The sequence below is a fragment of the Nesoenas mayeri genome (assembly GCF_963082525.1).
Source record: "Nesoenas mayeri genome assembly, chromosome: 5".
NCBI classification, from domain to species: domain Eukaryota; kingdom Metazoa; phylum Chordata; class Aves; order Columbiformes; family Columbidae; genus Nesoenas; species Nesoenas mayeri.
This window is the reverse complement of record NC_137548.1, coordinates 32,341,164-32,485,342: the sequence shown is the minus strand read 5'-3', so window position 1 is coordinate 32,485,342 and position 144,179 is coordinate 32,341,164. Positions and strand designations below refer to the sequence as shown.

The window sequence follows — 144,179 nt, the reverse complement described above, 5'->3', positions numbered from 1 at the left end:
AAATCTCCAGCATCATTCTCTACTGAAAAAATTGAGATGGAAAGTGTTTTGATTATGTTTGACCGGCAAGTTTAAGAAGTTTTGTTAAATATTTGTTGAGCTTAAATGCCTACTGTGTACTTGGGAAATCAGTGCCATTGTTAAAACATCAGTGCCATAACTTCTGAATTAGTGAAAGATTTCTACACAAAATTCTAAGTGCTTTTTAGAGCAGATTCCTTCCCAGCCACCTCCTGCACCTCCAGCAACCTCCCCTCCACACAAACCTTAACACAAAATGAAAGACTAGACATGACACTGCTTATCTGGACTCCTAAATATTCCAGTGGAAAAAGCTTACCAATACAAAAAAAAAATCAATGAAAACTGAGGTAGGAAAAAGTTGCAGACATTTACTATACCCTGAGTGCAGCCCCATGCCCCTGCTCTGAGGGATTTGGCTGTCCTCAAGTCAACACAGACACCGTGCAACTGTGTAATGTGCATTCAGGCTGTTGATAAAAGAGCTGCGTGAGAAAGAACTGTAAGAAGGGGGATGGTTGTCCACCCTCCTTGCTTGGAAGCTGCTTTCAAAACCCCTGGCCTTGACCTTGGTCTCTGCCAAGATTCCCTGCTGATGCCTGGCCATGTACCCCATTGATCCAGACCTGACCCTGACCCATTGATTTGACTTCCCAGCTTGGACTTGCACCTGTCTCACCACTACGGATTTGTCTGGCAGCCCCTGGACTGTTGGCTGGCCCTAATCACCATCGTCAGACTTGCTCTGTTCTTCTTTGCGTACTGTGAGACTGGAACTTTGTCACTGCAATCCCAGTCCTACACCTGTCTTGGGTCACCCCTGGCTCCTGGTTCACCTTCCCGCAGAGACCATCCTGCTCTTGCTGCTCCCTGACATCTTTATATGCCATAAGAATCCAGGCCTAACACACACACTCCCTCAAAAAAATGAGAGAAAAAATAGAAGACAAACGTGGCAAAAGATTAAAGGTCACCTTAGGTATTGCTTTTTGGCAGAAACCAATTTGTGTATTTATAGCCAAGCTGAATCCCATTGAAAGCACAGGTCAAAACGGAAACACTGACCCTTACCTATTGCTGAGCTGGTGAGCATCACTCCTGTCTAAGTACGTGTAAGCTGCTTGCAATAAAAAAAAACTCTCTTAGTTTCAGCCCTCCAAGTGTCAGTCCTCTGTACTGGTTAATATTATCGAGGGAATCCTTGCCTGACAGAAAGTAATTTAGGATCCATTAAATATGATTACTTGGCCTTGAAAATGATGGATATTGAAGAGAATTATAGGATCACTTTACAAAAGAAAGGTCTCTTTTACATCCTTTCTTGTGGGGCATTAAATAAAGTCTGAGAAAACTCCTGAGGGATTCCTGGCATTTATAGGTTACATTTTTGAAAAGAAGGATTGATATTCATATTAAAAACTCTAAAAACTGAACAGGGTGATGTGGCAAGCACGTGGACAGCTGTAACATGTCTAAAATGTGAGTGACATGTTCACCAACTGTTTTCCTTGCTTCAGTTATACTAGAGATATGAAAAGTGCCTTTAATTTCAGACTAATCCTTCATGTTCTCTATTGGAATATTAACCCCAAGTGGTTTCCTAAATTCCCTATACTTCTCACTATGTCTTCATTTGTAACTGAAGTACTGAGGCCAGAGGTTTTAAAAATTCTCAGGTCACTGTTTTCATCATACCTTTTACTAGCCATATGTGGAAAGTGAGTTTGTATAAAGACTTGATATGTTTATGCTGCTTTAAACTAACTGAAATCTAATCGTGAGACTACATTTTAGGTACAGGGGAAGTTTGACTTTACTAAAGGATCTGCCTAAAGTTCAAATATACAATGAAAACACACAGTTTGATCTTCCTCACTTTTCTCCCACTTGAATTTCTGATCAAAATTGATAAATAAACTGAAATCAACTATCATTTCCTCTTATTCATTTTTTCCATGGAAGAGGTGGGTTGGATAAATTATCCTATGGAAATATGATCCCAAAAGTCAGAAAAATAAGTTTTGTGGATGGCTCCCCTAGAAAATGAATCCTTCTCTAGAATGCTGGGACAAAAAGGGCAAATAAAGAGAATAAATAAAATTAAGGTCTTATGTTTTGATCTTCCTCATTGCACTCTGTTTACACATAACAAGCTGCTCTAGAAACCAAACATTTCATCCTGAAACATCTGTCTTCACTCTGATTGCTCTCTATAGATAAGTTCACCTTACAGACAGAAATTCCAAATGCTTTACCTGAATCTTCCTCAAAAAGCAGAAGGCAGCAGATTCATCACTAAGACAAAAAACACATTCATCATCCACTTCATAAACAAAATCACACTATGTTTGGGGGCAGCACAAGACATGGCCCACTGTCAAATCTTGGCTTACAAGCTTTCTATTTTTAGACGAGGAATAACATTAATATACTTTAGATACAGAAGTTTCAAGCCAGTATTGTCAATGAGTTCCCTGACAACTGATTTTTGATTGCAGTGTGTATGTTGAGCACATATTCAGACAATATCAGATTGTTGATATATATTTGGAACGATTTGCATACACCTGCAATTTTAGTTATTGTTTAAATGTTAATATATCATCTCAATGACATTAAATCAGGTCTCTGGTTTCTTAGATCTGACTATATGCAGTCAACATCTGAAGCAAGTTCGACCACTTCCAGAGGCAGCCATTCTGCTCCTTCATATTATGTGTGATAATTTGTACCTGTGTAAACATGACACAATATTTTATGGGACCACAATGTTTCAATTTATACTGACAACAGCTGCTACAGATATCTAGAGCCGGGCAGATTTCAGGAGATCTCTGATTCTGTGGTAAAGTAGGTTAACTCGGAGCTGGTTTTTAACTAGTAAAACAGTGACACTCAGCCTCATGCCTCAATCACACTCACATACATGGATTTACATTCCAGTTTCACCAAATTCAGAACAGAGCTCTGAACTGGCATTTGGCATATCCCCCATGAATTCCTTAACAATTTGTTTGTTTGCTCAGAAAGGGGGACGGTCTCACTTCCAAGTTTGAATCAGGAAACCACATACTTGACATGAGATAACTTCACCAAAAATGATGTCTTAAAACTGATAGACGGCTCCAAAAAAACTTTATTTTGGTCTAATTTTTCTTTTCAGTACATAACTGGATTCTCCTTGGAGATAACAATACCTGAGAAGTTCTATCAGCCAAGTAGAGGAGGAGATGCAGAGAAAAAAAAAAAAAGCGCTTGTAAAATAAGGAGCATTCAGCAGCCTTTGATCGATGTACTAAGAATCTTTATTAACTGTGTTCCAATGTATGAAAATGCACAGAAAACTATATTTTAATTATGCATAATTTAATTATCCCTTAGACAGCAATCTTACATGGTCAGACTAGGCCAGAAGCATATTTTTATGGTTGTGACATAAACCCTGGCAAACAGGAGCTTATAATGAAAGTGCTAACACAACCTGCTAACACAACCTTAGCACTTCAAGTGCAAAGGGTATAATCAAATTTAAAAATAGTTGTATCTCATCCACAAAGTATATTGTCACAAGCCAGCTGTACAACAGGAAAGTAGATGACAACAAAATGCAGGCAAAACAAATCAGGATTATGTTGCTTGTCATAACAATTTGGTAAGTTTTAAGATTAAAATACATTGCACAGTTTTCAGGGTTGTATTTCTTTATAAATGCTGTTTGGTATGATGGTGAAGTAGTCAAGTGAGCTGTACTGCAGTATACAATTTCTTTGCATATCCCTCTTGAAGTGAACCTAATGAGAAGCTGTAACACTCAGGCTGAATAGTACAACACTTCATTCTGTGAGGCAGTTTGGAAATGTGTCCTTTGCTTCACTTGCATGCATCAAGATAGTATCCTAAGTTTCTAGTTTCAGGCTGTTCTAGGGTTACCTCCACATCTGAAATTTGCCAGGTTTTTTTTTGAGGGTTTGATATTTTGCAACACCAGCTCCCACCCTGCTGTGTCTAGACCCGCATGTCTAAACATCTTTCCTTTGCATTGCTGCAATTACACCACACTACAGTGTTTTTAAAGAGGTGCTGAACATCACAGTCATATATTGTGCTGCCCTGCTCTGTACTACATGAATTGCAGGATTTATCACACCATGCACTGTTGGATCCCTATCAGAAAATAATACAATTGCAGACCAGAAGTTAAACTAAATAGTTCCTACAACTTCTCTTGTTTCATTTAATCATTTTTACTCTTCTTTTTTTAACTTAAACAGTGCCATTTTAAAGATACTGGTAGGTGGCATGGAGAAAACACTGAAGACCTGTTATTCTTTACAGTGATTAATATAGATAGACTCCTGAAAACAAACAAACAAAACAAAAAACAAACAAACAAACAACAACAACAACAAAACATGGAAAGCTGTGCTTGCAAAGCTGTGCTGTGACATTAATACAAAGATTATGAAGATATGAATGAAGACATGGGTCAGCAAACATTGAATGAGACTCAGAGGAATCCTACGGTTCGCTCAGACAAAAACACAGGATGGTGCAGGACCATCGTGAAGAGCAGTAAAACTGTTATGAATTGGCCAACTCTGCCTGTTTCTGATTTGCAGGGAACTACGGCAATGTGTTCTCAGTTAATCATTCATTCATCTTGAATTAAGATGTTTGCAACTACTGAGTGCCTTGCCTTTTCCTTTGAATGGAAAGTCATCAAACTTAGACCACAGAGCCCAGGAAGTTGTTCATAACATTACTTGCTTTTTGACTAGGACATAAAGCAGAAGTTACAAACTATTACAAACTAAGAATGCAGCAGAGGTTTCAGATTTTCTATGTAAAACCCATACACACCTATACATTAGTGACCACACTGCTGGGCAGAAGCAGCTTCCCGGTCAGTTTTGAAGGCAAGCATCACTTATCCATACTGTTTGACTACTGGAACGCTTTCAGGGCTGCCTCTGGGCAAACCACTCAGTACTACTAGCAGGAAAGCTGCTGCTTAGAGCTGACTCAAAGATGTACCTTATGTGAAGACAGGTCCTGGAACTTCATGCCTAAGAGTGGCAGCTTTCTTACACCATCAATCTGTGCAGTGATGTCAGATGACTGATATCAAGCAAACAAGGTAGTTTGGACTTTATCCTAGAAAAGCCAAAATATGCCTACTAGTGCAATGACAGAAAGTGTTTGTGAACAGAGGAAATTCAAGTTGCCAAAGGAAATATGACTGCTTCCAGATCTTAAGAGGATCCTGGATCCCATGGAGCTCTTAGGATTGACCATACATCTAAGCTATATCCCTTTGCTCACAGGGCTCCAAGAATACTTAAAGTACAAACAGGAAGCTGATAACTTCAATAACATGGTAAAAGGTAGACAATCTGTGGAACAGAGGGATGAGGCCCTGAAGAATTGGCATTTTCTAGCTCTCAAATGCAAAGGGCAGTAGATAGCTGCAGGCCGGCATTTAAGTGAAAAGGTGTCGCGCTAGTTGGTAGAGGACACACAAGTCAATATGTAGGCATGAGTACTCATAATATATGAGTACTAATAGTAACTGGAAGACTTAGAGGGTGTGTAAAATTTGTACTTTTTTAAAAAAAAAATTTTTTTTGTTACATATATTAAGTGAAAGTTAAAGCTGAAATCAGCAGGGTGAATCCCTGTGAGATGAAAAATACCTTTTATCTTAGTATCCAGTCCTACAGATCGTATGAAAGTCAAAATCTATCCCTAGAAGCTAAATATCTATTTATCTCCAAGTTAATAAATTTATGCTCCCTGCAATATGACTTTAACTGACATTAAGCATATCTACCAAATTTCATCATATTACTTGATTTTTTATAAATACTTAGGCTACTTGTAACTATGTGTGACTCAGTTTGTAATTTTCAGAGTAGCTTTATGGTAGAGATTCTCGCACCTGCAGAGAAGTCTACTGAGTTTTAGAGGACTCTACATGTGTGCAGGCATCTGGCTGCGGACAGGCGCTTGCAAGAATGAGTCTAGATTGTTACTCAGCTCCTGATCTTTAAATTTAAAACACTTAATTATTAGTTACTCTGGATATATAATTATACCATCTGAATCCCACTGCATTTACACGCAATGATGTGTCCATACTTTCTAAATTACAAGATCAAGTCTAAATGAAAACATTTACATTATGGATCAGGATAATTTGATTTGTCAAAATTCTCTGTAGTGTAGAAAAAACTAATTGTATTGACACACAGCAGTTTTTGTGCAAGTCAATACAGGAGCACTGGAGTTTAAGAACAGAAAAGATTTCTTGGCTCATCAAATTCAATTTCCTGCTGTCACAGGTGGTCATGTGTTTCATATAATACTTCCATTATACTTCTGGATGCACATCAAGCTTTACAAGTTTTGCTGCTACATCAGATTTTCAGTCCCCCTTTCCATTCACCTCTCTTGTGATCCATATTGAAAACTGAGGCAAAATATTCAAATGCATTTTGAACCATGCCTAATTTATCCTCTGCTGCTCCTTCAGCTTTAGTGCAGAGGGATCTCACTGGTCTCTTAAATTGACATACATGAAGAACATTTTGCTATGCATATTTTTAAGACTAATAACATTTGATTTTTGGCAATTCTTATTTCACCACTACACTTCCCATCACTGAGGTTTAGCTTTCCTAGCTGATCACTCTTTGATTTAATTAATTCTCCTAATTTCTTGAAGTTCATTCTTTCTTTTGAAATCAAGAAACCTGAAGACCAACTTCAATTAGTCCTCCAGTTTATCTAAATGTAATATATATGTGATCACTTAAAAGGTTGTTTTTATGACTAACTGTTCTTTAGTGCAGTTACTGCTTGCCAAAATCAAATGTAAATAAATTCTAAAATAACTGATTAAAATAACTGTAACTGATACAACATTGTCTACCATAACCAGGAATAACTGGTTCCAAATATTGTTACTGACACTTGTTTCCCAGGGAGTGGCACAGAAAATGGTCTTTCTATCAGTAATTTTGACTATTACATTCCCAGCTCATTTACTGCTCCTTAACTCAATGCTTCTGTGGTCCTATAGAACTATAAGGCAGTTTAATTGCTAGCTCCTTTGGTCTTTCAAGCCTCCAACTGCTCCAGCCATGGATTCTTTACTTCTCCCATGTACTAGTTCAAAGTGGTCTTTAAATTTTTAACATAACCATTCCATGAAAATAAACAACAAATAAAAAGCTTTGCCCTGAAAAAATCATAAAAGTTAGTTGCTGCCAATGCAGGAAAATTCAAACAATTTATAGACTTAGATCAAGATTCTCAGTGAAATCACATGCTTAATAATTTATAACACAATATAGTGGGATTCAGCGTCTTACTCTAAAAGTGCAATATTAGTAGGTAGGTAGATGTTTATGTTAACAATATCCATAGAATCACAGAATGACTGAGGCTGGAAGGCATCTCTAGAGATTATCTAGTTCAAGTCTTCACCAGAGCAGGGTCAGCTGGAACAGATGGCTCAGGGACGGGTTCAGCCACGTCCTGAACATCTCAAAGTATGGGGACTCCACAACTTCTCTGGGCAACCTCTTCCAGGGTTTCACCATTGTCAAAGCAAAAAAGGCTTTTTTCTCATGTTTAGGTGAAATTTCCTACACTTCAATCTGTGCCTCTTGTCTTTTCAGGGGCCACTACTGAGGCAAATCTGTCTCAAACATCATTATTCCCTCTCATTATGTGTGTATGCACATTGATAAGATCACTTCTAAGTCTTCTCTTCCTGAGGCTAAACAGAGGAAGAGCCTTTCCGCATATAACAGATACTCCTTAATCACCTTAATGGCTCTTTGCTGGACTCATTCCAGTATGTCCATCTCTTCTCCTGCAGAGAAGAGGAGCCCAGCACTGGATGCAGTACTGAGTATGTTTGTTTTGTCCAGCTCTGTTTTTATGTCAATTTTACTGGTTCCATGAAAGGAATTAATTTCTATTTTACTTAGAGTCATTTTCACCTCCACTCCTGCATACATAGTTTAATGTTTCAATGTTATGAGGAATGCTTCTCACTCAGAGGCCACCTGGGCCAGCAAATGGCACCGAATGTGCAAAATCAGAAACAAAAACTTATATAGTATGCACAGCATGTTCAATTTTATATTCCATTTGAATTTTTCACTTCTAGATCATCAGAATTTCCTTTTGAATTTAAACAAATGAATCTACAGGAAGGAGGTGAAGAGAACAAGAACTTTCTGTGGAATATGTCAATCTGTAGATTAATTAATACATTGATTCCATTTGAGAGCCTGCATGTACCTGTCTTCCCACTGAGATACCCACTGTGCAATCAGTGGTAATTTAAAAATCAATTGCTCTTCTGTAGTAATTAAATTTGTCCATTTAAACAGATACAATTGATAGAGCCTGCAACTAATTTCAAAGCAGGGATTCTTAAGGGATTCTAGAGATTAAGGGCTGTGAGCCAGCAATTTGTGGGTTTTTTACTCAACAAATGTACATCTATATAAACTATTTTGTATATTGGTTTTAAATACACTATAACACATACGAAATTTATCTCAAAATAAAGAGACAAAGCAAAATATATTGCTAGACAAACCCAAAAACTTAATGGAAGTGATTGTAGTTAGGTACAACTATATCTTAAAAATACTGAAAGAGAATTATTCTTGTGTTTCACAACTAAATGTGTTGCCTATAAAATTACATATTTTTAAAAAATTGCTCCTTTTTCATATGATAGTCTAGCTTTTTTATAAGTCTGGCTGAAAAAAGTTTACTTTTCTTGAAAGTTTGCTTTTTGTTTTGAGCATAGAGAAAGAATTATGCAGCTTTTGCCACACAGGGCTTAATCAAATAAAATATGACACTTGCATGTATAGAATACATATTTCTGAGACTCGTAAAACAATTATTTCTCCTCAAGGCAATTCATTATTATGCACCAGAGGTCTTTAAGATGGACTATTTAGGGAGAAAAAAGGCAGAAAATAGGACAAGAGAAAAAGAGAGAAACCTAAAACTAACATGAAATGCGTATTCACAGTTTTTAAATTCTTTGCAATTTACTTCAGCCCTTAGGTGGCATTAATTGACACACTAGCAAGTTATATACCATGTTATGTGCCTATTTAGCCTAGAATTCAATAAAAATAACACCAGGGAAATCACTGTAACACATTGCAGATACAGCACATGTTTAAAGTATGGAACACCTTACAAAAGCAGACACAACATTAATGATAACATGTTGCAGTTAACTGGCAGACTGCTTCTGCAACTAATTTAATTTAATTGCCAACTGTTAGTTTGCAGAGACATCCTTACATTATTTTAAGGCAAAATATTGTAATTACAGAAATTAAAGAGAATTGAAATTTATTTGAACAAATCTGGTTTTCTATATCAATGTACTATAGTGAAGACCCATAAAAAGAGTAAACACTCATTTTTTATTGACATTAAAACTAAGATGCTAATACCTACTCTAAACATTGTATCTTCTGTAAGGAGTGGAGTAATACGCATTTAGAAGAGTGGGGTAAAAGAGTCACATAGCTTATGTTGTTGTAGTCAGTGGGAAATAAAGTTTTCTTTCACAAATGAAGGGAGAATTCAGCATTTCAGGATCTTGAAATTCAGTAGTAATCAGTGAAACCATAATATTGTCCAATTTTTCTCTAAGGAAAATTTAGGAATTATTTAATTGCTTATTTCTTCTGCCTTCTTCTATTTGAAAAAAAAAAAATAAAAATCTTATAATATAGCTATCACTAGAGCCAGATCTGTTTAACTTTTCAAGTGCCCAGTCAGATTACAATAATGCAGTTTGTTTCAGTAAGCTCCTGTTTTATTTATCTATTAAATATAACCTAATCTAGAAAAACAAAATAGGGATAAAAGGTATACTGAAACACACACATTCTGCATATTCTCAGGAATTATAGAATTGTTACAGAAATGTTAAGATTCATATGCATGGAGAATGAATAGGAATATTTGGCTGTGGAAGTATCAGAAAGAAAAAAACCTGAAGAACAGTTACAAGAGTGGCATTTATCCATAGCACCTGGATTAGCAGGTCATCAAGATCCTAGCACCTATCTACCTACAGTTTAGCAGTGCACCTAGATGAGGAGGCAAATGGCAGTGAGTAAATCCAAACGGTTTGACAAAGTGGTACTGGATAGCAAAAATAATCATGGTCAGGTTACAAAAAGTCATACCCAAAACCAAGATGTGGGAAGAAAGTACAATTGAATGACTGAAATCAGTTTAGATTGAAAACAAACCTTATTCAACTCCTAGGAGGCCTTGCATTGTGGCTACAATGTTGCAACATTACTTCCTACAAACCCTGCATACTTTAGCATCATAAAAGCAAATAATCAATTCCTGGTGTTCACAGGGTTTTCTACAAAAAACCTATTTAATTAATTCACCTGTCTTAATTTTGCTACAAGATAGAATTCAGCATTTCTGGATTGTGCTCTCTGCTACCTCCAAGAACTAAACAAGCAGATCCTCAGCTGGTATACAATGTTACAACTCCATCAAAATCAAAAGAGCTACAACAATCTACACCAGCTGTGGATCTGCTACATTAATTTGTTATTAGGCACAAGCAGAACTCAGCTACTTGCATTTCTGCTTCAGACCAGAGGTTTCATGAATAATAGACTGCTAAGATTTGATATACTTCAAAATGAAAGAAATGCTTTAAAAAGATACATAATCAGGTGATCTGCAATTATTAAACATTTAATTATTTTTCTGAATAGTGTTATGAGATGTATGTCACAAATATTATGCACTTTTTACAGCTGGGAAATTCACATCTAGAAGGCCAAGTGGTCCTGTAGTGTTTCCAAGCTTTCAGCTATACTCTGTCCTAGTCCACATCTTAACAACAAGGCTTGGCTGTCTTTCAATGAAGTTAATGAATGATAGTATGCTATTAAAGTAATGATCAACACTATTTAAGTTGTTTCATTAAGCATTTAAGCTTAACTGCAAATAAATTTTGTTCTGTAGTGTTAATGTTTGGCTTGTGTGTTGCAAACTACGTCAGATATTTAGAATCACTGGGGATGATTTGATTTCTAACACTGCTAAATTAAGAGGTAGAGATTGTTCTACAGGCAATTGCTTCTAAATGTCAAAAAATGCATCTAAAAGTTAGTATTGTAGAGATACTGGGGCCTGTAAAATTATCTTGTGCTTCGACCTGTAAATGCTGCCGACTTCTGTTAAATTAATGTATGCAAAATCTGTGAGTAAACAAGTTTTTATTTTTAATATAGAAAAAGGGTATCTATCTGTATTCATCAACAGTGGGGGAGAGGTGATTGCATATATCTTCTGTCCAAAGACAGAATTATGATTATTAAATTCTATGCTTTATTATTGTTTAATCAGTGGGGACCGTAAGCTGCAAAACAGTGAAAGATTACTGATTCCTAGGTTAATTCAATCTTTTCAAAAAGAGACACATGAGTTATTTGTCTGATTCTGTCTTTCTCAATGTTTCATTGCAGCTAAGAATTCTGCTCCAAGAGTGAGGAGCATAAGACTGGGCAAGGATGATGTCTTCAGCACAATCTAACTGACAACTGGGTACCTACATCCTTACTGGGCTTGTTAGCAATCTGCAGCGAACTTAAAAGGTCAAAACCAAATAACATATCCCAGATAGGAAACCTGGGTGAAAGCTTATCTCTGCATTACAGTCATTGACACAAGACAAATCATGGGCAGATCTTTTGTCGCTACTTTGTGAGCAGGATGGATTTAGGTCATGCATGTGTTGGAAAAGAAAGATGAAATTTCTCCTTCTAAGCTACTTGAGTTCCTCACTGCCACCTGGTTCTCAGCTTTCTTACACCCTTGACTTCCAGCAAGCTTACCCAAACAGTTTTGAAACTACCATGCTGTTGGGAGTTTACTCAGCATACCTGATTGCATCTTGAAATCCCAGTAGGGCTGAGAGAGGAGGCTCAACACACCAAGCAGAAAGACAATAAAAATTACTGCAGCCACCTCTTCTGTTGGACACCAGAGAAATCCCGTGGAGACACATGAGCTGTTCTTTTCCAATGCAGCTGCTCTCTAGGACAGTTTCTATGGTATTTCTCCCTGTTATACCGAGGGGGCCACCCTTCCACTGATTCAAATATTTGATTTGTTGTGTGTTCTGTTCTGCTCTCTTCTATTCCTCCTGCTAGGAGTCAGATCTTAACCTCAGTCATCACACAGAAGTGGAGTCTTAGAAAAAAGACAGCTGAAGGAAAAGTATGAGTGAGCTGGTACTCCTGTTTTTCTAAGAAATCAATGCTCCACATGCAAATAATTATTTTTGTTTAATTCCAGTCTGCATAAACAAACAAAAGAAAATAAGCAAACATCTTAGGAAAATGCATCTGTATTAAAAAAATAAACCTTTAATACAATAGAATGACTTATTTTGTCTTCAGTGTTGCAAATTCATTCACAAAGATGCAAAGATGGCCTAATCAATAATCAATTATCTGACTTTTTAAAGACGGGTTTTTATGAGTTTTGGTGGGTTGTTGTCTTTTTTTTTTTTCTTTTTTTTTTCTTTTTTCTTTTTTTTTTTTTTGAGAGGAAAGCATAAAAATCATCTACTGGTCTACTGGCCATCTATAATTCCTGGGCTAGGGCAGATCTCTTAAAACTAAACAAAACTACAGCCAGTCTTTATGTGAAAATTTTGATAAAGAGCTTAAGATTTGACTTATAGAGTCCATATTGAGCTGTACATGCAGGTGGCTGAGTCAAAACTCTGGTGACTGAAGATTTTTTGTCCCAATGGGGCTATTAACCTAACAAGCATCATCCATGTCCTTGTTTTTTCTGAACAGGCTTTTATGGTGAATCTCTTACAATTCTCTTACACTTTGCCATCTGTGTGTTCTTTTATGAGTGAGAATCATAGAGTGGTTTGGGCTGGCAGAGGCCTTTGAAGATCGTCTAGTCCGAGCCCCTGCTGTGGGCAAGGACATCTTTCATTACATCAGGTTGCTCAAAGCCCTGTCCAATCTGACCTTGAACACTTCCAGTGATGGGGCATCCACAACTACTCTGGGCAATCTGTTCTCACGTTTTGCCACCTCATCGTAAAATATTAATACTTCTTCCTAATGTCCAGTCTAAGTCCACCCTCCTTCAGTTTAAAACTGTTGCCCCTTGTTGACCCCCACTGTAGGTCTTGGTAAAGTGTCTCTCCCTGTCTTTCTTATAAGCCCCTTTTAAGTACTGAAAGACCACAATAAGGTGTCCCTGGGGCCTTCTCTTCTCCACGCTGAACAACCCCACCTCTCTCAGCCTTTCCTCACAGGAGAAGTGTTCCAGCCCTCTGACCACTTCGTGGCCTCTTTCGGACTTTCTCTAACAGGTCCACCTCTTTCTTGTGCTGGGGACCCCAGAACTGTACACAGGACTCAACTGTAAACAGTTTCTGTCTTTTTTGGGATGTTCTCAGCCCTTTGACAGCTGTTCCTCTGAGGCAACCCCAGACAAACAGTGCTCACTGAGGGGGTCTGGTGACTGCAGAGACGCCCATGAGCCACCACCATTGCTTGATCCCTCTTTCCTGCAGAGGAGGCAAAACTGTGAAACTGTTGCTTTTGTGAGCACCGTACCGAAGGTTTTTTTAGACTTCCCAGGGAAATGTCTATTTCCGCCTGTCCTTCCGGGCAACATGTCCCAGCCTTTTGGGCAGCTGCATTTGGCTTTTGGGTGCATTTATCACACAGCCGGGTGATTCCGCCAGCATACTTCAGTCGCAAACCCTGCAAATGATGGGAATCGGTTATTTGCTTTTAGGACGCTGAAGCAGAAAACGCGTCTTATTAGTAGAGAATAACGTGTCACCAGCGACTAATAAGTCATCAGAATCAGAGGACACTTTGTGCCGGACAGAAACAAGCGCGGATGGTTCAGTCCCGGCCCCGGCCTGGCCGCAGCCCGGCGCTGCCCTCAGAGCGGCGGGAGGTGGGGCCGGATTGCGGGGGGAACGGAAAGCTCCGGGCCCGGGTTTCCCGGCGTCCCGGTGCCATCCGGAGGGAAGAGTTTAAGCGGCAGCAACCTCAGGAGGGATGAGGAAGGTGGAGGTGCGGTCGCTGCTTTTCCAGGTGTCTCCTTTGTTCGTCCCCGGTCCCCACTTGCCGCTCTTCTCCGCGGCCGGCACCGCTGCGAGCTCCGCCGGGGCCTCGAGCCGGTTACGGGCCCGGCGCGGCGCTGAGGCCGCCAGAGCAGCGCGTCGGGGCAGAGCCCGCGGCTGTCGCGGGGAGCAGTGCCGGTGCCGGGCTGTGCCCCGGGCTGTGCCCCGCTCGCCCCGCCGGCCGGCGAGCGGACGCTGCGCGCCGAGGGAGCCGCGGCGGGGTCGGGGGCGGGCACGGGCCGGGGCGGCCGCAGCAGGGAGCCCGCGTCCTGCTGTGCGAGCGCCGGCCTCAGCTGCGTGCCTGTCCGCGCTCTGCCTTCCCTGAGAGCCGCCTCGGCCTTTCAGTTTTTACCGGGATTTACGTGTGTCCTGCTGGGGGGAAGGTGTGTCAGTCCTGAGGGTCTTGGGCTCCTTCAGCAGAACTTCGGTTCTTAAACCAGCCCCGCTTCGACGTTACGTGGCTTTTGGTTTTGCTTCAAAAATCTTCTGAAAAATACGTGGAAAATAAGGGAGAATTAGATGTGTTATCCTTGAGGAGCCATAACGCTTGACGTTAATTTCTGTGTAACTGCAGGTGGAGGTTACATTTATGGTGCCGTTTGTCCCCCCCATCGAGGCAACGTGAACTCTTCCCTGGGGAGAGCTGGCGGGGGAATCCGGCGTGCACAGCGATCCGAGCCCCGTCTCTGCTGCAGGCTGCGCCTTTCATACATCAGCAGCTACATTCTCACTTGTCTGTGTTGCAGTTAATGTTACAAGAGGCACGCTGTATTTTTTCACACATTTATTATAATTACTTTTTAAGCATTAGCTTATCTCATGGTTCTGAGCATATACTAACAACAACGCGAAGGAATCCTAAGGCAAATTTGGAGATTGATGGAATTTTCAGTTCTTAAGTGGTTTGTTTTGAAGTATATTAATGAGTCATAGGAAAACAAGCCAGAATATTCATCTTGTATAGGGTCAGTTGTATGGGTGTGGGAACTTGAGAGATGTTTGTCCAGCCTTTCTTGGACCAATGTTGAAGGCAGAGCAATCTCCTCACACAACTTATTTGTATGCTGATTAAGAAAAACTTTGCAACTATAAGAGCAATAATGTACTTGAATCCTCTCTGCTATAATTTGAATCCATTTCTAGTCACAACTATAAATGACTTAGGGAACAGCTTGTTTTTGTTTTCTTTAAAGCTCGTCTTTGGTTTGGTTTGGTGTTTGTTTTTTGTTTGTTTGTTTGTTTTAAATCAGGTCTCTGCTCTTTTATCTTAAACATTTCCAGTTACTTTAATCTTTTCCTGGATATTATGCATTTAAGCACAGATCATTCTTGATCCTTTTCTCTGGACTCATTCCAATTAGCTCATATACTTGACTCAATTTGAAGGGCAGTATTCAAGACTGGGTAAGAGTATTGCAGCTGAATTCTAGACAGTGGTGAGTAGTATGGAAGATTTATGTGCTATCAAAGCTTTACTTCTGTTTATGCATCCTGGTATGCATGACATGCTCGCTGTTGGCATATTCAGCTTCTGATCCAACTTAGAGGCCGGGTCTTCTCTGCATAACTATAACCTAGTAAGTTGTTCCCCTTCCAGCTGATTATTCCTGCCGAAATAGAAACATCTTGCATTTCTTCTTATTAAACTTATCTTCCTGTTTTGTGTTTTCAATTTGTTTGTCTTGTTTGTGTTTAGTTTTTTTAAAAAAAAAAAAAAACCTGCTTAGTAAACACTGGATTAGAATTCAGAACTCTGTACTGTCACTTGTAGCTTGCTTCCACCTGTAATATTAGTAAACATAATATTTACTTAGTCATTAAATAATACTAGACCTAGGAGGGTCCTCTGTGATCTTCAATGGCCTGTGTTACTTCTTGACTCTCTTCTTCTGCATGACCTTGCAGCCAAGATGAAGATAGCGTCAGTTTTATATTAAATTGGACATATGCCACAACCTAAATCCTTATCACATAGGGAAGTATGTTTTCTGACTCAAATTAGGACAAACCTGTGTACTTCCAAAGCTGGCAGGAGACAATATTCCAAGCTTGTCTTTTGTTCTTTGATCTTTAGCAGCAGCATGTTTATTCCTTAGATGTACAAGGCACAGAGCACCCTGAAATAGATGTGGAGAAGCCTGTCCTTAGTAAATAGGATTTGAAAATATATTTGGGCCACATGGTAATGCCCATCTTGGCTCCTTTCTTGTTGCCCTGTGTCCCCTAAGTTTACCTCATCTGAGCCTTTAGTCTTTCACAGGGCAAGAAGACCACAGCAAGAAGCTCTGCTGTGCTTTTGGCACCTTGTACTACAGAGCATTTTACTCATTCACCAGGCAAAATCTTTTAAAAATGTATAAGCTAAAAACAAAATCCCTTGTGTAATATGCCACAGCTGTCTCTTACTTTGGATTTTTTTTTCTTTGCATGTCACTATACTGTTTGAGCACTTTCCTGATGTGTAAATGAGATCTGTATGACAGTATGTTAACTAGAATTCGGCAGTCTTCACAGTTCTTTCTCAGGAGGTTTTCATTCTCTGCTAATGGAGGCTGCCTTGAGCTGTACAGAAACTTCCAGCATAGCAGAGAAGCTTCTCTCCTTTTCTCAGCCCACCTGTCTCTACCTTCATGGTAGCACAAACTAGAAAGCATTTGGTGTCACTTAATCCCTCTAAACTCCCTGCCTTCACATGATGTGACAACAATTAGGAGGAAAATGGGATCTCCTAAGAGTGTTGTGTTTTCTTGCATCTTCAAAAGAGACTGAAACTGTGTAGCTGTTAAAATTCTACAGGAAAAGAGAATAGGAAAGGAAAAAATGACTTTTTCAACTGCTTCATGGCATTGATAAGACCTATCCTGAATTATTTCAGTGAGATCAGGTAACGCATCAGTATATTAACAACTGCATCTAAAGTGTACATCCAAATGTTACTTAGTAAGTCCTATAATTGTATAGGAACTTATCTATTAGAGGTGGAACAAGCCCACCAGATGACCAGGCTTCTTACCATTAGGCTTAAGAAAAAACTTGATTCACCAGATATTTTCAGTCTTCTGTGCATATGTCTTGAGTCTCTTTGTACTGTGCTTTGAATTGTGGTAGGCTTTTATTCTTTGCAATGACTTTGAATGGACTTTTCAGATGTTTCTGAATTCTTCAAAAATTAGGGACATTAGCTGTTTGTGAAGAGACAGGGCTTTGAAGAGATACTGAATAAGTTAATTTTTATTTTGCTGGTATGTAGAAAGAATATACAACTTGTGAGTTACAGTATCACAATACCACAAATTATAGTTAATAGAAATGTATTGTTTATCTCAGAGTTATTACAAGTCCTAACTGTTATGCTGTTGCTTTAAAGTTTGCTCCCTCCATCCCCTTTTTGTAAGGGTAAATAGGTAATAATGTAGACTTATTCTGTTACTCTTACTACTCTTGTGGATGAATAATTAATCTATTTTAGATGCTACATTTTAGGAAGGCTGTGACTAATTTAAATTAGTCCAGAGACAAATAAAATGACCAATCAGTTGGTTTTGTGTTTGGTGTGTTTGTTTGTTTTAAAGTGAGCCTAAAAGCAATACTTAAAAAAAACCCAGAATTTTCCTAGTTTAAAAAAAAAAAAAAAAAGAAAGAAAAGAGTCTTTGAGTGCATACAGTTGTGACAGAGAACACTTTTCAGTTATTTTCCAGGTTTATGGGTAAAAGACAGTCATAATAACTTTGTAGTAAAGAAAGGCTCAGTTGAGTGGAAGGAGAAGCTTTATGAGAGGGTGATGCACTGGAGTGGGAACCCTGCTGAGGTTAAGGAACCTCCTTCAGCAGAAGTTGTTAAGACCACTTTGGAGGCTGTCTAGATGTGAGCTGGCTTCACAGTGAAGGGCTTGGACTAAACGGATGCTTGAGGTCCTTTCTTGCTGTTCCTGTGAATATTTTAATAACTTTTCATGCACCTGGGTGTTTGCAATGTTATCATTTTTTGTTAGCAAGTCATTATGCCTTAGCTGTGACACAGTTGCTTGCCCAAGTGTTTTTTTTCTTTTGAAAATTTAAGGAAAATTAAACCAATGTCATGACTTTGATTTAGACTAAAATATTCATTAACATTAATTAAGATAACAACCTCTATATTTATGATGACTTCAGAGTATACACATGGATAGGTATCACAACTCTGATATTCTAACTCTGTGGTTAGACAGTGGACTTAGCCTGTGTTCATCCTTGTTTTGGGGGTTGTCCTCATTCTGGTTGTAGTTTATGTTTAATATGTTGCTGTTGGTGACTGGTTCTGGTGTTTGCTATTTTGAGATAAATCAAAAATGATTACATTACTGTTTCTTCTGGATATAGTTGATAAGATGCGGAAATGTGAATAGTAACTTTATACTTAGTTTCAATGTATTGTTAATTTTTACTTCTCACTAACACTGTGTTCCTTTAATTTTTATTCCTGATGTCCAAGAATCCCTAGTTCTTCTCTCTTTCTCTCATCTTCATACATATTATATGTGAGAATTAGAATTACTGCTGTAGGGGAGAGATGTGTTACAGTAAGTTTTTGTGGATTTTTTTTTTTTTCTTAAGAATATGCTTTATTTGTATATAGCCTAAATATAATGTAGCTGAACTGTATATTATTTGGAAGTAACATGCAGGACTAAGCAATATCTGCATTACAACACAGATGACTTAAACTTGTTTGTTTCTTCTGTAAAATATTCTGGTTTTTTTCCGTATCGTGTAACATAACGAGTGATTGTTATGAGGAAAGCATTTTAAGCTAAGTTAAATTGGAAGTATACTAATCTAGATGATTTTGGTCTCATGTTGAAAACAAGATAAACTTGGGCAAATATGTATTACCATCAGCCAAATAATGCTCTCTTTCTTATTTTAGGGACCTGTGGGATTTAAGAATATCTCTTCTAAGAAAATTTGCTGCTTCTCTACAGCCTTCCACATTAGTATGCAATTGATTATTTCACTTGAAATTCCTATTTGAAGAAACTAAGAGGAGGCGAGGTGTAATTACTTCTTAAAAATGTTAAAAGTTCAGCAGTGTGTAACAGCTGACAGGATACCCAAGAAAAAGCCATATATTTGTGACATTTGCTATAAACAGTTTGAAACTCCATCAAAATTAGCTAGGCATTATCTGATACATACTGGTCAAAAACCATTTGAATGTCATGTATGCCATAAAACATTTAGGCAGCTAGTCCACCTGGAGAGGCATCAGTTAACACATAATCTGCCTTTTAAGTGTATTGTTTGTCACAGAAACTTCAAAAACTTAGTAACTTTGCTAAAGCATCAGCAGCTTCATAATGAAAATCACCAGAATGATACCAAGCAAGCAGAAAACACTATGAATTTTCAGCAAGACAGGGTCACTTATGGCATATTTCGGTGTCCTGTGTGCTGGAAATCTTTTACAACTGAAGAGATGTGGATGTTGCATCGGTGCCTGAAGGCAGATCATCTACGTGGTGCCAGAAGGATAAAGAAAACTCATGCTTGTGAATCGTGTAACAAGACATTTCCATCAAGATCTAAGCTAGAAAGGCACTTCCTGATTCACACCGGCCAGAAACCTTTTAAGTGTTCTTCATGCGGTAAATCTTTTAGACAGTCAACACACTTGAAAATCCATCAGCTCACACACACAGAAGAAAGGCCTTTTCAGTGCTGCTTTTGTCAGAAAGGGTTTAAAATACAGAGCAAACTCATGAAGCACAAACAGCTCCATGCCAGAAATAAGGCTTTCCCCAATATTTTATACAAAGCAAAGACTCTTAAATATCCCAGACCACAGAACCCGTTGGAAGGAAAGAGGGATGATTTTGAGAATGCTGACACTTTTGAGTCGCAGGAGAATGACCCACATGATGTTCATTCAATTTATATTGTACCCTTTCAGTGCCCAGCATGTGAGCAGTGTTTTGAAACAGAGCAGGTCCTAAATTTGCACAAATGTTATCCAAGAGATGGCAAAAGTTCAAGTAATGGTACAATAGCATGCAGCCGCAAAGTCAGCATGAAAAATAAGATCCTGATGAGGCTGAAGCGTACCGGAAGAAAGGGAACAGATTTTTCTCTGACTGACAGGAAAAAAATAAAATCAGGTCACTTTAAAAGCGCTGACCTGCTTGCAGCTAGAGATCAGCGTTCTGATCAGCATGCTTCCACTAAACCTTTCAAGGATTGCCATGGCAAGCTTGACATGCACAAGGCACTCGGTAATCGGATGAAAAGGACGTTTGCTGTGCCATTACCTTGGCAAGAGCACCCACAACCTCTTGACTTTGGAATTAATTTAAAAGGTATGCTCACTGGTGAAAGCATGTTAAATGTCGGTGGTTCACTGCATACTAAAGATGACGCTTTTTATGGTTCACCAGATGATGGTTCCTTTGATAATCCAGAAGTACTTCACTGTGCTTTTTCAGCTTCTGCTAAAAATATACATAACAGACACAAAGTGTGTAAATGTGACAGATGTGAAAAAATCTTTCCCTCTTCATCCAAACTTCAAAGACATTATCTTATACACACGGGACAAAAGCCCTTTGGCTGTAATGTTTGTGGGAAGACATTTAGACAGTCAGCTCACTTAAAAAGACATCAGCTCACCCATACTGAAAAGAGACTGTATAAAAGCCCTGTTTGCCAGGTAGAATTTGAAAACCTGAACAAACTTTTCAATCACCTGGGAGATCACATTGAATTTAAGTCTTCTCAGCCTGTGGGTTATTCTCAAACACCTTCACAGGCATCTGGCTTTCAGGAATTTGAGCTGATTCAGTCAAACCAAGCAGCTGAAATCAAAGTTGAAATTGAGTCAGGGGACTTCGTTCCTGACACCAGCAGTAGAAACACGCAGCCGTATTTGTGTAGTAAATTGTTGGAAACAGAGCAAAACTGTTACAGCTATTGGCATGATTTTTCTGAAGGTAGTGAAAAAAGTGAAGTTGTTAACAAATTGTATCAATGTAGTATCTGCTTTAAAACTTTCAAATCACCTTCTAAACTTGAAAGACATTACTTAATGCATGCTGGACAGAAGCCATTTGAATGTTTAGTTTGTGGTAAAAAATTCAGACAGGCCCCACATTTGAAAAGACATCACCTTATTCACTTTAAAGAGAGCTTAAAGCTGAGTTCCGCTGAGGAACAACCAGAGAATTTATTGCTTTTATCAAAACTAGATAATGACCTATGAAATTATATGTTCAGACTTCTGCATTATTATTATTATTAAAAGGTTAATGTTAGACTGAACAATTGACTGAAGGGGATTATATTTTTATCTTAATGGCATAACCTGGTGAAAAGTTAATTACTGTCTTCAGAACTATCTACTTGATATAATTTGTGACAAATGTGATATTTAAAACAAAAAAATGCAAAAAAAGCTACTTGCCATTTCTTTTCCTAAATTAATTTATAAATACACATTCTTACTGTATTAAAAGTGTTGCAGCAATCTGCAGCACTCCAGGAATCAGATATTTTAAGTTACACCTTTTCCCCTATAGTATTTTACTACGTTAGGCTGTCTAATGATAACTATCAGAAAAGCAGAGAGAAAAAGGTAGTTTCCAGCATATAGAGAAAACAGTCCTCTTACTTTCTTCTGGTTCCCTATATGTTGCACACAAAGGCCACTTACTTAATTTCATACTTTTCTAAAAAAATCAGTGTTATTTTTAGATAAAAGATACAAAAAAGAAGTAAGTAGAAAAAGGGGAAAAAGTTTGAGGAAAAAATGTTGATGTGGCATTATAAAACAGATAATAGAAAAAATTTAACTGCTTTGAAATGTTCTTGGAGATCTATGGATAAGGAATTAGGTCTTTTTCCTTTTTATGATAAAATATTAATGTAAGTAGACAATGCTAAAATAGGGTTTATAATCAATCCATTTTGCCACTTTATTATCTTCACTTCTTTTTATATCCCTTGCATTTTCGAGGTTTTTTTGGCCAATTCATAGAATACGGAACTATTTTTCTACAAGAAAAGAGAACAAGAAATCATCATTACCGTTACAAATGTGCTGACTATCTGTTCCAGGTCTCCTTTCTTTCTAGTGTACATATTGCACCAGTAAAAGAAACGTTCTCTAAGATGTGGTAATAACTCAGATGAGCAGTTTTAGAAAGTCATGCTCCTGCTTCATTAAATATAAGACACTGAAAATTACTTTTAGCTCAAATTAAGTAATTCTGATTTTGTATTAATAGAATCTGTAGTTATACTTTCTGGTAAGTAGAGAGCTTTGACCCTTGTGCCTGTGAGGCTGGCAAAAAGTGTAAGTGCAGTGGAGCTTTATTCATTATGAACAAGAATTAAGTTTCAGGGTTTTTTTCCTCTGAAAAAAACTACTCTTTAGGATATTTTCCTTTGTTATGCAACATCTGAATATTTGAAACCTGAAGTTTTAAATCATATTTCTGAATTAACATATGTGTAAGATATCACATGTTCTTTTCACTATTTAAATAGATATGTATTTATTAAAGTAAAATGGTTTTGATTTTGTTTTTTTTTTATGTGGTTTATCTAGGTTTTGCTGTGGCATGAGCTTTGCAGTATTTGGTGTAAATGAAGGGAGTTTCTATTTTCACACATTATTCTTTCTCATTTTCAGAGAGAATAAAAGTAGGAAAGATATTCAGAAACAGTCCATAGTTACTATGACCTTTGTATGACAGAATAATTCAATATGTTAATAATGACTATAGTTATATATTGAGATTTTTTTTTTCTCCCTATGTGAATTGTTTCATATTGAAAGACAGAATATTTTATAAAATGTATGGAAAGTGTATTGTAGAGCCCTTTTGAAATATTTGTAATAAACTATTTTATTTATATGGTACTTTTGTTGTATACTTTGTGTGCAAGCCAGTTTTGAAACTACACAACATTCAATGAGCAGAAAAGTTTAATTCTACATATCAAAATAACTAACTTTGCATGTTAGAACAATAGGGTTTGTTTCGGATATTTTTTGTTGTAGCAATAAAATAGAAATATGTTTAAAGATAAGATCTTTCTTAATGAGTCACAGTCATTTTAAAAAATGCTATGTTTGAGAGTAATGTTTAGAGAACACAAAACTTGGTATGTTTTGAAAATATCAATTTGAGTAAAATGAGAGGAAGGTAACAGAGAAAGCTATTTTTCAGAGATGGACAGACATATGTGGGAGGTGTTACTGCCCGATTAATTCGGAAACTAATGTAATCTCTGGGCTCCACAGAACTTCAGAAGGGCAGTAAGGGCCACTTTGTTTATCTGGCTCTCTGCCCCCTTTAAGAAAAGTTTTGTGCCAGTATAAATTCATGCTTTTAGGGGGATTATAGCATAAACTAGTTGGGAAAGGGGTAAAGCAGCATCTAAGAACCAGGGGGGAAAAATGCGAGGTTGAAATCCTGTCTCTTTTGAAGCTAACAGTAAAATTCTCCAAGTACCTTTGAGAATTTGAGCCAGAATGGTTTTCCAAGTGTTAACAATAACACATTGTGTTGTTCATTGGTATATTAGTCATTTTCTGTAACGCTTCAAGGCAAGTTCAAACTGTCGATCTTTAAAGTATCTTTGGTGGCAGAAACATTGCCTGTGGTTTTGTTGGATGGCTAATAGTAATAGTTCCATAGTACTGAAGTAGCACACTTTTTAATACTATATGCAGAACCAAAGCATATTGTGAACAAGAAAACAGTGGGTCCTCCTGTGTTAATATTGAGCTCTGCCAAGGGGAAGTTATCAAACTGTGGATTCAGCTTTGAGGTAGTTCTGTGTGGGATAAAAGAAGGGTCAAATATTTTAAAACAAGCAGAGAAAGGTAAAAGGGATTTTTTTTTTTTGAGAGAGAGAGGGAAATATGCAATAAAAAAAATCACTAGAACTGCAGTACTAACTAATTATATTGTCCATTTTCTATATAGGAAATGGAGCTATGGATAACTTCTTGCTGTGCTATCCTTGCAATGTTTGTAGAAAGTCAAAACTTGCAAAATATACATATTAATATATGTATTCCTATATATGTCTAGGGAAAGAAGCCACGATAAACCACAAAAAAACTGTTTTATCACTTTTGTATTATTAGCTGCTTCCAGGTCCTGCACTTGGGTCACAACAACCCCAGGCAGTGTTACAAGGCTTGGGGAAGAGTGGCTGGAAAGCTGCCTGGCAGAGAGGGATCTGGGCGTGTTGAGAGCCTCCTGAACATGAGCCAGCAGTGTGCCCAGGTGGCCAAAAAGGCCAACAGCCTCCTGGCTTGTACCAAGACAGACTTTTTAGAAGCATATAACAGGACAAGAGGTCATAGTTTTAAACTAAAAGAAGGGAGATTCAGGCTAGACATGAGGAAGAGATTGTTTACAATGAGGTTTGTAAAATACTGGCACAGGTTGCCCAGAGAGATGGGAGAAAAGGAGGCTGAGGGGAGACCTTATTGCTCTCTACAATTACCTGAAAGGAAGTTGTAGCATGGAGAGTGTTGGTCTCTTCTCCCAAGTAACAAGCGATAGGATGAGAGGAAATGGCCTCAAGTTGTGCCAGGTGAGGTTCATATTGGATATTAAGAAAACTTTATTCACAGAAAAGGGTTGTCAGGCATAGGAACAGGCTACCCAGGACAGTGGTGGAGTCACTATCCCTGGAGGTGTTTAAAAGGCATATAGATTAGGTTCTTGGGGATACAGTTTAGTGCCAGAGTTAAGTTATGGCTGGACTCGATGATCCTGAGGTTCTTTTCCAACCAGAATGATTCTATGACTTACTGAGTGGTTTCTCACCTCTCCGATATGCTCATACTATTACACCCTGAGCCAACAAGAAAAGTTAGTGAGGTAAATGGGAGATAGACACAAAAGCTTAATTGAAGTTAGTGAGACCTTAGGTTTCAAACTGAGATGCTGATCTAATGTTCAGTTTTCCTGGCTGTAAAACTCTGTAAGTCATAATCTCGCAACAGTAGCTCACTCGAGTAACACTTAGGTAAGTATGGATGGATGACTCTTAAATCAATAAAGGCTATGGATTCGGTCCTTCTAATGGCCCCTTGTAATAATGTTGAAAATGCCTAGATCTCCTAAGTAACTAAAGGGGTCACGGTTCATACTCCTAGCACAAGGTTTTGTGGATTTTTAAAGTGCAAGTTTTAACTTAATAGCCTGGTTTTATGGTCTGATGGCTATGGATGAGATGTGTCTGAGAGGCAGTTATCATAAGGAAAACTGAAATTACAGAAGTGACTTTTCTATGCTCTCATATACACCTTATTTTCTCCAGGTTGGGCAAATTAATTGTGCTTCTTCAAATAATGACAAGTTCTCTCATGCAGCTTTTAAACAGCATCTTTTTAGTGTCTGTTAAAACATGAATCTTCAAAGTCCATGCAAGTGAAGGAGAAATCACCAAGAAAGTCACAAGTAGAACTGATAATTTTCTTGTTCAGAAACTGCCATTCTAACATGGAAGTGTCATGTTTGCCCCAACTTATCACGAGTCCCTGAATGCTGTTTTACTAGTGTGCTTTGCCATTCCAGTTCCCATCAGCTCCCCAGCCATGCTGATGTGTGGCTGGATTCTGCTATACACCTGTCATAGCTGGGACATACGGCTGAAATATTTCCTCTTCACTGGAATCTTTCTAGTGTCCCTGATCCCAATTTGTATGGATCTATGAAAGCCCATATGTGACTTATGGAGCGCCATGGAGTCGGTTGTTACACATGTGCAGCCATGACCTGCAAAACAGTGCCTGAAGATGCAAGTGCAGGAGCATGTGAGATGGTGACCACCTATGATGTAGACTGTGGCCTGTCATTCTCCACTGAAAGTGGTCTGGGTATGTAGGGTAGTAAGAGCATATGGAAATGGTGGATATCCAGCTTCACCTATGGCTGTTTCACTGGAGTGTGCCTTGCAGACATAGTGAAGGAAGGGAATGCAGAGAATTATGTGGCCACTGCTATATTAAAAAAAGTAGAATTCTATTCCTAAGATAAAGAAACCAACTACGTGTGCTGTCTCCCATTTGTACTGCTAATGCCTTACACTGAATTTCTATTGACATCAAGCAAAACACTATCTTCCTGGGGTGCAAATTTGCATTATTTTATTTGTGCATTTTTTAAAGAGTATAAGTTTTAATGGTTAGTCTATGTTTGCAAATGTAGCTTGCTGAGGGACAGAAAGTCAAATGACTTCCTCAATTTCTACTTTGTTTTAATTCTAAGAGGATCCTGAAAATAGAGCTGAGTAGAAAGATTCCTATTGGTGACAACGCAGTCCTACTAAACTGAGTAGAAATCTGCTAAGACATCTAGACACCTCAAGTGTCTCAATCAATTTGAGGATAATTTTAAAAATTGAAACGTGTTACAATTTTTTCATTACCTTGAGAGCAACCTTGGCAACCTTGTTTCCTGTAGTGCACTTTATCTTGTATTTTATACCCTGGGTCTTAATAATAGCATGTACTTGGGTAGTGAGAATAGCTTCCTAAGAATTCCCTCAGGCATCCAATAGCGTGTCTGATGCTAGTGCAATTAGCACAGGAAAAATGTCCATTTGCCAATAAGCTAAAATGATTTGTTGTATAATATTTTAGTTAATATCACAGTAGAAAGAGTTTTTTTCAGTAAAAGAAATTATTAAAAGTTAATCAATCATTTTCTTGGTACTACAGTAGTGTGATTTTTGCTGTTTTCAGTAAGTATTTTGTTTTATTGCTATTTTATCCTCTTGTAAAATCCTGACATTAGCTAATGGAAATGTCTACCAAAAGCTTAGAGAATATGAAGAAAGGCAGGATGAAAGCTTTAGGAGACTGGAGCTAGCTCTCAGCATCTTAGAATTGTTTGCTCCTGGTGAAGATTTATGCTGCATAGTAGGTGTGTTTCAGTTTTGTTTGCAGTCTGGATTTTTTTCTATATTGTCAGAAAGGTTATGTGATCAAGAATTTGCTTTTACAATGATTCTGTAAATCAAAAAACAAAACAAAACAAAACAAAACAAAACAAAATACTAGCGCTACCACAAAAGAAATGATTTGCCTTAGAATCTCATTTCAGTGACAAAGGCCTCATATTCCTCCTTCACACAGATTTATCTCACATTATTTTTTTTTGCCCCATAGAAATTTTATCACATAACAGTCTCTCATGGAATTTCTAGCAAATATTTCTAGAGCTTTACTGGCTATTGGTCTCTTATGTTGATACCACAGTTCTGCTCCAGTTGGTAGGAACCTGGCTAAAAGCCTCTGAAGAGAATCAGAACAGCCCAGAGTCTGCTCGAACTCTTAACTGTTACCCAAATGTGTGCCCAGCAATAGAAAGCTAGGAATGACATAAACTCCCGTATTTCCCCACCTCCTTCACTAGAGGCACTGCTTGCTATTCTGGGATATAAAAGCAGCTGTGTTGCTGAATAAACCATATTTTTCTCTAGTCATGAGCTCAGAATTTCCATTGAAGTTACTGTAAGATTTGCACAAAAATCAAGGGCAGTACATTGGCCAGAACGTGTGCTAAATAAATATTTATACACAAATCAGAATGCTACTGACGGCTTCTTTACACTTTAAAATTCTAAATATTTTAAGAAGCATCTGTTACTAAACTGAGGCATCATTTTTGAAAGTACCCATATTTACTGAGTGGAAGTGCACATATTTACTGAGTACCCATATTTAATGAGACGAACACACTGACAAACTCTTAGACTAAAAGAATGCACATAAATAAAACTGTAAAAGCAACGTGTTGTGATTGAATTAAAACTACAATGAACAGGCTGAACGTTTAGTTTATGTAAGCAATAACAGCTGTGAAGGATATACTATAACCAAAGGAATAACCCCTTTTATTGTGCCTAATCTTTTTACACGCTGAAAGATTCCTATGATCTTTTTTGAGAAGCTTTTCCAAATTTTATTTACCTGAAAACAGGTTAAATCAATATGTTTCTTCTATTGTTTCAACTGGCAGGAGACACAGGAGGTTTCTGGTCTTCTTTGAATAATGTACATATTTTCCATTTCTATGCCACTCATCCCCTTCAAAAAAACTTATTTCATATAAATTTGCAAGTAATATTTCAAAATGCTGTATATTCATAGTCACGTCCCTTCTTTGGTTAGAAGAAAAGCTCTGTGTGCAAGTTCATGTTTGGAGCTTTCTGTTTCAGAGCTTTTCAGAGGTATGCCTCTGAAAAAAAACTTGTGTTAGATAGAGATAAAATCTGATTTTAACGAGAAGCAGTCTCCTAAGCTTTACAGCCTTGCTTCACAGAAAGCCTGCCCAACATATGGCTTAATGTCACTGCATCTGAGATTCATCTGCCCTAAATTAAGGTATCCAGTGTGCAGTTAGGTATTTCCCCAAAGCTAAGCTTATGCATTTAGTATAATGCAATTATGTTAGACCAGATAACAGATTTCCATATAGCAGTGAGATGCACCCCAGAGATCTAGACCTCCATCCTGAGAAGCATAGTGCTATTAAAAACCACCTGGACCACCTCAATATTTTTAAGCTGTACACAGGAAAAGCACAATTCAGCCACCTCAATCTAGGACTTGCGTGTTTTTGACTTTTTGCCTACAAGAACATTACTGTCAGAACAATCACAGCTTGCTTTTGAAAAAAGTTACTCAGACTTCCCTTGGCCTCTGAGTTATGTACCACAAGGTCCAAGAAACACTAAGGGTATTCAACATACATAGGAAAGAGTTGAAAACTACCATTGTAGGGAGAAGTACAGCCACATTCAATGATTATGGAAGGAAGAGGAGGCCTCTGCATCTCTTATCAAGGAGTAATGCAGGCCAAAAACTCAATAGCCTTGATCATGCACTGGAGCTTTAGGCCTGGCTTGAGCTTGTACTGGTGGACCAGCAGGTAAACAACCCACGGGTGGGACAACATGGAGCAGTTTGACAATACCGTCAGTGAGTTGCTCTTCTGTTCCATCAGAGCTGTGTTAGTGTGCCTGCCTGCAGCTATGAGGGAACAGAGTCCCCACCCTGGCAAGAAGGCTTTGATATCTTCAACTTTGTCTTATGTTAGGGGAACCTCAACCACCTCTGCTCCCCTGGTGACCAGGAGTTCAGCCGATAGTAGAGTTGTGATAGTGGCTACCCCCGTTGTCCTAGATCAAAGATCCGGGAGAAGTTGCTGCTGCTTCTCTACGGTGATGACACTGAGACATGTGGGGAATCATGTGTCCCTAACACAATGCTTGCTAGGACGAGAAGGAGTCAGCTGATTGATGTCTGTTCATAATTTTGAAGGACCCTGATTGACTCGCATGGGTATTTGGAGCCTGAGCACAGTGCTGGTTTTGGTTACCTGCTTTGGAATAAAGATGTCCCACCAGAGTTTACATAAACACAATATGGTATCCACACTGAGTCTGCACCTCTTAGTGCAGGGTTTATTTATGTCTAAGAACCTGAAAGATAAAAGATTCAAAGCATAAATCTCTCTATTTGTGTGAAAGAGAAACAATAAAATGTGAAACAACTTCTATGTTAGAAATACGTAGCTGCTGAATCTAGTTGCATTGGTCATGTCTCACTGGAGAACCTAGAACAATAACAAACCTTATTATTAATATTAGAAATCCTTATACATTAATTATTTGGAATTTTCATTGCTAGAAATTAATCAATTCTGTGACTCTAGGTAGAACCCAAAATAAGCTAAAAGGTAAAGAGGACAGAACATAAAATCACCCCCTGCTGATTATCACTAGGTACTTCCTGGCCCTCCAATATTGTATTTGGGAGAGTATCATTGAGAAAAAAAGCAATGGCCATCTTATTTATGACCTTGGCTTGTGTAGTTTACAAAGAAGAGGAGAAAAGCATATTTTTCCTGGCTACAATAATATAGAAAGGCAAGCATCCAAAATGAGAAGAGAGAATTAAGCAAGAAAGCAGCGTTGAATATAAATTGACCAGGACTGTATGCAGTCTAGAAATGAATAATAGTCTTGAAAACCACATCTACTCAAATGTGTGACTTTCTAAATAATACATGTCTTCATGAATGAATTAACAGATTTTTGAAGAGAAAGAATATTTTATTTTCTTGATGTATTAAGTCAATGAATAGAGAAAGATGGAGAACTTCACAGAAGGCTGCGGGGATGACGGGGTGCAGGGTTTTATTTTTCCCCTGACTACAAAGCAGTTTGGGGTGCAAAGAGACAGACATGCCACCACTCTGGGGAAAGTGAGCATAGTGTTCAAGAGACCATGCCTAAGAGACAGTTGTGAGCTGGAGTGACACTCACAGATGGGGACATAGGTACAACATTGGGTGTCATTTGGCCTGGTCGCATCACAGCTCCTCTTTAAAGGTTCAGCTGCTCTTGAGGCTTGAAAGCTATGTGTTTTGCCAAAGCCCTAATTTATACTTTTGCTATTTATTTGTAGTCCTACTGTCATAGCACTCTGTAACTAAACAACACCCCTTATAGAGAAATAGTTAATGCAGTATTTATAGGAATATCATTATCACTTTATTTGACATTGCCACTGAGGAATATAATCATATTGCCTAACTTTAGGCATTAGTTTCTGATATCAAAAGCTTCTTCAGAAAATGAGTCAGAGCAGTTTAATTAGTCCAAATTTGCCCTCTGGAAGGGCCTCTGTTGCTACATTGACTGTAGGGAGGTTTAAGACAACTAACCTCCTCATTGGGACACTCAAATGCTGAAAGTTAGGTAAAGCTGTATACCTCCTTGAGCTTTCATAGCTTTGACACCATATGGAAATTTTGTGGGTTTTGAAACATACCTAACGATCTATCAAAAGCAGAGGTCAGAATGTTTAAGTTAGCCTTGCAAGGCTGTTCTAGAAAATTTACTAAGTCCAAAATCTATTTGCCTGCCTGCTTTTTGGCATGATAATAATTCCAAAAAAATGTCACTTCTAATCACACTTGAGCATGTGATTAGAAAAGAAGTCTAAGGTCATCAGTTACTGTCACCTCTGATCCCAATAAATCATCATAGCTTCTCTTAAGTGTCTTGCGCTCCATCTTAAATACAAGTCAAACTTTTGACTCCCATCTGAAAGACAATTTTAGAAACTTTTCTATTTACAGCCTGCATTTATAGGTCATGAACTTAAATTGCTTTGTCCTTTTTAATCACTGACTTGTAGCTTCAATAGTTCCTTCCCTTCCTGCCATTTATCCCCATAGTCTGCTTACAGATAGTAAAAGTACCCTCTTCTTTTTTTTTTTTTCCAAACTGATGAGCTGTTACATTTCTACTTTTTCTGATATATACAAAAGTAAGCTATGTATGTTGATTTCTGAGGTAGTCAAATATGAAACAACCTAATTGTAGAAGGTAAGTTGGGGAGGACACTGTCAGCAGTATTGTCAGCTAAGGTGCAGCAACATACTAATATGGCTCAGACAGCCAGCTCTGAACTTAGGCAAATTTTACCTGTATTTTCTACACCTATTAATGGCTGCAGTTGTACCAAGTGATGGAGAAAAGGCAGACACCAAAGGGGTAGTTATATTGACATAGATTCCTATAGCCTGAGTCAATCATGAAGCTGCAAACTCTAGGTTGATTAATTTAAATTGATGCATCTTAATTTGCTAATTTTTAATCACAGTGTCAGACGGGGTACATTGGTTTAAGTGTATTTTAACTGCTTTGCATTTGCGTATTTCAAATCAAATATAGATCTATCTGAAGGTTTCCATAATTAGACAATGCTCATTCCTTGTTATTTACAGAATTTGTTCCTTGTACTTTTGTAACTTTTTGATTTTACTCGTTTTCATCCAGAAAATTTAACTTTTCTGGATTTTTTAAAGCAAAGCCATGCAGTAGGCGTATTTATTTGAATGCAGCCATTGTCTGATCCTACTCAAGCTACTGTCATTGCTTTTTCAGTTCCCATTGTACATTCTAATTCAACTTCAAAAAGAATATTAAGTTTAACCTCTGCTTGAAGAAATGAAACGGAGATCACCTTGATATCAAAACAAAGGAGGCCACATTCAAACAGACTTCAGCGGTACCTGCCTGGAAGCGCAGAGGGTGTTCAAGTGGCAGGTACTGGGTCATGAGGGCAGAAACAGAGCGCCGCAGCTTCTCGGGGGAGCCCGTTAATTTCTTCCTTAATTAATCTGTTTACTAGATAGAATAAGTTAATTACGAACCGTTCTGAACCGCTCCCGAAGCGCTGACTCGGGTGAGCGGGGCTGTTTGCCCGCACACCGCCGGGCGACGGGGCGGCCTCGGGCAGACGGCGCCGGCACTCGGGCTGACTCCTTCCGTTTTGTTATTTACGTTGTATTAATTTTCAATTTATTACTCTTATTATACAGACCATTGGAAGGGCGAGTGTAAAAGCAGCCTGATGTGTTACCTGCCTGCCTCCGTTATCACACTACGTTGGTTTACATACGTCTCGACACCCCGCCGAGGCGCCCTTTGCTGGGGCCGGGCGGAGCGGGCGGCCGCGGCTCACCCCGCCCCACCCCGCCCCAAGGCACCCGGACCCACCGGCGGGCTGAACGGCAGCGACGCCGCCGCCAGGTGGCGCAGCCGCCTCCCCGTCGCGCCTCGCCCCGGAAGCGCTCTACCCTCTGCTGCTCCCCGCACGGAGCTTCCTTCCGCTCGGCCTCCGCTGCGAGCGCCGAGCGCTGGGCCCGGCCCGGGCGGGGAGCGGCGGCGCTGCCCAGCGGGGACAGGCGGCTCGGGACGGTGGCATCATGGCGGCGCCGGCGTCCTCGGCCCCGCCGAAGAAGGTGGTGGCGCCCACCGTGTCGCAGATCAACGCGGAGTACGTGACCCAGGTAAGGCTGGCGGCGGAGCGGCCTGTCCCGCGGCTGGAGCCGGGCGCGACGGGCCCGCGGTGTTTAAGTAGTTTTTGGCGTCCGTGGGTGTTGGGGAAAAGATCTTGCTTTGTCGTGAGAGATGTAACGCCTGTGTTGCATGGGGGAGTTTGTGTTCCCAGTGTTTCTATAGTAGATTTACATGAGCAGCGCTACAAAATAAATCAGGTTTGTTGTAATACACAAGTTGACGGCAGTTTCTTGTAGCAGAACGTTTTAAATGGTTTTATACAGGCATTTGTGTTTTTTTGTGCTAGAAATTAGTTGAATACCGATTGTTGGGAAGTTCTTGCCACCGTAGTTTAGGAGTTTTGGTGAAGTGATGGCTACGCTGAATAGCCTTAAAATATTAGACTTGTACATCTAACTTCTAGTTCTTTGTGAAATTCCTCAATGGGAAGATTAATAATTTGCAGTCTGGGGTTTGCAGTCCCTGAAATATCATGGTATGTTTTTGAGAAGTAACTTAATAAAAAAGAAAGTTAATTAGGTAGTGGTCAGTCTGTCTGAAATTTGTTGGAAAACATAATTTTGTTACTTGTAGTTACCGTAAACTGAAATTAAGATACTAGTGAAATACAGATTGGAGATGAGGTGTGTTATAGAGTTATTTTATCACTAAAACTGAAAATGTATTTAACTTTTAAAATTTTTGTTTTGTTTTCTCTCCATACAGTTAGCAAATAAATACTGGGCTCCACATGTGAAGAAAAAATTGCCTTTTGATTCGAAGGTAAATACTTCTGCTGGAACTGTGTTAAAGTATAGAATGATGAGGATTAACCCTTTCCTGATGTATTAGCCTCCAGTGTTGCTTACTTTATATGAGCATAGGAGTCTTCTTGGAAGGTCAACAGTTGCTTAACACAATGCAATTGTAAATTGATTGTTATGTATTTGTAGGTTATAAATGTAGGCACTGTTATGCAGGTGTGCTGTAGCATTGTAGTTCTTTTGTGTGCTATTTGTTTAGTTTGCTTTGGCCATGAACTTACGAGACTAAAGATTTTTGAGCACCTTCTTTGATGTTAAGAGATATTTGAGAAGGGGCTACTTTTAGAAATCGAAGGGTGAAAGATGCAGGATTTACTGAACTGTGAGCTTCTTCACATGTTTTTTAGCAGAGATCTTTGCTGTTGTTCTGATGGATATGTCTGTTTTGAATGTTTAAAATTTGACCTGATGTGTTTGTTTTTGTATCAGTTTTCTGTAGTGTGGGGTTCTTAAATGTTATGTTTCTTTCCCTTGTGTGTATTTGGCAAAATCTTCCTTTCCAGTCTCAGTTTACTCACTCTCTTTGGAGTATTTGTGATAGTAATTGTCTGTGATTGTTAGAACTAGGATGTACATAAGCAGCTGAATTGCATCTCTGTGTCATGTGATGTCAAAGTGTGCCTGCTGCAGGAGATAGTGCAGATACTTTCACACCTGTTGGGAAAATCTAGGTAGAAATATCTGGATTTGGTTAAATATCAGTTAAAAGAAATGGTAGCAACAGATGAATTGATGCAGACTTGACTCTTGAAGACTGTTCTTTAAATTCAACAGTAACCCAGGTTTAACAACAAAAAGGTTTGCATAGCTGCTTGACTTTAATATAAATATCTCAGTGAGGTGCAGGTTATTCCTTCAGAATAACTTGAATGAAGGTCCTATTAATTCTCTATCAGTGTGCTTTCTCCTAAGTTGATTAACATTCTTTGTGAAAATGTGCCTGTAAAGCTTTTGGGCTCTTCAGAGCTGAAACATAATTGTTACAACATTTTTGATCAAATCACAGTAAGGAGAGAATAATTAAATCAGAGTAACTTTGAGTGCCTAAGATATCTTAATGCATTTTTAATTATATTGTGAATTAAATAAAATTCTTAACCATTTTTTTTTAAATATTCTTTCCCATAGGTTATTGAAGATGTATATACAAAAGAAATTGTCAAGTCAAAGTAAGTACACTAGTTACTTTCACTTATAGCATCCCGCATTATCTGTATTGAAGTGGTTTCAAATGTTTCATAGAATATTTTAAAATGCATTAACATGTTGAGAGCAGATGAAAGTGACTCAAGCGTATAGGAGTCATTCAGTTGTTATATTATTTCAAAGTCTGAACGTGGCAAAAAGAATGTTAGTGAGCTCATGATCCTTAAATGTGACAGTTGGATATAAGTACTGTTTAGTTTTGTCATCTGCTATTCTGTTGTGTTTTGTGTTGTTTATGTTGCAATGATTGTAGAAGGCTGGTCCCATCCTTTGTCACCAAGGTATGTAAAGAAAAATTATTAATTGAGGAGGATGCTGCCTCTAGCTTTTTGCTCTTTCCCTATTAGTGTTACCAGGTTTATAAGGGAATAAAGGGTGAGTCTCACTTCAATGAATTGTAATGTTAGATGGGTGAGACAAACAGTTTAAGATAAACTGGGTTCTACAGCTGTCTGTACAGAAAAGAGTTGTAACTGTAGCTATTTGGAGCTCCACAGGGGAGGTCTGATCTATGGAAAGAAATCTGATTATGATTCCTTTATGAAAGAAATCTAAGAATTGCCAGATGAGATCAGAGCAAGCTTTTATTTCCATTGACTAAGAAGTAATATCATTATGAACTGCTTAAACATATAGTGATAGTTTTCCAGAAGACACTCAACTTCTAGCAGTTTATGTCTTCAAGGCTGTTGGAAGCTGTTCATATTTAAAAGGTCTAGATGGATTTTATTTTTAACATGAGTTTGATTGCTTACTGAACCTGCATGAACTTTAGCTTCCACCGTGTTAACAGCAGTTGCGTCTGCATTCAAGTGGTTGCTTGTGCATGGAAATGGACGTGGGGTGGGGCAGGGGCATAGATAATTCCTAGATGTTTCTACAGTTTTTTTATGTAACAAAAAAAGGAGGAGACCAGCAATTTTCCATACAGCTAGGATGTTTATAGGTGGCGTTCTTTCCCGTGTTAATTGATTATATCTTTTATTTATTTATTTTTAGGTTTGCTATTAGAAAAATAATGCTTCTTGAATTCAGGTAAGCTAATTGGAGTGAAATTTTAAGTTATTTTGTTGTAGGAACCTGTAAAGGTGAGAAAAAAAGTGCAGAGCAGTAAATGAATTTAACAGTATTATTTATTCCTACTTAATAATGCCTTGAATTAGCTACATAGGAAAATTGAGGAGAGCGTAATTTTTGTAGGAAATAATTTCAAAACCATTAAGTAATGTATCAGAGTATTTTGTTTTATGATCCTGAATTTCCTGTGTAAGTGAACCACTGGAGAGTATGAATGAAACAGGTGAAACGCTTGGGTCTGTAATTTGGAATGTGTCGTCAAGCTTTATATCAGAACTCTCAGAAGTCAGAGAAAATTTTTTAATTAAGTCTCTTACTGTGAGGGTAGAATGAATTGTGCTGCAGGGGCATCACTAACGTTTTCTTCACTTGAAGTGGAAAACTGTTTAGAAGATTCATACAGCTATGTCAGACTTTCCTGGAAGAACTTACAAAGCATGTCTAAAATGATGTAAAATAAATATTTGCAGTATTTACATATTCAGAAATATAATATGTAGTGTTCTGTTTGGTTCTGTTTTATCTCTCAAAACTTATGAGCAGATAGAATGAGATTTTTTTTTTTATTGAGAGACATTATTTGTTTGAAAGGACTGAAATATGTATGTAGTACCACTAACTAGAAAAGTAGGACCAACTTCCCTCTGTTTCCTGCTTTTTTATTGGAGAAGGCAGAAGAGGAAATGTAACTGGCCTGGGGTTTGACACTAACAAATGACATGCTGGTAGCATGACTTCTGGAATTTCTATGCTAACAGGACCATGGAGTTAGTGGATTTTATCTTTTCTGTGAATATTCTTAATGTTACTGGCCTGTAATGTCACTTTCTGGTCTATAGCCCCATCTACTGCTGTTTGTCCTGTAAGTAATTTTCTCTGGTTTCTTCCCCCTATTCCCCATCAGTCTGTCAAACTCTCCTGTTTTCATGCTTGTGAGATTTTCCTGTCATTCATTCTTGCCCACATATTTGTCGTCACTTGGGGGCATAGTAGTATTTTTACTAAAACGTGTTGAAGTTTATTTGAATTCCTGGGTAAAATGGAAATATGGAGTTCTGTGGATTTTGTGGAGTCTTTCCCCCACCCATTGGCAGATCCAAGCTTTTGGGAAGCAGTATGTATTTAATCCCTTTTATGCCTATGAAGTTGTCTCAACTCCATCTGAAGCTACTCATTCTGGCTGAGGTCCCAGAAAGTGGAAGTCCCTGTCTGACCATTACTGAGCCTTCTGCTCCTGCTTGCATATAAGTTCTTACTGCCTTTTTTCACCACCATTGCTGGTAGTTGCCTTATCTGAAACTACTGATGTACCTTACTGTAAGACATCAGAAAAATAAGCTGTGGAAAAAACTAAATAGGTAAAACTGGGCTGGCTCATGGGGGGCCAAAGGAATGTTAGAGCAGGCATTGAGAGGAAGGAATGGATGAACAGCTTGTTTAGGAAGAAACAAGAGTTTTGACTTTCTGGTGGTGGTTGTTAAAGTAGCACAAAGTGCGAGTGTGCTGTTGAATACGAAGGATTTAGGGATTACCTCCTCAGGAATGACTATCCTGAATAGCTTCAAGAGGAAGTTAAAGGATAGAGACAGTTGTTTTCCAAATAGCCTCTCATCTCTAATTTTAAGAGCTGCTTCGTTGAGAAATGTGCTGTATTAATAAGGAAGAAACGCTCATGGCTGAGAAGCTGCTATTTTCCAGTGTCTTTTAATTTTTTTTTTCACCTTCTTGAAAATATTTAATCACTCAATGCTTTATTTTAGTTGCACTGTAGTGTACAGGGTGTTTCTAAAAGATGGACCCAATTTCAAAGCAGTATATTTCATGATGGCAACATGTGACAACTACACAAAAATTTACGAACAGTTTAATGAGACATTTAGCAATAATCATTTGTAACTCTATGTCCCACCCTTTCAAGTGGTAAGAGTTTCATTCATGGGTGGTTCATGGTTGCAGAGCTATAGTGATTTCAAATTTGGTCCATCTTTTTGAAACACCCTATGATATTTTTAGTGCCTTTATATGACTAGAAGCATAAAATGTCTGGATGATTGCTAAATTTTTACAAGAAAGGGTATGTGTTAATACAAATACTGTTATACAGGGGTTGTCCTTTGCTGCTTATGCTAGGAAATGCTGCATGTGACATTCTTAATCTTAAACAAGTAAAGTTTTTTTTCATTTTCTCATTTTGAAAAATTAACATGAGTTCATGTTTTGACTTTGTATTGAGCTGTGGCTACTTGTTGTATTTGAAAACCATCTAGTGAATGTTTCTTCCTGATAAGAAACTCGTCTATCTCTTGTAGCAGTTAGAGTCTAACAAGTTTTGCTGCAGTGACCTAGATGAGAGGTAACTTAAGGAACTACTCAAAAACTGTAAAGATGGCTTTAAGGAGAAGGAGGAAAAAAACCCTGTGGATAACTACTCTTTCAAATGAGTGACAGATAACGTGAGTGACAGCAACTAATGAAATATTCTTTGTCTCTTCACAGCCAGTACCTTGAAAATTACCTATGGATGAATTATTCCCCAGAGGTGTCCAGTAAGGCATATTTAATGTCAATCTGCTGTATGGTGAATGAGAAGTTCAGAGAGAATGTCCCTGCGTGGGAGGTAACCAATTTCAATTACAGCTAGAATTGACTTTGCAGCTTTTTTTTTTTGTACTCTCTTATACTGGCAGAAAGTAGCGAAGCTTGTAGTGTTAAAAGTAAATGGTACCTCAGCCAGAATGTCTCATTTGGTGTTTTAAAAAGTGTGTCTTCTTGTTGCAGAAATCAATAGATGGATGAAAAATCACCTGATTCCTGCTGGGTTGTGTGCCTTTTGTTTTGCTGTGTGATGCCATTACATCGTCACCAGCATTTGCTTTTTTGGCACTTGACAAAAGTCAGCCATTTGTGGAGAAGTTCTGGTATTGAAAGAAAAAAGGATTTTTATATCTCTGAATATAAGAAGGCACCACTCAAAATCTAACATTATCTAGTAGTATGTTGCTTCAAGCCTAAATATGGTTTTGTAGCTTTCTTGCATGAAATTCTATACTAAGATAATTTCTGCTTCTGTGTGTACTGTTTTTTGTAATAATAGATTTAGACATTATTCAGTGTTTCTACAAACAGTCCACTTCTTGGGGCCATCTCAACAACATGAGCCTAGTTACAAATTCTATGCAAGAATTATTTCGTAAGCACACTTACTCTGATAGTAGTGCCATTACTTCAGTTCTGGCAAAGCACAAAGGATTAATAGTTTGCTCATATGATGTTTCTGCCTTTCTTTGTTCTAGTGTATGTACCAGATGTAAAATGACAGGTGCGTGTTACTTTCCAAACAGCTTAGTTAAACTTATGTGGTACATGGCTGCCCTTGTAAAGAAACTGTTTTATTTCTACAGTTATTTGATTTATCTTTCTCTGTTTTAGCTCAATGGGAGTTCCACAACTGTAATTAATCTGTGGTGGATTTTACCTGCTCACTTTTGGAGATCACTAAATAGCCGCCATAGTTTTGGCCAAAACCTACGAATTCTCTTCTAACCTGTGTCAATTTACAGTAATTCTGTGCAATCAGCAGTTGAACATTCCAGCAACACAATCGACTGTGCTTGTGCTTATCGTTCAGTTTGTCCTGTGCATCACCTGTATTGGACTACATAGAAGGCAGTAGTTCCACTATGAGCATTCCAATAACATGAGGATCCCTGGTCAGGAGGGTATTACTAGTCTGTAGTTTTTTGGTGCTGCCTGGTCAGAATAAATAAAAAAGAGAAAAACGAATCCTTGCTTTTATAGATTTAAATTGATTTAAAGAATTTAAACTATGTTATGTGAATGAAGATTGAAATTATTTGTATCAACCTAATTCAAAATCAGCTTCCTCTTCTATTCCTAGACATTCAAAAAAAAGCCAGAACACTTTCCCTTCTTTTTCAAATGTATACTGGAAGCATCGCTGGTTGAAAATGACAATGAATACTCTCTGCATGAACAGACAGTCCTGCTGCTTTTCCTCGATCACTGCTTCAATAGTTTGGTATGTTAAAAGTAACTGTAATACTTCCAGTTTGTTTATGTTGTTCTGTGTTAATAGAAGTTTAATGTGATCAATTTCTTCTTTCTTACAAGACAGATGAAGCAAAATTCCCAGTTAAGGAAGCAGATGGTACCAGAGGGCTTTTACCCCTTTCTTTGACTCTTGCTTTTTCTGTCTCATCACGTTTGTTTTTCTCTGACACAAGATAATAAAAGAGACCCGAAATTGGAGGATTGGCACTTACTCAATTTTGAGGTGTCTGTTTGGGCTTATATTTAAAATGGTGCTTAGATATGTATTTATACTTGAAACAGTGCTTTACCACTTAAGAGCAGATTGCTTACCACTGTACACTTTTTTTAGCTTGGCTGGGAAATTGTGCAAAAATATTTCCATGAACTATTGAGAAAGACACTAATTTTTTCACTTTTGAAACAAGGTCTAGATAATATCTGCACTTCTTGAGGTAGTTTTAAAAATGCGTTGGAGTTATATTCTCAGTCTATAGTAAAAACACAGTTACGTATTCTAATTACGAAGTGTGGAGAGTAGTTTACAGTTCTCTGTTATGTGAAACAGTACTCTTACCTCTCGTACTACTGGGCTTTTTCTTTACTTATATTGCATACAGGATGTATCAGTCAAGATCTGCACAAGTAAAGAACAAAATCGTGTCTCACAGGCAAAACAACTGATAAAGTGCATGTTTTGATTTTGGAATTAGGAGTGGTTATGGGAGCCAGTAATTAGCATGAACATTATGCGTATAGTTAGTTGAGGTATTACTAGTATTTTTCTGTAGTGGCCATGGTACAGCAGAACTTCATTTTGTAGGAGAGTTTGATAGTGACTGTATGAAATCCTGCTTGCCAGAGCATTTCTCTTATAACGTGATATGGAAGCCAGTAAAAAAGTACTCGTAAAAGCAAAGCCACATTTCTTTGTGTAATGTAGAATAGCGTAATCACAGTAGTGTTTTAAGTAAGGAATGAATTTTCAGCATGCTGAAAATAGTGTTAGTTTATGAAGACATATTTAAGAGTTTAATGGAAGATTTTCAGTGTTTAGGAAAGAAAGACGACTTTGTGGATCCAGGTCCCAGGCAGAGTTGGAGAGAGAACACTTGAAACAACAGTTGGAGTTACACTGAATTATAGAGAAAGTTAGTTATTTCAGATAATGGAAAGAGTGTAGATGAAGTGGCAGAGACTTTATAAACGAAGGCGTTCAGGAGAGAAAGAACAGAGTAAAAACAAGTAGAGAAAGCACAATAAGACAGTTCGGTTCAGGAATGAGAAATAACTGAAGAAGGAACATCAGTTCTCATCAACTTCTGTGCTAAAAATACTTACATGGATGGGGCCATTGCTGAAGTGTTAAGAATTGACAGAATCCATGAAAACAGCCCAAAATGTGAAAGTCATCAATGGTTTTAAGTGTTACTGGGTAGGGCTATTGTGCAGTTTTCTGTTGGAAAACTGTGAATTTAATACAACAACATATATTTTTTTGTCAGATGGTGATGTACATTGATGTATTTGGTAAGACTGGAACTTCGAAAAACAAGAGTTCTAAAAAAACATTTTCTGTCTGTAACTTTCCAACAGGAAGTGGATCTGATCAGAGGTCAGGTGCAGCAGCTCATTTCCTTACCCATGTGGATGGCTCTACAACCTGTAAGCATAACGCTGGGAACTGGCAAAGCAAACTTCTAGGCATTATGCAAGTCCTGTAAAGTGAATTATTGTGGAATACTGTTACGGAAGTCTAACGTTTAATGCTGCTTGCATTGCTATGCAATTATGTTTTTGTATGCTCGATAAAATCTTCTTTATTGTTTGTTGCAAATTTCCATGTAGTTGTAGATATTAATTAATGATGTAATTTTTCATAGAACTAATTTTTGCTTATAGCTTCTTCAATCTACAATTTGTAGATAAGGCCATGAGATCACAGGGACAGGGGAATGGAGCTGACATCTGGCCATGGCCAGTCTTTCTCTAGCAGTGTTACATTCTTGATTTACAGAGTTACTTCTTGAGATAAGTCTGAGACAGCTATATATTTTTCAGATTTTTTTTTTTTCTTCTTTAGTAAGTCTGGATTGTATTTCTGCTTCTCATGAAAACAAGGATTCTTGGTGACTGAATAGCGTTTTAACATTTCAGAAACGACTGGAACAAGAACTGAAAAAGACACCAAAACTAAGAAAATTCTGGAATCTAATTAAGAAGAACAATGAGAAAATGGATGAAGAGAAAAGAATGCGGTATGTTACAGAAACCTTTCTTCCTGCTAAGTCCAAAGCCCTTAATGCATTCATTGTGTTTCAGCTAAAATAAATCGTTTCCATTAAAAATGGTAGAGTTTTTTTGGTTTTGTTTTGTTTTTTAACTGTAAAGATGGCAAATAGGGATTGTTCATATGTGGTCTCCTGGAAAATATTTTGTTTTCCAGTAGTCTTTATGCAAAACACTGTTATATAACTATTAATATTTTATTTGATTGGTGAATTTATGATACTAAGTCTTAGAGCTATAAGATGAAACCCATAAGAGAATATTCATGTAATTACTCATATCTTTTCATGACCTTTAGCAAATGTTTAGTTCTTAACCAAAGAGCTTATGCAAATATTTGAATACATTTGTGTATTTCACCGATGTTAAAAGTTCCAATACTTTTGTGTTGCAGTGTGGTAAGGTGTAGGTGGTGACATACTCCTCCTTTTTGACCCAGTAGAAGCATGGGTTGTTAATCTGTTCTGTGCCTAAAAATGTAGACTCTGCTAATCTATCTGCCTGAGTGCAGAGAGAAAAGTTATCATCTAAACAGTTCTGGTGTGTTTCAAAGTGACCTGCTACCATTATATAAACTTTAAAGCAGTTAACTTTGTATTAGTGAAAGATACTATTTACTTCTAGTCTACATGTATGGAATATTAATGCTTTTGTCATATGTCTGATTTTAGAGCATATCAGGAGAGAAGATTTCTTTCACAGCTCATTCAGAAATTCATTTCTGTGCTAAAATCAATACCTGCCTCAGGTAACTGTGGTTCTTATGTTACTTTGTTGTGTGGTAATTTGCCTCCAATTCTTTTCTGATGCTGAAACAACTACTCTGTAGGATACCAACCTGAGGTTGGAGACCTTATCTGGATGGGATTTTAGTGAAATCCATGCCTGTCTGAATGGGTTTAATATCAAAATTAGTATTTGTATCTGTTTATGCTTCAAAAACGAAATAGCTACTTTAAACCTCTTCTTCTATTCAGTATGGACTGACTTAAAAAAATACTTCTGAGTAGTGGTATTGTGCTTACAGCCTTCTTGCAGCATTGAAGCATTTTTTATGTACTTAGATGCCTTGTTAAACAGGTGGTATAAATGCATATCATAAGGCTCTGTTCTGTCAGTACTATTGATTTATGGTAAGAACAGAAGCCTAAGTGGAGTGAAATTCTGCAAGATTTGACTGCTCTTGATTTATAAATCATTGTGACAAGCAAAATTATGTGCCTACCTGAATTAGAAGGGAAAAGTGTTTGTACAAGAAGGTGAATGGTTTCATAAAAAAGGCTTATTATGCTCTCAACTGCAGTACGATTTGGGTGAAATCACTTTCCAGAGTTCTGCTTTTGCTCTTAAACTCTTAGCAAACTTCACCTCTTAACTGAACTGTAAGGGGAAAGTCTGTATGTTGTGACTTCTGAAAAAGGATACCCATCTCCTCTGCTTTCCTGATTATGCAAGACCTGTTTTAGGAAGACATACATTAACAGTTCTTTGGAGGCTTTAGGAAGTAGATATTCATTAAAGCAGATACAGTGTTGTGTTCTGTCATGATTCTAAAGGCTCTGTGGTAGTCACCACTGACTGTCTTTGAATATTGTCAAGGCCTTTTGCACACATCTTGATTGTAGCTTTTAAAAAGGTATTTTTGAGTACCTGGAGTTGAAAGATTTTACGAAGCCTATCAGGCCATTGGTGTCTTGTGGAAGCATGCATTTTTGTATTTTTCTTTCAGAGTGGATAAAATCACTCCTGAAACTCTGGTTCCACCACTTTCTTATATCAAAAAAAATTCTGTTTCGCAATGAAAGATGGAATTGTTTCAGAGAAATAGAAGAATGTGCTAGTTAACTTTCACATCTTGTTAAAAGCTAATACTGGTGTATTAGTAACTTTTATTACACTTTTTAAAAGTAGTTCAAGTACAAATTTGTTGTGGTGTGAATCAGTTGCAAATTTTTTTTTTCTAACTAGGTCCTATTTCTATGGATAAAGTTCATTATTGTGAGAGATTCATTGAACTCATGCTAGATCTTGAGGTAAGTTATTGTTTCAACTTGTTTCCAGGTTTACTTTTCTATGTTTTAAACGCGTGAAGTCATTATTACAGTCTATTCCAATTATAAAGTGGTTATGTCACAACTCCGCATATGGTTGCTTGATAGTGGTTTTCCATCTGTAAATAGGAGTTTGTAGCAGTGCAGCCACGTTTGGAAATGACTAGTAATATTTATAAACCAGATGAACTGTTAGAGAAAGCTAGGATCCTAAATTGCTTAGTGTAGAAGACTTTGTTAATTGGAGTGGTCATAATAATTCTGGGAATTAATGAAAATGTTTGGTGCTCTAGTCTGCTGGGAATAACCCAGAAGTATTCTTCCCAGTGCAAGTCACTTAAAGTACCTTTTTGTTGTAGGGTATAATCCCAGAAAGCATCAGTAGTTCTGAAATGGATGGTTTTTCTATTTGACTAGAATTCATTATGTAGAAATAACAGTTCTGGTGATGTAGCTTGTTATAAAATAATAGGAGGGCAAGCAAGATTTTGTGAAATTTTTCAGCAGGTGTTGAGAAAATGGGACAATCTTAACTTTCACAGTAGCAGAATTAGAAATAAAAGACATTATTTTACAATTTCTCACGAGTAGCAATTTATTTAAATAACTTCAGATTTAGAAGACATTCTGAAAGAAGACAGAGTTTTCTGAAACAGTAAGCACAGAGAACTTAAAAAATGGTTTTGCCTTGAACTTGTCCAGACTAACTGTCCTCTGCTAAATCACTTAATTAGCCCGTACTTTTAGTTGCAATACAATGAATTATTTAAATTAGAGCTTGTTGTTTTATGGTATAATATACTCTCTTAAGAGAAAATATGTATTTGAAGTTAAAATTAAGTCTGGCTGTTATTAGAGGCAGTACATTTAATGCTGGTTCTTGGTAGGTGTTACAGGAAGGTTAGAATTCAGACAGTTTATGAAGCCTGTTTAAATGACTGAAACAAGTGAATGAGAAAGCTGTAAATCCAACTCTCTTAGTTTTGGTAGCATGTACTGTGTTAATGGGCTCTTTTTACCTACGTCATGGCCCTTTTCAGAATATTTGTTTCATTTTACAGTATATGGACTGCAATCAAAACTTGGTGATTTGTTAATTTGAAACTAATCACTATGTGGAAATTTCTTACAGTTTTCTGAGTTTGTTTTTTCTAATTGTTATGTAGGACAATTAGTATTTTCTACTACAGATTATTTTTTTTTGTCTTAGTTCTAGACTCCATGTTGATACTTTTTGGCTTTCTAAATTCAATCTCTAGATTCCATTGAGAGTAACTCCTTTTGGAGTTTGAATTGTTAAGGTGTACTACTGTATGGTGTTGAACAGTTGCTACCTGTAGCAGTTTAAGACATTTATATTGAGAAGAATTGATCTGTCTTGTTTATGAAAAGCTTTTATGGGTTTTTAATTAAGATTTTAAAAATTCCTAGACCTAATTTTAGTATCTTACAAAGAATAGAAGATACCATACCATATTTAGAAGAAACAAAGTTTGCGGTGTTAAGACAAATTTAAAAATCATGAAACGAGTATAGAAAACAAATATTTAAAACAATGTTGTGGCAGCTTGACCTATCTTTTGTATCACACAGTCATTATACAGATGCATAGTAGCAGAAAAGATGCTTCATTTAATTTACTTTTATTACTGGCAGGATGCTGTCTCACTAATGGCAAGTTTGTGTGGTGCTCCCAGTCCTATAAAAGGCTGTGTTCACAGCAGCCTACCTGTATAAACCCAGTGTCTTGGCATACATACCTCCTGCTTTAATATGAGAACCTCTGTTAAGATATTAGATATGTAAATAAGTGTGCAGCAGTCTATCTTGAAATGGAAAATTAGGAGAAAATGGGATTTCTTACATTTTGAAGAATTGCTTGTGCTAACCTGAGGTTGTTTACTGCAGGCGTTGCTTCCCACCCGACGCTGGTTTAATACAGTGTTGGATGACTCCCATCTTGTTGTTCACTGTTACCTGTCCAGCCTTGCTAAAAGAGAGAAGGAGGGTCACCTCTTCTGCCAGGTGAGATACAAAGTTGTTGAAAATAACTTTTTCATTCTGATGCAGTTCTGAATACTGCAATTGTTTTGTCTTATATTTGTGTATTAAGACAAGTTTTTTATCAGTGTTTCTGATGTTTATTTAATTCCTTCGGACAGTAGTTCTTTCTTGCCTGGACCTCTCTCTGTGACTGCTCTTGCATTTCTGGCTCTGTTTATTAACAGTTCTTAGAAGTACAACCTGGGAAACAGTGCAGCTTCTGGCGTGCCATACACCATGTATAGCAGAAGTTGTTGCCAGTGCATTCTTCTTTGCTTTGTTTTGACCTCAGACTGTTCTACAGCTGTTTTTCACTACTGTCCTTCAGTTTACTCATAGACAGTATGTTGGTTTTTATGGCAGGATCTGAATATCTCTCCCCTTTCCTGCCTCTCAGCTGCTTTTTCTGCTGCCTACTGTCCACCATCTCAGGCATTTGTTCAGTTTCTGTGAGGGTCAGTATTGATGAAACACAAATGCAGAAACACATCTGAATAATTTTCTTCTTTTGAGTTAAATAATCTCATTGAAAGGTAGGATGAATTCCAGAGCTGGTATCAGAGAGGGCAGGAGCAAGCCATAAGTTGGGTTTAGTATTTTGGTGAACTTCTGGCTAGGTCACCTTAGTGCAATTAGTTTCAGTTTCAAGTCCTAGTAGGTAAAGGAAACCACATTGGTTGTGGGCAGTGGTGTAATTTCTATGGCTGTGAGGTACCTAAACAAAATTATTTTGTGCATCAACCAAGAATAAAATTTAGGTATCATTCCTTAGTCCATTTCTTCAAGAATTTTGAGGAGCTCTAGTTTTTGCACATTGTCCAGACTTGTTCTCTTAAATTACGTTTTTGTTTATGGTAAGATGTCTCTAATTTGTATGCATGATGTCTCAGCTTTTAGATATGCTTAAATTCTACACTGGCTTTGAAATCAATGATCAGACTGGAAATGCTTTGACAGAGAATGAGATGACAACGATTCACTATGACAGAATTACTTCTTTACAGGTATGCAGATGATGAAGTGCTTATGGGAGAGAAAAGATTTGGTTTTGCTGATTTAGTCTAATTTGCATCTAGAATAACTGTTATTTCCCAAAGAATCACAGAATGTTAGGGATTGGAAGGAACCTCAAGAGATCATCTAGTCCAATCCCCCCACTGGAGCAGGAACTTGCACTGCAGTATGAGTTGGGGCAGAAGACAATTGATAACTTGGCACGATGTTTGATGTCATTCTCTGCTGCCTTCTGCTAATGGTGTGGATTTGCATAACCATTATGGTGTGTACCTGGGAGCTTGGAGGATCCAAAAACTGTGACACATCATAAGTTAAAGAAAACCTCTTATTTTCCTATTGAGTTACAGTAGTAGTTTTAACTTGACTTTCTATACCATGTTGAAGACATTAACACTTCAGTGTTATGTATGTGACTATAACTAAATAATATGCTCTAGCAAAACACCACCACTTTTGATTTGATATTGTCAAATTGAGATGAACTGCTCCCATTAAATCTGTTCAGAAGGAAAAACTAAGTGCTGTTGAAACTCATGATTGTGCAGTAGGTGGCATCATTTCTTCAAGATCAGTACACACACAGTAGCAATAGTGGTCTTATGTACATAAGAGACAAAATAAAAATTCACGTTACTTGTCATATAGTTACACTTTTCAGAATTTTTGCCATCAGTTTTAACAACAAAATTCAAGGAAACATGGTTAAATTAAACTTGTTCCATGCTTTTCTTAGTTGTCTGCAAAGCTGCGTGTCTGTTCTGTTGTGTTTTAGTTTAGTGACAGAACACATGCTCATAAGAGGGTGTATAAAAAAGATACTGTGTTGGAAGTATAGGATTAACAAATAGGTAGTGCCATCTAAGAAAAACTGAGATTTCACTTGTTATTTATTTGTATCCTGGTAGTGTCCATGGAGTGATATGTTTCATGAATCAGATGAAGCTGTGATTTTATATAAATACTTAGATTGTTATTAAATTGTTTCATTAATATGCTTAAATTCAGTTTCTGGCCTGGGTCTTTTGTAGAGAACAGCATTTGCGCATTTTCCGGAGTTATATGACTTTGCACTCTCAAATGTAGCTACAGTAGATACTCGTGATTCGTTGGTGAAGTTATTTGGACCCCTAAAGTAAGTGATCAGAATGAAATTTCACATTACATTGAAATTCTCTGTCTTAGTATGTTTTAATTTAACAAATTTCTGGCCTTTTTCCTTCTGACTTGTCATGGTGCATTTTCATCTGCTGACACAGGAAGATAGGAAGAGTTTATAGTGAAGTACTAGAATTCCAGTGAAAGAAAAATATTATTTTCCTTTTTTCTAATGAAAAGAAAAAAAGCTATGGTAGGTGCTTTCTCAAGTTCCAGTGTTAAGTGACTCAAGTGTCCATTTTACCTCCTGCCACGCAGCTCAAACACCCTCCACCAGGTCGCATCGCACCTCTGCCTGCTGCCGCCCCTGCCTGCTGGGGAGGACTCCACGTACGACAAGGACTTTCTGCTGGAGCTGCTGGTAAAACCAGAATGAATATTTTATTTTTTCTAACTCAAAATACAGCTAAATCTAGCAACTACACTGTAGTAAAGCAGCCATTTAAGACCTTTTGCTGAACCACCTATGAACCGCAGCATTGTTATAGGTGAAACGGGATACAAAGATGGGGTTTAAAACCATATAAATTAAGTATTTGAAAATGTTTATTTATAAATGTAGTTTCCCTGTGTGTATTTTGTGTAATTGTAAAGGTCAATAAGCAGAGTCTCAGAAGTAGTTTTGAGTTCTTCTGGAAAAGTTGATATTCTTTATGTAGTAACTTGTTTTCCCCTTTAAGAACAAAAAGTCTGCCAAAGTATGTGTAGACATTCAGTACCTGTTTAGTTCCTCAAGCCCATCTGAAATACCATTTGATGCACATAATCGTTTTTTGGCTATTGAGGGTTTAGCAGTAGTACTGTAGACTTCTACTCTGATATTAGAATGGCATAGCTGATTTTTGAAGTCTTTTTCATAGGTGTATTTTGTGTTACAAAAAGATCACATAATTTCCTAAGGTTTAGATGGTAATAATATGATGCTTATGGATGCCATGGGGAGATGGGGAGTTACCTGTTCTGATGAGATATCACAGTATTGGATTGATTTTTTTGTTGTTGTTGTTCTTTCTCCCTCCCCCCCCCGCCTCCCAGTGAGGAAATTGGCTGGTGCTGAATGAGCAGAGTTAGTTGGCTATTGACCGTATGTTTAATGGAAAGCAAAATAACTTTTATTTGAAGTTGGTTCTCTGCTAAGCCTTGACTAAATATTTTCAGTTCTGTTGTGCTATTTTTGGCCTACTGAGTGGCCGAATGATTGTTTGACTTTAGTACTATAACCAATAGTTGAACTATGTGTTTGTTCGTCTTCTACTGTCACTGTGTGCATTTAGTTGTATTTAATTAAAAAACACAAAACAAACCCAAAACTTACTAAAACAGAGCAAATGGTGAGTGACCACTGGAAATCACATGGATTAATGTGTATATTTCAAAAATAGCTTTATTATCCCTTTTAGACTTACGGAAATTTAAAATGTGTCTTTTGTTTAGGTTTCCCGTCATGAGCGACGAATATCTCAAATTCAGCAACTCAACCAGATGCCTCTTTATCCAACAGAGAAAATTATTTGGGATGAAAATATTGTACCAACTGAGTATTATTCTGGAGAAGGTATGATTAGTAGTTCAGTAAATGCTGAGCAGGACAGTAAATGCTGCAAAAAAAGCAGCTTTGATGTCTGTGTTCATTCTGTCCTTGAAACTTATATGCAGTACTTTGGCATATTACAGTATGTTAGAATAAGGTCAGCTTTTTATTTTTAAGTTGTGAATCGGGAACTCTGAGATGAAATTGTTAGCAAATTTATAGTGGATTTAAAGAAAAATCCAAAAGCCTTTGTTTACATAAAGACATTTATTTGCTTATAATCTGGGTAACAGATGTGCTGTACCAGCAGCTGTGGCACAGGTAGTTACTGTGAGGTGAAACAGGTTGTAAACATGCAGCAGAAAAGCTGTTGTCTGCTTTGCTCTGAAGTATATTCGAGAAAGCCTTGTCAAAAATGAAAAGAAAAAAGAGTGGTGATGGGAGAAAATTAACACTAATTATCTTTTTTATTTCAAGGTAGAAGTGTAGATGTAATTACTGAAAGTTGGTGTGGCAACAGTGGTTGCTAGTGGAAACATTTCCTTCTTCTGTGGCGAACTCTTTTGCTATTATTATCTGTGTATTGATAGCACTGTTGTGAAGCATTTCTGTTGCTGTCAGACTGTTAAGAAGTATTTTTCTATTTTACTTCTCTTGGTTTCAGTTTACATTTTCTCTTTTTAATCTACATGTATTCTCCAGCACTGATTTCAAACAAGACAGTTTTGTTTTTGTAGGGGGGGGTTTTTGTGTTCTTAAAAGTAATTAAATTGTTTTTTGATGAAACTTAATAAAAAGTAATTACTCCCATCTTTCTTGGGCTAATTGTTTCCATTTTATTTAAAAAATTAGGCAAGAAAAATATCTGTCTCATGCTGTACAGCCTTAAAGAGCTGTTGCTTCGGGCCCTGCCCTTTGTGCATATAACCAGCTTTACAGACAGAATTTGTCACTTGGTGTTGGGAAATGTGTTAAAGTATTTTATCACCATGAGGCTTTCCAGAATAGAAATTACTGTGTTCTATCACCTTTCTTCACTGCCATTGTATCTGGTGCATATGAAAGCCAATATGTAGTACATATACCAGTAAATGGTTTCAAGGATAGTATTGCAAATTACAAGAGCCTGATTCTTTCCAGGGTCTTAAGCATGGGTTTCAAACTGGAACATTAGTCTGATAATGTTAAATGAGAGAATGTTTATTCTAGAAAATTTGCATCTAAGACTATCCTAAAGCCATGCAAGCTTTAGGACCCATCTAAGAGTTTTAATACCCCTTGTTTAGTATATCTAATCTTACCATGTTTTTGTTCTAATTAAAAAAAAATCTATAATCAGTAAAAAACTTTTGAGGAAAGTCATGTATTAAAATTTGATTTCTTGGCTTAAAACTTTTTTCTACATTGATGGTTTTGGTAGGTTCTAATAAACATAAAGGATTGGAATTGGAGAATTGTTGGATGAGTGTTTTTTATTAGTTAATGAGCCTTTTTCATAATTATGTTATGCTAGCTTAATTGTTGCATTCCCAAAGTACCATTACTTTGCCCTGCATTTGATTTTTATAAAATGAGTTTTGTTGTAGTCTGAATACAGGGAAGGATTCAGTCTTTAAATAGTTCACTGTGTTACTGCCAGAAGGGTGGAAATTCCTTTAATCTTGTAGAGGCTCATTCACAGAAAAACTGAAAAAGTCTGCTTTTTAATAGCATATATTTATAAAAGGAGTAGTTCTTAGAATCTCCCAGGATAACAACTGTGGCAGTTTTAGAATAACATGTATGTATTTGAATTTGTAGCACCAGTATATTAATTAATCTTCTCTTTGTTTATCCATCAAATACCTCTTCCTTTTCACTTTTCCCCCTTAGGCTGTCTCGCACTTCCCAAATTGAATCTACAGTTTCTGACTCTTCATGACTACCTGCTGAGGAACTTCAACCTCTTCCGCTTAGAATCCACCTATGAAATCAGACAAGACATTGAAGATAGTGTCAGTAGGATGAAACCATGGTAATATTTATTAACTGATGCAAACCAGTCAGTTCAACAAGGTGTTGCCATCCTGTGGGATGAGTTAAGGGTGTCTTGATATGTATCCCTGTAGACGTGTTAAAACAGTATGCTGGATGCTGCCAACTAACGTTTGTGGTGTTAAGACAGATGAGTTAGATTTCTGAAAGTAGTGAGCCTTGGCTGACATTACAAAATCTGGAAAATTACCACCCACTCTTCTGATTTATAAGAGGTGTTACTGAGTAGTCTTGAGCCTGCCACTTTCCACATTTTAATCTTCTTTAGATTTCAAGGGATCATTTGGTGTGCTATCTCTTATACTCAGTAGCTGCTTTTTGTTATCTTTTTTCTCTGTGAGTTTTTGGGGATTTTTTAAAACAATGCTAGTGTAAGCTGCCTTCGTTTCTTGAAATATAAATCAATTTGTGTTATGCTTCAGTTCTAAAATGCAAGATTAGGTGAATCTATTTCAGTAGCATTTAAGATTTAGACTTCTGCTTTTGTCTTAGAGCTAGCTGTGAGGTAAATTGTTTCACAGTTTAAAAAAAACTGAATATTTGATCAGATAATGACTAACAAAACTTTGGTGTTTGGGGGTTTTTGTTGATTGTGTTGGTTTTTTTAGGTTATCGGAATATGGAGGTGTGGTCTTTGGTGGATGGGCAAGGATGGCACAACCCATTGTCTCTTTCACAGTGGTGGAGGTGGCAAAGCCCAATATTGGTGAAAACTGGCCCATGCGAGTACGAGCAGATGTTACGGTTAATTTGAATGTCCGAGATAGCATCAAAGATGAATGGGAAGGTACTTGTGTTCTTTGAAATAAGGTGCTCGAAATAGGTGCTAATCAAAATACACTTTGCTGTGATCTTATTTGTAAGAAAGAGTGGTTTTTTTAATCCAAGATGCAGATTTGCCAGTCTTAATACACTGTTTAAAAGTCAGTTACTCACATTTCAGGTCTAAGTAGTTTATACTTTCCTAAAATGAAGATGAAAACTATTAAAGTATTTACACATCCTTTGGGAGCAGAATGTTTGCTATTTCAGACTGATGTCATTCAGTTTGTAACTGTAAAATTCTGCCTTTCCCTGGGAACGTGGAAAAGTAACTTAGCATTTTAAATTAATATGCATGCTAATAATGTCACGTTGGAAAAGTAATGGGGAATGTGTTATCTCTCTCATATACAACTGGAGAGAACACATTTTGATATAATTCAAAGCAGTGCATTTTAGTAGTTTTCGGTATATTTGAATGTTGTTAGGAAGTGCTGACTGTACTATATACTGTTTTTTAAAAGTATCCACAGGTGACACCTTTGCTTGGGGAACTGAACTTTAGTTTACCATGTTGGCAAGTGGCATAGAAGCATGTACATGTACTTGTATTATCAGTAAATATCACTCTCTTCTTTTGTTAGAGAAACCTGTTAAATGTGCTGGAGCTGTATAGTGTGATTACAAGTCACGTAGCACAAATGCTAAAGCTGGATTGCATGATAAATAAGCAGATACAAGTTTGGGAATGTTGATTTCTATTGAAGTAGAAAAGCTAGGAGAATGGCAGCAGACTTCACTATACTGAAGGTAGCTATATAATGGTGCACCTAGCTTTTTAAATACTAGAACAAGCTCTGTGATTTGAAAAGCAGTAAGGCTTTAACTTAAAACTGAGGTGAAGAATATTGCCTGGCATAACAGGGCTTGATTAAACAGCTTTAGGTTGGGTAATATCTGGTGAGTAATAAGAAATCATTTTTCTCTTATGAAAATTACAGCATGTGTTTACTAAATTTTGAAGGTGTCTTAGACCCTGAGAATCTGTAGGTATATTGGAGAAAAAGGATTAGTGTTCAAAATTATGCTAGTGAGTTGGAGAAATTGTATTTTAAAAGTAGGGTGTAATTAAATAGGGATGAATATTAGGATACTAAACTTAAGTAAGAACAAGTCACTGCACACATCTGTTAGGGAAATATCTTGTTAGGCAGGAACTCTGCAGAATGAAAAGACTCCGAGGTCACCATCGCGCAAAAGCAAATGTGACTCTACAACAATATGTTACTGCTGAGGGAAAAACACTCAACTAAGCCATACTGGGATTTATAAACTGGAATGTAGCATGGAAAACAAGTAACTCAGTTAAGTGACTTTTTAATGGGTTGGAAGTAATAACTTTGTTTAGGATTTCATGCCCAGTTCTAGGCACTGCACTTAAATTGTGGTTAAAAAAAAAAAATTAAAAATTGAATGTTGGTCCAGAAGAAGGCAGTGAGAATGACATGCTTCTGAAATAACACTGGAAATATCTAGGTTGTGTAACCTGAGTAAGATTATTGGGAGAATAATAGTTTTGAAATAAATAACTTTGTCATGAAAAAAGCAGTAAAATTTCTCCTTTTCATGTCTAAAGTTCTAGCAGATATTGGTGTGCAAGATTAGTGGCAAATATGACAATATCCTTGGTTCTGTAACCTCTAAGTTAAAGGCATATTTTGAAACAGAACACATTATTCTCTAAACAGGTGGGGCTTTGTTTAAAGGGAATTTTTATGTGTTCCATTGTATTCCAATATTGTGTAGTGGAAAAGGAAGAAGGCATTCAATAAAATCACTGAATGATCTTTTTTGGAATCAGGTCTGCGTAAACACGATGTCTGCTTTTTGATTACTGTACGTCCCACGCAACCTTATGGCACCAAGTTCGACCGACGACGACCTTTTGTTGAGCAAACTGGTCTGGTGTATGTCAGAGGCTGTGAAATCCAGGGCATGTTGGATGAGAAAGGACGTGTTATTGAAGAAGGTTTGAAAGACTTCTTTTCTTTTTTTCCCCTCTTTTCTTTTTTTTTTTTTTTTTTTTTTAATTAACAGCCTAGTCATTGACTTGCTTCTCTTTTAAGTAATGCTCATTGAATTCATTATCTACTAGAAAAAAGAAACCAATTTCATAAGTAGTCCGAAGATAGGTTAACCAGTTTCCTCTGGTAAAATCTGATGTAATTCCATTAATTACATAAATACAGTATATTTTGGTTTTAGGAATAGAATAGCTTATATTGAAAATCTCTATTAGAAATTGGATGAAAACATGAAATAAGAGTGTTTGTAATGCCATGCAGAAATTAGTTTAATAATTTGTCTAAATTTCATTTCCGAAACATCTATGCATCACTTACTTGACTTACAATACTTTTAGCCCTGCTTCAAATTCTAATATTATTGTTTCATTGTGGGCAGGACCTGAACCCAAACCACGACTTAAAGGGGACTGCAGAACATACAGAGTATTTCTGGACCCAAACCAGTATCAACAAGACATGACCAATACAATCCAAAATGGAGCAGAAGATGTTTATGAGACATTTAATATAATAATGAGAAGAAAACCAAAAGAAAACAATTTTAAGGTAAGGTACTGCTCATTGACTCTTAGAATAAGAGTTTGTCTGAATATGTCAGCTGTACTGAGATGTTAATTTTAGATGCATGTAGTTAGACTTTTTAGGTGGCATTGGATCACTTCAGGAATTTTGAGCCTGTCAGCTGATGGTAACTTCCCCCTGCAGATAGGTGTTGAAGTAACTGAAAATCACAGCACTCCTACTTCACCTGAGTGTATAATAAAACATTACTTTGTAATTTCAGTCTCTTAACAGGTAGCCTGCAGATTATTTGTATTTGGCCTTTTGAGTCAAGGGAGTATGTGGGACATTTTTGTTACTTGATGTAATAGTGGACTGTAGGATAAGGAGGAGTCACTAGTCAAAAGGTGAAAATCAGAGAAACCTGTTAGTTTTTGGGAGCATCACTGGATCAGTGTCTTAGTAGGCTTTGGAGAGTGTCAGGTGAGATTTTGGTAGCTCTCACAGAGATTGTACACTAACTGAAGCTCTGTAGATTGAATGGTGCTTTGTTTTTTTTCCTACCCTAATAGTTTTTACACAGTTGTAGTGCATGATTCTTTGGCATTTTGCTTCCTTTGGTATTCACTGTGAGCCTTCATGAAATTTGGTTAGAGTTCAAAATAAACCTGTTGCTAATGCATTACAGTACTGTTTGTTGCCTATAAGTAAGGTTAAAATTATGCACACTATTTCAATTCAGTTTTACATATGAATCCAGCAAATGTTGTTTTTCAGGGGGCTTATCAATAACTTAGCTTTCATTACCCTCTGTTAAAGCAAGAGGAGGAATGTTTTTTAGGCAAAATTGAAATGTATATTTGAGTTTCTAGAATTGTGAATTGACATAAACTTAATTTTGACCAAGTGGTCCGTGTTGCCAGTAGTAAATCTGGACAAGCTTGAGAAGTGAGCCCATGTGAACCTCAGGAGGTTCAACAAGGCCTAGCGCAAGGTCCTACACCTGGGTAGGGGCAACACCCAGTATCAACACAGGCTGAGGGATGAAGGGATTGAGAAGAGCCCTGCAGAGAAGGACTTGGGGGTACTGGTAGATGAAAAGCTAGATATGAGCCTACTGTGTGCTCTCGCAGCCCAGAAGGCCAACTGTACCCTGGGCTGCATATAAAGCAGCATGGCCAGCAGGTTGAGGGAGGAGATTCTGCCCCTTTGCTCTGGTGAGGCCCCACAGTACTCCATCCAGCTCTGGAGCCATCAGTACAGGAAAGACATGGATCTGTTGGAGAGAGTCCAGAGGAGGCCACAAAAATGGTCAGAAGGCTGGAACACCCCTTCTGTGAGGATAGGCTCACAGGCTGAGTTGGGGTTGTTCAGCCTGCAGAAGAGAAGGCTACAGGGAGACCTTATTGTGGCCTCTCAGTACTTAAAGGGGCTCATAAGGAAAATGGGAACAGATGTTTTAGCAGGGCTTGTAGGGGTAGGACAAGAGGTAATGGTTTTAAACTAAAGGAGGGGAGATTGAGGCTAGATGTAAGGAAGAAATTTTTTATTATGAGGGTGGTGAAACACTGGAAGACTTTGCCCCAGGGAAGCTGTGGATGCTGCATCAACGTAAATACTCAGGGCTAGGCTGGACAGGAGTCTGAGCAACCTGATCTAGTTGAAAATGTTCCTGGTCATTGCAGAGGGTTAGGACTAGATGACCTTTAAGGTCCATTCCAACCCAAACCACTCTGTGATTCTATGATTTAGCCTCAACAGTGCTGAGCAGAGAGGAAGAAGCACCTCCTTTGACTTTCTGGCAGCTTCCTAATGCAGCACAAGATACTGTTGGCTTTTTTCCTATAAGGGTGCGTAATTTTGTGTGCCTGAAAATATTTCTTGTATGTATGCTCAGTTTCTTTGCATTAGATCATTTAGACCTTTGAATCTTTAATATTCCTTGGATTTCCCATTATGAAAATGCAACATGAACAAAAACTGCCTGCCTTTTGGTGCCTTAAAATCATGCGTTGCATAATTGAAGTGAATTTCATTCTAAAGGATTCTGCAGCAAGTTCTGTACTGATGGATAAAATGTGCAGCAGGAAGACTTTCACTTTTTATTTTCTATATCTAGAATGGTGCCTCTGGTGTGGACCAGTAGCTTGTGGTCTGCACAGACCATTCTGGTGCCATCCAGCTGTGGATTAGTATACTGGAGGCACTTCACAGAGAGATCTTTATAACTTTATGTTAAAAAACCCTAACAGAACTGATAGGTAATGTTGTGTGTCTGTGGCAGGTTCATTTTACATTATAAGCACAAGTTCTCTCTGCCAAAGCCCATCCGTGTACTGACACTATAGAGGTTTTTTTTTTTTTTATTTGCATATGCATGCACTTTCATGTGGTCAGAAGGAAACTGCTGCCATGAATATTTAAGTTTGCTCAGGATTGCTGTTAGATGTGTGTAGCTTTCAAATTTGTACTGTGTACTTGGCAGCTAATTTACCGGCAAATCAAAATTAAAACCATTCTATGTTGGGTTTTTCTTAAGTCTCATACATTCCTTTGTCAATACAAACTAAGATATTTCCAGATTTATCACATCACTACCAGTTTAGACACAAACATTTCATGTCATCTGTAAGCCTTTCAAACTTGAGCTGGATAGAAGAAAACAAGCTATTTCTGTGGTTAGTGTTGATAGTGTATTGAGCAGATAGAAGGCAGCTTGAATTTTTAAGCTGAGCTTGTAGGAGAGAACACTTGTTCAGTCTTAGTAAATTAAGCAGATGTGGAATTGCAAATACAGCACATTTGCTGGAGGTGGCACCACTACATCAGTCAGCAGTGTTAGTTCTTATAAGAAATAAATCTTTCTATATTTACATATATAGATGTTACTTTTGAAAAGCCGAAGCAAAGTTTTTGTGATGTAAACACAGCACATCTGTTGTTAGGGACATGTTTCTTAAACTTTCCTCTGAGAAATTTGTCATCTTGATTTAGGAACACTACCTGAAGAAGTCATGTTTTCAGATTTATTTGTGCTTTTTTTTAGCACAAATGTCTTATGCTATGCTTAATATACATTTAAGCCAGAAACTCTTGTTTTATATTTGCAACATAAATATAAATATTATTAGTTAATGTGGGACTAGTCCATCACTGTATCTTGGGCCTCTGAAGTAGTTGCAGGACCTTCAGGCTTTAGAAGTTAAGTGCTGGACCTATGTGGTCCCACAGGTCACATACTAAAATCTTCATAAGACCAAGAGCAAGAAGAAATTTACTACATGCATTGGAAAATCAAAGGGAGAGGAGGTTTCTGGAGTCGTTTGTAGGCGTCAGGTAAGTTTCTTTGAGCCATCCTCTTTATTATAAAATGAAGCTGAGCTGAGAGTATGCTTTGTGTCACAGTGATATTTGATAATGCCAGCTGTATTATCTCACGCAGGTTCACTTCTTCCCACAACAAGATATTTGCCTTTCCAGACCTTCCTGTACAAGGACTGACATCTTAAAAGAGTCTTGATTAGTCTTGAGCATGTCACATTTTCTTGGTAAAAAGTCAATCTCTCCAGTCATATTTTTCCTTTTTTTCTTATTTTGCAGGCTGTTCTGGAGACTATTAGGAACCTGATGAACACAGATTGTGTGGTTCCTGACTGGCTGCATGACATCATTCTCGGATATGGAGACCCAAGTAGTGCACATTATTCAAAAATGCCAAATCAGATTGCAACTCTGGATTTTAACGACACTTTCCTGTCCATTGATCACTTAAAAGCTAGCTTTCCTGGATACCATATTAAAGTGACTGTTAACAATCCACTTCTGCAAATACCCCCCTTCAGGTGACCTCAAAATTTCAAGTATTCCTTGTCTGGTATTCTTGCTTATCTGTGTTGTCAGGTGAAGTTGGGTTCAATAGTTGAAGGCATGTGCTCTTTCTTTTAAGAAAAGATGTTAATATGTTCATATTAAGATTTAGGTAGTTTTACAGCGGACTTGACTGTACTACAGTTAGGCTCAGGATCAGCTTCTGCTCTATTCTGTACAAAAATGCATCAGAGCATTGCTTGTAGATCAACCTGTTGAATAGAGAGAAAGCAACAGTAGGAGTTAGAATCAAGACACGTAGTATTAACTTCTGTATTATAGTATCTAGCCTCCTCAAGTTCAGTTTGAAGGTTTTTATTAATAATTACATGGTTTCCTTACGTGTCTTATTAAGCTAAGAACAGCAATTTCAACATCAGTTAAAATTTGAGCTTTTGAATGCACCATGCAATCAAAATAAAGAATTAAGTCTGGAATCCCATATTGTTTATTTTATTTTAGAAACTTGTTTCTGAAATAGTATGCCTACCTTTGTGACCACTAAATGAGATTTACACGTGTTTTTTCAGTGGTGCTGTTGTCTAGCATTTTTAGAATTGACAGTTCTGTCCCTCCTGATGAACCTCCTTGGACTTCGACATCTGAGTTTCACAGTGCATAGTGCTGGAGAATAGTTCATTTAGATGGACTGAAGAAACTATGTTTCTTTCCGCTTACAAGTTAATGAGAATTGAAATGTTTCCTTTTGAAGGGGAATATGTTTGACTGGGGAAGGAAGAGACTTACCCTCTGTACCAGTCAGCTCTGATCCTGACTAAATTGAATCTTGAAGAGCAGGGAAGTAATCTGCCATGCTCTTTTTTTTTGAAACACTGAATGCAGAATATATGTGGAGAAGGCACTAAGACTATATAATGATAAAAAAATAGTCCAAAGGTATTAAGACCAGATACCATGCACAGAGTCCCTTGATAAACTAGTGTTCATCTTCAGTTCATAGATTAAAATACGGATATTCCTCTTTATGAAGATCTATTGCTCTTCCTACTTCTGCATTTGCCGTGTAAAGAGTCCAAGAGATTATTGCTGTTAAAGATGTCTGCATTGTTGTCTCAAGATAATTGAATAGCCATTGGAATTCCTTCACCATGGTTTGTTTCTGAATTGAAGTAGGGAAGCATGCTAACATATGACACAAAGGGCTATACAAAAATTGAAATGGGAAGATAAAAGGCTTCATGTGTTGGAGCAGTTCAGAACGTTGATATATCTTGTGTAGAAGAAAAAAAGTGCATCAGTTCTAGAATAAAATGAAGTTATTGCTGCTGAACAGACAGTGCCGGTGGCTTTCTTATAATAACTTTCCTCCTGTCCCTTCCATTTTCATTTATGAGCTCTTTGCCTTCAGTGTTTTTCCAGCTGGCTTTCAGGACTGCTTCTGGCTTTTCAAGCTATGTAAAGAGCGCTTTCGACATACTTTTTGTCAAACATGCTTTCTTAAAATCAACTTTGTCAATTTATTTGTTGCTCCTTTTCCTTATTGTCATTAATACTTTGTTGCTTGCAATTCTTGTTTCCATATTGTGTGGAAGTTTCTCTTTATGGTAACAAAAAAATCCTTCTGTATAAACTTTTAAGACAGTCTGGTGCCATAGTGAATGTGTTGAAGTATAATCTTAAATTATGTGTTACAGGATAACTTTCCCAATAAAAGGAGGTAAAGGAAAGAAAAGAAAAGAGGAGGATGAGAATGGAGAAAAACCTGAAGAAACTAAAACTCTGATTGTAGAGCCTCATGTCATTCCGAACAGGGGACCATATCCATATAATCAGCCAAAACGGTAATAAATGGCTGAGAATTTATTTAAAATGGTAACAAATGCATAGCAGTTCATTTTCAGAAACACTTAAAAATAGTATCATTGATTATAAACAAAATATCATTTTGCTTTCATTACCAAAAGAGGATTGAGTATGAGACTGTTTTGTTTTATATTTAAATCAAACTATTTTATTATCCCCTTTCTGTTAAAAAATTCCCTTGAAGAACAATGAAAAATACTTTTAGTATTGTGTCAAGATTTTCAATATTAAGAGGATCATACCTAAATAATTTTACAGCGTTCTCAGAAAAGAATAACTCAATACAAACAGTCTTTTAGATGGGATGATTTTGTTGTCATGTGAACATGATATACTGTCTTGTTTAGAAATTGCAAGATTGTCATGTTTATAAAGATGACGGTTTTAATGTTGATTTAGTTTATATAAAAGTTTGCAGGCGTGTAGTTCTGGAGAAACATGTAGCCAATTAATTTAAAGCAAACTTGTGAAAACAATTGCTTTTATCAAAACTGTTGGCAAAATCTATCAATTCTCTGATCTTGTTTTGCTTTGTTACAGCAATACTATTCCGTTTACCCATACTCAGATTGAAGCCATACGTGCAGGAATGCAACCTGGACTAACTATGGTAAGAATATTTTTAAGGATTTTATACTCTTATTTATTTGATTCTGGATTTATTCAGTGAAATACCAGTAATGCCCATTTCTGTAGCCTTGTTGAGGTCTCTTCTATTAATAGTTAAGTATGAAAAACTAACATACAGAAGTTCAACGTCCTTCCATCTTCAAAAAATCCTGCAGAAACACATTTGATCTCTGTGAAACTGTCTTGTTTCAGTGGCTGAAGACTTTCCACAGTAACTAAATATACTTTTTCAGTGGCTGAATAGCTCATTTTAAACTGTAAAGCTGTTGACGTGCCTGTCACTGTTGACTGTTTTAAATTACTTGCATCATTTTTAGTTTGATCTAACTCCATTAAAGGAAGTCATTGAATTGTCTTCATGGAGCTTTTTTTCTGCTGTCTTGTGAAATGTAATGTGTAATCCTTTATATCCTACTAAGTTTCAGAACTAAGAAGTTACAAACCAATCCAAAGCTGTAGATTTGTTATGAAAATAAATTTTGCTCAGTGAATTTCTGCAAAGTTCTTTAAGGTTTGCTGCTCTCACACTTCAACTACATGTCTCTCAATGAAGTACAGTCTGTACTGGGCATGACTAAGTGGAATATTTGACTTTTTTCTGATAATTTTAAGTTCTTCTTGGTTTATATAGGCAACAATGCTAATTTTTAGGTTTTTGTACTGGTACTGTTTTGTACTGTACTCTTTCTCCTCTCCTTCCTCCTTGTGTTTTACCAGTCATTATACACTCTCTAGCTGGTACACAAAAGATGCAAGGCAAAGGAAAAAATAAATTTCAGTAGAATTGGATGCCTTTTGTCCCTGCCTAAGTGTGCTTAAATTAGTAGTATTGGAAATGTGCATAAAAGTTACCTAAGTTCTTGGCAGTGTTTTTGAGTATGGTATATTTTGTAGTAGGCTGCAGCAGAACTTTCTTCATTTTGATAGAATATCAACTTTAAGATATATTTAGAAATTAAAGTCCTTTTTTTGAATGTTGTGAAAATGCCACAGTGATAGATGCTTTGAATTTGACTATTAAACAATGTTGGAAGGGTTTTTTTGCAATGACTTAAACTGCTGGATTTTACACAGAGTATTTGTCTACAAATACCCACAGCAGTGTACAGGAGTATTGTTTTGTATCAGTGGTGTTGTCAGTGGGTAATAAGATTGTGAAATTAAAATGTCTGTATATGTGTTTAATGTATGTTGAACTGTTAATGAACTTCAGTTGCAAGTGTGTTTTTGTTTCTGAGCATGTACTTCTGATTTGATTGATTTGATTTTTTTTTTACTACATCACCCACTTTTTGCAGGGAGAGGAGGTAGACTGAGAAAACAATTGCATGATATAGGCCTGTGTTTTATTTCCTGTCATGTCATGTATTTCTGTCTAATATTTTTAAGCAATACAATCCTAATTGCTTTTGAATGCAGTGATCAAAGAGATTCTTTAAGTGATTTCATAGCAATTTTCTGTGGAGATACATAAGGAACCTGCTATTCTTTGCTTCTTAATGCTGAACAAATTACTTTGAGGTGCTTTATAATACTTGGATACCTTTAAAATGTCTCAGGTCTCATTTTTTGAATGTTGTTGGTATAATTTAGCCTATAAAAACAGTGTCAGTGTTACTTCTATATCATCAGTTGTAGATTTTTGAGTAAATAAAAATAATGGATCTTTTTGGGTTTTATTACTTATTTTATATTATTTTTCAGTTGTGTATTTTGTTGGGTTTTTTTCACTATTTCACCTATGTTTAGCTTGTCCTGAGGCTATATTTCTGTATTGTGCAATATTCTGACAAATTGTTTGTTGATTTTTGTTTGTTTTAAATTTGTTTGTTTGTTTGTTTTTAGGTAGTAGGTCCACCTGGTACTGGAAAAACTGACGTAGCAGTCCAGATAATATCCAATCTTTATCATAATTTCCCAGAACAACGAACTCTTATAGTTACCCACTCTAATCAGGTAAAGTGTCGATCCTGTATGAAATTTTCCTGAAATTAAAATAAAGAACAGCAGGTCTCGTGGTCAGCAGGTTTGGGACTGCAGTTGTCTTTTAACACTGAAAATTTGAGTGGCTTGTGTGCAGTTTTGCCAGTTTCATAGTCTGAAATGAAGTTTTTGAATTTCAGGTTTGTAGTTCTGAGCTATTTATCAGAAGTTTTCAAGCTGTTTAACTGGTTGCGGGTAGAAATTAGGAAGTATTTTGAAAAAGTTTTTGCACAGTTCTTACAGTTGCACATTCACTGCATGTGTGTCAGATTTTTGCTAATTAGCTTTAACTGACACTGATTGCTTTGTGCTTCCAAGGGAGGGCCTCTTCAGCTGAATGATTGCGTCTCATTCATAAGAAATAGAGCCTGTCTGCTAATTCTCAAGCATATATAAAATAAGAGTAATAATGATAAAAGTCTTAAAGATTCTTACTCTAAATCTTCATCTGGTTTGGAAGGATGTATTTCAAAACCAGCGTTGTCTGTTTCCTGATCTCCCTAATTAGTCTGCCCTATCTAAGTTATGAGCTATTTTTACTGAGCATACTACTTTGAAAACATTCATCTTTTTCCATCAAAGCAAGGTCAGGCACTTACGCTGTTGATCAAAAAATGATGGATGATGCTTCATTTTGGTGAGGAGTTATGACCTGGAATGATATAGGCCAGTGGGTTGTGGGAGAGTAACAGATAGTGAGGTTGAGAGAAAGGGCTGAGAGCATCTCCATTGCAGAGTAAAGAAAGGAAATAATTTGAGGCAGGTAGGAGACTCTTCTTACCAGACAGGACTTATATGAGAACATGAACTTGAAATTGTACTTCAAGAACTTAAGTATATCTTAGCAAGGATTGTTCCCTAAGCCTTGACACTATAATTCAACATGTTTGCATGTCTTCCAGCTGACCTGAAGTGGAGCTTGCTCATGTTTATTCTTCATTTCATAACTTGATGGTCCAGTGCTTGCAAACTTGCTCCTTTGAAATATGCTGAATAGAACAGTTGATATGAAGCTATTAGAGAAATGAAAAGTTTAAGACAAGAGATCTAGCTCACCTTGAAGTTTAGTTCAGCAAAATGTATTTATCCTTATGGAACAGAGTCAGAGCACCTGCTGGTCAGTACCAGATCATATTCTTTTAATGTACAGTAAAAGTTCCATGGTTTAAAGTCATTTAACAAAGTCAGTGTTTGCAAAGTGTGCTTCTTGAGACAGTTTTATAAACTGACAGCTTTATCAACTAAATTAAGTGATAGAATCAAATTTTTAAATTTTAAAATCAGATTTAAATACAAATGCAAATACAAGAGTTTTAGTAGGCTAATTTACCTATTGTCAAGATTAAGAGCTCTAGTTTCAGTATGAACTTAACGTTTGCTTTGGCTTCCATTTATACCGAAACAAGCATAATTTCCTAGCTGGCTAGTAATTCTTCAGGTTTTGCCTGCAAGAGCCTCTGAACTTCTAAAAACTACTTTTTCTTCTGTTCTTGTCAATCTTTAGGCCTTGAACCAGCTGTTTGAAAAAATCATGGCTCTAGACATTGATGAGCGCCACCTCCTGCGTCTGGGTCATGGAGAAGAGGAATTAGAGACAGAGAAAGATTTCAGCAGGTGAGAAGGGAGGTGCTAATGATAAACTCACTTGCATAAACATCATAGCTTGTTCAGAAACTCAAGTGCTTGAATAAAAGTATTTCATTATAGTCTGGGCCCGTATACATGCTATAGAATTGATCTGGTTTATGAGAGAAAGTTGAATCATAAAGGCAGGTTTTTACAGTTACAAATTTTTTGTGCAAATGTAATATCACTTCTGACTGCTTTGCATTCTTCAAAATATTGCTTAACTACAAAGTTACATATTTCATTGGTAAATAACACATTATGAGGAATACATGCGTAAGGAAAGCTATCAACTCTGTATCAGTACAAAGACTTAAGAACATGTTCTTGTAAATATTGGTACGTTTGTTATGTGTTAGTCCAATTGACGTCAGTAGGATTACACACATTTGTAAATATAAGCGGGGGCATAAGGGTCATGCACTGGAAATAACTGAACTGTCCGGGACTATTATAGCAATACTTTGTCTTTAAAAGCTGTAGTTAAAAATTACATATAGTCACTAGAAGCCACCCACATACACATAGTTGAGCTTCATTTAGAAAAAGTAATACTTTGTGGTTTTTTTAAATTATTTCTATAATAATTTGATAGCCAAAATCATAGTGAAATGATACCATGACAGATGTCTATGTAGTATTATCAGTGGTTTAGTATATTCCTTGAACAGTAGTGCTCATCATTAAAAGGAGTTTTATTTGAGACACTTTACATTTTCTATTTTATTCTTTTCCAGGATAAGTCTAGACCTATAGGACATTACTGCAACTCTATGGGTTCTGGCAGTTTGGGAGGGGGAATAAGGGTTGAGGAATATATTTGAAGGTGGGCTGCACTACTCTGAGAAGTTTATCTCCCATATACCTTTTGTTTGTTTTTTAGATTGCTTCTGAGTGTGTGGTTTTTCCATGTCAGTCTGCTTTAGAGGACACACACTGCAAGATTAGTATTCCTTTTTTGCTCCCTCTGCAAATATAAGAACAAGGTGGAGAGGAGTAGATTTAACTTGGACTGTCACTTAAACACAAAGGGAATCACAGCTTAAGAAAATCTTTGTAGCAGTGAATGGATACATAAGAGGACACATTACTTGAATTGTGAGAAATAAGAGGACATTGGAAGTGTGAAGAAAAACAAACCACTGGTTGCAGTCACTTATGATGGATTAGTTTTATTGGAGAAGAAAAAAAAACATTTAGTATTCCTAGGATCTTAATTTTTATAGTTCCTGAGGATCTTGTTTTTTTTCCAGTTGTGAACAATATCGTATTCAGTTGTGTCTTAGTAACTTTAGATCTCCAGCTTTAACTACTCTCACACTTCTAAATAAAACAATAGAACCCATTGTGATTACCAGGGATTGTGACAGGTTTTTTTCTGTGCAGAAAGGATATTTTATGAACAGTAAGTTTAATAAGAACTTGAAAGTTAGCCTTTATTCACATTTGAGCTTTTAACTGCATATGCACTTTTAAACAAAGGTGACCCATTCCTCTCACTTCTTTAATTCCCCCCATTTATACCACCTTTTAATTAGTTTTCTTTTTTTAGAAAATGTGATTAATTGATTTTTGTTGTTGTGCTGCTTCTGGGAGCCGGGGGGAGTGCATGGAATAAGGAAATGGATTCATAAAGGAAAAAAATGGGCTTGAGTTGTGTAAGAGGAGGAAGAATGGAAGGAGTAGGTTACAAACTAGTCATAAAAGTTATTCAACATGCAGCTGTGAGTACAGGACCTTCTGTGTTTGGATGCAGACCTGTCTGCTATGGTGGGCTAAGCTTTATTTCAAGACATTTTGTACATTGCTGAAGGAAGTCAGCCTTATCATACCGAAACTTTGGATATAGATTCTATTTATGATGATCCGTAGGCTTGTATAACTTGCTTCTGATTGTGTAACATGCAGTGTACTGTGGTTTCTAAACAGTCCATTGGAAGTAATGCTTTTCTGCTTTGCAAGTACATCATGGGAATGTTTTACTACCACTTATCAAGATTTTGTTGAAGTGACAGGATAAGAGGATCTTTTTCTGCAGTAGTGGCTCTTGCATGGCTTTCAAAATTATTAGGGTTCACCTGATAGAAGTAGTTGGCAAGTAGCAAATTCTTGGGTTTTGGAACCATGTGGTAGTTGTGGATTGTTTTTAGGAGGAGTATTGGGGTTTTTTTTTTGTGATGTCTCATTGTGATACTTAGGTAAAACAGTTTTGAATTAAATACAAATTATGTTATATTTAATCTATTTTGTAGATATGGAAGAGTTAATTATGTGCTGGCTCGAAGACTTGAACTTCTACGAGAAGTTGGGCGATTACAGGAGAGTCTTGGAGTCCCGGGAGATGTTTCTTACACTTGTGAAACAGCTGGTCACTTCTTCTTGTACCAAGTAAGGACTGAAATACTACTACAGAGACTATGACCTCAATATGTTATGAAACACTTTGTAAAAATTGGAGTGAATTTTTCAGAATAGAGTCTAAAAACCCCATATTTTCTCTGGTGGTTCAAAATACAGTAACCACTAAAGCTATATTTGTAACATTACTTGTGCTGCTATTGTTTTAAGTCCTGCCTGATGACTCGACAATTGAAAGACTAGCATTTCTGCCCTTCATGACTGCTGGCAAAGATTCTAACCTGAGGTTTCTCCTTCAGATAGGAAGATCTGGGGGCTGTTCTACATTTTGGACAAGCATTAGAGCAACTACTTGATGGTCCTGCTAGAAAGCTTTTATGGTGTTAAATGACTGTGAAATCGGATGTATAGTATACAAAACAGTGATTTTCTGTATATTCTATATCCCTCATTTCCCTTCCATGTATTTATCGGTGACATGGTCTACATCGGTGATTAGTGTGGCTTAAGCAGACTTGTGGAGTGGTACTTAGGACCAAACATGCATACTATGTATGTTTTTACAGAAGTTACTCCAGGCTGGCTGTAGTGTGGGCCTAAACATTAAACGGAAAACAGGTGTTGGGGAGTGCTAGGAGCACTGCTAGAGCTCATCTTCTGGATCAGTTTCGTCCTAAAGGAATCCCACTTTGAATTTAAACCAAAGTACTATAAGTGGAAATGATAAAGTGATTTGCTTCTGTATTGGGTTTATGTGGCGAGCTTTAGGTAGCAGGAGGCTGCAGGGGTGACCTCTGAGAGGAAGCCAGGGGCTGCTCCGTGCTGGACACAGCCAGCTCCAGCAGACCCAGCACTGACCAAAGCTGAGCCCATCAGTGACACTGGTGGCACATCTGTGAAAACATCTTTGAGAAAACACTGTGCAGCATCTAGGGGCAGAGAGGGGAATGTAGGAAACAACCAAGGTCAGAAGGAGGAGGGTCAGGAGGTGTGCCAGGCACCAAAGCAGGGATTCAGCCATAGCTTGTGGAGATGACCACGGTGAAGCAGGTTGTCCCCTGCAGCCCACTGAGAACCATGTTAGACCAGATGTCCACACTGCAGCCCATCAAGGACCCCATGCCAGAGCAGGTGGATGTGGCCCTGAAGGAAGCTGCAGCCTGTGGAAAGCCCATACTGGAGCAGGGGAGAGGAGGAAGGGGTGGCAGAGATGTGGTGGGATGAATGCGGATGACAAGTCCTGTTCCTTCTGCACTGCACAGGTTGGGTAGGAGGTAGAAGAGTTGGGAATGTAGGAGTGAAATTGAACCTAGGAAGCAGGAGGGGTTTGAGAAGGAAGGTGGTGTTTTGTTTTTTTTCCCTTTGTTTCTCACCATTGTACTCTATTTTTAATCTGCAGTAAATGAATTAAATTTTCCCCAAGTCAGTTCTGTTTTTTCTGTGATGGTACTTGCTAAGTGATCTCACACCAGAAGCTTTTCCATCTTTTTTTCTCCCCCTGTCCTGTTGAGGAGGAAAGTGAGAGATGCTGGGTAGGAGTCTGGCAGCCAGCCAAGGTCAACCCACCACAGCTTCAAAAATGTCATCCTGATACAAAGTCAAATGCTAATTTACTTATACCTTGCTTTTGTGATAATTTAGAATCTTTTTTTTAATACTGTACATGCAAGACTACACCTTGCCAAGGACTTTGATATAAACACACTTAAGTATGACACTTGTGTTTACCATAGGTAATGTCTCGTTGGGAGGAGTATATCAGCAAAGTGAAGGTTAAAGGTGGAAAATTGCCAGATGTTACAGATGTCTCCAGTTTCTTTCCTTTTCACCAGTATTTTGCAAATGCTCCTCAACCAGTTTTTAAAGGCAAATCCTATGAAGAAGATATGGAAATTGCTGAAGGGTGTTTCAGACATATTAAGAAAATATTTACTCAGCTTGAGGTAAGACATGTAACTATTAAAGGTAAGTGGATTTGTCTTCACAGTTCCAAAATTCTCTTTTGCCCTACATCCTAAAAGCAGTATATACACTTTGAGGCAGCTTCATTAACTTGCAAGGCATCTGGGTGAGAATTTCCACGTTAGAGTAACAGAGGCACGTTTCACAACAGGGACAAGGGTCTAATCTGTTTTATTTTGATCTTAGTAAGGAGTCATTCTGCATGTTCCATTTTCACTGATTAGGTCACTGGGGTTGGTATGCCTGTCACTGCTCCTCTGATCCTCACAGGATCTTTTTATTTACAGTGATTTGTTTTTAATCAGATAACCTAGAAGTAACTTAAACAGATTATCTTGTATTTTTCCCAGAATTGCTTGAGAGGCTTTTAAAAGTTAGGGTAAATGTGATCTTTGTATCACTTGGTCATATTAACTGTGTTGGTCTTCCTGATACTGAATTCAATGTGAGGTTATGATACATTAAAGTAGGAAACAAGAAAATATACTAAAACAAAATTTGGGAGGATTCTGAGAGGGTTCCTCAGAATCAATTGAATAATTGTCTGCAAATTTATATATGAACACAGGTTGCAGAATTATTTGATGTGTTTATAATTGTTTTTTGAAATAACGTTGTTTCAAGGTTTAGCGTAAAAAAAAAAAAAATAAAAAAAAAATTCAGATGTGATTGTTAACAGTAGATGCCTCAACTTTCTTGCCTAATAATACTAAGAAGTTGGCCAGATAGTTTGAGTTAATATATTTTATAAGCATTATGTATTTTTTTTTTTTATTCTGAATTTCAATATGTGATTTTCTTCTCCATAGGAATTCAGAGCATTTGAACTTCTCCGCAGTGGCCTGGATAGGTCCAAATACTTGTTGGTGAAAGAAGCAAAAATCATTGCCATGACTTGTACTCATGCTGCTTTGAAACGACATGACCTGGTTGAATTAGGTTTCAAAGTAATAATTATACGACTGTTACTACACTAATTGTTTTTTGGGTTTGTCCGCCCCTCCTTGTATAAACCTTTTTATCTGTCCTAAATCTAGGCAAATAGATTGAGTTGACTTTTTTTTTTTAACAGTATGTTTCAATTTGTAATTTTATTGAAGAAAAATTTAACTTCTGTAAGTAAAAGATGAGATCACTTTTTTATATATACAAAAATGCTTAATAGTGCATATCTAGAAAAGAAAAGTTAGTTTTGCAATATCAGATAAACTGCAGTGATATGATTGAGTAATAAAGTAAAGGCAGAATTGGGGAAAATAAAATGGCCTTTATAACTTTGTTTCCTAAAAAATGAACAATATGAGGAAAGAGAACTTTGATGTAATTCTGTTTTCATTCTGCAGTGTTAACCATAAGTATTAATTTGGTACAGATTTTATCAGACAAAAACAAAACAAAGCCCACCACCAATGATTCTTTCAGTATTATTTTTCTCTGATAATGCACTGGTTTTTATCACAAAAGTGCTCCTTTTCTGCTTCACTTCAAAGATACCAAATTAGTTTGCTTCACTGCAGAAAGCTTTTCTGTTGTAGATGGCTTATGTCATAAGGGAAGCACATCATGTAGTTCAGTCATGGATTCCTTCTAGATGTAAGCCCCGATTGGCACAGATAGGTCTGCCATTGATGTAGCAGAATTTCACCCCCTGACATTGATTTTCAATAATACTGATATTTTTGCCTATAAGGTAAAATCTTGTTGTAACTGTCCTGCCCATCAAAAATGGAATGAGTGATGCTCTCTTTTGGTAGGCTGAATAACAGCATTAATTTGTATTCCTTGGTTGATGGACATCTCTTTACTTTTTCTTTCTCAGTATGACAACATCTTAATGGAAGAGTCTGCTCAGATTCTGGAGATAGAAACCTTTATACCTCTCCTGTTGCAGGTTAGACCTAAATTATAAAACATATTATAAAAAGCGATAAATGAAAATCTGTGTTCTTGAACGTTATAGAATATTGAAAGGAAAATACTTTGTGTAGAAAGTAACCTAGAACTGATACTTGCCATTTATGTGGACACTAAGAACTTTGACATTGTTCTACATTAGTTGTTTATCTTTTTCTTTTTTTTTTTTTTTTTAATATTATGCAATAACATGTTCAGACTGTCTTGAATTTTTGTTTGTGCTTCCAGTGAAGATTATCTGTGGTTGCTTTTAGCCACCTGAGCTTGAGAGGCATCACTTTATTCTTTTAAGAGCTAGAGGGTTTCATATATAAGTAAAATGTGCTTCTGGCATGTCTGTCACTGTTATCTCTGCAGTCTCAGATTATCAAGAGATAAAACCCCACCTCTGGAAGTGAATTATGGGCTCCTTCAGGAACTCTGTATGAACTCTTTAGTTGCAAATCAGAAGCTGATGTGTGGGAAGTCAGTAAAACTAAAGACAGTCTATACTGTTGATTTGATTCTTACTCTAGTGGCTTTCTGAAAAATACAGTCTGCATTTGCTAACATTCTAAAATTAAATTTCCTTTCAGAAATTTTGCCTAGATCAGATATTTTCATTGAAAAACAGTAATTCTAAGTCTTCTGGAAAACCACATCCAAGCTTTTGCATTTTTCTTCTAAAAGAAAATTAGCCTCAATTGAAAAAGGCGTGATAGAAACTCTGTGAAACATTTGATGTGTTTGTAATTGCAGCTCATAATTTTTCACTTTGCTCTTTAAAAAGGAAGATTAGAATACAATTACAGGAAAGTGACTCAGTATGGGCCTAGTGCACAAAAGAATGTGCATGTCCAAGTTAACCATATTTATATTAAATCCCAAGTCCTGCTCTCAAGTGCTGTTTAACTCTGTAGATTAAGCTTTAGGGACATTAAAGTAGTTCACAGAGTCACAGAATGTTAGGAATTGGAAGGGACCTCAAAAGATCATCTAATCCAATCCTGCTGTCGGAGCAGGAACACTTAGATGAGGTTACACAGGAATGTGTCCAGGCAGGTTTTGAATGTCTCCAGAGTAGGAGACTCCACAACCCCCCTGGGCAGCCTGTTCCAGTGTTCTGTCACCCTCACTGTGAAGAAGTTTCTTCTCATACTTAAGTGGAACCTCTTGTGTTCCAGTTTGAACCCATTACCCCTTGTCCTATTGTTGGTTGTCACCAAGAAGAGCCTGGCTCCATCCTTGTGACACTCACCCTTTATATATTTGTAAACATTAATAAGGTCACCCCTCAGTCTCCTCTTCTCCAAACTAAAGAGACCCAGCTCCCTCAGTCTTTCCTCAAAAGTTCTTTAACACCTTCTAGATGCGTTAAAGACTGAGGCCTTTTGATAATTCTGAGCAGGTAAGGAACTAGTTCACCCTCTAAACCTCAAATACTGCCTGAACTCTGAACATAGGAGCGCATCTTTCTCCATCTTGTTTGGGGTGTCTGAAGAGCAAACTTCTATGGTGAGGCTTCTCACAAATCATAACACAACATTGTACTGCAGTGCTGTGTTATGAAGAAATCCTGCCTGGCTTTTACCATAGTTTTCATTGTTTATGAAATTATTATAGTGAAATAAGCATCTTACAGCGTTTTCCAAATGTTTGAATAAGCATTGAATAACCAGATGCACCAGGCTGGTGAGGGGAAATAAGTGTATCTGAGCAATGCAGAAGCTGAATAGTTGTGCAGTTAGAGCAGACCATTTAACCGTACAGCCATATTCTGGGGATATTCCATGACCTTATTTACAAGAATCATCCAAATAATCGTTGAAAATTGAGAGGTTTTTTTAGTGAAACCTAAAGAACTAGGCTTATAGAGTAGTAGTACTTAATTTCTTGCATTTGCAGTTCTGATTAAGATTTTTTTTTTAAAAAAGAGTTCTTTGGAGGGCTCTTTGTCCAAGACTGATAAGAGTAAAATGATTATATAGAATGCTTGGTCTCCTCCAAAGCCATAGCCTTTTGGGAAGGGGAAAAAAAAACATAATCTTTTTCCATGCCTTTGAAAATAGTTTCTGTACTCTTACTTTATTACTAAGACATCTTCAGGCTTGATGAGCTGGAGAGTCCACAGTTCAGTTTTCCTTCCCTGCTCTCTGATCAGAGAAGGGCTTCAAAGCTCTTCTCCTTCAAGTGTCAAAAAAGAGAACTTTATTTCTGTCTTGAATAATGCTCCTATGGGGAAAAGGAAATATCACAGGAGTGTGTCAGAAATGAGGGTCTGAATTGCAAAACTGGCAGGTGGAAGTCTTCAGGATTCTAATTCCTGGATGATGTTACCTGCATATCTGTTCTTTTTTGTCCCTGTGTTACAATATTCCTTCATGAGCTCTGTCAGTGTGTAACAGAGGCTCACAAAGAATGGTGAGGAGCTGGAAAGAGAGAAACCAAACATACTGAAGAGGATTCAGTCCAAGGGCCAGGGTGAGGATTAATTAGAGGCACATCCTGGTCATGGAAGAGGCCATGCGGGAATTCCAGAGACATACACACGAACTACAGAGACACTTGAAAGGCAGGTTTGGTTTGTGCCTCAAGCATGTGTGCACTAAAACTGTTTCAGATGCTTCAGGCAGTTCATATTCACTTGTCTCAGAATCAAAAAAAATAAGGTTTAAAAGACTGTTCTAGTGTAATGGTACTGTGTAAAAACCAGGCTTTTTACTACTACAACTTCTATAATTGTGGTACTTCCTTTTGTCCTCCAGTAATATGTTACTTCTGGCCTTTATAACAATGTGATATGATATTTATCCTGATGTTTCCCTCCTGATTTTAAAAGACAAACGTACTTGTGGCTTTACAATAAACAATACTTTATTTAAAATACCACTCCCTTTTTCTGCTGATAGATTGGAAAGAAGCTGATAGTCTTTAAAATGACTGCAGTGCAGTGTAGTTAAGAACAAAAGCTGAAATTCAGGACTTAGACTAAGACAGCCAATTTGACTAATGATGTGTTGTAACTGAGTGCCTTGATTATATTGTAATAGTTGTAATTATTTAATTCTAGAACCCACAGGATGGATTCAGTCGATTGAAACGGTGGATTATGATTGGTGACCATCATCAGTTGCCACCAGTTATTAAGAACATGGCTTTTCAAAAGTACTCCAACATGGAACAGTCTCTTTTTACACGGTTTGTTCGTATTGGAGTGCCAACCGTTGATTTGGATGCACAAGGAAGAGCAAGAGCAAGGTGAGACAGAGAAAATGGCATGTCTAGCTTGTAAGAAAATACCAGGTTAAAAATGGGAAAAGTGCATATATAATTTTGGAAACTTTGTTTATATTGTTAGGACCGGAGTTTGCAAAATTGTAATTGAACTGCTTTGTTCCATTTGTTTTGGCATAGACTAGGAGGGCAGATTTTATTTTGCTGAAATGCAATCAGATTTTTCTTTTTTTTTTTTTTTTTTTTTTTAGTAGTTCTTTGCTATTCCATGAGAAATTTAATGAAAAATAAGACTCTTCAAATTCCTGTAAATATTAAGTGTTTGGGTTTTTTGCAGCCGAGACGTTTTTGCAGAAACTTCCTTTTCTAAACTAATATATTTCATATATTCAAGACTAAATAAATATTTGATTTACATAGTGTTGAATATACTAGACTCTGCAAAAAGGTGTTTTTCTTGTAGTATTTCATCAGAGCTTCAACTTTGATTGGAGACTAGCAGGTTGTTCACACAAGAGCATAAAGCCTTTTTTTATATTGAAAGATAACTTTTTTTAATCCATGTATGTTATTTCGTTGTGATAACTAAGATGTTAAATTCATTTATTGTGTAAAGTGCGTATTCATGGTATCACATTAAGAAGGAAAACTAAAACAAGAGAAATTTACTCCATATAAAATCTTCCTACCCTTAAGTTTAGTTTTAAATCCTAATTTTTTTAGGCATAAAATGGAGTGAACAATATGAAGTAGAACATTATTTTTTTTAATGTAGGAAATGTTTGGGATGGTAGAATATTTTTTTTTCTAGTCATATGAACAACACTATGATTTTAAAAATGCAAATTATATCTGAGTATGATGATAAATGAAGTTTGCCTTCTCAGCAAAATTCTTAGAAATAAGAGAGCATAAGAATTCTTTCATTTTGTGAGCAATTTCTTGATAAAAGATTTTTTCCATGCCTTCCTACACTTTGTCTTTTCTGATCATGGGTAGTTTCCCCTTGAACTATCTGCTATTTTATCTGGTCTGGATATTGTTGTACATTCATGTGGGTTATATGACTATCCCAATATATACCATTGATGGTTCAGAATTGGGTAGATTTTAATTGCTTCTCTTCAAGTCGCACATGAATACATGGCAATACGCAAAATAAGAAAATAAATTTATTCTTGCGCTGAGAAGCTTCGCAATGGATAATGCCGAATATCCATTTTCCCCTACTCCTTTTTGTAAAGAAGCATCAATATTCCTTATATTTTGTTATCCATAAAAGTTTGTACTAGATTTCTTTGCAAAATTTGTATCCTTCAGTTTAAAGCTGATTAAGTAGAACAGGCTTAGGGCTGTGTGTGCTGCACTGTAGTGAAATCTGAAGAATTCTGTGGAAGAGAACCACAGAAAAAACAACTGAATTGTATTGCTGGATGATGCTGCATATTGCTGGATAGCTTGTACAAGTATGTTCGTTCATATATGTACAGACTATGCAGCCAATTTTTTTTCATTGAAAACCTACAGAAGTATTAATCTTGAAAGTGAGGGGTTATGTGCATCTGAACTACTTTGAGTTCAAGAATCCGCTTTAACCATTTTTGGTTTGTGTGGTTTTGGACAGTTTATGTAACCTCTACAACTGGCGGTACAAGAATCTGGGTAACCTACCTCACGTGCAGCTTCTGCCAGAGTTCAGAACAGCCAATGCTGGGTTTTTGTATGACTTCCAGCTTATAAACGTGGAAGACTTCAATGGTGTGGGAGAGTCTGAGCCCAATCCTTATTTCTACCAGGTAAGAAAAATTTTACATGTATACTTTATTTAATCTGGAGATGGCTTATTAAATCTGCAGTGAGGACAGACTATTAAAATGCAGTAAACATGTTTAATGCATGTTCTTGTATAATCGAGTTGTGTATGCATGTTTTTTTTCTCCTTTTAATGAGTTTTAAATGTTGGAAGTGGTAACAGATCATATGGTGCTTTTGCTTAAAGTGAAGGTCTTTGCTTGATATTTGTGCTTTCACAATACTATGGGAGGGGTGAGATTTGGCATGTAATTGATTATGAAATGTTGTTTTGGCCTATAGCCAATTTAAGTTCATTGTAATTCAGCTGTACAACTATGATAGTCAAGAAGACAGTAGCATTTCCCTTGTACATGAAGGATCAAATTTTGCTCTGTGGCACTTATTTGAGTTTGAAGAGTTGCTGTATTGATTTGATCCATATGTAAGAACACTAAAAAGCTCATTCATAAAAGACTGAAACAGTACTGCAAGAAATAGATACAAGAGGCAGAGAGACCTTAAGGCTGAATTAAAATGCCAAAAAACCCTTGACCTCGAAATTTCTCGACTTTCAGCAACAGCCACCATCTATTTCCCTCAAGTATAGGAAAACCTTTTGCAATTGTAGTGAGATGCTTATATTTTCAGTCCTTTTATTTTTCTTGTTTTAAGAACAGTGATAAACTCTGGTGCCTAAATCACCAGTTTGGGTTTCAGAAAATTTATAAGCTGGAGCTGTGTGCAAGTTAATGACTTGTGCTGATTTGACTGAAAATGAGTTGATTTTTCTTCGTGCAGTTAGAAACCTTTCTTTTTCGTAGCTAGCACAGTCATTGTTTGGATTTAGTTTGAGAAGAGGAAGGTAGCACCCTGGTACAGAGTTAAAGCTTTTAATTGCTGTTGTCTGGGAGGCAAGAATGTTCTGAGCGCTCTACTCACGGGGGTGACGCAGCCAGGAAGGGGGGCATAGATGGGGCAGAGCTTGATTGACATTGGAACTGATCAATAAGAGTACTCCATGCCATTAGCATCATGCATATTTAAGGAGAGTTGGGATCTTCCAGCTAGAGACAGAGCTGGGATGGACACGGATGGTGACCTGTTCTGGTTCTGCTCCATTTCAGTGAAGTTCTGTTTGGGAGTTTGTTTGGTTTGACCTTTTGCCATCCTGCCGTTTGCAGGGGCCTCTGGGCCTCTCTGGCTTTTCCTCCCTTCTCTCTCTGGATCAGCTGTTGGGGACCAGGTGCTACTTCCTGGGACTCACCGCTTGATGTTGACAGAGTTCATGAGAAATTGCGTTGAGTATCTTTTATTGTGTATTCCATTTCCGTGTTATACGTTTTATTAGTAGTAGCAGCATATTAGTGTTATTTTATTGAACTGTGTTAATGTACAAGTTTCTCCCTTTCCTTGCAATTCGCCCCCCTGTTTGGGGGCAGGAGCCAGGGGATTGGGGAAGCAGCTATAATATTAAGGAAAGCAAATAATATACTTTAAGATTATAGGATTCATGGCCCTTTTTCTCATGTGAACATCCTTGAGAGTTATGTTAATCTGTTTTTTTACAGGTATGAAACATATTCATAGGTTTTGCTTGGGTTCCTCTTGCCTTTTTTTTAATACAAACTAGTGTGCTGTGAAGAAAGTAATGGTGAATCATAATCCAATTTATCTTATCTCTAAATTGAGGACAGAGTTGTTTGGAGGGGAGGGTTTCTTTTGTTTCTTAAGCTGTAACACTGTAGTGTACAAGCACTAAAAAGTTGTCCTATGGGACAGGAACAGCTGAAATTAATGCCTTAAAAATGGGATTCTAGTAATTGAGAATCTAAGCACTGCTTCAAACCACTCCTGGGCCACAGAAGAGCGAGAATGCTCACACAAAATCACAGAACACCTTTCCCATTACAACAATGCTTTCATGAACAAATTCTTCTAATACTTAATATGGTTGGGTCTTTTTTTCACGATCTTGAGTATTGAGAGATATTAATGGAGTATGTTGATGGCATTGCCACCATGTGTTATTTCTCTTTGTGAATTTGGGCATTTCTTTCCAGACTTAAAGGGGATTGAAATTTGTAGAATAGCTTTACACCCACTAGTGTTTGATATGCCTGCAGACCCCACTTAATGAAAAAAATAAATGAGGCTGGTATGTCCAGCCTAGTCAAATATATACCAAGTGGGGATAAGATTCCCAGTATAATTAAAGCAGGAATTAATGTCAGCAATTGAGAGCAACTTTTTAACCTGAAAGATATTTTTTGTTGACAGAAAAGGGATTTAAATAGGCTACAAATAACTTCAGTCTGGAAATAGGACAAAACTTCCTATAGCCAAAAGAGTGATGCTTTGGGATGGACAGGAAAAAAAAAAAGTTACAAAATTACAGCTGGTCATTTGAAATTGAATAGGTATGGTCTGCAGAAGTAACTGGATTTGGTAATCCAGATGTCTGTCTCCAAATTAGCTGAAAGGAGTTTAGTTATTGTAGTTGAACTGGTTCTTACTTTCAGCTTACTGGACAGTGCATCATTGCAACTTCTTTTGCATGCTTATTTGAAGCCATGTTATATTGACACTAAGTGTTTTTTAAACCCTTGTATTAGAATACGGCTATCTGTAGATTATAAACTTCTAATACTTTTTAACATATAATAATTCCACAGTTTTACGTAACAGATTTTTTCAGCATCTGACATTTAAGAAGGAAGAAAAATGAAATATTGTATTGGTTGTGTTCTGTAATAATACAGTTACAGTGGCAGTTACTTTAAGGCAGACAGCTATAAGCATATAAATGCATTGAGATGCAAATATGTGAATATTTAGTAGTCCATAAATATAATTTAAGTGTTTTAACGTTTAATTATTGTATCAAAGGACTATTAAATATTTAGAATTTAACCTTGTTGGGATAAAACTTCTGAAAGCTTCTGAAGAAATATTGGAAAGTGTCAATTGATGACTAACAGCAATTTTGCTGTAGATATTTTCAGCAGATTCCTCTGAAGAGGAATCAGAACAAAGTTATGAAACCTGCTTGTGGTTCTTGTATTCTTTCAAAAAGACTTTTATCAAATGAGCAGAGAAACATCAGATCTAGAGACATTTCTCTCAGTGCTGAGATTTTTGTCCAAAGACATGATAATGTCAGAGGTTTTATTCTTTCCAACCTTACAAGTTGAGTAACACCTTTTTTTTTTTTTCTTCTCCCTATTTAAACTTAAGAATCTTGGTGAAGCTGAGTATGTTGTGGCACTCTTCATGTACATGTGCCTGCTTGGTTATCCTGCAGACAAGATAAGTATCCTGACAACGTACAACGGACAGAAACACCTGATCCGCGATGTCATTAATCAGCGGTGTGGAAATAATCCACTCATTGGGCGGCCAAATAAGGTGACTTTGAAGATATATCAGTCATTGGAGTGGTTCTGGTTTGTTTATTTTTAAATTGGCATATTATAGAACACACGGATTTAGAATCATAGAACAGTTGGGGTTGGAAGGGACCTTCAAGGGTCATCTAGTCCATCCCCCCTGCAATGAGCAGGGACATCTTCAACCAGATCAGGTTGCTCAGAGCCCCATCCAGCCTGGCCTTGAATGTTTCCAGGAATGTGTCATCAACCACCTTTCTGAGCAACCTGTGCCAGTGTTTACCACCCTCATTGTAAAAAAATTTCTTCCTCATGTCTAACCTGAATCTCTCCTCCTTTAGTTTAAAGCCATTACCGCTTGTCCTATTGTAACACACCCTTCTAAAAAGTCTGTCTGCATCCTTCTCATAGGCTCTTTTTAAGTACTGAAATGCTGCAGTAAGGTCTCCCTGGAACCTTCTCTCTCTAGGCTGAACAACCCCAACTCTCTCAGCCTGTGCTTGCAGGAGAGGTATTCCAGCTCTCTGATCATCTTGGTGGCCCAGTAAATTCACAGCTTTCTGTGCAAGTACTCCCTGGTTAACTGCGCATATATTAGCCTACATTCTATAGAATTTCATAGAGTAGTACCCTCATTCCTGCCTGCTTGTAATTTGACATACGGAGTGAAGTTTGTGAAGTTGGAATGGCTTACAGACTACAAGGGACAGAATAACTCTTTGTCATTTATTTTGTCCTCCAAAGCAAAACACCAAAAAACTCAAACAATTTTTTTTTAAAAAACAACAAACAAACAAAACCACCACCACCAAAAGCCCACACCTTTAGGAAGATCCACCCAGAGTAGAAATTATTTTATCAAACGTATGATGGTGAATGTGATGAAACATGAAAAACATGGTTAAAGCTTGTATTATAAAACTGGTATCTTTCAACAGTCTTTTGTTCTTAGCACCCCCCTGTTAGCTGTCTGAATTGAATGAAAATGTGAAAGAAACAGCATGCAGTCAGATAAAAGCTCCTCCCAACATGTCCCAAAAAGAACAGGTTGATGATTTTTGGTTAGAGACTAACTATAACAAAGTTAAAGCATTCTCCTTACTCTTCACGTTTACCGTAATTTCAATATGAAAATGATGTTAAAGTTTTGGTGTCCCGTTTTAATTGAAATGACAAAGATTAACCTATGGAGGTTTTTTCTTGGTCTTTGATTCTATAGGTAACAACTGTGGACAGATTCCAAGGTCAACAAAATGATTATATTCTCCTTTCACTAGTGCGTACCAAAGCTGTTGGCCACCTTAGGTATGTAAGAAGATTCTCTTGTAATGTCATTAAACTACATGTTTCCTGTATCTGAAAGATGTTTATAGTACTTCATACAAAAGTGTTCAATTATTTCAATATGCAGTAGAAATGAAGTGTGATGCTATATATTGAATGAAGTCCAAACAACTCCTTTTATGACTGTCTGGTACCCTCTTCACAACCACTTTATCCTTTAATAATGGGTCTTACGCTATAATTAGTTCATATTACTGCAGATAGGCTGAACTTGCTTTCACCCTAGTAGAAAGGCAGGAATGTAATGCTTGTTGAACAAATGTGGCTTAAATTTTCTCATAGATTCTTTCCTATAAGTCAAGTTTTAGCTTGTTTTGCATCAGAAGTGTTTAATTGCTACATAAATTGCATTATGATGTGTAGATTAAAATGTTCACGCTTCAGTTTTGTGGTGAGGTGGAGGAAGCTTTGTCTAATCAACAGTAATTAGAAGAGTATTCAAACTCGTGTTTATTCATTCAGGGATATATAAGTGCTATTGTGACTTGTTCTCAATGTAAATCTTTACCTGTTAAGACTAGGAAAATAGTAAAGGGTAATTTTTCATATTGTTATTGGTACAGTGAACCCTCATACATAGTGGCTTTGGTAGTTATTGAAACAGTGTGTAGGGGGAAAAAGAACTAAAGACAAAATAGCATTTTAACAGGTGGTTTTATATTTCCTATAATTCAGACTTCTGTGTACTTCTAGTTATTTTTATTTTAACTGTGTCATCTATGAAAGAGAACATGATTGGTTTTATTTTTTTTCTAAAGGGATGTCCGACGATTAGTTGTTGCAATGTCAAGAGCCAGGCTCGGGCTTTATATCTTTGCACGGGTATCGCTGTTTCAGAACTGTTTTGAGCTAACTCCAGCTTTCAGCCAGCTCACAGCTCGACCACTTCACCTCCAGATCGTTCCCACAGAATGTTTCCCAACAACAAGACAGGTAGGAACAGCTGCTCTGAATTTTGTTACCTGTAAGGAGAGTGTGTGTTCGCTCACTTTTTTTGAGTGGGCTGTAAGAGCTGGGACTGTCTTCTCTGCTAAACCAGTGACTCTTGGATAATCATGTCCCTAGTGTTACGTTTTATCATTATGTGCACGTAGCTGTTTCTAACTGACTTTTCCACAAAACTTGGTTATCAGCGTAACTGTGTCGTGCCTGCTTTTTCCTAATTTTTACCAGTGTAAGTGATCCAGTATTTTTCTTTTGTGTTAAATAGGTAAGTTTTTAGTATGTTACATATTCGTCTTGTAATGAAACAAAATAATGTTATTTTAAAAAAAAAAAGCCATGCAAAGCTAGTAGCTTCTCATTAAAAGAGGTAAAATTGCACTCGACTGAGTAATTCAAGATAACCAATTAAATAAAAAAAAAAAGGAGGAGCCCAAAATTCAGTTACATATCGTTCCCTGGCCTTAAGTGCTGTTGACAAGTTTGGAAGAGAGCCCTTCATTTGAAACTCTCAAGTCCACTGTGCAACAAAGAATGCAAAGTGTGTGGTCAGTGGGTGAGAGCAAGAAGGAGCTGGACTTCAGTGGACAAGCAGGCTAAGTCCTAACCTGACTGTAAACTATTTGTGACTTGAATATGTTAAATGACTCAAGCCCAAAACATACTTTATGGAATAGGCATCAGAACCCAGCCTTTCTGGGTTTGAAATGTCATCATTGGATTGCCATATCCTGATAAATCCAGTTCCCCAAAGTATAATAAGACCTACACTTTCTATTTTGCTAAATAATTCAGCTGGTTTTTTTTCTTTAAAAATCATTACTTAATTTCTTGGGGTTTTTGTTTTCTAATATAGTTAAATTATGGTTGCTTTGCTTTGTTTGCTGCATGTCTGCTTTTTTTCCCCTTCCTTAGAATGGAGAAAGACCATCTCACCAAATACATGTTATTAAGAACATGCCTCAAATGGCTAACTTTGTGTACAATATGTATATGCACATGATACAGAGCACACGCCACTATCAGCAGGTAAGGACCTTCTGATTTTTGGAAAGTGTACGTTTAAAATGAAACTTTTAGTAAGCGACACATGATGCTGTTGAGTTTTGAGACTGTTGCTGTCATGTGTAAAATTCAGGAAGTTTTTATGACCGGAAGTGAGAATATTGAGGTCTTTAAAATCTTGCAGTAGCAAGAGCTGGATCTTTTAGTAATTTGAGTCCCGATTTAAGGCCCCAAAACCAGCAGTAATTGGTGCTGAGTGCTAGACATGGCTCTGCCTGGACCCTAGAATTCATTGTTAATACTAAAGAACTAGTCCGTGCGTTATTGAAGTAAACTTATGTGTTATGCTTCAGGTGCAGTGCAGCAAGTGGTATTATAGCACCACTGCATGGTGCAATAATGTTTTGTATGTTTTGTAACAGAGGTTTTCATGCCAAGCCTGCAGTGTGTAGAAAGAACAGATCGTGTCCTGGAACCGTTTTAACCATGTTAGCTCACTGTGTTATCCAGGCTGGTTAGCAGCTGTAGCATTTTTATTCTGGAGCAATTTTCTTCAGCACTAGTTCAGCACCAAGCAGAATAACATGGGGATGGAAGCAGTGGTAGATGCTTTCTCGCTTCTGTACCTAATTTTGTCAGGGTTTAATTCCTTAAGCAGAATTCAGAACCCAACAGAAACATCTTGACTTCTTATATATGTGAGCCAGAGCTTTAAGGTAGTTTAGGTAGTATACTGAGCAGAAAGCTGCCTTTACTCAGTTTCCCTGCTGGTTTTTGCTCTTCTGAAGCATTTCCACAAGTGGAAAAAAAATGATGTGAAAGGATGCTACTCACTCTGTTTTACCTGTGGGAAGAGTGTGTGAGCATAGCTTTGTGTCCTTGGACAGATTAGTCCAAAGTACTTGTCTGTGAGATACAGGTTTTGTTCTTTAATGCAAGGATGTTTCTCTGTCCTCTTCCTTCTGCCACTAACTGTTTCATCTAATGTGGAACAGTGTAATCAGTAGAGATCAGAACCCAAAACTTCTCCTTTAACTGAATGTCAGACTTTCAGATAAGAATTGCTGAGAAAAATTTTCTATCCAGTGTATCTTGGAAATTTTATTTTTTTTTCTGAGGGGCATCATTTCAACCAAATTTGACACAAGTTGCCACCCAGAAAAAGTCTTTGCCAAGAGGACAGGATACTTTCTTACTGTTTTGGAGGAAGTGTTCTAATTATCTGTCTACTGTAGAGAAAAGGGGATAGGGAAAGAGGAGTGACACTACTAAAATCTCCTGTTTTGTTAGAAAGCCATTGCTATAAGCACACGACAAGTCATGTTTTGGAGCCAGTTTGTCTAATACAGTAGGAGATCTCAATGATGCAGATTGTCAGATGGAAGTGAATAGCCATGGGGAAACTGAGAAATTAATACATGTCCTGAAAAGCCAGTGATAGCATCTAAATTTTACCAAAAGATGGGTTTACTTGACACCTTAATCAAATATGGTCCTGATCCTTCTGCTAATACCAGGTATTCTTTTCAGCATCCTAATCTTATCCATTAGTTACAAAACTGCCGTTTCCCTACTGTGGCAGAGAATCACATTGTCCTTGCAGGAAAAGCCAAAAAGTGAACTGCAAAGGAAAAAGTAGATATTAAATTTCTTTTACCCTATTTAGTACAACATGATAGTTTGCCTTTTCTTTTTCACTAGTCTAAACAGTAGTAGTCACAAAGCACAACATGCATCTAACTAAATCACAGAAGTCTGAATGTCTCATGCATCAAGAATATATTTTTATAAGTAAAGGATCTCTGGTTTTGAAATACGCTTTTTCTGTGAACAGATGGTTTCTAGAAAGCAGTAGGATAACTTCGAAGTCTATTAGAAATGCTTTTCATATCTCTTCTGGTAATCATAATTGCTTCATAGATTTGCCTATGCTTGTCAGAAATTCGTGATATTAGTGTCATCTAATTGAAGATAAGACTTCACTACAATTAAATACTTAATTTATCATGGGAAGCAAGTTGCCTTTAAGCAAAACAAAACTAAACAGTCATCCATGGAAGGTTTATCGAGCTTTCATTTCACAATAATCCAAGGAAATACCCATCATGTCATTAAATAATGTCAGGCTGCAATTAGTGTGAGTGTTTCTGCACAGCCTGGAGTTATGTAGCTTTCATCCATACTCTTCAGCTCACTGTATTCTTGGTATTTTTTTCCAAAGTCTGTAATATGGCTACTGTTGATGCTTATAATGTTCTGCAAACTACCTTTTTGGTTGTGAGCAGAACATTTTTAATATACTAAATTAGCTTTCCAGAAGCCTTATGTGAAAAATAGCTGAGCATTGCTTTAACTGTTACTGGAACTGGCATTGTTCTATATTTGCAGCCATGGGTAAAACTTGTATAGATAACATTCACACAGTATTTTATAAGACGTTTCAAGGAGAAATTACTGGAATTAATTGCTAAAGACATGCCCGTTAAAGGCCTCAAAAAGCAGCTTAAACATACCTAGAGGTTTGAAATGGTAATAGTTGAGATTTCAGTAGGAATGTGCTGGTTGCTCCAAGTAGGGATCTACCATAGCCCTATTACTTGTCTCTGTTTGGGATAATGAAATGTGTTTGATCTCCTTGGATTGGAAGTTTTTCACACCCTCTCCAGGCAAAAAAAAGTGTCTAATAAGACCATCATCTGAGCCAAGATCATCCCTAATTTTTTTATATAGCGGTTAAGTCCCTAGATCTTCTAAATTTTAAGTCTTTGTTAACTTGTTATCTTTTCAAAATCCTAAATAAAACAATTGAAGCTAAAATAGGAATAGATGCCCAAATAGATATATTCGTTGTGAAAACTGAAAATCCTTTCTTTTTTAATCATCTAGCGTTTACTGCCCCCACCTGCCATGATTGAAGAACCAGAAACTACTCAAACTCAAGAGAGTGAAGTAGAAGGTGACGTGCAAGGCATGCAGGAAGATGTAGAACAAGAAGAAGAAAATAAGGCAGGGGAAGAAATTGTAAAGGAAGGAGAATTGAAAGTGGGCGAAGCAGATGAACATCGAACGATGCCAGAACACCCTGGAAGAGACAGTGATAGTGGAGACAGTGAACCTGAGAATGAGACTGAGAAGTGACCCATATGATGTTTTACGTCTACATGCTTTGGAAAATAGACAGGGAAGAAAGCAATTAGAAATATAATTGCTATTTTTACATTGACTTTTGAAAATGGTTGCTTGTGTAATGTGACCTGTTTCATATATTTTTCACTGGATGCTTTGTGGACAAGCAAAATGTTTGGCAAACATTTTACTGAGTTCTTGTCAGTATCAGTAATGTAATTTGTTTAATGGCTTCAAATGATACATAATTTCCTTTTCATAAGTTGTTGAGTAAAGATGCTTTTTATACCACTTTTGAATATTTGACCTTTAATTCCGGCACAGAGTTTATCCATTAAACGTCACTGAATAACTACATTCAATATTGGTCAGACACCCTTCATAGTTCCATTTTGCAATGGAGAATTCCTTAAGCAGAGCTGTGCTCTTATACACTGAGATGGTATTTTAGGCATAGGCTCAAGTTCAGTAAGATATTTAATTGTATGTCTGAGAGATGTGGATTACCATGGGACTTGGAAATGTTTTAAAGCTTTATTGAACTGGGCTGTTAGCAGGTTTGCAGATTTTCACAAGGTCCAGGTACTTGTAGCAATTTCTTGTTGACTTCTGCTCCTGTTTTTAGTTGATGGTTATTTACAGAAGGAGATGCAGCTTTTCAACAGCACTGTTTTTTAAATTAATCTTTGAAGTAAATTTCTTTTCCTTTAAAAGGGCACAGTAATTGCCCGGGACAAAGACACATGAGGAAGAAAAATGAAACTAATTCCTTGAATGCAGGATTTGCAAAACATACAATATTGATATTAATGATATAATGTCTGAGTAGTTTTCTAGGGTAACTTCCAAGTGTGCATCTTTCATAAAGTGATCAGAGAAAGGTTTTCCCTGGTTCTTTAAGAGTACCTGCCAACTTGGCAAATTATTCATGGTTTTCAATGAGACTTAAGAATTTCCAAGTAGATTCTTAAACAAAGCCATAACCATAGGAACACCTTTTATTGCTGTCAAAGGGAAAATATTTGGTTTTCAAGTGTTGCAGTTGTGAAGCTGCCAAAAGGATTTCCTCACTAATTTGACTAGAGAATAATTAACTTAAAAGCTTTTATTAATAGCATTGAAGTTCTTTATTTTTTGCAATATTTTTGTAGTATGAGAAAAAAAATGGTGTAAAATAAGCCAAGCTCCATGAAACATATCTATTGCATACTCGAGAGTCTGTGCTGAGATCTCATCTACCCCTCCCCCTGAAATCATTCTCCTCAGCCCCCCATCAGTTGGAGGGGAGCTCAGGAGTAACAAATCCTAATACTTGCTATGGGTACACAGTGTTCTCTTACATTTTTCATTTGCTGAAGTGAAGTTTTCTAAAACAAGAAAACCAATAATTTGAGCAAAGTGTGTGTCCTCTCATTGCTTGTTTTGATTGCAAGGGAGTATGCTTATTACCAAATTGTCTGCCTTGGGAGAACAGATATCACAGTGTTGAATGCTTGGGTGGTAAGTTTCATGCAGCAGCATTCACATGTTCATGCAGGGTCAAATAATACAGGGTCTTCAGGCCACAAGCAGCTAGCTTAGGGTTGTAATCTTTATTTTCCAGCCTATCTTCTAGAAATATTTGAGTCTGACAATTATTTATGGTACTTTAGGAATTGGAAAAGGATTCTGGAGCTGTTATTCCAAAACAGGTAATTTAACTGACAGAGATTCTATCAGTAATTAGGATGGAATGCCTATCAGCAAGCACCCAAAGCTGAAAGGGGCTGCGAAGACCTTTAGGAGTTGTGCACAGTTTGGGATGAAGTCTTGCTGTTGGTGTGTGACCACACCTGCCCATGCGATGCTGGGTTGTTTGTGGGTGCCAGGTGCGTGTGGTCACTTGTGGCTCAGTCCTCGCAGAACAACAGCCAAGTGCAGAGTTGTCTGAGACTACAGTATTGCCCTAAAATGGTGAGTGGAGTTGTAGTGAGGGTTGTTTCTGGCAAAAGTGCAGAAACTTGAACTCTATTGTTTTCAGGGACATGATAGTGTTAGGAGAATGTATTTTCAGAAGTCTGGAAAATCGTGTTTTTCTTGTAGCAGTGGTGAGAAAGTTCTTGAGGCTTTGATTTGGAGTGCAAAATTAGGGGTTTGAAGCTTTTTTTCCCCAAAAGCTTTTCAGTTCTGTTTTTTATTTTTGGTGAAGAATGAACTTTATCTTTTACACCAATGTAGGTTTTATGTTCTACTTACAATTTCTTACAAGCAAGAGTAAGTAGGAAAAATGAAGCAGTCTTAAAACTGTCATTTTGATCTACATTGTTTGTTTTCCAATGACGATATTTACTTGGGATTTAGCATCCCCTTTATTCTAGTGAACAGCAAGATCCAGTTGTTAAACTAAATGTATTGAAATTTTTAAAAAGAGACATATACAAATCACTTTATTGTTCCAAAGCTGTATTATATAAAAATGCAACCAAACACCCCCCCTCCGCCAATAACAAGGAAAAAACCCTACAATTACTAAGGACTTTTTGAGTGAAACTAAAGGACTATTAGTGGGTTTTCTTCATATTTATTAAGGCAATGCTTCCATGAATTGCTTAATTTTGCTCTGTTACACCAAGCCTGTAAAACAGCTTGGACACTACTTTCTGCATTTATTTAAATAGAGACTAGTTTAGAAGCAGCTCCACGCTTGGACTCTAATATTGTGCTCATGTAAAATTGATACTGTAATTCAATGTACTGTTCATTTCTGTAGTAGCCAGAAAAACACAGGGAAAGAGCAATTTACTTATGGTTCTGTCATCCATACATAGCTGAGTTAGAACTATATAAATACAGACCCCTTTCCATCTGTGACTGAAATAATGCAGTAAGTGCAGGTTTAGGTCTGATCAGAGAAAACGCCCTAGTGATGCTCTCAGAGCATGGCTTGCTTTTGCTTTGGTATGTATGGGACTTTGGAATGGCTTGACAATGTGGCCAAGACTCTGGATATGTTAGGTCTAAAAAGTTCAGGACAATGTTTGCTAAGGGGAAGAGACAAGCTGGAGGTCTCAATAAATGGCTTACAATAATGAATATGTCCATAAGCTCCAAAAGATAGAACTGTTCCTTTTTCCTAGTCTGCCTTGCGTTTGCTGTAACAGTGGGTACCAGATGCTGCTCTACGTGTTGGATAAGATGGATTCTAACTTCCTTCAAAAGGGAAACAAACATCTGGCCCTTTCTCCTCCCTCTTGCCATGGAACTCTGCAGTTTTCTGGGACAGAAAAGGATATGAGTCCTGAAGGAAAGTATTCTTATGAGGAGAAGTTTTCCTGACAGAATGGCCTTGCTGACAGGACAAAAGAGACCAGTTTTATTCTCTGAAATCACAGAACTCTTTTTTAAAAGAAGACCTAGAGGCGATGTTGATGACATACTGGATAAACATGACATACAATTGCATTGAAACAAGAATTAGGTAACACTTGAAAACTTGTAGAACAAGCAGACAAAAGCAAACATCCTGGCCAACAAATGAATCACAACCACAGCAGTCAAGAAGCTGTGAGTGCCATTAAGACATATGGCAGTGTCCTTTCCTTTGCCAAACATGGTCATCCTCGCAGTAGAAACAATCAATAGAAAATGAATGTTTTGGGGGCAGTTTTGGAGTCTGTTTTTATGCCCTTTAGTGCTTCCTTTGCTCAGTAGTTTCTCAAGTGTAGTTCTCTTACAGCTCCTTTTCTCAGAGGATTGGTTGCTTGGCTACTTGTCGAAAAAAGCCCAATAACTATGTAATGTTTATGCGCTATAGCGCTGATAAACACATTTTCAAAGAATGCTGTTTCTGTCGCAAATTGGAAAAGACCTTTCTTAAAAGACACAGCTAATCATCCTCGGTAAGTCCATGTATTTTCCTAACTTTTGGGAGATTCCTAGGATAGTATTCAAACTTCCAAAATAAAATTCCCCCTTGCCAACACAGGCATCTCCAAAATTACTGCAGTGAAGAGGATGCAAGAAAAGAGGGAGAAACAATACTTGCAATACTGCTGCCTCTCAGTTTGTAGATAGTAATATTTCAGCAGACTAAATAAATGCAAGTACTGTAATGAGAAAGTGATCTTTCCCCACTCTTGTGAGGGTAGCAAGGATAGATTATTTCTCTGGGCCTTGCTCTGACATGGCTTTAGTCAGCTTAATCTAGCCCATATCAGTGATAATGTCATATGTTTCTATTAAGAAAAACAGTATGTTTCATTTGGCTTCCATCACTCACCTTGAAAAAAAGAGCAAGGACCTGGATTTTTGAATCAAGTACTAGCATCCCGTAAGTGTAGTGCAGAGAAACCTTTTGCTGTATTGTTATATCTGGAAAACAATATAAAGGTGAAGAAAAGTTATTGCTGCTATAGGTAAGAAACTTTACAGAGTTCAGGCATTATCTTTCTGCTTGAGAAACATTATCAGAGTAAACAGAGTATGTTTCTGTATGAGGCTTTTAAGAAAATGTAGACCCAAGCAAAAAGCTGAGCCAGCTGCTGTAAATTACATAGCTCATCTATAAATGTCAGTGAAAAAGCATACACAACTACACGTGTTCATTCAATGAAACATTAGCATTTTATGATTCCAGAGAACAGCATAAAAGAATAAACTACAGACCCAAATAAGAGTCAGGAATATATCAATTCCGGCACCATTTGCAAGAGATAAAAAGAAGCCGCCTTTATTCCATTTATCAAGTGTGAATTCCTAAATTGCTGCACCCCAGCATAAGAGAAGCCCTGCTATGCATCTAGAGACGCTTCAGCATCCCGCTGTGCTACCCTGACATCTCTTGTGTGTTAAGAGCACTTATTTTTAGGTGGGACAGTCATTAGGGACATAACATATCTCAACTACTGTAAAGGAAGTCATTCAGGGGAACAGGGAGAAGTGGATAGGGAGAAGCTCAGTACAGTGGCATGAAGATTCTGTTTCTGACCTTAATCCACAGCAGTACAGACTTACCCTATTTTTTTAGAGTGATTTTTGGCAGTAGCAGTCATGTCCTGTCGGGCAATATCATGTTTTCTAAAATAGGACAGACCACATGTTTTTGCATGCTGAGTCAGAGAGGGGAGGAAGCGCCATACCAGTAATCCTCTTGTGCTGGGGACACACGCAGGAGCACTGAAGCAAGACTAACAGGAAATGAAAAAAAGGCAGCCCAATTGCAGAAGAATTCTCTTGCTGTCTATCACTGATCACCTCTGGAAACGAGCAGAATTAAACAAATAATTGCCGTGTTCCAATGTACGTAAATATGACCTAAGCTTGAATAGAACTCATGTATATCTAAATGTTGCTTCTGTATGGCTCTAAATTAAAACCTAATAATGACTAAAGTTGAATATCCATAACTTTTATTATTACCAAACTGCTGTGTCTTGTTCATTTTGTCTGTTGGAAATATTCTTCAAGAAACTTCAGGTCTGCATTCCCTTATTTATGCTTTACACATTGTTGTGCCCAAGTTTCATCTTAGTCTTATGTTTGTATCAGTTGTTGTTTATATACACATATATTAATACTTGTGTGTGTGTATGTATGTATAACATCTAGCTATAAATAATGCCTCAATTTTGTTCATTTTTTTAAACAGCTATTCAAGAGATGAGAGTTTTGCTTATCAGAAGGCTATCCTTTGACTGATAAAAATCTTTACTGAAGCTGAAGTCTTTATTTGCAGTTGATAATAAGTTTTCCAAATCAATACTTCTCCCACAACATTAGTTTAGCTAAATGCTGCACTTCCTTTGTTTTTAAATATGTACCAAACAAAAGCAATTCAAGCACTTGGCTTTAATAGTGCACTTTTCCCTTACATGAACTGTGTATTGTCAGAAAGTCAAAACAAGTGATAGAAAGTAAAAGACAGTATTCAAAATTCCAGAAAAACACAACCACATTTCAGTGTTTACAAAATCTGATTATTTGGTCCAATTAGCACTGAAAGGATGTTTTAAAATTTGGAATTTCACACAAAATGAGAACTTGAAACTCTAATATATTTGGATGTTGAACTCTTCCTGCGGTACCACTTGAGTTCTGGTTTTGAAAACTGACTGCCCTAGAAACAGAAATGAATGATTCACTATGACCTTCATGTAGTACAAGCTATTAAAATTGTCCTCAATGCCCTGCTTTCCTGTCCTGGTACAAGATGCAGGAAAAGCTTTCCTTGTTCAGACTGACCATGTTTCGGGCACCTGCTAGTTTTACTCAAAGCTGAGAAATGTTTCTGAGTAACTCATTTTTTTCGTGGACTCCATTCTTTATCTTATTTGATCTTTAATAGAATTGCAAAAAGAGAAAAAAGGCACTAGCATATTTTTGCGTCACGCTTTCACCACGTGTCTAATGGATCTTGGTCTTTTGTGTGGTGCTTCTTACACTAAAATTCTACTTTGTTTCCCTGAAGTGCTCCCCTTTTTGAAGAGAGAACCTTCACAGTAACTTCAGGACACTGACTTTGACTGTAACCTGTCAAGAAACTCCTGCTTCTTAGAATAACTGTTCACTGTGGGAGTTCATATCTTTGGGAAGAGAATTAAAACCTTCCAATGGAACACGTGGTAAGGAGACAAACTAGTAATAAAGCAGTATCTGTGTGCAGGCAGATTGGCCATTACCAGATATAAAGATGATTGCTGTGTGTCAGGATTTCTGTTCTGGAGGCTGGAAATTACCTATCTGAGAATGAAGTCACTATTTGACTCACTGAGCTTGCTCTCCACACTTTCTTTCACGTTATCCCAAATAATTCAAGCAAGAAAGTTTAGGTAACTAATAGCCCACTTAGAGCATTTATAAGTGATGTCTGGGCTTGGAATTTCTCAAATGCTGACTTCAGAGTAGCACCATTTGAAAAGACTTAGCAGATAACAGTTAAGTCTGTGAGAGTGTTGAAGGGACCCAAAGCTAAAAACCATTACAGGAATCTTGGAATCACTGGTTGCTGTTGGATTCACTTGTCATGGATGTCCTTAGCCTTTATTTAATCTGCTTTGATCAAATATTTTCCCAGTTGGCACCTGTCTCCACCTTAGGCTGCCTGTCTCCTTTGAAAAGGCAGGGGACTGTCTGGTGTTCATTATTCTTCTCACGCCTGCAGAATAAATGTTGTTCCTCACATCAAGCAGAAAAGCCTGGGTGGGAACCTTCCCCTGCGCCTTCTGACATGGGTTCACTGTTGCAGTTTGCTGGTAGCAGGACCCTTTTCCCCTGACTTGGTAACTGTTAGCTGGCTGAGTTTTGCTGCTTTCTGCTGCAGCCTTTTGCAATTTGGACATGGTCGCACTGCTTACACAGTTGAGGGGAATTTGCTTACATTTTGGACTGGATATAGTATGCCTGTAAAGGATGTAACATGAAAAAAATTAATGTCCTCATAACTCAAAATTTGTATTAGTGTAATTGGCCTAAATTGTAAAACTGCCAGTAACCTAATTTGCTGCTGCCTGACTCTGAATTTAGGCCACATACATCAAGGTCTCTCATGAGCCACACAACCCTTTGGCAGGAGTTATGTGCAGATTTTCAGATTTTGATGTTTACATACTGTTGTAGTCACAGAGGTTGTGGTTTGTGTGTGTTTGGTGGGTTTTGGTTGGGTTTTTGTTGTTGTTTGTTTGTTTTCCAGATCTAGCTGTAGGCTGTGTAGATATCAATAGATGGGAAAAAAAGAAACCAAAACCAACAAAAACCAAACAACAAAACCTCACACAACAAAACAGTGAGTCTTGCAGCATCCTTTTCAAATCAGCAATCTAGGCAATAAGGAACAATTATCCAGAACAATCTTTTTGGCAACTCTGAGAAAATACTTGAATGTATTTATAGTGCTTCGGTTAAATGTTGTGGGCCACCAACATTTCAGATACCCTAGTAAAATCCTTTTGAAACAGGGAAGTCATTCAGTAGAACAACAAAGACTATACTTTCTTGTCTTGTTTTAGCTTGAAGCCAGATTTAGGACTTCTTGAATATATTGGCAACTGAGATGTTTGAAGACAGTTTTAATTAGCTATTTAACTAGTTTGTTTATGAAAGGCAATCAGAAATTGAGCACTAATTTGCAGTATTATTTCAGTGAGTACATATTCAGAGTGAAGATTAGCCTGTTTATTTTCTAATAGAAGAAAAAAATAGCCATCTGCAACTGAATTTCAAGAGCTTGCACAGCAAAGATGAGACTAAAGATATGGTACAAATGTTTTGCTAGTCCTGTGTTGTTTCTTTATTTAAATTAGTTCTTCTGTTTAAGTTGACTGGGTGTTGAAAATTTCAGCTGTCAAGCTGTCAGGCTTGCCAGCAGCGTTATGACTGTGAATATCATGACATCCATATAGTTAAATTTTCAACCATAATATTTGTTTAGCAACTTCAGTGCTGAAAAAAAATTATGAAAAAAACCCCTACACCTCTTCATATACACTGTGAAAAAAACACAGACAAAATTCAGACTTAATTTTGGCATAATTCAGATCACCATGTATTTACACTGGCTATGTTTTGTTAAACTAAATGGTCAAATTATTTTGTGGCTAAGACTTTCTTTGAGATATCTAGGTAACAAGGAAGTTACTTAGAATATCTTACAGCATTTCATTCTGATGTGATTAAATACAGCCTAAGTGGATTTTACCAGAGTTTTCTGAAGCATAAATGTAGTTTAATTATAAAAAGCTGCCTATACAACAGCAATTGTAAACTTTCTTTAAAAAAATAGCAAACGTGGTAACAGAAATACAGACTGAAAATACCTTAGAAATATTAGAGTGTTCTTGTTATCTAACAAAAAGATGGAAAAGACAAAATGAAGGGAATCGGAGGACCTGAGGAATATCTGAAGTGATAACTGATACAAACAGAAACCTTCCCATAGGGATTCTGGGACTTGTTTTCTTCCCCCTTTGGTTCTTTACTCTTTCTATTGTACTTCTGTTCCAAAACGAACTCTTTTCCACAGGGCACAGTGGGGTTTTCTGTAAGATCACTGCAAAACTTTTTTAGCCTTACTTATTTCTCTGTCCCTGTCATGGAAGGAAGGGGGAGACTAATTTTTAATATCTCTAGGATATGCCAGGTCTCTCCTCCAAAAGTTTTCACTAATCAAAACATGATGTGCACATATATTAGTGTCATATTTTAAATTAGATTGGCTAAAGAAATGGGACTGTTTAGGCTGCCCACAGATCCAAAGTTACTGTTATTTTCTGTTATGTTGTTTACCCTTTCCTGAATTCAAATAAGTGCCAGCTACCATGTTGTTCATCTATTTTATTAGCATCTGAATTAAAGAAATCTGTTTAATTCAATAATAGCATGCCACCCACAGTGATTGCTCATTAGGCTGAATAATACCACACATAGTAAATGTTTACCTTTTAATTTTAAAATAATTTCCTGAGCAGTTAGTAATTTTACCATGAAATCTCAGTTATGAATTATTAAAAAGGAAACACTGGGAAATGTTCAAGTGCTTTGGGTATGATCAGTTTATTTGTTTATTTAGCTGCTGGATATTTTATATGACTAGTAGAAAATGCCAGATTGTGGTTTGGATTATGTAGCATTTTCATACATATAATAATATCTGCAGTTTTCCAGACTGCTGAAAGAATGAACAAGGCAGAAATAAAATGCTCTGACAGGTCACAACACATCTCAGTCATTGGGGAGGTAACTGTTAATAGTCTTGGTGGATAATAGGCTTGATGGATCTGTTAAATAAAGCTCCTGGTCTCAAAGCTCAGCACAGAGAGTATGTGATAATGAGAAGACCAGCAGATATGTAAACTCAATTAACCTGGTACTAGTTGCGTGCAACCTGTTTCTCATTAAGCCAAAGAATGCACAATGGAAGGTCTCCTTAGGTTGCTGTTGACAACCCGAGTAGTTCTGCAGCTTTGTGGTCCAGACACAGTCTGCAACTTGGGGTTTTCTTAACACATTGCATACCAAACATATTATATTCCAAACATTAAAATTGTGTTCTTCATCTATAGCCATATTTTCTCAAGTGTTGAAGGAATGTTGCAACTTATCTCTGTAAAGCTCTGTTCAAACTTTGCATCCTAGTCATTTTTCTCTAGAAAACTGCTCATTAAAGCAAATCTGATATTTTCCTACCCTCCTTAGAAAGTTTCCCAGGAGGCATATGTGACTTGATAATTGTTACATTAGACATTTGTTAAACATAGGAAACAGATTTTTCTTCGCTGAAAATGTCTTCCTCCCCCTAAAATGAGATTTACAAACAGAAGAGAGTTTTATCCATATCGCTCGAGACACACTTGCAGTCAAAGTTAACCCTTCTTTTCCATGTCTTTGGGTTTCAGATGGCAGACTGCAACTGCGAGGAATATTTTGACTCATTGTGCTGATGTTACTTGACTGGCCCATAGGTGTAGCCTTGTGTGCCCTCTATGGATTCCTCTCTCCTCTCACTGCTTTAATAGGACTAGATTAATTAAGCGAAGTGTTGCTGTGTGGGGAGGCAGCATGCTCAGAATGTGTGCAATGGCAAGCATTCAGCTGTATGCTGCTGGATTTCACAGTTTGTTAATTTTTCAGTTCCAAACAAACTTTTCTTACTTTTTAACTGTGTACATTTCTCTTGAGAGTGTCTAAGAAACCTTAACAATCCATAGGTTTGTCTTCTAAAATATCTGATAAGCGTTGTAGCTATTGCTTTGAAAATGAGTAGTGAGACCAATTACTCAGAGCAGGTAGCTATGTACACTTTTCTCAGGTTTTGAGTGCAGTGTCAAAATCTAATGAAAAAGTTTAAGATACTGCCTAAGAGGTGGCATGTACCTACTTGAGAAAAGTAGATATTGAATTGGAAATTTACTTCTGTGACTATTTTAATTTACAGCGTACTTTATTCAGCAATAAGAAAAGCAAAATTCTGATCTGCTGTCTTTACAGTGTGTATTTTTTCCTCTGTAATAGACATTAGAAATCCTGTGCCTTACCATCTCATTTTGTGCTGATTTCCTGTACAGAACAGTTTTTCATGAAACAGCTTTGCTTATGTGGGTTCACTATACTGATTTAAAGTATATTGAATTAATAAACAATTTCCTTGAACACCCTCTTTGAAATGTCTCCTACTTTGTCCTTTGTTTGACATATTTTATGTTTTTGTGGTCCATTGAACACTAAGCTTTGTACATCCATTTATGTGTCATACTTTGGATTTCTAAACATTTTAGTAAGTAACATGACTTTGTCTCTGGAGATTGGACTTGATATTTTAATAAACCTCCTCTATCTTGCCAAAACTGTAACCATTTCATCAGAAATTTTTCATGTAAAAGTCTCCCTCAGGATGGATATTTTAGAAAGTTTAACCCAAAATTACTTTGCCATTTTCAAAAGCAAAGCTGGAGAAAAGTATATATATATATATATATAATATGAAAAAAAAAAAAAAAAGACAAAAAAAAAAAGCACAGCCATTTTGTTGAGAGGTTCTAATCACCCCAGTATTTACGCATTTGAAATTTGACACAGGGAAATATAGAGGTGATGGATAACTTTTTTTTGCTGCTTTCAGGAAAAACTGATGAAATTCAACTGCTTCATAAACTCTTAGAAAAGCCATGTGTATGTGTTGAGCAGCTGAAATCTCTGAAGAATGTGTCTTCTCTGCCTGTATTCAGCTGTGCTCATCTGTTGCATGAGACTGGGCTACGTCCACACCATTCCTGTAGAACAGGTGAGCATGCAATAATTGCCCATTCATACACAGGGAACCCAGTGTTTTTACTTGTGTTCTTCGGCTGGATGGGGTCAGACATCAGAACGCAGAAGAAGGAGTTTTGCCTTTATTTGCAGTAGTCTTTCCAACATGAATGAAGAAGGTTCCTGACTTAACTGTAGAAGGTAAAACAAAGTTAACTGTAAATGTTTGGGTTCAGAGATGGTGCAATTAGGGCTGGCCAGTAATTTAAGCAGAGACATAGATTTCTGGAAGAGGACTGAAACTAGGAGACTAGAGAAGCCAAACAAGATTATGTTGAGGAGCTGGACTTGACCACAAGTAGGTAAGGACAAGGTTGTGGAGGTGAAGAGATGCTGGAAGAGTTGGAGGAAAATCAGACACCCTGGAGTTGTACTTTTCTCCAACACAGTTGTAGAAACCTGTGACTCCTGTGACAGTGATATCAGTGAATGTAAAGGCACAAGCCCTGTTGGGGAGAGTGGCATTATGGTGCCATATGATGTCAATTCTGAATTCCAGCTTTCTTTTTTTTAACCTACCAAAACCTTTGTGCAAAGGCAGTTCAGTGAAAGTATGTCATGCTTGCAAAGTAAAGCACAGAAAGTCGGAGATGGTCCTCTTAAAGCTGCTAATTAAATAGAAATTAAATGACTGTACATGTTTTCTTCAGCAGGGGTCTTGGCATCATTCTGGCTACTAGAGGGATGTGCTCTGGATGTGATGCTTTGGATGTTAATATCATCAAATCTATTTCAGATCTCATATGTGGATATTAATGTATGGTCTTGTTTTGCAGGACCCTTGGGAAACTCTGTGGTAAAGAAGGGTACAGCAAAGTCCCTGAGGAAATCAGGTAGTGCATCTTGGCTAACCTACAGCTTAGAGAACAAGCTCCAAGGACAGTTTACAGAATTTATATGCAACAGTTTCTTGATAAAGTACTGAAAGGGAAGAACAGGTACAGAAGCAGGCCCAGAACACCTCATATTTTCTCTTTTGAGTAAGCACCTCATCATTAAGCTACAGTGAGAGATTCAGTCTTGCGTATATCTAGCCATAATTGTTCTTGTAATAGCTCCTGCCTAGAATGGGCTGTAACTTGGTTCTGGGAGGTGTGGATATGTATTTCTACCACAGTAAGAACACAAGAGGATCACATAGGCTGTTTGCCTGTAAGCTACTATAATTAAAAAGCCATTGTAAAATAAAGTTGCCCATAACAGGTTACTCAGAAAGGTGGTAGATGTCCCACCCCTCGAAACATTCAAGGCCAGGTTGGATGGGGCTCTGAGCAACCTGATCTAGTTGAAGATGTCCCTGCTTATTGCAGGGGGTTGGACTAGATGAGCTTTGAAGTCCCTTCCAACCCAAACTATTCTATGATTCTATAACTGAAATATATTTTGTTTCTTTCAATAAGAGTAGCAAGGGGCTTGAGCCCTTAGAAGGTGATTTCAGAATGTCAATCTAGACTGGTAAGAAAGAGCATCTAAGCTTTGGAGACAAATGGTATTTCATAAAGACCCTTGTCCTGATTTAGGCTCAACCATCAAGCATCATCTTATCACAGTATCACAGTATGTTTGGGATTGGAAGGGACCTCAAAAGATCATCTAGTGCAATCCCCCTGCTGGAGCAGGAACGCCTAGGTGAGGTCGCACAGGAACATGTCCAGGTGGGTCTTGAATGTCTCCAGAGAAGTAGATTCCACAACCCCCCTGGGCAGCCTATTCCAGTGCTCTGTCACCCTTACTGAGAAGAAGTTTTTTCTCAAATTTAAGTGGAACCTCTTGTGTTCCAGCTTGATCCCATTACTCCTGGTCCTATCATTGTTTGCCACCGAGAAGAGCCTGGCTCCATCCTTGTGGCACTCACCCTTTATATATTTATAAACATTAATGAGGTCACCCCTCAGTCTCCTCTTCTCCAAACTAAAGAGACCCAGCTCCCTCAGCCTTTCCTCATAAGGGAGGTGCTCCACTCCCTTAATCATCTTTGTTGCCCTACGCTGGACCCTCTCCAGCAGTTCCCTGTCCTTCTTGAAGTGAGGGGGCCCAGAACTGGACACAATATTCCAGATGTGGTCTCACCAGGGCAGAGTAGAGGGGAAGGAGGACCTCTCTTGATCTACTAACCACCCCCCTTCTAATACACCCCAGGATGCCATTGGCCTTCCTGGCCACAAGGGCACAGTGCTGGCTCATGGTCATCCTGTTGTCTACCAGGACCCCCAGGTCCCTTTCCCCTACACTGCTCTCTAATATGTAATTTCCCAACCTATACTGGAACCTGGGGTTGTTCCTGCCCAGATGCAGGACTCTACACTTTCTCTTGTTAAATTTCATTAGGTTATTCCCCGCCCAACTCTCCAGCCTGTCCAGGTCTCGTTGGATGGCAGCACAGCCTTCTGGCGTGTCAGCCACTCCTCCCAGTTTAGTGTCATCAGCAAACTTGCTGATAGTACACTCTATTCCCTCGTCTAAATCGTTAATGAATATATTGAATAATATCGGCCCCAGTACTGACCCCTGAGACACTCCACTAGATACTGGCCTCCAACTAGACTCCGCACCATTGACTACCACTCTCTGGCTTCTCTCCTTAAGCCAGTTTGTAACCCACCTCACTACTCTATTATCTAGACCACACCTCCTCAACTTAGCTGTGAGGATGCTGTGGGAGACTGTGTCAAAGGCTTTACTGAAGTCAAGGTAGACCACATCCACCGCTCTGCCATCATCCATCCACCTTGTTACATTCTCATAAAAGGCTATCATGCTGAATTAGGTGATGATACATAGGAGAAGATTAATATTTTAGAGGACAGGATCAGAGAAAATACAATGCTGACTGAGGTGATTTTCTGGGAGTTTTTGCTGATTCTGTTCCCTAAAACATTTAACTTCCCTTGTGTATTAACACTGAACTCAGGAGCTGTGAATTCTAGGGCAGAGCAGGCAGCTAAAACTTAGGCATTAAACTTTCATCTAACATGCATGTTAATATAAAAGGTTGAAATATGAAATTTAGATTGACCATGGTATGTGTTCTGAATATGGAAAGTGAGAGAAATGAAGGCACCCGAACTCAGGCCATTCAAACTCCTGAATATTCATAAGCAATAACCTCCTGTTTAGCTTTATTGAAATTTTACTTGTAGATGTATCTACCCAACATTTACCTTTTGTAACATTCTTTCCCCAGGCTGCAGTTTCTATAGTACTGTGTAGAACCAGGATCTTGTCTTCCTTTAGTTTTCCTCTTATAGTTCACTTATCCCACATGACTTTTCCCCAGGTTAAGTAATCAACCTGCTCATGACATCATACTTGTTACTTTAGCAGCAGTGACATTTTGATACCCAACTAACTGCTTTTTCATAGCACTTCCAGATGCAGGAGGCAAACCAAGAATTCAAGTAAAGCTGTTGTGATTTTCAGCCCACTAGTTTTTCTATGCTCATCTGAATTTCAAGATTGTCTTCTTTCTTTTCATTTGAATACTGCAGAGCTATTTTTCCTAAAGGTAAACCCTTCAGAATTTCCTTTCCTTGTTAATAATGTAACTCAGAATCTCACTCCTCTGTGGCTAAAGGTGGATACAACTTTGCTGAAACCAGAAGAACTTTCTATGGCTTTCAAGCAGATCAGCTAGGAGAAGCTGGCTGAGCAAAGCGATTTCTTCATCATGACAACTATTTGATCTTGCTATAGTCATCTATAAAACTGCGTGCCCTAAACTACCAGCTGGAATGGGATGATAAGTGGAAAACTCGAGGAGTACTGGACTGATGCTTAAAACACTGGAGTGGTACTTATCAGATTAATTTTCTTTTTCAGAACAATCAACAACTTCTTGTTTATCGTTATGTTGGTTAATCTGTACCTCATTGCCTTATGTATAAAAACTTCACAGGAATTCTGAGAGTTTAAAATTCACTAATAAATATGAGCAACCTAGTTATACCAAACTTGGAAGGCCTGTGTTTTGAGCTAGAAATCTACTGACTTTAGGACAGCAGTAGGTTGTTAGCTAGCACAAGACTGTAATTACAGTGCATATTCCAGCTTTTTCTCTTAATGTCTCAAGCTTTAAAGGCTTACTTAGTGTATACACTTCTAGGCCAACTGATTCAATTGTCAGAATATGCTTAGACATGATATTTTCAACATTCGTCCTATTATTTATTTAAACTTTAATTTATTTTATGGTTGTGTAGAATTTCACTTGCTTCCTGGTGCTGTAGAAATCAATCAACAAAATCGTATTTCAGTGAAGTAATTCAATACAAATAACCCTAGGGAAATCACTGTATGTTCCTGCTGGGATTTGAACTCCCGCAGTATCCTTTGAAGACATCAACATAAATTAACAGGTTTGTAAGGTATACAATGATTAAGAATTCATGACCAGAGTAAATTTGCTAGTTATAGTTCTACAAAATAAATACTTCTCTATTGTTGGGTATTTAGGTCAACTATAAATAGTTGTTATGTCCTCCTGAATTTGACAGGAAGGCAATACACACAGACAACACTTTCTGGGCTTACTCCAAAGCCTATAAAGCCAACGAGAGTTTATTAAGAATTTTGGTGAATTTTGTATCAATTCCTTAAATTTTATTCTCAGAACTTTGTATCAAACATGTAATAATCTTTCTGAATTTCTTTAGTTAATTCCCATTTTTCTTGCACTTAGGTACTTAGAACACACTGCAATATTTTAGGTGCAATAGTTTAATTCTTACAGTGGCCATTTAGATAATGTTAACTTGATTTGTCATAGGGTCTTCACTGGGAAGCAGCTTGGCCATCAATGGCAGAAAAAGGAAACAGTGTAGATGAGCCTTACACTAGATAAAGCATTTCTTTTCAGTTTCCAAAAGCTTTGATACAATTTACATTTCACAGAGATTGTGTATTCAAGGTCTTTACCTTTAAAATGGTGTATATTTTGAAAGCACCGTAGATTTTAATTTTGGCTTTCAAAAATTATATGTAGCATGCTAAAGGTAAGGAAGGCTGGAGATGCTGCAGTACCTAATTCTTAGTTACCTGTCACTCAGACAGGAATCTAGGAATTGATGTAGGTGTGTAGGTTCCACCTAAAATATACTGAGGTGATTTAGGCACTAGAAGATGCCAGAAAAAGCTGAAGTAATGGTAAGGCATTTAGAGCTAACATACTTGAAGCACTAAATCCTGGGATGTAGCTGAAACACTCTTGCATTCTGGAGTTAGTGTGCTTGAACTGGAGAAGATAGCAGATAGATACTCTGCTCACTTGGAAGCTGGAACCCAAAATCTGTGTGGAAATTGTCAGCATCTTTTCTTCCTGAGAACCTGGACAGGACTTGTTCTTTGTTGTTTATTTTTTTGGCTTCTTTTCCAAGTGCCACCTGGGCATGGAAAATGAGGTGGAGGTAGAGAGGAAACTATTCCTTCACCCTTATATTACAGATTAGAGGTCAGAGTACTCTTCTCAGATGTGAGATACAGCTCTCTTCAGCTGTTAGGTTAGTACCCTAAGCACCGTAATGCCTTTGAAGCTCAACAGATAAAATTCTGCCTCATTCTGTTTCATGTGGGCTTCTGGGCATGAAAAGCAAAGGGAGAGAAAATAAGAGATGAAACGCCTCTGCAATCTACTAGCTATACTTGGCTGAAGGTGTCTTGGGTATTTCCTTTTTTTTTTTAACCCAATGTCTATGTAAAGCCTCTGTGAATGGTGGTGAGCAGAGCAGAGGCAAGTCGTATGTCAGCCAGAAAAGCTGAGATGTAATATAGCTGGCAAAGAGCAACAAGGAATGGGTGGTGCAGCCAGCAACATCAGTAGCAAAGCTTTTGGTATGGTCTCTCAACATCCATGGGGGATCCCATGGAAGACAATATGTCAGCCAGGCCAAGGCAGGGCAGAGGTCCCACCAGCCAGGTCCCAGTCCCACAGTGCCCAAGTAGGCAAGCAGGGAAGGCCTAGAGATGGTGGCCAGGTCTGAGCAAGAGTCCAGATCACAAGGCAACATCATGGTGATAAGGCAGGTCTGAGGCCAAGACATGAAGTCAATCTACAGGGCAGGGTTCAGGTTCGCTGGTGGCCAGCAGGTCCATAGTGACAAGGCAGGGCTGAGACATCAAGGTTCAGGTGGGAATCAGGAACAGGGCTGGTGAGGGGAAGCAGGCTCAGATGTGGAAAGCTGGAGATCTGCCCTGCTGCAGTGTCACCGGGGCAGGGGCTGATGGCCTTGGGGGGCTGACATGGGGTCCTGGGCCATGGCCGGGGCGGGGGGAGGAGCCTCATGGGAGGCCAGGCAGGGGCAGTCAGGGATGTGTGTGCCCTCAGAGCCATGGCAGATAGTGTCCAAATGTCATGTGGTTAAAACAAGTTAAATGAACATACTTTTTTCCCTTTTAATCTGTCTGCCTGAATAAAGTCTGAATCCTTAGAAACCTTGGCCCTCACTATCTGTATTGGGGGGTAATTGCAATGTCAGCTCACCTCTGTGCCCCTATTCTCTGTAGAGTATGGCTGATTCGAGACTTTGCAACCTCACTCTGCAAGTAAATTTTCTTTTTTTTTACTGATTTTTACTGAGTTCCTTGTCTTAGGGAATTTCTTTTTCTCTTTTTGAAGGACAGTGTGCTATATTTGAATTTTTCAGCTTGTCAAGCTTTGTCAAATATCTATCCAACACCTTGGTCTATCCAAGACATTTTTTACTGGGAAACAATTGCTTATCATGAGAGTCATTCCTCTGAGGGCAACCTAGTAGTTTTGATACTGTTTTGCAAAATAGAAAAACAACTTTTTGTTGTTGTTGTTGTTGTTTTTATTTTTGTGATGACTGCCTTTGGTTGTGTTTAGTGTGTTATTTTAGAAGATATTTTATTGGAAAATAATTGCTTTATGAACCATCAAATTGACCTTTTTTTCTTTTTGCAAACATCTACTATGCTTAAGGCAACAGATTAAAACTGTATTTTCAGCAACATTTTCCCCAGTTGACTTAAATGATGAATTTTTGCCAAGGAGATTTTACTGATGCCATCTGGTACTTCCTCTGATCTTGAATCACTGAGATTTTAGGTAGGTTACCTGTTCCTTAAACATGCATTTAACCTTTCGATTGTAACCCTCCAGGAGACTCCATACCTATTTTCTTCACTGCAAAGTCTAGATTTTTTAAATGGTGCTTTATCTCTCTCTGCTCAATTCCAACGGGAGATAAGGAGAAATGAATAGCAAAAAGTGGATAGAATTTGCATTTTCAACATTGTATGTAGTCAGAATACACTAACTTACACTTGTAATGTTTTCTGTATTACATAAAGTCTCTTTGTAAGGTAGCTTTGTGGAACTTTCTGCAATGTTCTAGCTAATTATTTAATTCTCAGGAGATTCTAATGGTCAGGAAGATTCCAGAGAAAAATTTAGTATAAAATTTAAGCTTTGATTAATAAACGGCTATGTTTAAGGTAATTTTACAATTTTTTTTTTTTAAAAAGGTGATATAAAAATATTTTTCTACTTAATTTGACTAAGAGGTAAAAATCTCAAAAATGCTCAGAAACAAAATTTGGAAAAAAATGTGTTTCTGTCAATCAAAATATTTTGTTAATAATTCAGATAGTGCTCTTCTGCAGAATAAATCTGTAGATTTGTGGATTTTTTTTTTAACCTGTAAGAAAATTAAATGAGCTGACTGGAGAGCATTCTTTGAAAAATGGAGTACAAAACTTATTGGGTAAAATGTATTTTGCAGAATCTCTAGTTTTTAGGAAAAGAAACAACTTTGCCAGAAAGTTCCAAGCCAGTCTCAGCATCCTCCAGTTCTGCTCTCAGATTCACCTACTGCAATGTTTTCACCGTGGATCATGGTCCAGCTACATCCTTTGTTAATAACTGAGGTGCTTCTATTTAAATCATCTTACCATTCTGCAAAACTGTAGGTTGGAATCGTCACATGCAGGTCATCAAGTATCTTTGTGTTCCTAACAGCAGCAGTAGAAGCTTTTGGTCTTGTAAAATTATATTTCTTGGGAAGGATATATCTATCAATCGTGGCAAAGCAAACTGCTTCTGCATACACCACAGATTCAGAGAGCCTTATGTACTCATATTTGAAAACAATGGCATACTTCTTATTCAACAGCTGAAACTGGTCTTCAGAAGTAGGATTCAATTCTTACATAAATTCCTAATTTCCAGTATGACTTCAGTCAAGTCACTTCATACTGCTGAACCTTAGCTTCTCATCTGTAAGGCAATACTTCCTTCTCTCCATCTATACAGATTAAGAAATGTAGATCCTCCTACTTTAACACACAGTACAAAAGAATGCATGTAGAGATGTTAACAGAAAAGCCAGCATTTGATGGTTTCCATTATTAAAAGTTGATTCCTTAGCTAGAATGCAATTAGTATAGACTGCTTCATTGTTGTTTTTCCTGTAATTATGAGACATCTGTCTCTGATTCTGAAAAACAAAAGGCAGCTGAGAAAAAATCTGGAAACTCACACAGTGCTTTGCAGCAGCTGGTAGATCCAGTTTCTTTTTGTTTCAGATTATTGAACCCTACTTATTGCAAAGGACTTCAAATCTGCTCAAGCAGAGTAATGTGTTGGGTTATAAATAAGAAGACTGACCTATGTGATAAGCCAGTAAAGATAAGAAACACATATTATATTTAATATTCATACAACTGTATGCTAGCTGGGGAAGAAAATGGATAGGTTTCTTGTTTCTCTGGGAAACTTTTCCTTGCAAATTAAATCCTCTTTTATCTTAATTAAGTCAATATCTTCTCATTTTGCATGTAGGTCACTGCACACAACAATCTATGCATACTGGAGAATATGGAGCTCAAGAACTTACATTTATGTGGTGAGGTAAACAAAGATGGAAAAGAGAAGGAAGGTGAGGATAGCGGGAAAGTGATAAAAACATAAATAAAAGAGAACTTGCTGAAGAGTGCGACATAAGAAGCAATGAAAAGGGGAAAAGCTTCATACCTAGTATGAAACATTCTGAACTGCTCTTAGAAACTCTTTGACATGAATTACCGTAAGAGGTTGTGACTCAGAGACCTTACAGAAGGACTTACAGTAGAGAACTAGACTAAACTGAAAGGTTACAGCCATATGCTAAAAACACCACCATAGGTAGTAGATTTGCATCTGCTTATGGCACTGGTCTGGTAGCAGTTGTGATGCTAAATTTGAAGATCAAAACATGGCCTATGAAGTCCTGATCGCTTTCTATAGAACATGACAGGTGCAGAATCTATGGCAGAGAAGTGAGCTTGAAGGAGACTGAAGGTGGAGTGAGACATAAATCAAGGTGAGGAAGTGCCTTTGGCTGCAAGTTTCTGAGCCTGTATCTTGCCTTCTCTCTCACTCCTCCTTTGTCATATTTAAGTATATAGGTATCAATCTACATAATTTACATAGTAATAAAACATCTGTTAACATTCCATGTAATTTCATTATGCTTTCTGGGTGACCATTCTGCAATTCTGAGCTTTTTACAGTCACATATAAGAAAGAAATATAATTCAAATTAAAATAATCACAAATGTAATTTAACTGGGCAGAATTTAGCCTTAAGCATTGGTGGGATTTGGAAATATTCCTAATGTAAGATATTGTCAAACCATCTTTGATACATGTAGCATTTATCCATTGCCTTTGGAATTGTGATTTATTGATATGGTACTAGCAGCCAGAGGACTCGTCAAGTATGAAATGATGATAGTGTGATACTGAACAAGCATACACACAGTTGAAATGAGATTTAGAGATACTGTCAGAAATGCTATTAGAGATACTGCCCATCAGCTCTCTAATGTTGGGCAGGTATCTCCCACAGACACTGCACAGGACTGGCAACTGTGATACATGCTGGCAACAGCTGAAGTGTTCAGGACATATTTCTGTCCTCTTGAACGATTCCACGTCCCTCAGTGCATGAGGAGCCTGAATTGCAGCAGTTTCCATGGGCTGCATTTCATTTCAGAGTAGCCTGCAGCCTTCACAGTGTGAAATGCTGAAGTCCTACCCTCTCATGCCTGTCATGCTCTGGGTTGTGAGAGAAGCATAGCACTTCTGGAAGCAAGACGTTCCTCCTATGCAGGCACAGTGCTTTTGGGATCTCTGGGCACTCTCTGAGCCCTCCTTCTGTTGCAAAGCAGATTTAACAAGTGTCAGAGTCTTGGCCTTTCTTTGTGATGTGGCAAATAAAGATTCTGAAGAGTCAGAGATTCAGAAACACAAATTCCTTTCACTGCTACTCACCTCCATTTACATTACCCATGCTTGATTCTCCCACCTTCATAACAAGATGTTTAGCTGCATCTCTAACTCGTAGTGCTCTCCTCATTATTCTGTCATTTCAGTGCACACTTAAGATGTTTTAGGTTAATTATAGATGTGCAGCAGTACATGAGTGAGTGAGAGAAAGAGACGCAGAGAGATGATAACAGCCTGCAACTATGCAAAGGCTTTCAACGCTGAGAAGACAGAGAAAGTATTCAGTATGAAACATCGGTTATTACTAGGGTGGATGAGACACAACTGAGAAAGGGAAATACCCCATGAATTATCTGGAGAAGTTTCCCTGACAGTGTGATTATTAAAATGGGAGACTCTCCTCTAGCAGAACAGAAGAAAGACTTCTCACTTGGGAAGCTGAAAATCTGACTGGAAAAGTGTAATAGACCTTTTCATAGGGAACAACTTCAGACTGATGGTGACTGCAGAATTTCTGGCTTCTCTTTGTATGTCTACATACACACAGAGACAGATTCATAGCTACAGAGATGCAGGTAACCACATATGACTCCTTTGTGACAGTGACTGGTTCATGACAGCGATATTCATTATATGTTGTATGTTTGGCATTCTCATCTCAACAGGACTCGTGCCTATCAATAAGACATTGCTGTGATGATTCTTACATTTCTAAAGCACATATAGCTCCAAACAGCTGTCACGGGACACAAGAAAACCTGTCAGAGTGGCATTCGCTTCTTATTGTTGAAAAAGTAAAATTTCTTACAAAGATTACACTGGCCTGTCACTGAAGAGAGGTAACATTTGGCTCTGTGCTAGGACAGATTTTATATGTCATCATCCACTGCATTTAGAAACAGCAGATTTTAAGTGAGAAGTCATTTGCTCTACGACCTGCTAGGTCAGGGTATATGGTCATGCAATTGATTGGTGTATTAGGAAAAGTTTATTGTTTTTATTGGAGCATGTACAGATAATAAAAGAATAATCTGAAAGACAAAAATATAGAGAGAGGGCTTGATCCTCTGCATTTTCAATTTCTGAATGCAATGTTAACTCCTGTAAATAATGTGAATTCTGTTGCAATAAGTGTTCTATGCTTTAAAGATTTTGAAGAATTGAGACTTTATTTTTAAGCTTTTTTTTTTTTTCCTCCATTCGAAAGCTGAATAGCAGTGTGAGGATTTCTGGGCATCGTAAGATCACAGTGTGGTTTTTTTTAGTTCACATTTTTACCATGCAGAGGTAAGAACTCATTTTCTGATTCTAGCTGCAGTCACAACAGTGTCTTGTTAGTTGAATAACACATCCAGTTTTGCCTATGTGCATGTATCACACATATAAATATATGTATGTATATATAATTTTGCTACCCCATTAATTTTGTGTAGACATTGAGGCTCCATGCTCCTGTCTGTTCAGGCTGCACATGCAGATCATGACCTCTGCAGATCTTTTCTGCTCCCCCAATACTCCACACTGCCAGTTTTTCCTTTGTCTCTGGTGTCACTCCTGACAGTGAAGCAATGAGAAACGTACACAGCATATGGCGACCCTCGTCAGTCAGACGCTAGAGTATTTTTCCTCTAGATGACATTGCATAACACACTTCAGTAGGTTTTTCCTTCTTTATTTGCTTGGTTGGTTTACTTGAGGCTGTAATATAACTTTATTGCAGAAAGTGGAATGATTTTGGCCAAAGGAATAACTTTAGCTGGGTACTTTTTTAATGGCTACAAGGAAGCAGATGAGATTTTAGTTTTACGTTTATGTTGTTGTTGTGCCCTTTTCATCTGACCTTGCAAAATATGGAGGGGCCGGGGGGGCAGGGGGGCGAGGGGGGCAGGGCGGGACTGATGAGCTCTCAAGTGCATCACAATCCTAGATGTGAGTCCTGCTGGATTAGAAATTTAAAATTTGAGGAAAGGGTAGAAAAAGCTGATATGTAGTTATAAAGGAAACAAGAAAATACAGACTGTTTTGTGCAGATTTTGCAGTGAGACCTGGCTCTGTCTCAGTTTCAGCAGAGTCTGTCTCTCTAGCCAAAGGGAATGCAGGATGTGACAGTCTGATTGGGGAGGAATTCAATGCAGTTATCAGCAGCGGGCTTCTATGTAAATACTGTAACACCTCAGAATGGAGGAACAGCTGAGATAACACTGTAAACTAATCTCTAGTGCCAGAGAAGCTAGTCAATCCCTCATGTTATATGGTTTCTGTAGAAAAGAAGTGCTAGGAAAAAAAAAAAAGGTAGATTTAAATTACATATGGCAAAACTAACCACAGAATAAAATATGCTGATTTTTTTAAAATTGAAAGCAGCATATGATGAAGTTTTTTTTCTTTGAAATGATACTCTGTTCCAGGGTGTATATGCCTATACATCCCAGTAGAAATATAAATACATATATATTTTTATATAAATAAGCATTACTAGTACCAAAATACTTTCTCTCTGTTACCCATGCATAATTGGTTTAGAGAAAGATATACTCACTTGAGGTCCTTATTCCACCGGTATTGATTTTGGTTGATTTTTTCATCACCACCAGGAAAACTAAGAACCAAGCTTTGTCCAGAGCAGAGGCAATGAAGTAGAGTCTTTCCACGCTTTGAACTTTTGAGGTCACTGTATTTCACAGTCCTACACGTTCCTTTCTTAAGTAGCTAAGAAAAAAAACAACAAAAAAACAAAAACCACAAACAAAAAACACAAAAAACCCCAGCCAAACCAAAACGTGTGTATATATATATACACACATACATACATGCATATATAACATATACACACATATTTATTTATATATACACATATGTGAAATATACATGCACACACCTGTATACACAAATAGTCTCTCACCTGAAACAGGTTGTCTCTCCTCAAGGCATTTAAAGACAAGCAGGAGCTACCAATGGCCAAGAAGTTTGTTGCTACATCTGTTCAAAGTTGTGCTCAGAATTGGGCACAACCCCAAGATAAACTGGGGTTAGGGTGGAGCTAACCACCTCGTTAATTGTGCCAGAAATGAGCAAACTGATTCCACTGTCTCCAATTTCAGAAGAAATTAAAGTCTGAGAGTCTCTAACGCCCCCTTTGGATACAGTTCAGAGAAGAGTAGTCAGCGACTTCCAGCTCTTGTACCCTTTGTCAGAGCCAAACCACCGTGCAAAGATAGCTCCTGCATCAACACCCCTCAAAGTCCCCCAACTGCAGCTTGGGCTGCATTCACGAGCTCTTTCCTTCCACTGCATTTAAGATGTATATAACCATGTGATGGCTGTCAGCCCTTGTATGGCATCTAATAAACAGGACCTGTGTTTAAGCAGTTGATCCAGTTTACTGTGTTCCCCTCTTGACCTTTACACCCCACCCTTCCCGTCTGTCCCAAATCTCAATTCTTTTTTTCCCCCATTGTGTCTCACACAGGCAGACATTGAGCAGTTTATGAGCTGAGCTCCCGGAGGTCACAGTACTCTGCGTTATAATGCAGTTCCTCTGGGACACACGCTGACAATCTCTGCTACACATACCAGGCCAAACCCACTCAAGGGATGCCTCTCCAGTCTTTCTATTTTTAACTAAAAAAAAAAAAAAAAAAAAAGAAAAATCTGACAATACATGCATTTTCTATGTTTCAGTGCTGGAACATATTATCAATGTGGATGTTTCAACAACTGAGCAGGAAAACCACTGCCACATTACATCAATACCATAGCTGGTTTTTGTCCAAACTATTCTCATCTCTCATCCTCCACCCTATACATATCACTATTCATTACTGATCAAGTGTGCATTAAAAGAGCAAAAATAGGAGTTTAAGTATATGCATATTAATGTAAACAAGTAGATCCCATTTTGTGTTATAGATGTCAGCAAAAAGCAGAGAGAAGCACGATTTTTGCTGCATGTGCTCATTTAGAAGAAATTGAGTGTGTGCTGCTCCTTCCTAAGGCAACACAGGCAGCAGGTGCTGCCTCCAAGCAGTAGAAAAGCTTCAGTTGTTGGCACCAAAGAAACCTCACGGGTCGTCGAAAAAACAGGAGTTCGACTAGCTCGTTTTCAGTGGAAAAACGAAAAGCTGGGGTATAAAACAGCCGTGCAGCTTCCCCCGCACCGTCCGCCAAGCCCGAGCGTCCCCAGTTTTTGGGTCCACCTGGGCCAGCACTCGGCGGGTGTCGACACCTCGGGGCAGCGGCGGCCGGAGCCAAGCCGAGCCCCTGGGAAGCGGCCGGGGAGGCCACCTTGCCAGGCGGCTCCCTGGGAGCGCTGGCCCCCGAGGGGCTGCGCGGGGCTCCCTATTTGGCCATGCGGCGGGCCGGGGGCGCGCTGCCCCGCGCCTGCCTTACATGGGCCGGGCAGCCGGGCAGCGGCGGGGCTGGCCGGGCTCCATTCATGGCTGCGCGGCCGCTCAATGGCGCAGAGCCGACCAAATAAGGAGAAGGTGGCTGCCCCATCCCGCGGCGGCCCCGGCCGACGCTGCCCCTCAGGGGGGTATAAATTGGGGCGTCTCGGCCGACACGGCACCCAGGCTCTCCTCCGCAGCCCCGCCGCCGCCGGTGCTGGTCTGGTGAGTAGTGCGGCAGCGCCCGCAGCCCCGCGAGGCGGCTCGGGGAGGACAGGGAGGGATGGGACGGGATGGATGGCAGGTACCGACGGGCGGCGGGTACCTGTCCTGAAGGTACAGCCGCCGCTCTGCCTGTGCACGTCCCAGCTTGGCGTAATTTCGGCCGGGGACACCGTTCCCGTCCCCCGCCGCCCTCCACACAGCAGCAGACACCGCGGCCCGACGGGGCGCGCCGCCCCGCCGCCTGTGAAATGCTCTGGGCAGGGCCGAACTCTGCGATTTCAAAAGCTTACTCTTCTGTTTCGGAGAGCGGCCTGAGGGTATCGCTAATGATGCCCTAATGAGCGCTCTGCAAGCCGGGGCGCCTTTTGAAGCGCGGAGAAGAAAGCGGCTGACGGATCCCAGTTAAAGCCCTGTCCGCGCGCGTGGCTGAGCCATCGAGCATCCTCCTGGGACCAGTCAAATTTCCCGCTCTGTGTTCCGCCGCCGGCCGTGCCCTCCGGGATGGCGGACGGGAAGGACCGCCCGGGGGACTCGGCAGGGACGGGCGGCAGCGCCGCGCTGTCCGCAGGGATCTAGACGTGCCGCCTCGTTGTTTTTCAGGTCCGTGCCTCCCTCCGAAGATGTGTGACGACGAGGAGACCACCGCGCTGGTGTGCGACAACGGCTCGGGGCTGGTCAAGGCGGGCTTTGCCGGAGATGATGCCCCCAGGGCTGTTTTCCCATCCATCGTGGGCCGCCCGAGGCACCAGGTAAACATGGGGAGCAGGACCAAGCCTTCTCCCTCCTCCAGGAGTCACCTCCACTCACCCCTTCCTTCCTTAGTTTTTCTGCCTTGTCCCAAATGCCCTGCTTTTCCCCTTGCCCACTTCTTGTGGTGGTACTAAAGATGCCTTTCCAGTTCTCTCCAGTGCTTCCCTTGACAACTCTCCTGTTGGTTGTCCCTATCTCCTTTCTATTACTGTCTCCCTTTCCCCCAGCTATTTCTAATTCATCAGCTTTCAACTTGACTCTCTGTTCTCTCTCTTAATGAGCCCAAACCCAGCTTCCAACAAAACTGCCGCCCACTCCATCCGCTAGGCCAGACATGCAGCTGGTGGTAGTTCATAGCACCTCCATTGGCTGAATTTCTGTATGATACAGTTTGTTTAAAGCCCTTCCCACCCATCTTGTCCAATGGTTCATATACCAAACACCTTCTTTCAGTTTCCTTTACTACTTTTGTCTATCTCTGATCTTACCTTTCTAAGCCTCCTTTGCTTTGTTCCTATGTCATCCTCCTCTTTTGTTACAGTTAAATCAGCACACAGAAAATACTGTACTTTTTCTCCCACAATTGCCTTGGTAAAAAGTTTGTAAGGCTTCCCCCCACCGCCCCAAACTTAATTGTTCAAAATTCGTGTATTGTTATTGTGAATATATTACTGCTGAGACTTGGTAGCAGTAGTCATTTTGGCAGTGTCTTCCTTCACTAGAAGGCTTATTTCCCTCCATATCTTCTTGTTTATAAACTTTCTTTGAATGTCTCTGTTTCTTTTCCTGCTCCTGGTATTGTGCAGTTTACTTTCAGTCAAACTTTTGGACCAGAAAGAAGTAATAGAAAATAAAAGATGTATTAAAGAAAAAAGGGGTTTATGTGAAAACTTCAAGTTCTGTTGACTTAATATTTCAATAATGCTAATTTCTTTTCCAAAACAACCTTTTTGTGGTGTGACCTTGCTTGAAAATAGCATCATTGTCTGTGATGTGATTGTTTGGGCTCTGTGATATTGTTTTCCTCAAATAATGATTTTCTGTATTTTCTTCCCTTAGGGTGTTATGGTTGGTATGGGTCAAAAAGATTCCTATGTGGGTGATGAAGCTCAGAGCAAAAGAGGTATCCTTACTTTGAAATATCCCATTGAACATGGCATCATCACCAACTGGGATGATATGGAAAAGATCTGGCACCACACTTTCTACAATGAGCTCCGTGTGGCCCCTGAGGAACACCCTACCTTGCTCACAGAAGCCCCTTTGAACCCTAAAGCTAATCGTGAAAAGATGACCCAGATAATGTTTGAGACCTTCAATGTACCTGCTATGTATGTGGCAATCCAGGCTGTCCTGTCGCTGTATGCCTCTGGTCGTACAACAGGTAAAACAAAAAATTAAAAGTATTTATCGGGAACCCTCCTTCCTTCTCACTCCAAATAGGAAAAACAAACAAACAAACAAAACCATAACTCATTCAAATCTGCAGAAAACTAGGTATTTTTTGTTTATGATGATCAGTGAGAAGAGTAGCAGAAAAGCTGGTACAAAATAGGCTGTGGAAAGGACAATGTAGACCTGTCTGCTTTGCTTTCAGAAGGGCACTGTGGAACTGACTCTCCTGTCGCCTTGTCATGGCGAGAATGAGGAGACATTCCTGTGAAGATACTACAGTTACACAATATTACACCAGTTTCAGGATTTAAATGGGGCCCAAAAGATGCCCGTTATTGGATCAGGATAATCACTATTGCAAATATACTTACTGCTCAGTGTAGTAGCGGTGGAAGTCTGTTTGTATGGATTAGCTTAAAATATGTATGGGAAAGTTCAAGCCAAACAGGGATGTCCAGGCAAGCAATAGGCAAGGAATGGGCAAGATTTTTATGGCTCAAATAGAATGCAGCTTCTTTATACTGCCTGAGAAATCCTATCTTTTGTTGTATTTGTTGCTGCTCACCCTACCAAAGGGCTCAAAGCATTTGCTAGGTGATTCAAGCTGCTCTCTGACATTTCTTTCCCAGGTATTGTTCTTGACTCTGGAGATGGTGTCACCCACAATGTACCTATTTATGAAGGTTATGCTTTGCCTCATGCTATCATGCGTCTGGATCTGGCTGGCAGGGATCTGACTGACTACCTCATGAAGATCCTCACAGAGCGTGGCTATTCCTTTGTGACAACAGGTCAGTCCTTCAGTTTTGCCCTCCTGTGAAAATCTTCATATCTCTCTTGGCCCATCTTCTTCCTCTACTGTTTTGTTTGTCCAAACCTTGATTTGAGTCCCATGTACTTGCAGCTGAACGTGAGATTGTTCGTGATATCAAAGAGAAATTGTGCTACGTTGCACTGGACTTTGAGAATGAAATGGCCACTGCTGCCTCTTCCTCCTCTCTGGAAAAGAGCTATGAATTGCCTGATGGTCAGGTGATCACAATTGGTAACGAACGTTTCCGCTGCCCTGAAACCTTATTCCAGCCATCCTTTATTGGTAAGTGCTCCCAGGAAATTCTCCTTTCAGTAGGAGGCATGAAAGAATCAGAAAATCTAGAAGGTGTCCCACTCCTCTTCTTGCTTATCTAAATTTGACACAAAATCAAACATGAATAATGAGTTAGATCATCTGGTCCCTGTAAGTTGTGCTTAGTGCAAGCTCAGCTGGTAATTAGCTGGGTCTTGTTGCAAGTTGTATACCAGATTTGAGGGTCACAATTTTCATGATAAAATGAAGTTAGAATATCATCAGGTCATAATGGAAAGAACAGTTTCCAGTGCTGTGTTTATAAAGCTTACACTTAAAACAGTACCTGACTGCAAGAAGAAGTAAGCTGCCTCAGAGAAGAAAAAAAATTGAACAAAGGTGTGCATATATTTATACGTACTGTAACTGAACATTGCTGTCATCAAGATGGTAATCTTCGCTGTTTGTCAGAGCAGCTGACAGATACAGCAAATGCTTTTACCCTAAGTCCTGAGCAATAAATGCAGTTGTTCATCAGCTGACATCTTACTGTGGATCTAGTGTCAGCCCTTTCAGGAAGCACCTGTTAAAATTAATGAATTGGAATGCAACCTACAAACACTTGCTTCTGGTTTCTTTTTCCTTACCACCAAGTGCTAATATCTTGGTCCATATCTTGGTTATGTCTTGCCCTAATGTTTATAAATGGTATAGACTATATTTTGAGTAGGCTGAAAAATAAACGAAGCTACTATTGTCTCCTTTAGTTCTGCTTCAGCTGCTTTCATTGTCTTTATTGCTGTCTTTTCTATACTCAGCTAATGCTTTTTGTGAGAATCTGACATAACCTGATGCACATAGTTTCTATTCTATTCTATTCTATTCTATTCTATTCTATTCTATTCTATTCTATTCTATTCTATTCTATTCTATTCTATTCTATTCTATAAATTTCTCCCATTGCCATATACCAAATTAGTTTATCTTATGCATCTACCTCTTCTCTTACTGTATATTTTGAGTACCTTCCCTTTCATATGCATTATGATTCTCACCCTTTCTAACAATTTTTTGTTTTCTTAGCTACTTCTGTAATTCCTCTTTTGAATGTTTTTCTGCAACATTTAATAATCAGTAAGCAATTTTGCAACAAAAATATTATAGTAGTTCATATTGATGATGAGAAATGTTGAGAGTTCTCATCATGAAGACCTCTTGTATAATTTACTGATCTACTTGTCTTCTTTCTTCTGTAGGTATGGAATCTGCTGGTATCCATGAAACTACCTACAACAGTATCATGAAGTGTGATATTGATATTCGTAAGGACCTGTATGCTAACAACGTCCTCTCAGGTGGAACGACAATGTACCCTGGCATTGCTGATCGCATGCAGAAGGAAATCACTGCACTTGCTCCTAGCACTATGAAGATCAAGGTGAGGAATTTGACTCTGTACTATAAAATGTAGGTAAGAATGGGGAAAATGTCCACATCATTAAACTGGGATATAGAAACAACTCAAAAGCGAGATCAAGAGCTGATGGACCAAGGGGAAGAAATTCCATTTAAACAGCACAATTATATTGATTGGAAGAAAGTCTTAGAAAAGAGGAAAACAGGGTTATACTTTTTCTTAGAGAATATTACATGTATTGTACCAGCTGCTGAAGATCAATATTGTTATTATAGAGAAGTTCCTTATTTACTTAAGGAAATATCTATTGCTTTGTTACATTGTTGATGTAAGTTCGTTGTTCAGAAATGTAACTGTTAAATGAGAGTTTGTTGTTTTTCTTTATTGTAGATCATTGCCCCACCTGAGCGCAAGTACTCTGTCTGGATTGGTGGCTCCATTCTAGCATCTCTGTCCACCTTCCAGCAAATGTGGATCAGTAAACAGGAGTATGATGAAGCTGGCCCATCCATTGTCCACCGCAAGTGCTTCTAAGCGCTTTTCCCTAAATTTACTGCCCATTCAGGATGACGAAAATATGCTTCTTGGAGTCTTCTGGCAACCCTTCCTGAACTCTTCAGTCATTGTACAGTTTGTTTACACACCCGTGCAATTTATTTGTGCTTCTAATATTTATTGCTTTATAAATAAACAAGATCTGGGACTTGCAACCTACAAATGATTGTCTTTTCTTTTTTTATTATAAGTATTCTTGTTTAAGAAAATGAGACTGAACACCCTGGAGTTTGGAAACTCCCGTCAAACCTTTCAATGCCTTCACTGCATGCATGTCCTCCTAACTGATCTAGGGATTAGGTCATGGTTTTCTATTAGTAAGAATTTATAGTTTTTGTTTTGAAACTTGAAACAAAAGAAGCATCATATTCCAAGGCTTACAAAGAAATAGCCTGGAGGGTAGACCCAATAGTGGAAGGAAACCTCTCATAGTCACTCAATGGGTTTAGAAACATTTATTCTGTTGCATTTATTATAACTCAAGTATTTTAATGTTAATTTAATGAAAGAAAAGTTTCTCTAAAAGAATTAGGTTAATACATTCAGAATGTGATTTATAACTAATTAGCTCAATCTTATTTTCTGGGGGCTATAAAAATCTATGACAAAATGTTAATTCAACCTGACAATTCACTCATCTTCCCTCATCTCTTCAAAGCCACAGATAAAGAAGTGAATCCTTTATTGTACTAATGCATAAGAATCAAACTTTTGCTGCATAAACATAAAATTGCTATCATCATTATTATTTTCACATCATCATTCATATGTCTTAGGCAATTTTTAATGCTTAATGTTTGCTATTCTTTGTTGTTTTTTGACCCAGATACTACATTCATAAATTTCCTACTTTCCATCGTCTTTTGTATTTCTCACCATGAGTTTTTTATAACTCTGCTTTTTTGTGCTTTTTTTTTTCTTTCTTTTAAACAGTATCTAAAAGGTGAAGTACCGAATGATCTGAGAGATTTTCGTTAAAATAATGGAGTGAGTCAGTTTCATAGCTTGCACTATATACAGATGGGTTTGTGTGAATTTTATTTAGGAAATCAAAGCATTTGTCATGCTGTGCATGTGGTTATTTAGGTATGTGCTCAACTGAGTGCCATTACAGGTGTTTGAAGAGATTAGATTTCATGCTAATCTTATACTCAAATGCTATTTTTTTGAAAAGCAGATAATAACAGGCAGTTTACACATTTGCAGGGAAACATTTGCTGTTTCTCCTACCTCTTATTTTCTGGAAAGGCATTAAAACTAGCCATTAGATGTGATCTGCAGTTAAGCAGAACTGATTTTACTCTTTAAATACATGAACACATTTAGTATCTATTTTCAATCCACTTATCATTCAAAGACATTTTGCTGAAGTACTATTATAATTGTCTACTATTGGCTTACAATTGAAATTTTCAAATAGTTCTAGATATTTTTGCTTTTGGGTAGAGAAAGTGGATAGAGTTGTTAAATATAATTAAAATTTAAACATAAATATGAAAATTTAAACCTTTTTTACAATTTAAACATAAATTTAAACATTTTAAACTAGCATAAAAATGAAGTATTAACATTTAATATTAAAATATAAACATAAATATGGAATATTTGTCCTTCCGCTGCACACAGTATTACTGAAATGCTGCTACAAATAGTCATTTTCACTCTACAGTATAAATTAACTAATCTGTGAATATGTGAAGGCAGAGTCAACAGCTTCCACTGTTCTCAAGAAGGTTTCCAGCGTAAGGAACCACTTGGAAGTTCACACCATTGAGAAAGCTCGTTATGTTTAGAAAACATGGGAACATTTCCAGATTTCTGACCAACACAAATTTTATCGTTCAAACTTAAATGACATGTGCTGGTGACATTTGCATATTGTTGTTCAGAACCATTCACTTTTCTTACTTGGTCTTGCTTGCTAATTTCAAAGATTTGACCCATCAGAAAGGTCATCTCAGGTATTTGTGCAAATGAATAGGGTGATACTGGACATAAATTTCAACTAATTGAAGCTTAAAATGTTAAGCAAGTATGCAAAGGGCATGCTAAGTCAGAGCCAGCGGATGCCTGACTGACTGGCTCTGGCTGGTCAGCCAGGAACGGCGGGTGTTCAACTGGCACCACATTCATGGCTGTGATCACTCTTGAGCATGTGGGCATGAGGAGGGAACTGAAGGAAGCCGCTGGTTGCATGACATTCTTTTCACAGACATTTTTGGGTTTGCAGTTCCCAGTTTATAGAAACGAATCTGAGCAGCAAGGATAGTACAAGAGGATTGAGTACACACAGGGAAATGACTAAAAAGCAGCAGTACTTTAACCTTATTAACTCCTTATAGCATGTTTCCAATTGTATTCAGTTTTAATACAGTAATTCCATATTTTGCCATGTGCAGTGAAAACTTTAATAATACAATGGGATGGGAAGTATGCTAACTATTTATGGAAGCAAAACATGGGAAAGGTCAAGTTCTTTTAAATATGGATAATGCAACTGATGAATTTGATTGAAATGAGTTTGAATGTTAAGTCACATAAGCTAAGATTCAAGATTCTAATAAGAGATGCCACTGCTTAAGGTTATCTTCTGTTTACATTTTACAATAAGCCTTAGTAACAGTAATATACATTTTTATGCAAATGAAGATGGAGAATGGGATGCAGAAGTTAACTGGAGAGCACCTATATGGTAACCAGTAAAATTATTGCAGGTACTTGCTTGAAAGAGGCAAATTAAAAACCAGGTGTACCCAAAGCCTGCTGTGATCATCTGCAGGGGTTCAACATATTATACAATCTTCAGCTCTGAACCACCTCAGCTAATGAAGACATTGACATGAATTTTGAGACTGAAGGATTGTGGCTAACCTTAATTTTTCTTGTTGAAATTGTCTTTGGATGGAAGAGGGGAACAATGTTCAGTCAAACTTATAGATTCAACACAAACATTTTGAAGAGCAGTGTGGTTACATGGCAAAGTGTCTATTTGCCACTTCGAAGTGTGTCCTATTATTTGGCTTTGCAGCTCCTTGTTGCTTTACATGTAAAATGATGTGGAAGCCATTCCGTGGAAGTCAATCTGAATTGATTTTTAACCTAGGTAAAGAGGCTTTATTCAATAATAAGGGCTAAAAAGTGCTAAGAAATACTAATATACAACATTATGAGATGGGACAAAATATTATGGCCTGTTCAAGCAGCCAGAACAACACAGGACAGTACTTCTGCTTTTGACTGAAGGATATTGGAATTTTGCCACAGTTGCCTGATCTGATCTCACAGAAAACTTTCCTTGTCAATCAAGAAGTTTGTTGGAACTTAAGGAGTATAGAGGCACAGGATTATGACCAGAACAGAAAGCTTGTAACATCTCTATGAAGTATGTGTGAAGAATCTGAAAATCTTGTGATGCTGCTCAAAACGATGGAGTTTTTGACAAGAATTAAGGAGACATTTCACGAGTCACTTGTTAGTGCTTCAAGGCTCTTTCAAAAAAAAATGCAGGGCAGTAATTTTAAATTTGCTAGAGTTGTCTACTTTGCACTAATCTTCTCTAAAAATGCTGTTTTAGCTAAAGCTTTAAAAATGTCAACCCGAGGCAAAGCACTAATATGAAAAAATTAGCCTGAATAACTGAATCCTGTAGAGTGATAAATTTTTAAATGTAGAATAAGGGGGTTTTGTACTTAACAACATTAGTTGACTAATGCTTGTGACAGTCAGATTAATCTACAATAATAACACAACAATTAAAAAAAAAAAAAGATAAAAACCTCTTCTCTGCTGATTGGATAAACTGAATATGAGGCCCAGGCAGAGATTGTTGCTTTTGTCCAGTATCAGCTGCACCAGTTCCACCTTGAAGCACCCTGTGACAGAAGCCTCTGTCATTATCAAGACACAAGAAAGAGGAAAAAAAAAAGTCATTTATAAAATGGGGTGATTAATAAATCTCATTACACTCGAGAAAGAAGTAATTCAGGCAGTTAACATACTACCAATTACTTTTGCTTTTTCTCCTGAGAGTGACTGATTGCTGAAACTTGCAAACTCAGCATGTAGAAATGTTAATTATTGGGAAAATTTTATTATGCTGCTATCTAATTAAAGGATGGATTTAATTTGTGATTAAGCTATCCTGTGTGAATAATGTTGGATGAATACAGTTTAGCAGATATTAGCAGAAGTTCATATACCTGGTGGCAACTTTATTTTTCATCACAAAGAAATAATTCACAAATCACAGTATCTCTGGGATCTACCAAATATAGAGCAGTATGGTCTCTTAGAGGAGATTAATTGTAATTTAGAAATACTTTTAGCCATTTTCTGTCAAGTTATATATATATATATATATATGCAGGCGGGAAACAGGATGTAGAATAGTATAAAGCTTTAGGTTTAAGTAACAAATACATGATACAGTAAATCTGGGAACATACCAAGTAAAATCCAGGTAGCAAGGCAATAAGAAAGAGCTTAAAAGTTAGTTCTGAGTCTCTAAGCCCCTCAGGTTTAGATCACCAGAAAGGGTATTGTCAATGATAATGAGAACTACATAAGCTGTCATTCCAAAGGGTCCCAAATGCCTCACGAGGTACATTGTGGCTTCTAGACATGCTTTTGCAAAAAGGTGATGCTCAAAGGGAAATCGAGGAGCTCCTGGGTGCTAGGGAGGACCTGCAACACCAGCTTTTCTAGAGGCGGTGGAAATAGGTGGCTGTGGCGGCACAGCAACTGCTGCCACATATTCCTTCCTCTCCCCAGCTCTCTGTAGCTGGCTGTGTTTGCCTCAGCTGAGATCAAAGAAAGAGGAAGGAAGGAAGGAAGTAAGGAAGGAAGGAAGGAAGGAAGGAAGGAAGAAAGGAAGGAAGGAAGGATCTAGTTCCTTTTGCTCTAGGGAGGCAGGGGTCTAGGAGGCACATATTGCTGGGCCAGTTGGGATGGGGAGATCTTCCACAGCATCCACAAGCATAGAGATTTTACTGTAGCTTCTATAAAAGGAAGAAGATAAGTTTAGGGAATTCAAGCCATATCCTCATGTTTATGTAACAGATGAGTTTTGGCACTGAATTTCATGTTAGTCCTTCTTTATTTATTGCTTTGATTATACAAACAATTTTCAGGACACAGGCTTCTGTCTTCAAAAGCTGTCTCTATTTTATATAAAAAACCCAAAACCCACAAAACCAAACCAAACCAAACCAAATCAAACCAAACCAAACCAAACCCAAACAAAAAAAAACCCCAAATCAAAACCAAATACAAACAGGATAAGAAACATTAATCAAGAAAATTGTCTACCTTGGATCTTTTTTAAACTAAATATTATTGGTAACTAAAAATGTTTTGAAGTTAACTATTTATATGTGTATTTGCAATGCTCTGATTCTCTGATGAACCAGAGGGGAGAAGAATTCTTGCAGATGTAGAAAGCACAGCAGATTTTAAAGACAAACCATTGAACAAGGCACAAGAAAAATGCACTTTACCATTTAATTCTTTAGCATGAATTGAATTTAGCACCTAAACTGGGAGATCCTTCCTTGTCAAGAAGCACCACCTGTAACAAAACATTGTTTTCCACTGGTTAAATCAAGGGCATTTTGTAGTTATAACATCACTTTGAGTAAAAGATTAAAGAACATTGTCTCCTCCTTCACTTCTGTTACAGGCTAAACAGAAAACACCTTCTTGTGCTAAGCTTGTGACTTCATTATCTAATGTATTAGTTTGACAACTGGAAGAACTGATTATCTAAATTAATATCATTAACCAATTGAGTTACTATTACAGCATCAGTTGTGAATTCAACTCCATTACCTTACTGTCTTGTTCATAATTAAAACACTGAACTCATAGCAGACAGCCTGTTTGCATATGTAGAAATGTGACCTGTGAAAAATACAATCTGTAGTTTTATTCTTACAAATGTTTAATGATGTCTTTGATCCATATTTTAAAATCCATACATATATTTGCAAGAATGAATATATAGTAGGTATTTAAGGTATATTATGGCTTACTAAATGTCAGAATTCATCATGAGAGACTTCAAAATGCCTAGATATGTTTTTAAATTGTAATGTATTGTATTGTAAGAAACAAGACCTTTAATATGTGATGGACAGGTTTACAAAAATGGTCTTAGGCCTTACTGGTCTTACTGGTGTGGAAAGAATTTTAGATTTATTTTTAATTGAATTGGAGCTTTCCTGTGCAGCCCATCTCTGTATGGCAACCAGACAAACTGTAGTAATGCAGTAGCTTTTGATCTTTTGCCCATATGTTTTGGCGGCTAAATCTAATGGACTTAGAAAGAGACTTGCATGGAACTGTGTCTTCACTGTACATAGGAAAATGAGTGATTGTGTTGTTGCCATTGATAGTCACTCTTGCATGTAGTTCTGGGTTCTCCAAAGTGTTTGCTGTAATAACATATATATATTTATAGATATATTTATGCATATGTGTGTATGCATATACATGCACATACAAACATTCCCCCAGGTCTTCTCAAGAACTTTGCAATGGAAGAGGGTCCCTGACTTGGTAACAAGTTTCAGAGAACATGTATGTATGACATAGCAGATGAGTCTCCCCTCTAGAAAATTAGCATAGTTGAAATTGGGAGGGCAAATATTTCCTGCCAGAAATGTCACAGATATTTGCCTAAGACAAAACTGTGGGTATATTGTAGCCTGGTTCCTAAGACAGGTTTTAATTCCTGGGTTAGTTTTCTGCTGAAGGCAAAACCTCAGAACTTTGGAATTCTTAGGAAAGATCAGAACTGAAGTGTTTTTAATGATGATGTCAAATACTCTTTCCTTCTTACAACCTACGGTCAAAATGCCACAGAAGTATGTTCTTTGGATGTATCTTGAATACATCACACACTACTGAAAGTGTAGAAATTGCCTGAAGTCATGTAGAGAGTAAGTCTGCAATGTCTGGAGTCACATTCTGTATTGCAGTGGCTGCAGCAATAGTTGTGTGGACTTTTCCTTTCTCGTCAAACATAACATCAGTTGTTGTCATGAACTGGGTGGACAGATTTGGTTCTGCCCTTTCATTTCACCTGAGAATATGAATTCTACCTGTTCTACTGTCACTTAACAGAAATAGAAAACTACCTTATGACCTTATATTTCTAAATTAACAGCATATGAAATTACCAGGAATAGTAGTCTGCAGGATCTTTCTTCTGCTAAAAGTCATACTAAGGGTTCCTTTGCTTATTCTTTTCATATATATTATAGAAAGCTAATATAACATTATTTAAAATGCTAAAACCCAATTTCTTTTGTAAATAATAATACAGAGATGGTGATTGTGCAATCTCCAAATAGGGTCATGTGGTGACGGAGAGACAGTGGGTGCTATTAAAAGCTTGACATTTATCACTCACAGTGGTTAAATTTATCATGGTATTTGTGGCATTTGCCAATCTAAGTATAGAGAATGCCACAAATACTACTGAACAGATAAATACTGCTGTTCAAAACCCAACCATCTTCTGGTGGTGCTTTGTTAAACCTACAGCACTCTATGTTCTGGAAATGCATTGCAGGTGCTACTAGCTAGGAAATTCTCTGTATGGAAAAGGAAAAAAAATGTTTGTTATACTTTTCTTGCCTATTTAGACCAAAAGGTCTTTTGTATAGGAAATATTCCTGCATGTCTATTTGTAGACTCCAGAGCAATGGAGTACCTATGAGAGTTTGAGTGTTCTAAAGCTAATAAAAATAATAGTGTTCACAAGTACAAAATGAAGTCAGCCCAGGACATGAAAGTTAGGAAGTATTCCACTAGAAAATATGCCATGTATCTTGTGACTAACAACCCATTGTGCAAGTCTGGTTGGAGAAAATGGGGTTTCAAGCAGAAAATCATTCTCTAGGACATAATTTAAGAACTCTAGAGCTCTGCTTAAATCCTGAAGGACAGAATGGATATAATCAATCACATCGTGCACATACTCTAAAATACACAGAAAAATCATCATTATATTCTTTCCAATAACTGCAGAAAAAACATTAAGTTAACAAAGTGCATAACCAAACTATTTTTTCTTCTACCTAGTAAAACAACTTTAACTGAGGTAGAGGAGATAAAGGCTTTGCCAATTTCTTACAGTGTTGGGCTTTCAAAGTCTAGGCATCCAAATCCCATTTGTACCTTGGAAAATATTGTTTCTAGACTTCTCCATGTTCACAGGGTGAACATGAAATGGATAGCTGCTCACAAGTCTTACCTGTAGGTGCAGTTCTGCCCTTGCTTGGACTGAAGAAGGTGCTGTGGTGCTAAAGCAACAATTATCATAGGTATTAAGTTGTGTACATGGTATTTTGCTACAATTTGAGAAAGTGTAGCAAAAAGTTGAAATAATGTGGGCACAATTGTGACCCAGTTCGTCATCTTTGGCAATGATGTACGCTTGATTCCTTAATGGGATTCTATCCTTGTGGACAGATCTAAGCCCAGAGTTAGATAATTTCCCTGCCATGGAGCTGTTGAGACTGACTATTTGATTATCTCTTAGATTTTTAATGCATCTGGTTACAGTAGATGGCACTGAAGAGTATATGATGAAATTCCTGGGCTATTGACAAAACTTGTGTATTGTAAGTCAGTCCTGCTGTCAGTCCTTGACATGAATTCTTCACATTCATCTGGCATTCTCCTCCAGATTCCCTGCTCTTTCCACAAACACAATATGCCTGGTGAAAACAATAGAGGGAAGTATGTTAGGGAAAGAGGGTATTGTATCCAACTTCAGTAATTTCTATAATAATTTAATATTTTCCTAAATCATAGGTACATTGATCTCCTTAAAAATCTCTTGAAGAATGGAATGTATTTTGCTTCAATGAGTATTATTTTGGAAGACTAGAACTTCAGATATAACTTAGACGTAGAACAAAAATGCTGCGACGTATTCCTAGGTCCATAAAAAAAATTGTAAAGGCAAAACTCTCAGTTCAGACAAATTGGAACACCGCTCTTGTTTTGAAGCCAATAATCCTAGTAGGACTGTCTAAAGTAGGTGGGGGTATGGTTATTTTCTTCAACAATTTTTCTTTTTTTTCTTTTCCATGCTTTCAATCTCCAGTGTGTGCTCCTAATTAACCATTGAATATAGTGGCTGAAAAGAGTCAAGTGGAGACACTCTTTGTCTTTGTGAAAAGGCCCTTAGTGTGGATCTTTTAAATTGTCTGTCTTGGCCTGGATTCTGGTGCAATCGGCTGCAGGCACTGAAAGTTAACTTAAATGCTGGTGTGTGCAACTTTTGAGTTGTTTATTACACCTACCAAATTGCTGGATGTTGTATGTGTTCAAAGCAGCTATGTACCTCTGAATATACTTTCTGATTGCCAAGAAGATGATTTTCATAATAAATATCAAACATAAGAAACAGTTTTGTGTTCTCTTAAGTAAGAATGCGATGCTACGCAGTCACAGAAGTCACTTTGAATCATGTACTGCTCTAACTGCCTTTTCTATGTGTATTGTGATTTGATTTTCCTATTCACACATTCACTTAATTAAAAGAAATGTATTTCAACAAGCTATTCATAGCCATTATAGCAGTGCACTTGATTTGTTCCAGAGGCAGCTGTGATAGGCCATACCATCTCTGCAGGACAATCACCACTGCCTTGTGACACAAGTATTTTGGCACTTCCTAGTTCTGGAAGGACTGTTTTTCCCTACTGCCACAGAAAAGAACGATTAAATAGCTTTTATTGAATTCTTTTGACATATTCACTTGATACATTTCTCTGACCAACCCTGACAGTGAAAATAAAGGATAGCTCTTATTTATCATGTCAAAAAGTGTCTTACTTTATGCTATACTTATTTTTTCTTCCTTTTCCAAAAGTCCTAAAAAACGAAGAAAACGCCATTATTGGAAAGGCCTTATCACAAGACGAGATACCTCAAAAAAGGGGAAACGGTCCCTGTTCTCTACTTGGGGATGTTTCTGTCACCATGGCACAAGTAGGAGCTTGACACCCAGTTTAGCTTGTTGGCTGCATTGCCTTTCGCCATGAAGCATGCTGTATTAAGCGTATTTTCCATTCAGCGGAAAATCTGCCTGCATAGTGTGTATGAATCATCCACCTGTCTAGTTGGTGTTCTTTGGATTAATTGATCTATCTGTGAGCTCAGGTTTTCTCTCATGCTTTGTTTGTCCTCATGGCGGTCTTATTTGGATTTCACACATTCATTTTTGCGGCACATAGTGCCTTCAAGCCTGAAGAACAGTTCGCACTGACATTTCAGGTAGCATGACCCTGGTCTTTGATAGCTAGTTAGTGTAATTAAACTAAGTATGCTTCACAAATGCTTGTTAAAGCCCTGTGGACTCTTGGCTGGTTGTTTTGTGTTTGCTGTTTGTTGTTTGGGTTTGGTTTTTTTTTCTTTTATTTTTAAAATTTGTTTTTGTTTTTGTTTGGGTTTTTGTTTGTTTGATCATTTTCTTTGTCCCACTCCACTAGCTTTCCTGTAAGCCTTTTCTCTTTATAATAAAATTTCTGCCCCAAGGCAGATCCTTTGCTCTGAGGACATATATGAAATAATGAAATGTATCAAACAACACTAATGAAAGAAATCAAAGCAACAATTTATCCATGTATTTTTGACATACTACTTATTGGCATATTTTTTAAAAAGGGCAAGTCTTTAAATGGTTATCAGCAAAAATTCGAAGCCACTTGCCTGATTTTGTCCACTGAAAGTGTAGGATACATATACCTCTGTGGTGAAATCAGGGCTGGAAATCTGATTTCTGTTCCTCAACATCAGAAGAGGTCTGGTTTTGAGGAAACCCTCAACAGCTGCATCTCAGCATAAGGCATTGAAACTCCTGTCTGAAAATTATCTGAATGTAATATTTATCTATTTTAACCATGTCAAAATCTTTATTAAATCAAAAGCTTAGGAGCCATGGTCCTTCTGGTTTTTTGATTCACTGTAACCTGTCCTTTCTTTTGAGGCAGAGTGAAGCCTCTGGGATGAGACAAATCCTACATAGAACCGTTCTTAGAAGTTTTCACTAGAAAGTCTCTATTTCCTTGTGGCTCTGCCCTGAAGAAGGAGGATTACAGTATATCTGGATGGGGAAAGGGAGGCTCATTGTCCTATGTCAGGAGATATGACCTCTTCATTGGTTTGAATGCAGCCTAAGTGAGTGTGCCCTGAGGAATTTGTGTGCAAAATGGAGATATTCTGGAGGAGGTAGCTGAAGAAAAATAAAATTCTGTATTTATTTAATTGTGTTCCCAGCAAGTACAGACACATACAAATGTAAGAGATGCTTTAAAACCTGGAAAAAACAGAAAATGTAGACAAAACCTGATGTGGTATTTTAAATAAATCTTAGTAATTAATCCAAAATAATAAAGTACACATTAAATATTTACCCATTTTCATGTAATTGTAAACATATGGCACTATTCTCACACTGCTGTAGACTTTGAAGTTCAACCGATGAACATTTTAAATGGCAGATTCTATGATTCAGGGTCTGCTTCAGGTGTTCATCCTGGGAGGAGGTGGGTGATGGAGCCTTCTGGTTTCCCTTTGATCCTCTGGGAGATGTAGAGCTGGGCAAGCACTAGCTGGAAAGATACCCAGGGACGACTCAAACAGCTGCTTGACGCCATCATTAGTGCAAACCTGTCTGCCCACACCAGGTCCCCAAGCCTCCAGGGACTGGTGTATAGACCATGTGGATAGAGTATGGGAAAGTATGCCTTTCTATGCTGTTTCCCACTCAGTTGGATAGACACAGCTTTACATGATGGAAATCATAGAACAGGGTACTGTGAAAATTCTTTTTTCTTTTTGTTTTTTTTTTCTATAAATCAATGATTTGGTTATGTTTCTCACAGAAAAACGGTCCCCACTTTGTTACAGGAAAGTGTGAAAGAGGTTGCAAACAGCTGCAAAGCAGAATTTCTAAATTTAAAATGCAAAGTAAATATCTGGTTAAAATGAGGACAGATTTGCATAGGATGTGTGTAAATCAATGCAGTCCTTGAGCAACTCTGACCTAAGTGAGAAATTACGTGGGTTTCACTGTTATCTAGAAAAGTAAACTGTAACTTCCAATACCATAGCAACATTACACATAATGCTGATTTGTCTTTTTCTTAAAAGCTCAGAAATAAATCATGCAGTTGTAGGTGTTATACAATGTTTTATGAATTATTGAATTCATCTTTTTCTCTTGCTCTGTCACAAAGTCTTTCCTGTGGCATAGTCAAAAATACATAATCTCTAGTAGATTCTGGCAAATATGGTTTTGAATTGAATATTTCAGAACATGAAATATTTTTGTAAAATCTGTAGGTAACCACTTCAGTTTTCTGTGGGATAGAAGAAATTGAGTACTGTAATCACAACTTAATAAAAGTCAGGACTTTTGATTCACAGAAAATTTTGATATTCCAAGTTTGATTTTGCTCAATTTTGTGACAGGAACATTACAAAAATGTAATGAAATGCACATCCTGGAAAACTTTTTGTTTAGGAAATATTAACAAATAGTGTTCTGAAAACAAAGCACACTCCACAGCACTGAGTGGATGCTGCTTATTAATAATAGTTGTGAAACTCACAAAAATGCCAGTTTAAATCTATACCTGTGAAACACCAGATGTGTATGATTGTAATGAGTCTGGGAAACTATTCTGGGTCTATGAATGAGTATTTTCCAGTGAAAGTGTGTAGATCTGTAGACTAGACTTAAGACTCTAGACTAAAAAATTAACACTTTTGAATGTCTATAAAACTTTTAATTCACTTGTTGTTTTTTTTTTTTTTTAATATTCCATGAACTCTACAAAATATGTCAGATTCATCTTTCAAACCCATGACTGTATATTCTTGATCCGGGCATATTAATGTCACAGAAAATTCAACTCAATAGCTTAACCTAGGGTATTACCTGGCACAAAGTCTAAAATCATGTGGAATTTAAATCTATTCTCCCTGCACAGGTCATTTAAATGACCTCAATAATCTTATAGAAGAGGTTTCATAGAGAATATGAGTTCCTATGGAATTCTCTATTAAATATTATTTTATATTTCTTTTTGCAATCTGTCATGCAAAGACACTAATTATAAAACATATGCATAAGTCTGCACACACATCTATGTGTGTGTACACATTTATACCTTATATATCTGAAATTGTTTTAGTATCAAATATATTTCAGACATTTTAATTGCAACTGTAGAATATTTTAATGGCAGGAGGATAAAAAATCCCCTCAATTTCTTACTAAGCTTCCCCTTTTCACTCCTGCTCACTGGCATAGTTTACTTTCAAATCAATCATTTGACTGCCCTAGTTATTTCAAGGGATTGTTTCAGCCTGGCCTCTGAAGGGATGCTTTAATGTAATGTCAATTCCCTTCTGAGGCTGGTGAGATGGGGAGGGAGAGGAGGAAAGTGAGGGGCACCAGGAATACTGAAGACATATGGTGGTGTAACAATCAAAACAAAGGAAAGCAACTGTGCCGTAAATCACGTCACTGAACTGAATACAGCCAGGAGTATAGGGATTCAGCATTTGGATGAAGATACATGTAGACAAGGCAAAGCAAAGCAGTAGGTCTGAAAAAATATGCTTGATGTAATGCATTCATACTGAAATAAGCACGATTTTTTTTTCCCCTGCTGTGGAATACAAGAAACATCAAAATGTTGCTTAGAGTTCCAATCTAGAGGACTCATTTCTATTTATTTAATCTTATTTTTTGCTGTTCTGCGTATTCTGAAGCACTCATTAACTTTCTCATAATCTGTATTCTACCATTAGAGATTTAAACCTGTTCTGGTGTAAATAAGATCCTAAGGGTTTTTAAATTCTGGGTCCACTAAAGTCAGTAAGAATTGCCATTAGTAGCATGAAAATTGACTACCATGGGATGGAGATATTACAATCTAAATGGAAAATAAATGTATTTTTACTCTTTGAAAAATTATAATTATTTAATGATTAAAAATTATAATTATTTAATTATTAAAAAACAACAACAACAACAAAAAAAAACCTTAAGCTTCTTCCGATTACAATTCGTAATTCCTTTTGATTTCTAAGGAAAAGAGGAAAATAAGGTTTGCCAAACTGAGTCTTGCCGATATTCTGTATTGGTTCTAACACAGTGGCTGCATAATTGACTGGTATTTTACCATAATGCACTAATCTGTTATATAGGGCTGCATATATTTTGGAATATGTATGTTTGAAAGAATAGACTCTAGGAAAAAAAAACCAAACCAGCTTTTCACCAGTGAAAGATCATTTTCATTCACATATTGTATTTATTATTATGTGTTTCTTTGCATCTTTACAATGTGCACTAAATCTGGTTATATGAAACCCTTCATAGTCTTCCTTGTCCAAGGCATTTTTGAATGGCTCTTTGGTGAGTATGGAACCTTAAAGTAAGCTATAATGGGAATCCACATGAAATTTGCTCACACATTTATGTGTAAACCATCATAGTCCATGAAGCTGCATTAATGGATGCTTTAGTAGAATGAGTGCTCTTTTGAGACTCGTGAAAGAGAGAAGAGAAAATCAGGAGACTGCAGCAGATGGTCTGGCTCCTGGAATATTTTAGTTCTTTTGTACTTCCTTCCAGAGCCTGTCAATTCAGAATGATTTGATTCCATGAAGTTTTCCTTCTTCTAGCTGGAGCTTGTCTGCAAACAAATTGGACTTTACTCTCAGGAGTCTGCAAGAAGTGCGGACTCTGCTGTATTGGGAGCTGTGTATATGCCAGAAGTATATGCAATTGTGATTTTTTGTATATGTCCAAATTATTTCCAAGGAAATTGATTTGAACTGTTAGTTTTTTTCATGAGAAGGTCCTTGCGGACAGATGACAAGACCCCCATGAAGCTTGAGTGATTTTATCTGTTGGGGAATCAAATATGCTGCAACTAGAAAAGTATGATACTTCACATTTGTTTTTTAGTTAAAGCAGTTACATTTAGGTATTTTAAATTCTCTTCGTTCAAAACATTGTGGAATATTTACTTAATGTCGGCTCTCCTCATTAATATTTCTTATATACCCGCCTTGGTAAGTATAGTTATAAAATTCAGCATGACATATGAGCCCTCACTTTAAAAGCTCATGAATATTCGTAGCTTTATTATTTATTTACTGTCAACTTTCATTGATTTTCTGAAAAATATTCAATTTATAGCATTCTTCAGTAGCAGATATGAATCCCTGATGCATAATAGGGTTTATGCGTTGCGGAAAGCCTTGAATTCTGTTCACCTGACATCTTGCTGTTCTCAAGCGTTAAAAGTATAAATGCAGGCTATATTGCATCTTCATGACAATGAACACTGTTGCTTGCCCTGTTATTGACAGCTTTGACACAAACACTGCTGACCAGGTGTGAAGAGTGTGCTACCTATTTCTTGACAGTAAAATTACAGTGTTCTTGAAACGTCACTTTCTCTTGTGAAGGACTGAGGTTATTAGTACATCCCGATCTCATAGCTTTTGAGAAGTCTTTATTTTTCAAACTGTAGGAAAAATGCACCTTCTGTGGTGTGAAAGACTAGAGTTGTCTTTTGAAGGAATTTTATTTAAGAAAAAAACAGAGAGGTATTTCTCATTAAGATGCACATAACAGCTGACTGCAGCTAGGATTGTACTCATACAGTTGGGGACAACATACACGCAAATACTCATTTTAATGAGAGAGAAAGTGGAGGTGGAAGCAGATGACCTAGATGATTTTATGAATAAAAGATATAATCTGATGCAATCATTTCATTAATACACACATGGCACCAAATGAAAACAGAGCTTAGCAGATGGCTATGAGAGGTCTTTAAAAGGCATTTTCAGTTTAGTAGCTAATGATTTACATTTCATGGACTACACCAAATCCTATCAGAAAGGAAGCACTTATGATATCAATCTTTCAAAGAAAGTTCTACTGTTTTATGAAAGTAATGCTGAAAAATCTCTTTTGAGACACTAACTAGAAAATGCAGTCACAAAGCAGATATGGGGCAACACGTTTCACAAAAAACTTCTAAAAGAAAACCCCATTATTGTCTTTATCTTACAGTCTTTAATTAAAACCCCTTTCTTTGCTCCCAGTTTGCTATAATTGGCAGAAACAGTGGTTTGCAATATAATAATGAAATACAGTCATTTGTCATGCAGTTTTGGAATCTAAATATGACATTTATTTCTTTGCTGCAATTATGGATCCGCTGTGAACAACTGAGAAAAAAGATCATCGAGGAAGATTGTTGGTATAGTACTAAAATATATAGCTTGATTTTAAGGTTTTTTATTTGGATTTTTTTCTTTGGAATAACTATAGGATGAATATATAACTTTGAAAGGAGGTAGTACTTGGGGAAGGCTTGTGTAAATTCAGTATTCTGTTTTTACATTAGGAAACCTCAGTATAGAAAATGAGGCAGGGAAATACTGTTGTCGAGGACACTGTCTGACAGCAGGCATGGCACTAGCTGTGTGTCTTCTTCATCCTGCCCCAGTCATGCTGTCCACCTGCAGGGGGTCTGATGGGCAAGCCAAATGAGTCAGCTCTGCTCCTGGTGTGATCCGCTCCATACCTGAGGAGTCTGCAACCTGGTCTCAGGACCCTTTACAAAACCAGATCAGGGCAAAAGGGTTGGATTTCTTAGAGAGAATCTGGCCTACAGCTTCTTAGAGACAGATTAACCTTGGTTTGGCATCAAACTGAGGACACATACAGTCTCATTGTTCAAACCTAATCCAAGATCAACTCAGTCTGTATTATTTTATCACAAATGATCATTGCATCTTTGAACATGTGCAGACTCTGAAGTTTTCTTTTTGCAAAGCTTGTTTGAGCTCCTATTAGGAACAGCAGACTTTATATTGAATTCTGTCTGTAGAGGAATACACATTCCCTTAAAATGCAAAGTAAAACAAACAAAAATAAACCCTCCTGCCCAAGAAGCTGATTTTGTTTCCTTTATATGTAACTAACAAAAAAAATCGAACTGGATAGGCTTGGCCCTGCTGCAATCTGGTATTGCTGCTTCATTAGGAAATGGTTCCTTGTAAGCTGGGAGACATAAAGCTTTGATAATTCTGGATGTTTGTGAATGAAATATCGGCATGGTTTTCTAATGTGAATACCATACACTGTGCAATATACATCCACAGCATGCTTGGCAGCTTGCTGCTCTGCAAATCCCAGCTTTACCATAGGCTGAAGCATTCAGGGGAATGGTGTAAAACCTAAGATGAACCTTTAGAAGCTGAAAATCTTCTTATGTCTACAACTCTCTCTTACAATCATGACTATACATAGTCTGAGCACTTTGTGATTTAGAAAATTTGTCAGATAAGTCCATGGGTTGCTGTTACACGTGTAATGGGTGATGAAAATTCAAATAATTACATTCTTCATACACTTTTCACTGTTGCACTAAACAGTCAGAGAACATCACATTGATTCTTATTACTTCTATTTTGACAATAACTCAGGGCTCAAATTAAGGATAGCAATTCATAGTTCTAGAAATTGTACATGTATGTTTGAGATACATCAAACTCCTTTGAGTTTTCTAGTCATTTAAAACATATGTTAGCATCATGAAAGAGACTCTCATTGCTGAAATTATTTTTTTCCCAAACTCTCTAAGGTCTGAAGCTCAGTTAACTTCTTCAGCTCTAAGGCTAAGTAGCCTTCTTGTGAAGGTGATTGCGGGGAGGGGTATGAAGTTACTGCAGGAGACGTCAGCTATTTCAGAATGAGGTGCAACTCCTGTAAGAGCAGGCCTCAAAGTACTTAACTTTGAACCATATTCAAATCAAAAGCAATTTCATAACAGTGCATACATGTTAGCAGCATTAATTTATGGTATTTCCCGTCCATGTCTCCACAGCTGGGCTGTCAGTAGTAAGTAGAAATCATCACACAGAGCAAACACTGTCTAACTGTTCATTAATAAGCCAGCGTTTTATATGATCAGAATTTATGTCCATTTCATTTACTGGTCCTAAGAGCCCAGGTAAGTGGGTTTATATCCCAGTGCTAAAGAACAGCTTTCCTTTGTGGAAATTCTTATTTTGTTTATGGACCAAAATCTTGTCTCCTCTTTTCAGTAATTTCAATCATGGGCTTTCTCTCTCTGTTTGGTTTGCTAAATAGGATTATCATTATTAGCTTCTTAGTGTATCCCCTGCCCTCTCTTCTTCTACACATGCATTACCGTTTCCTTTACTGCTTTGATTTCTCCCATTTTCAGATCCGTCTCCAAACATATACTTTGGGGTTCATATGAGACACTCAACTGCCAGGTTAGATGGATAGATACTACAGTCCTCTTAAAACAAAAGAAGCTACCTCTTCTTTGTAGTTACAGTGTTGCTGCATTGGCAAGTTTTAGAAACTGTATGCAAAAAACAAATACAGGAATTGTGAGAACCAGTTTTTGAGAATAATGCAGTCAGATTTCAAGGAAAAAAAAAAAAAGGTGATTATTCAGTTGTCCCAGTACTTCCTAACAGTGTGGGAAGGAAACAATTCAGATTATTGAATGCTTCTTCAGAAACTCATGATTGAGAGACAGGAAAAATCTGCAGATTTCTGTGCAGAGGTATTAATTGATCTCATCTTATTTGATACTTCAATAACTTGAAGATTTGGGGATCCAATCAGGCAACTGGCCCAATCATGTGAATCAGAGACCATCTGCACACTCCAAATGTAAAGATAACAAACCTTAGGGTGTCTAAAACACACAGATGTCCTCTGCACAGATGAAGCATGGACCTATCTATTCAGAAAACACTTAACATTGTTAATACAACACGAATTGGTTCATGAGAGCTACTAAGAAAACAAAGAACTACACTGTTTACAATGGCCTCAACAGTCCTGCTTTTGAAAGAGACTGATTTTACTGAGTTTGGCAGTAGAAGCAATATGATCAGACTGACTAGAATTTTTCTTATGTTGCTTTTTAATGAGATTAGTTGAGCAAAAAGAACAGCAAGTATGAAGCTTTATTTAATCTTTATTGAAATATACAGAATATATTTTATGCTTCTCCACCAGAGAACAGTCAATTCCAGTCGGTGCCAGTGTTTTGTGTGGAATTGTTTGGTGGTGTCTCAGGTACAGTCTCTAAGGGTATCTGTAAAATAAAAATAATAATAAAAAAAAAAATTAAACACATTATAGTAGTTTATGGGAATAAATATGTGGGCTGATTATAATGCAGGAATTTATCAAAGATATTTTATTCTCATGCTGTTTAGAGACACTTTGTGTGAATGTCTGCTGGTTTTCGTAGCATAAATCCAGTCTCAGTCTCAGAATTCTCTGAAATGCCTATAAATACGTTTAATTTCACCTTAGCGTTTCTTATATCTGGAATCAGGCAAGAAGGAAGATGCAGTTCTAAGTGCAGTATCTTCCAAGGGTAAGCAGTTCTAACAGGTAAGGTCATTGCTGTATGACACCTCTCTTTTGTGAGTGGCAGAAAACACAGCCGCCAGGGAGGGAAGCAGAGCCTCGCAGTCCCCCGGAATCCTCCCGGCAGCCGGGCGTTCGTGGCTGCAGGGACCACGGTGTCAAAGTCACGCCCTAGAGCAGCTTTTCAAACCAGCAGCCGAGGGGCAGCGCCCGTTCTCTGACGGGGCGGCTCTCCCGGGGCGGGTCGGGACGAGCTGGTCCCGCCGGCGAAGCGCCGGGCTGTGCTGGCGGGGGGGGGCCGCTGGGGCAGCGGGTGCCCGGCCGGGGTGCGCCGGCGAGGAGGCGCTCGGTTGCACAACTAACCTCGTGCCGGCTGGGGCAGCTCTTCCTCCGCCCCCCGCCTCTTCCTCCTTCTCCTCATTTATTTATTTCATTTATTTTATTGCATTTATTTATTTATATTCACCGGAATAATAAAAATGAGAAAATCCGAGCCCTGCTTTTGGCTGCTCTCCACCAACCTGTCAGTGACGCAAGCGGAGACTACTTAAAGGCAGATTAGAGGCAGCAAGACATTAAAAGCCAACCTTCCTCCCTCCACGCCGCGGGTCCGCCGCATCGCGCCGCGCCACGAGCTGAGCGGACCGGGCTGGTGGCGGCCGCCGCGGGGCCCCGAGCCGAGCCGAGTCCAGCCGAACCTAGCGCTGCTGAGCCGAGCTCTGAGTCCTCCGGCAGGGCTGCCACCTCCACCCGCCTTCCCCTCACTGGACTGCGGGCGGTAGAGAGGGGTTGCTCTTTCGTTTGTTTTTCCTCCCTCTAAAAAAAAAGGAGGGGGGGGCGGAGATAGGAAAAGGAAGGACGAAGTGAAAATCCCCTCCGCTTGCCAAAGTCTTTGTCTCCGGATGAACAGCGATGGGGGAATGGACTATTCTAGAGAGGCTACTGGAAGCTGCCGTGCAGCAGCATTCTACTATGATAGGGAGGTAAGGACTTCGGGGGAGCTGCGGGGGGTACGGTGGTATCCCCTTCTGTCCGAGCGGGCGGGCGCGAGGGTCGGCGGCACACGCCGGGTCTCGGCCGTGTGGGACACCGTCCCCAGTGGGCCCGTGCAGTGGGTGCCTTGAGTTTGTGTGTGTGATGCGCGGGGACACTGCAAACGCCGCCGTCCTTGTCCCCGAGGAGCCGTGGGGCAGCGGGCGGCCATCGGGGACACCCCGCCGCCATCAGGGTCCCACGGCCGGAGCAACCCCGTGCCTCTCCCTCCCGTGCTTTCGGGGACCCTAACGGCCCGTGTGACTGCTTTTCCTCCAAAGGGAGGTTGGGGCGGGGGGCATCCTGACGGCCGCCTGAGATTTTTGACAGCGGCGGGTTCGCACGGCCGCACACGGTCGCGCCGAGGCGATGCCGCGCAGGCTGCGCATCCCCTGCGCGGAAGCGGGGCTGCCGCCGCCGGCCGCCGGTGCCGGACCGCCGCTGACGGGAACCGGGCCGGGGGAGCCGCAGTCCGGGGCCCCGGTCAGCACTGGACAGCTCCAGGCGGCGCGGCGGCGGCGCGCACTGACGGGCCTCTCTGTTCCAGGATTCTGCTGACCGTGGTGGTGATCTTCAGGATACTCATTGTGGCCATTGTAGGGGAGACGGTGTACGATGACGAGCAAACTATGTTTGTCTGTAACACACTGCAGCCAGGCTGCAACCAGGCTTGTTACGACCAGGCTTTCCCCATTTCTCATATAAGGTACTGGGTGTTCCAGATCATCATGGTGTGCACTCCCAGTCTCTGCTTCATAACGTACTCTGTTCACCAGTCTGCTAAGCAGAGGGAACGGAGGTACTCCACTGTCTTCCTCACCTTGGAGAGGGACCAGGATTCAATGAAGCGTGAGGACAGTAAGAAAATCAAGAACACGATTGTCAATGGGGTGCTGCAGAACACTGAGAACTCCACCAAAGAGGCAGAACCAGACTGCTTAGAAGTGAAGGAAATCCCCAATCCTGCTATCAGAACTACAAAATCAAAGATGAGGAGGCAAGAAGGCATTTCTCGATTTTATATCATCCAAGTGGTCTTTCGAAATGCCCTAGAGATTGGATTCTTAGTGGGACAGTATTTTCTGTATGGATTCAATGTCCCTTCCATGTACGAATGTGACAGATATCCTTGCATTAAAGAAGTAGAGTGCTATGTCTCTAGACCCACTGAGAAGACTGTGTTCTTGGTATTCATGTTTGCTGTCAGTGGGATTTGTGTGGTGCTCAATTTGGCAGAACTGAACCACTTGGGCTGGAGAAAGATCAAAATGGCAGTGAGAGGAGTACAGGCAAAAAGGAAATCCATATATGAAATCAGAAATAAGGACCTGCCAAGAATGAGCATGCCTAACTTTGGCAGGACTCAGTCAAGTGACTCAGCTTATGTGTGAGTCTGTGACAGAACTGAAACACTGTGCCAGGTGGAACAGACCCAGAGACCATTAGAGAAAGGTACATTGCTTAGGCAAGCATTTTAACAAACCACCAAGAAAGCCATTAAGGTATTGGATCTGCAGTTACTGAACTAGCTGCAAAATGCAGTGCTATGTAAAAGACTGAAAAAACAGCTATAAAACTATGCTTGATCTAGCCTTACAGCACAGCTACTATTATTCCTACTTTTCTTTAAAATGATTGGGTGTTATCTGTTGGTGGAGCGGCTTTTTGGTCATCATTAGGATAAGTTTACAGTTTGGACTGTCTAATTGTTGTAAACATGTAGAATGTTCATATTAAAATCTGCAAGGATACTCTATATGGGGTGGGGAAAACAGTTGCAATGTGCAGGTGTAAGCATGTTTTAAAAGAAGGGTAATTGCACTGTAAGCAACTTGACCACAGTTCAATCAGGATATATGCGTTCACCTATCTCACAGATGTCTTATATTATTTTGCTTGTCCAAATCACAGAGTTTATTCCTGGTGTGTATTACTAGGTATTTTCTATCATAGCTTGTGCATCAATTAGTTATGCTAAACAATAAATGCTGAATATAATTTTGCCATTTTTATATTTGCCTATCCTCACACATGCACCAGAGACCTTAATCATCTTACATTAGTTGTGATCTGCAAAATATATCAGTACATTACAGTTCATTCCCTAATATGTGCATGGGTAAGATGGAGCTGGTTCATGCCAGCCAAGCTATGTATTTACTTACAATTACCTATGATGACACACACACCAAAGGAACAGAGTTAATTGCTTTTAACTGTGAATATATCATCTTCTCTCTGCTCTTATTTATATAAGTGCCATACTTGAAACATCTAACTCTGTACTTAGTCAAAAGGTCGTCTTGGGATACCAGCTGGAATAAAGTGATTTTATACTCTCCTTTGTTTATTTTATGCTGTTTAGTCATTGCAATGGTGTAAAAAGCAGCTAAAATCTTTATGGATAAATAAAGTACTTGCCTTTTTTTTTTTTTTTTTTTTTTTTTTTTTGTAAGCCAGAAAGATTTATTCTTCTTTATTATTGTATACAGTCGTAGAAATGTACAGGGTCAAAATAATTGACTTATGACAATTATTCTTCAGGGTTTAAAGTGTCTTGTTGATATTCTAAACTCTAAGTGACAAAACCTGGGAAATCAGGACTATTTGTTATACCTGTTTTCCTCCTTAAGCAAGCTTTCTCTGTCTTTAAAGCCTGATCCAAAGCCCACTGACACCAATAGCCTTCTTTCTGCTGACATACAGGGCAACACAGTTGTCCGTCAAGGTCATTCTGGGAATAGTCAGAGTACATTTACCTATTAATGAAACAATTGCAGCTTTTCATCAGGGAATCCAAATAGTAACCTCAGCTTTTCTACATTACAGCTGGTTCAAGAAATACACGCTTTGTGTTCCGTTAAGTTACTGGTAAGCCACAGCAACCGTTTTAACATGGGAGGCTAAGTTTTTCCTAAGGACCTTATGTAATTCCCACTGATTTCAACAGAAAATACCCCACTGTCAACAGTAGGAGTTGGATCAGGACTGAAAATATATAGAAGTGCATTCCTAACAAAATAGTGTCTGCCCTTTAAAGAAAAGGGCCAAAATGGTGCTGGAAAATTCAAAGGATGCTTTATAACATAAGAAAGAGACAGGCTCAGAGTCACGGACGGCCTTTTGATTGTATTTTATTTCAAGCCTAATAATGGCTTTTATTGCATTTTGGCTTGGAGATAATGCATATAAACCTTTTCTTTTTGGCTTACGGTGAATACTTTAATGTTTCATTCTTGTGGTCTGCCAGCATTGCCACTTAAAAAAAAATAAATTAATTCTTAGATAATATATTCATTATCATTTTCATCCGTGGCCTTTTTTCTTCCACTGTGAAACATAAGAAGACTTTGAGATGTGTCGTGTTTTTAAAGATATTTTCAAAAGTATTTCATGTATATAATGAACAATTTTTCCAATTTGATTGTAGAAACCTATAAAGATGGATTTATGAAATGATTCTTTGCAATATAAATGCACACTGATATTGCTAGTTGACTGCATGCTCACTGGAAGACTGCATGTTATTTTTAGAAGGACAACATGGCAGCTAAAATCTCCATCTGCAATATAACAAGCTTCTGAAGATTATTATTTGACACAGAAATCCAAGTCTAATTTTCATTTTTCACAATCCTGGGATGGTTTGCAAAACATTCTTTTGAATAGATATTAAAGGGAAAAGTGTTGTTTGACAGTCATAAGCATTGTTTTAATGTTGAAGAAACAGGAGATTGTGTGCAAAGGACTTGATCCAGTGCCAATTAAAGTTGAAGGAAAAAACCTCATGCTGAATTCCCTGGGCTTTGGTTCAGGTTCAGCATAATTTCCTGTTAGGCAGAAGCCCTAATGCAAGTTATTTCCAGCGGCTGCGTAGCAGTGTTTAGTCAAACTCTAGTGAACGTTCATGTTTTGAAAACTGTAAGGTTTTAATACCTTCTAATTCTTTAGGTAAGACTAAGAAAGGATTTGTTTATAATAGTCAATGCCAGTGACTCAGTTAATTCAATTGTTTTTTGCGGTTGCACATTTTGTACTCCAGTAAGCAGGGATTCTTTAGAATTTTCATAAGAGAAACATATAAAGAAATGTAAATGTTAATTTATGCAACAGGATCAGTGATAAAGTAGACATAGACTAATTTTTTTGATCAACAGAAATGCCATTCTCCATATTTACACTAAATAGAATACAGCTTTTCATATTTCAGAAGAGAAATGAAATTGTGTCAAGAGATTAGTTGTTGTAATCTTCCTTTTCAACTCTTGTTTTTAATTTCTAACTAACTACTTATTTTTCATGGACAAAAGAAATCTTGCAAACACTTTTAAGATCGATGTGAGAGTCATATGATTAATGTTAATGGACTGTTTGCATGGAAGCTGACTATTCATTTACAGAATAATGCATTAAAATTGTCACAGCAATGGAAAAGTTTGTTAACTGAACACAACTGAGTGAACACGAAGCTGAAGGGCACATTACTGGCCACTTAGGTCTTGCTCAAGCTTTGATGAAGTGAATTAGTCTTGCCATTGACATCTGTGGAAGAATCAGACATTAAATATGAACATTAAATTCATGTTTGTTTTATTCATTGTACACTCTGCTTTTGTACTGGTGGACAATATTGTATATCATCATGTTTGCAAACATAAAAAATATGTTGACTAAGCTCTTATGGAAAACTGTGATAGAATTTAATTCACTATTGGTTCTGTGGAATTTTAAAATTTACATAAAATAATTATATTATTTCATTTTTACATAATTTGATCTCGTGCTTCTTGAACCTGTGTGAATTTTGAAAACTATTTGCGGAGAGGTTTTGAACACTTTCACTAGGTATATGTGATTTGCAATGAGATTTTATATATATATATATTTTAATAGATTAAAAAAAAGATAATGAAAACTAGCTTCATTTTACATAGGGAAGCTGAATTGACCATTTCTATAAATAGTTCAGTTTTAAGGACCATTGACTTTGAAGAAATACAAGGTTTTTAATTTTTCTTCATGAAAATATGAAGAACAAAGTGACCAACTGAGATGAATGAATCATGGAAGTGGTAAGACAGATTTTAGTTTGTTGTATGCTAGAGAAGTCAGAAACTCCAAAGATGGCTCAGTGCTTGACTCGCATATCTGTAATAGGGTAGGACCTAGCCGCACCATAGGAAAAGATGCACAT

At 37.9% G+C, this 144,179-nt stretch overlaps 4 protein-coding genes across 9 annotated transcripts; all 4 read left to right on the top strand.

Annotated features, from left to right (window-relative positions):
- Positions 1-19,271: 19,271 nt before the first annotated feature.
- On the top strand, positions 19,272-21,452 carry ZNF770 (zinc finger protein 770; the record flags this gene model as incomplete). The annotated part of the gene is made up of 1 exon (XM_080345499.1): positions 19,272-21,452. One exon carries the CDS (start codon positions 19,272-19,274, stop codon positions 21,450-21,452), a length of 2,181 nt encoding a protein of 726 aa, XP_080201625.1.
- An 11,466-nt stretch (positions 21,453-32,918) lies between these two features.
- AQR (aquarius intron-binding spliceosomal factor) lies at positions 32,919-86,964 on the top strand. 4 transcript variants are annotated; one of them, XM_080344623.1, is made up of 35 exons: positions 32,919-33,090; positions 33,806-33,862; positions 35,032-35,072; positions 36,109-36,144; positions 38,683-38,803; positions 40,085-40,225; positions 41,833-41,901; positions 42,394-42,494; positions 43,197-43,273; positions 44,494-44,558; positions 46,485-46,601; positions 47,510-47,623; positions 48,665-48,768; positions 49,050-49,152; positions 50,226-50,346; positions 52,195-52,336; positions 52,965-53,143; positions 54,980-55,147; positions 55,582-55,751; positions 59,307-59,548; positions 61,229-61,375; positions 61,938-62,007; positions 63,873-63,983; positions 65,515-65,624; positions 67,889-68,024; positions 69,728-69,937; positions 70,766-70,903; positions 71,776-71,847; positions 74,920-75,107; positions 76,708-76,879; positions 80,112-80,282; positions 81,483-81,568; positions 82,366-82,540; positions 83,465-83,578; positions 86,441-86,964. In XM_080344623.1, exons 1-35 carry the CDS (start codon positions 33,007-33,009, stop codon positions 86,690-86,692), a joined length of 4,404 nt encoding a protein of 1,467 aa, XP_080200749.1. In that variant the 5' UTR covers positions 32,919-33,006; the 3' UTR covers positions 86,693-86,964. The 4 variants fall into 4 exon arrangements, with proteins under 4 accessions (XP_080200749.1, XP_080200750.1, XP_080200752.1 ...); XM_080344624.1 differs by lacking the exons at positions 32,919-33,090; positions 33,806-33,862; positions 35,032-35,072; positions 36,109-36,144; positions 38,683-38,803 and adding an exon at positions 39,051-39,104 and having other exon boundaries at positions 40,066-40,225; XM_080344626.1 differs by lacking the exons at positions 32,919-33,090; positions 33,806-33,862; positions 35,032-35,072; ... (1 more) ...; positions 38,683-38,803; positions 40,085-40,225 and having other exon boundaries at positions 43,199-43,273.
- A 26,949-nt stretch (positions 86,965-113,913) lies between these two features.
- On the top strand, positions 113,914-118,455 carry ACTC1 (actin alpha cardiac muscle 1; the record flags this gene model as incomplete). 3 transcript variants are annotated; one of them, XM_080344922.1, is made up of 6 exons in its annotated part: positions 113,914-114,042; positions 115,232-115,427; positions 116,068-116,229; positions 116,343-116,534; positions 117,761-117,942; positions 118,312-118,455. In XM_080344922.1, the coding sequence occupies 6 exons, from the start codon at positions 113,914-113,916 to the stop codon at positions 118,453-118,455; spliced, it is 1,005 nt and encodes a 334-aa protein (XP_080201048.1). The 3 variants fall into 3 exon arrangements, with proteins under 3 accessions (XP_080201048.1, XP_080201047.1, XP_080201049.1); XM_080344921.1 differs by having other exon boundaries at positions 115,103-115,427; XM_080344923.1 differs by lacking the exon at positions 116,343-116,534 and having other exon boundaries at positions 113,941-114,042; positions 115,103-115,427.
- A 20,410-nt stretch (positions 118,456-138,865) lies between these two features.
- GJD2 (gap junction protein delta 2) lies at positions 138,866-140,376 on the top strand (the record flags this gene model as incomplete). The annotated part of the gene is made up of 2 exons (XM_080345729.1): positions 138,866-138,936; positions 139,533-140,376. 2 exons carry the CDS (start codon positions 138,866-138,868, stop codon positions 140,374-140,376), a joined length of 915 nt encoding a protein of 304 aa, XP_080201855.1.
- Positions 140,377-144,179: the final 3,803 nt, after the last annotated feature.

Bases quoted from the DNA above. Each gene is read 5' to 3' on its own strand.
- AQR (XM_080344623.1), top strand. From the start codon at position 33,007: ATGGCGGCGCCGGCGTCCTCGGCCCCGCCGAAGAAGGTGGTGGCGCCC. The intron at 41,902-42,393 runs GTAAGCATAACG...TTAACATTTCAG, and splicing joins TGTGGATGGCTCTACAACCT to AAACGACTGGAACAAGAACT. The intron at 55,148-55,581 runs GTTTGAAAGACT...CATTGTGGGCAG, and splicing joins AGGACGTGTTATTGAAGAAG to GACCTGAACCCAAACCACGA.